The sequence below is a fragment of the Coturnix japonica genome, chromosome 22 (assembly GCF_001577835.2).
Source record: "Coturnix japonica isolate 7356 chromosome 22, Coturnix japonica 2.1, whole genome shotgun sequence".
NCBI lineage: Eukaryota > Metazoa > Chordata > Aves > Galliformes > Phasianidae > Coturnix > Coturnix japonica.
In genome coordinates, this window is record NC_029537.1 from 217,210 (window position 1) to 361,388 (window position 144,179).

Here is a 144,179-nt window from a genome sequence, read left to right on the forward strand (position 1 = left end):
CCTGGCACTGCTCCCAGCAGAAGGTTCTTTAGAGGCAATGTCACAGCGTGCTTTGCAGTGCTTATTTCTGGGGATCATGCAAGGAAGTGGGAAGCAGAGTGTAAAACAGAGCAATGTGGAGGGTTAGGTTGTAGCCTGGATCAGCTCTTGGAGCAGGATGAGAGGAAGCAAGAAATGATCACAAACCTTGCACATAAGTCTTGTATTTCTTTTCATCCTCCTTTTCCACACAGGGAGGCTTTAACTCTCTGTCCTTTTCTTTCCTTTCCATGCTACATCTGAAATAAACAGCTTCTATTCCCTTTTGAGGGAGGAAAAAACCTGAAGCTTGTAGGGCTTCTGAAAGGCTGTTTTGAGGCTGCATATCTAATCTGTCCTTTAAAACTTCTGAGCATCTCCAAATCTTGAAGGCTGGTCTTTAAGGTTGAGTTTTTCTTATTGATCCCAAACCTTTGCATCCACATCTGACCCAGAGTTTGTTTTGGGTTGGGTTTCATCTGAGAGTGGTTGAGATATTAGTGTTAAAGCACAGAGGACTTTGGTTCTGCCATCAGTCTGGCAGATCCCACACCATATGACCACCACTAAAGCAGCATCTCTTTGTGGAGATTGTTCCTTTGTGGAGTTCCGGTGGTAGGCCTCAATATTTTCCATCTTGACTGAAGGCCTCAGAATTGGTGAGTTTTTCCCATAGATACCTTCTGTCTATCTATTTACAACTATTCTTGTATTATTCTAACTATACATGACTATTTTTGCATTATTCCAACTGTACACACACAAAGACTTGGGAAAGAACAGGCTGCGTGAGGCCTATACCTGTGGAAATCCCACCAGTTTGTTGTCTCTACCAATGAGAACCTCAACCCAAGAATAGTTGAGGACAAGGTGTTTGATTATCTGCTTTCATGGTGTCCCAATAAGGGTGGATGTTCTGTAATTTACCTGTTCTAGAAGTTCTCAGGGGCCAGGAATGTCACACAAAGTGGAGAACCAAATACTGCCAATGAGGGACTCCCAATATATGCAGCTTTTTTACCCTGAAGAAAATGATTCCTAGGTAATTTAATGAAAGCTACTGGGGTGCCATCAAGATTGATGAATTTTAGGTGCTGGATTGTGTCATAGGCATGGAAATAATACCTGGCTGTCAAAGTGCAGTATATATTTGTGTATTTTTAGTGAGAGATTAGTTTTAAACGGCAATCTTTCTGAAAGGAGTGAATCTTGGATTCTAATAGTCTTGCTGAGTAACTAACTCAGGTAACATGCTGCATTCTTGAGCTTGTCTAATATAAAATTAGTCATGGGCGCAATGAAATAATTTTTCCATAGATATATATATTTTTTTTTTCTGGAAATTTGATAGATCTGTTTTGTACTACATTATTAAACATTGCAGAGGTATTTGTAGGGAAAGCACCTAATGAAGGGGATATAACAAATCTGGGTGATTACCACTGGAATTGCTTAGCCCAAGTGTAGGATGGTCAGCTTGGCTGATTAAAAAAGTCTGAAAGAAACACAATTTTAATTAAGCTCTACATTGCTCTGCCTGCAATGGTTTAGGTTATTAAGCTATATTTTCCCATCAATAAAACAAAAGTTAATGCATTATTTGATACTAATAATGAAATCCTTGTAAACAGCACAACTGCTTCCATTAACATCACCTCATTCATTACTTTCTGTCAAGACTGGCAATACGTTCAGTAGATTATTTTCCAGGGGCAAACAAACAGGGCATCAGCAGCTTCATTCAGAAAGAAACCAAGCCGAAAGAAGGGTGACGAGCATCCCACAGCTGGCCTTGTCATCCAGTGTGGAAATAAAATGTATTTTCAAGGACTATAAAGTAAGCTCAGTAGGCGATTCAGAAGGATAAATACCCTTAAACAAGCAGGTTAGTCAAATCCTGCTGTGATATAAGGAGAATTTCTTCTCTAGCAGCATGGGTTTATCAGGTTTAAATGTTACAATTTACAGTCCTGGCTCAAAATAAATAGTCATTAAATGTGATGCTTCTGAAGTCTGTATAGACCTTAATTTGTCTTATCAAAGAATAATCTGTTATGTCATGACTTGGAAGAAGGCTTCGCTAAAAAAAGCAATTGAAGACTAAATGCTATATCTGAGTATCCTGGCAGTATTTATTTAGAGTATGAGTGAATTTGGTAGCTCGGGCTGCACTTAAAGTTGTCAGTGAGTCTTTGAGATGATTTTTCTGTTTTATGGCAGTTCCAGACAAGTGTGGTTTGTGTGGCTACGTGATTCAGTGAGCAGTATTGTGGGAGGTTGGACTGGATGTTCTTAGAGGTCTTTTCCAGCCTTAAGGATTCTATTATTCTACGTATTAGGCAAAAAATAGCAGTTTCAATTTTGCCATTTTCATTGAATCTCTTATCTTGAATCTTTGCTTAAGCAAAAATGCAGCTTTCTCTAACTCAAGTGGAAATGAATTATTTTGTTTGGGTTTGTGCAAAGTTTTCCGTTGGGCTGCAAATGATGATCCTTGGTGGCAGAGGAAAGAAAACTCCTCCACACCTTTTATACCTTCAGGACATGGTTCTGCCCTTGTGGACTGTGTGCAGACCTAATGGTTACCCACTCATACCTGCAAATCTTCTTTATGATCACCCACAGCTGCCACTCATGTAGTGTGATGGTAAAACACTGCTGTAGTTTGGAATGCTATTGTAGCAGGGAACTCATAACCTATTTTCTCATGGTAACCATAGAGTGTGTGTGTTGGGCCACTTTAATGTTATACAGTGTAAAGGGAAGTAAATGCAGCGGGTTGGAATCTCTGCCCTATAATTGCGTACAGCATGGTATTGTGGTTGGAAATAAATGCAGTTTTGACTAACACAAGAGTATTTCAGCTGAGAGGAGCTGTAGTACTTAGGCTTATAATTTCCCCCTTGAGCAGAATCTCAGGCAGTGTTTAGGTTTTATTTGTCCTTCGTTTGCTTATATTCTCCAAACTATTCAGTGTCCCCTGCTCAATGCATGTAATTTGGATGAAATTCAATGGGATATTCTTGATTTCTCTATTAATAGATGTGCATTGGCTCTTATAAAATTGTCCTAAAATACTATGGTTTTTATTTTTTGGCAATTCATCTTTTTTCCATAAAGTATCCAACTATCAGAGCACCGGGCTGATAAATGTAGTTTACTGTTCAGCTCTGCCTTTCTCAGGTACAGAGCACAACATTTGGTGATGTGTACGAGTGTCTTTCACATTGAACATGACTTGGAAACAAATCAAATGTTGACAAACTTTTGTGATTTTAGGAATGCTCTCCAGGAGAGTGCTGTGACTTCCTGCAGGGCACACAGATGATGCTGGCATTATCTGTGTTACATGGCTGATGGGCAAGGTAGTGGGAAGATTTGCCAAAGGTTGCACAAAGACCTTGAGCAGCACTTGCTAAATTCAAGATCCATGCTGGATCTGATCTCCAAGAGCAGGTGGTGGAAGTGATGATGGATTTCTCACCCACACTGACATCTTGAGCTATAGACAAGTCTTGGATTTTCTCTTGCTGTGCCAAGCTCTAGACGTGAATGAGCACTGAAAATTTCATAGTAGAAAGAAAAGAAGAGCTCTTTTGCTGCGGTATGTGGTGTGAATGCTAAACTAATCGTGCTCATCTTGTAAGGAGGCCAGGGAAATGGGATGTGCAAGCCATGCATGTATGGTGGTGGGTTGCTGGGAGCTTCAATTCCTTTCATGAAGCTTGGCTGTCAAATGGTTTGTCTAGGATGACAAGTGATGGCCTTAAGTTTTGCCAGGGGAGGTGGAGGTTGGGGATAAGAAACCACTTCCTCCATACCATCCAGGAAGAAAAAAAATTTGATTTTTGTGGTGTTTTCACATACTGCATTTTCTCTTCTTCTCTATAGGAAACAAATTTGTGATGGTTTTCACCCAAACCAATGGGTGCTCTCTCCCAGATCACTCTATCTACCATTGCAGAAACTTCCAGATTCTAACTAAAAATTAACGGTGGAAATGCAGTGATTCATCAGTTGATAGTTATTTGCAGCTCAGCTGTTTCCATGTGGTTCCCTTCTGTTTATTCTTTAATAGCTTACAGAGCAGGAAGATACAGCATCTCTTGTCTCCTTTAAATCTGTATTCTACTGCTGTCTCATCTGTTTAATACATTTCCTTTACAAATCTAGACTTATGTTTCAGCTTAATGCCGGCAAGAGCTCTGGAAGGATTTATTCTTCTGGACCCTAATGTAAAATGAGTAATGCTAGAACTGGCTCCCTTGGTAGCAACAACACATTTTACTACTGATTGTCAGAAACAATAAAAAAGGGAATCTGTTGGTAGTTTCTGTGCTATTCGCTTCCTGGGATTTTGTCCTGAATTAACCTCCTTAAATATATTGCATGAGTAACTTTGGAGAAGTTCTCAGCATGTGTGTAAGATAAAGGGGAAAAACATTCAAGTTGTTGCTGCAGCTCTGGTAATGAACTTAAAGCAAATGAGATGTCCATGGCAAGGATGTGGCCAGCAAGTGCTGGACATCCCACTACATTCCTTAAGGGATTTGTGTCATGGACACTGTGTGTGCACAGCAGTAAAAGGTTGCACTTCTGCATTTCAGTGATTGCTACCAGAGCCAATTCTTTAACATTCAGATGCTACCAAAGCCAGTTTTTAACAGCCATCCAAGATCAGACATTTGTTGGTAGGGCAGAGTATGCTGAGTGGAAGAAACTTACTTTGCAAAGGAAAGTAAAGGCTCAAGATTCTTCCAAGTTTCCAATTCTGCTGTGGGTAAAGAGTTCCCACACACTGCTTACATTGTGCCTGGTGCTTAGTGCTCCAATAAATGCAGCTGGAAGGGATGTCTGAGGGGGATTGATTCCAAGGACCACCACCTTTGGCCTGTGGGGTTATTTGGATAAGTCACCCCCAGGGCCCTGTGTAATTCAGGAGAGAAATGGGCGCTGGGAGCCAGGATGCTTGTCAAAGCCCAGGGCGTGACCTGGAGCTCACTGAAATCAGTGGGAACCTTTCCATTAGGCTGCAAATCCTGAGAGGGGCAATGGGTTTTATTGGCCTTAGCTCCAGAGCTTTCGGGTTTTATCGATCGTAGCTCTCCTTCCAAGTGCAGCGAGCATCTGCTCCTTCAGTTTGTGTCTTCTTGTGTTCATGCTGTGGTTTAGGGTAACAGAAAGCTAACAGTACACATTTCAGCTGTGTGTTGTAATTTGTGTCAATGAGCCCCTCCTGCACCAGTAAACTTCCTCTAAACTTGAACCATCCAGAGCCATCATTGGTCCTCATAGTAATAGAGCTTCAGTTATATTAAACTGCCTTCAATGACAGGCAGTGTAATAGAAGGCTTCATGCATCCTTCCCATATATCTAAATACAATTTTCCACACTGCAAGTCTCAGCAGACAAATCTCCTGGAGTTTTTTCTGTGAGCTCGTCTATTACCATCTTCCTGAAGAGCTGATGGATACACTGACAGCATTTGTGGAACCACTGAACTGAAGTTGGAAACTGATTCTTTCTGAGTGAATACTGGAAAGGTATGTGTGCAAATCTTGCTGCATTGCAGCTGTGCTGCAACACAGCTGGATGGGGAATTATAAGTGCAGATGCCCACGGCAATTGACACATGCAAAGGATTTACAAAATGCTGCTGACAAATCTGGACTCAGTCTTGGGTTTTGTGAGGCTTAAGGAACACAACACTTCAGAATAGAAAGTGCCTTTTTTGCTAGGAAGCATTTAAGCTGTTCCCAGAAGTTTGAATACATATGGAAATCTTGATGGTAAATACATTACAGATAGTGAGAAAATGGACAGCTTGTTATGAAAACTTAGTTTCGATACCTTCAAGAATCTTCCCTGTTCTCTTTTTCTTTTCTAATTATAAACATCAAAATTATAACATTTTCCTTATCTGTAGAGGCTGAAAATAAAAATGATGAAGGAAAATGTCCTGAATCTGTTGAGGAGGATCCTTGGAGGGTGTAGCATTGCTCTCACTTTGTTGTCATTCAAAGTCGTGTAACTACCTCTGACTGTTGGGGCCCTTCTGGAGAGGAAATGAGACAGCTGACATTGATGTGAGAAGAAGCTTTAGGGAAAGTGCTATCCTCAATGGAACAAGGACAATGGAGGCATTGCTCCCCTCCTTGGTCAAAAAGGATTTTCCACAGTTAAAAGATAGGGATGTGTCTTCCAGTTGCTGTAGGGTGTTTAGATGAATGTTGATCTATGTCGTCCTTAATGATCGAATGAGATGTCTAATGCGGTTTCACCTTTGTTGCCCATCCTGCTCTTTGATCAATGTGGGATGAGAACAGTGCTCATTCACAGCAGTATCTATTTCTTATCCTTCACCATACCTTGGTTTACTCTACAGCATTTCACCACAGATGTGTTGAACAACTCACATTGAGTAGAATGTATTTTATTTTCCTCCAACACTGCAAATGGTCAAGGATGTGCAAGTAGAACACAGCTGTCTGTGTTGTAATTTCAACGGGGATTTGGACAAAACTCTCCCATTAGAAGTTTTCTTCTTGGCCCTGTGGTTGTGTAGCTGCTCGTTGACAGCCTCTCTTGCTGCAGAGGAGGCGACAAAGGTTTTACATTTGTTTTATGTTTGTTGGACTAAACTTCCAGGGACTTAAATCTAATATTCCACCTGTCCTTTATATGGCTCACTTGAGAAGGACGAAAGGCAATTAAAATCACCGGCGGTGTCAGTAACATGACAAGAGCTGACATTTTTAGGTTGTTGAGTGTTCCTTGCGATAGATGGTTCTGCAGTAATTGTCACATCTCATCTTTGTCTCCTGTAGTGAAGCTTACTTTCTGAAGATGCTGTTGGGCTTTCCAAATTGCAGTCCTTCAGCAACAACAACTAGTTTTCTTCTTCTCCTCTGGATGAAGATGCACTGCAATGCTCACTGTGGTGTCACACAAATGGCCAGCCACCAATGTGAGGCAGAAAGGTAAATGCGTGTCCTGCAGCTCCCAGTGCCTGTCAACGGAAATTGTGTGTTGCATGGTTACAGCACAAAAGGAAAATAACACATTTTCAGTTGGCTGTGATGGGAAAGCAAACTCTGCTCTGCTATTCATTGGGAAGCATTGGGAAGCTGGCTGTAAGGAGATGTGCAGAAATGAACTCTTCATTTCTTTTAATTTGACCATTTTATTCTGTTAGAATACCAAAACCTTTCCCTTCTGGCCTGGCTGAAAACACAGCTATAATTTCTTTTTGCCTCAGTTTATTATCTGAATAAACTGTTGACTTCACAAGGAGCTTTCAGCTGAGGCATACATCTTCAGACTACTGTGAAAACCATAAAGTAGAGATGTCTGGGCAAGTTGGAAACCCAGATCAACCCATTCATTCACAGCTCTGCTGTGGCTGGTTGTCCCACTGCAGTGAGCAATGGGAAATATCCCACTTGTCGGATGGATTCTTATGTCAAACTGAAAACAGCAAGGTAGACTTCAGCCTGGGTAACTTGCTGTATGCTGAGATGCCTATTGCAAAATAATTGATGGGAGGTGTTGCATAAAGCCATTAATTTTGATTTTGTTAGCTCATTAATGGTCTTTCATGGTCTTTTGTCTTTGCTGTACAAAGCTGCATTGTATTTAATTAGTGTTGGCTGACCTTCCTTTTTATTTAGCTGGTAAAAAGGTTATTTAAGTTCTTAAGAAGAATTACTACATCTTCACTTGACCTGATAATTGGTGTATTTTGCAGTGGATAATTGTGCTGGCTGACATTCAGGCTCATGAAATCTATGCCCATGTGAACCTACTGATACCTGTCAATACACTCAGGGCCTCACTATCAATAAATTAGGGACTCCCAGCAATTAATTCAAATGCCTCAGCAGAACTGCTCTCTTGGGGAAGTTTGTGTTATGACAAGAGGGACATCTGGAGCCTAAAAGGCTGAGATTCAACACTAAGTCTTTGAGTAGGAGGTACCTGTACCCTGCTAGGGTTAATGATAGGCACCATAACAAAGTCGAAGCTTTGTTAGCCAGTACCCAGATCTTCCACTGTCTGCAAAGGCATGTATGTATCTGACATTGCTGATTTCTGAAGGTTTAATCTTAAGGAAGAAATTTGGTCCAATCGATTATTAAAATCTTTACGAGGCAAAAAAGTATCATGACAGGAAATACATTTTCCTGTCCATAGTGTTTGGTTCAGCATAATTAACATGAATAATGAAAGACCATTTTCTGATAGTTATTATATTAGAGAGCTTAGCTGACTCATAACTGCCCCCATGACACAGCCAGAATGCAAATTACTTGTATAGAAATAGCAGCAAGCCGCTTTGATTAAAATGTGATACATATTTTGAATTAAAAATATTCAAGGTCTTGCAAAATGACCTTAATGTCATTCCCCCCCTCAAACCAACATGAGAATTTGCATAATGATTTCTAGATGGCTTTCATCTTTCCCATCTCTGACTTGGCAGAACTTGGCCATTCACAGAAAGGCAGCACCTTGCTTTACTCCTTTACAAGCTGAGCTCATACACTGAGGTTGAACGAAGATGTAAGAAGAGTTTCCACTGGGTAACTTGCCTGTGGTTGGCACCTGAGGGTCCTGGCTGCTCCCATGGCACAAGTCACAGTTTGTGTGGACACAAAGCTGTCAACACCTCAATTCCAATCCTGTTTTCAACCAAGCTTGATCCAGCATCACTCAAACTAAGAAAAAAAGCAGCTTGAAGTACTTGAGACCCAAGCATATGGACCTCCTAGCAAATCTCTCTGGGGTCTATTGGTCAATTTATTAGACCAGATAACTTGCTCCTTAAATCTGGTTTGTGCAGCCAAATCCCATGACAGATTTCCAGCCCAGCTGAGCTGTTCCCATGTTCTCCTCTCTCTGAGGCTGCTTTCCTGTAGAGTGGGGAACAGATACGATAAAAGATTTTTTTACCAAAACCTTTTCCATTTTTCAGCCCTGAGACTTATCTCTCGTCTTCCAATTCCCCACCACTAATTAATTACACTTTTCTTTTGACCCTTTTCTTTGTTTTTTCTTTTTTCTTGGTACCTGGAGGAATGCCTGATAAGGACTTATTGCAGTTATCACTAATCCGTATTATCTGCAGGGATGCTGCCTCACTCATCTATTAATCTTTGCACCAAAGGCTGTTGGTGTTTGTCTATTATTCTTCCACCTACCACTTAGTACAGCTATTATATTGCTTTTTGGAGAAAACAAGCTGAGAATTAGCAGCGATATTTCTTAGAACGTTTTTCAGGCTGAGGTTTAAAGCAGGGAAGGTATAAACCTGAAATGGGAGCTGGAGGTGGAGGTCTCATCCTTGTGGCTGTTCCTCCCACCACATTGCAGTGAGCTCTTCGTTCAGCGTTCTCATGGTTATGATATGTAACTCCATCTGAATTTCATTACCCACTGGAATTAATTTCTTCGTTTACGTGCCACAGTTGTTCGCTGTGCCTCTGGCACACAGATTTGTTTCCAGTAGCAGCAAATGCAGTAATTGAGCTGTTCCCTGACGTAATGGCCTTGATTCTCTCTTCTGCAGAATGAACAGCTTCTAAAGATCCATCTCTTCCCCGCCGTTACCAAATAAAGCTCAGCCACGATAATAATTAGCATTTCAAATTACAACAGGTATTGCTGGGTGGGATCAGACCACCAATTTACCTGCAGGTGGCACAATTCAGTCTACCCTGCCTTGCTCGTCATTGCGTAGCGTGGTCCTCGCTCATGTCAGATTCCTGAGTGATTCGTTAATCTTTTTACCACTTTATTAATTAAAGTGGTTTAAGAGCACTGAGGAAGTGATGAGGGCAGTTTGTTTCTGGTTTCAATTGGAGTTATGTTAATCAAGAGTTCATGTCCTGTGTGGAGCCGGGAGTTGGACTCAATGATCCTCATGGGTCCCTTCCAACATGGGATATTCTATGATATTGCAGCTCCCCCATTCTATATGGCTAAAATAACTTGATTTACCTGAAGTTTATTTATTTAAGTTGCAGATTTAGAGACAATGCTTTACAATGAAAAGTTTTGCAAAGCATGTCCTGATTCTGCTCTCCTCACCACCCCACTGAGTCCTGGTGTGAGTTATAAGTTTCTAATTCACCTTCTTAATGCAAGCACGGTCACTCTTATCATAAATAATTTCTCAGCCACTGCTGAAGCTAATTAGAAGGACTCAGAACAAGCTGATTTTCAGAGATCACAAATAAAAGTCCAGTTATTCATAGCAGTTGGAAGAAGGTTTGCATGGGAGGTCTCACCCTCTTAAGGCTGGCAATGCAGACATCTCCATCAGTGGTGATGTGTCCTGTGGGGGAGATGCCTCAGGAATTATTGAAAGGAAACCTATACTCTTAAATTAGCTGAGATTATAGAGCATGCTGTGTTTTTGGCATAGATGTGTTTCAGTGACTCTTGGGCTTACAGGCGACTCAAAACATCGAAATAAATCCTTTCCCTACGGTTCACTTCTGCCACGAGTGATGCCAGTTAAGCTTACTATGACATTTGCAAATGGCCAAGCTCTGATGATGTTTTGGCTGGTGTAATGAAACCAAAATCTTAGCGAGACTGCTGACCTTCCCACTTACAGTTGATTGTGTGGAGGTTAAACATTGGCATTTTATGTGTGTAAGAGCTGCGTCGGGCTAAATCTACAAAGTAAATTTTACTAGATAAGGAAAGGCAGAATTTCATGTGCCATAAATCTATTTTTTCCCCCATGGTTTTGCCTGAGGAGATGTTTTCTTCCTATAATGAATGTTCATTAAAAAATTTCAGCTGCAGGATTCATAGTGGGTGATTTACTGTAATTGTAAAGATTTTTCATGTAACATTAACAAATACAAGAGTATAATTGGGTACGTGAGGAAGCATTAGCAGAGCAGCATGCTGAGCTAGGACTCTTATGTGTTATATCAGCCCATCAGTCCTAAAAGAGAGAATACTCATTATGTAGCTTGACCTATTCTGGAGCAGTTCTGCTGAGGTTTAGTTTGGATTGAGTTTTTAGTGCTGCTGAAAGGTGGATGATTGATGGCTGCTGAGAGTAGTAATAGTACACTTAGCGCTTCTCACTCACACAACTCAGGGCACTTCGGAATCATGGGGGTTTACTGCCTCAATGATGGGAGAATTATGTCCGATTTTCTGCAACATCATGAAACTGCAGTTCAGTGACAAAGGAACTGGGGTGATCTGAGTCATCTCTGCTGAGACGAGCCTGGTTCTGCTCCAGGATGCTGACCCACATGGGAATATGCACAGTCTGCCCCACATAGAATCATTCAGGTTAGAAATGACCTCTAAGGTCATCAAATCCAACCAGCAACTTATCTGCTGAGTCCCATCACTAAATCACATCCATATGTCTCTTAATTAGTACCAGAGATGGTTCTCCAGCACTTCTCTGGGATGCCAGTTCCAATGTTGGACCATTCCCTCAGTGAAAAATTCTTTCCTGATGCCACCAAATTGAAGATGGGTTTGGAAAAACGAGCTGCCTTCAAAAGTGATGGAGTCAAACACTTCCAGATGCAGGCACAATAGATTATGGAAATTAGTCAGAATAAACAGGTCTGGATGGCCTTTACAACACTGTCGTGTCAACCAGTCTCATTGGATATGCTCAGAGCATGGAACTATTTGTTTCTGTGCCACATACGTTTTTTTGTCACAAGATGAGAAATGAGTTTGAAAACTATACCTGAATTAGTCTGCAGTTTCACATAGGCTCTCAATGCTTCATTGGTAAAACAGAGCACATCGTGTTGATGTTCTGCTTTAACTGGTCCTCAGTGGTGAATCTGTTCTGTTTGCTTTGGTGTGTAGCAATAGTGCTTTGTGTGGATCCTCAGCTTCATCTGTGCTTTACTGATGATTACCAGTATTTGCCACTGGGCAGTGGTGAAAAGAGTTGGTTTAGCAAAAGGGCAGGAATCTGTCATTTGCTATCAAGGACTGGATGCCTTTATGATTTGATTAAGGAAATGAGACCCTGTTTTGACCTTAAAATTTGCCATCAGTTCACCATGTTTCTCTTCACTCTGTAATTGTATTTATCTTCTGTGGTTATTAATTTCTTGGCTAGAAATGTTTGGTACTATTTCCAGTTTCTTTATTTGGCATTGATGTTAGAGATGAGAGAGAAGAAGGCCCTTTAAACAGACAGCAAACATGTTAAGCATAAAAATGCTCATCTGGTTCCTATTTATGCACAGTAATTTAGTTATGTTTCAGCTGCATTCTTCTCCAATGGGGAGTGCTCTGGCTAAGCACTGCATTTACCTAATGAGATTTCGTCAGCTTAGATCTAACATACTCCGATGTCATTCTGGTTTCTAAGACTGATTTTAACATCAACAAATAGTGATTTTAATTGAAAAAAATCCTTTATATGGATATCTGTATTCAGATCTGAAAGAGCTTCTTAGACAGTTCTTCCTCTTGCCTGGAGATGGCAGTGCAGCTGTACAGTTGTTACGACGTGGCCTACTCCCAGGAATACATACAAATTCCATTAAATTAATAATAAAAAATAAAGCTCAGTTTGAGCCAGCTCTGCAAAAATACAGGGAAGGAATACATTAGAAACACACAGATAACGAAGCTGGAACAGAGCTGATTTAACTAAATGAGAAGCTTTGTGAATGGCAAATTAATTCTTATTGCACCCAGACACCCAACATACTTTTAATGTTGGGTAACATCCATTTTAATGAATGATTTACGATAAACAGGAGTAGGAGCCCCATGCTGCCACTTGTTGGCTGCATGGTGTGTGCATGGCACTGACAACTTCTGCAGCCATAAAGGCTGAGTTACCTGAGCTGTCAAGGCAGTCGTTGCCTTTATGCCCTTGGTGCCTGCAGCGGAGGTTTCTTGTTTATCAACTTAAAGCTTAAGTATTTTCAGGATGTTTTGCTTGCTTGCTGCTGGGAGAATTCTTCAGCAGGAGAAATGACGTGGTCTGGAGCTCGACTGCAGCACTAACCCTAAAAATGATGCCTGTCCTAGTAGCATGTGCTTTACTTTGACTCATTTCCAAGAGTTTGGCAGTGAGTATCAGTGTTATCCTCACTTTAAAACCAGACCGACCTCCCCAGCTCCAGGTCAGCCTGCAGGCTGGAAGTGGAGCTGGGATGATCCAATTCTGCCAACCTATGGGGATATGTTCTCATCAGCAAGGACACAGATAAGAACATTGGAATCATAGAATGGCCTGGGTTGAAAGGAACCTCAAAGATCATCTGGTTTCAGCCCATCCTGGAAGACCAACATCTCTGTCTGAGCAGACTCAAGTGCAGCAGATCCCACTGAGTTCTTTGGATCACTAAGAATAAAAGGGAAGTGCTGTATGATATCATTTGGGAACCCACTTTTGTACAACTCTCTAAGGATACTGGAAACAACTGCAAGTTGTTTTTGTTGTTTAAATGGTTTTATCAACAAAATTGTTCCAGCTCAAAATATTTCCTTGAATTCCCCTTTGTTATGAAGACATTCAGTTCTGATAAGTGGTTTTCTTTGCTGCTCCAGGTTGGATGTCTCTTCTGCTGTATTGCTTCTGTAGCTCAAGCACCCGTCGTTCTGTTCTAATACCTTTGACTGGAGGTAAGTACGGTACAAATTGTCACTCTGACATGTTACACTCTGCAGTGTGTTGAATAATGAATTTAACACGCTGTCATCGTGCACCTGCACCTTGCCAAATGTTTGAAAGCCGGATCTGCTTGTTTTGTACTTGAAGATGTGGCTATTTGTTTACAAAGCACTTCCAACTCCAAGGAACGTCATGCATTGCACTGCTGCCATCACTGCAGATATTCAGGGGAAAGATGGAGGGGAGAATTCTGGCAAAGACGTGTTGCAAATCTGCCACGAGGATGAGTGACGTATCATTGTGTGCTTGTCTCTGATTACTTTGTTCTTTAAGCACACACTACCAGATAAACTGGGCTTGGCAGGCTATTGGATTGACCTTCAGCTGGGCTTGCATTTTTGCAGGGAGGAGTGATTGATAACTCTGTTTCTGTCTTCTCACAGCTGATGGCTTTATTGGTGTGGAGTGGAGGTGGGATATTTTATTTGTGCTTCTGTTCGTTTTAAACGATCTATAAAGTTTGGAAAGCTTTGAATCCTGTCACAGCATTTAATAGAAGAAAGCTTTGAAAGTTCAGGTCGTTATTGTTTTGAGTTCTAGGTTGTGGATGTGGAAGGATTTCCTCTTCGGAAAGTTCTCTTTGTACTGTAGTGATGGTACAGGTCAATTTCTACATCATTTCTATGCATTTAACTGTGTTGGTGATAGTTGACATAGAGGATTATCTTTATATCATCAGTGACTTAATGAAGAGAATCAGAGCTTTAGGATTTGCAGAAGAAAGCAAGTGTGTGACAGGCACTGCTGAGATGGTTTGGCCAGTTTTTCATTTTAACACAGTAAGGAAATAAAATAGTCCAAGTGCAAAAATAGACATTTTCAAGGCAGAACATGGTGCTCATCAGCCTAGAGGAAGGCCAAGACAGAATTCAGCATCAAACCCCAAACCTGATCCTTCTCATCCCAGATGTTGCTGCGAACACGTGGTTGAGCTCAGCAGGTGAGGCTGCACAGATGTGATGCTGAGCAGTGTTCAAATTCTGCTGCCTCTGCAGAATATCTTTCAGGAGCTGAGCTCTGTCATTTCTGAATTGCAGACTTCGCATGAGATAACTATGTAGCCGGGTACTTGAAGGGCTGTTTGGTTACACCACTGGAGGAAATTGTGTTTCACAGCTCACCTACTTAGGTGCATAATTACACAATAGATCCCATTGGATGCTGGGATGTCTCCTCTCTGCATTTCCTCCATCTGTGGTTAATGTGCAAAAATTTGGTTTTAATATTCTTTTTTAAGACAAACGCTTCTCATTTCTCAGAGAAGCTTTGAGGGTTGCTGGATGCTATTTGGGGATACTTGCATATGGGCTCCCCCATGTCCCTGGTCAGGCACTTTTTAGACATCTCCACTTACACAGTTTGTGTACAAGTGTTCCTTGCCATGAAAAGCAGCTTCCAAAAGCTTCCTTCCAAAAGCTTCAGCGACTTTTAAGTTGCTGAAGGTCAGTGTATAGTGGCATGACATCGAATGTGACACCACTGCTAATCTAATAAGAAGAAAACAGATGTGGGAAGCTCCTACGATTTTCTGCTTATTAAGATCAGATTTGTCCTGTGATTATGACTTTTTTGCCTTCTGGAGATACGGACATTTAGACAATGCTCCTAGAGATGCATCTGAGAATTAAGAGCTGGTTTGGCATGACATCTTCCTTATCTGCTGTTGGCACTAATTTAGTAATGAGATAAATGTCGTCCCCTTCAGAAGTAATTAGAAGAAGTGATCTGTGCGCATCTCAGACTAATACAAAAATACTCCAGATTTCATAATCTTTTACACTTTTCTCTTGAAGACAATTATCTGGGTAGGGCAAGCTCTCCCCACCCCAGTGGCCACACTTGAACAACACATACCTTGTCTCACTTATTTACTACTTAATACCATTTATCTCTTTCTATTTCCAGCATCCCATATTTCACACTCGATTGGATTTTTGAATGTTTCCCAGTGCCAGACGTTTACTTATCCCTATTCTGTTAGGAGAGTGGGTATTTCTTGTGGTACGGGCCTGCAGAGGCCAGCTTTAATTGGGACCCACGGGGTGGTTACAAACCCTAAAACTCAAAAGATGAGTACAGGAATGGATTTGTAATATCTTATTTTACCTGTGAATTTGTTACACAATCACAAATCCCCTCCCCAGGGCTCTGCTGGGCGGTGTTTATTCTTTCTTGCTGTCTGATCACAGTAGCAATTATCAAGAGCCTGTAAACTGGAAATGTCAAAGGGTTGTTAGTTTTAAAACCAAAGTGAAAAAGTGGTGTGAGGTATAATGCCCTAAGGGATGCCATAAAGGAGGCCAGGTGGGCATGGAAGAACATCAGGATTATTAGCTGAATCCCCATTGCTCCTGTCTGCCTGGATGAGTACATAGAGCGTGCAGGTGTTTTATTGCCTCTGCTCAGCATGGTGCAGCTGTCATGCGATACTGGGAAATACCAGCCTTGGGTTAATGAAGAAATCTGAGCTTGAGTGTGATGATGTCTGGAAAGAAACAGGAAATAGCAGGCACCAGTGTCCATCAGAAAACAAAGAAATTGCTCTTAACTTTCAAACTTAAAGAAGGTAGATTTAGGTTGGATATAAAGAAAAAGTCTTTTGCAGTGAGGGCAGTGAGGCACCAGAACACATAGATGTGGTGGATGCCCAGGGACTTTCAAGTTGAGTCTGGGTCAGAACCTGGGCAACCTGATGTAGCTGTGCAAGTCCCCATGCAGTGCAGGGCAGTTGGACTAGGTGACCTTTAAAGATCCCTTCCAACTCTAGGGATTCTATGACTCTATAACTGAGTTAAGACTGGAACCTGAAATAGTGAAGCTCTCTGGAAGAGTAACGTTTCTCTGGATGATCATGGTGGCAATGCAGGAACTGATTGATGCTGTTGAACTCCCAGAGCTTGCCTTTGGCTGCAGCTTCTCTGCCCTCCTTCAAATGGCAGAACACAAAGCGCTGCTTCAAGCTTTGACTCTTTTCTTTGGAGACCAATCGGGCACAGATGGCAAGTTCTGCAGTCCTTGCTTGTTTGAGTGTCTGCAGGGAAGCAGTTCTTATGAAAAAGGGCTGCAGGGTCAGACCCGTGCACTTTTGTAAGATTGAATCCTCAGCTGGAATTGCATCTGCTGCACTCCATTGGTTTTACTTTCGCTTAACAGACCATAAACAATTTGTTTACATAGACAGCTTTTCATCTTCCACAGTGAATCATAAAGGAGTTCTCCAGGGATCAGTCCCTGGTCTGGTTGTTGCCTTTCATTTATACACCAGGGTTGGATGATTTAGATCATCAGTGTTTCCATCTGAATTCAAAGGCAGGTGGTTTATGTCCTTTTCCTTGCACAAAGGATCTTACTAAAAGTCTACATTACAGATCTGGCAGATTACGCTTTGTTTTGAAATACTTTATACTAAACTTGAAAAGAGATGTTAGGACCCATTTTCTACAGAGAAGAGAATCCTGCTCCATCAGTGCTAAAAAGATAGCATGCTCTTTGTCATTATCATCTTTTAATGGTTCTTTGCAAGCAATCTCTGTGCTCTTTACTAAAAGGGAAGGAGAAGGTGTGGCAGATGGACAGCATTTGATAGACAGAGAGAGAAAAACATTTGTTTGAGAATGGCCAAAAGGACTGAGGTGTTGTCCTAAAGGTGACCAGCTGGGCCTAAAAGGGTATCCAAAAGTTCTTGGCTAATAACTTCCAGCCTTTTTTTCTCAGTGTACTATAGCCCTACAGGATGAGCTACAACAGTAAGCCTGCTACAAGGGCAAACAGGAACAAGAGAGCTGTAGAGAGACCCTCTTCTACCTGCCAAGTTCCATGACTGAGCTATGATCCATTGTGGGTATAACCCAGATCGTGGCCATGGCAGATGACTCTTGGGAGTAAAATGTCAAAACTGCTGGTTGTGTTTTGAGAACTTTGAATTCAGTTTAAATTTTAGATTTAGTGGTTTATAATCTTATGCATCTGATTGTGTTCGTGTTCACACAGTTATGCCTCCAACAGCTGAATGTTTCCAAAACGACTACCAGCTGTCAGCACTTCACATATCATTAGTTATGTAGAAACTAACCTCTCCTTCTTCTGGAGTCCCAATAACATATGAATCTTGATTAAAAACATTTCCCCTGAAATGTCAGCATTGGGGTGATTGTGGAGTGTTGCTCAGTTGTGGAGAGATAACAAAGATTAATAGCCCATGGTGTTAGTATTAACCTTAGGGAAAAGCAGATGCTGCAGCTACTTGGATGTGAAAAATACTGGATGAAGTACCACGATCCTTCTGCAACTCACCAAACGTACTTAATTCAAATTAAGTCTTAGAAGAGATTGTTCTTTCCTGTCAGGTTGTTTGTTTAAAAAATTACTCTGGAACCAATAACTCATTACCTCCTCACCTGGCAGTTGGTGACTGTCTGTAGTAAGAGACCACTTCGAGAAGCTGTTGGCTTTTTTTCTTCATTGCATCTACAAAGACCCAAACGATTTTTTGTACTCCACTGAACATAATTTGTGTTCCATGATACGTTATGAGTTTCTTGTTGCATGAATGTCCTGAAATGAATTTATAAATAATTTTTATGGTTCACCGAGAAAAGCCATTAAGGTGTTTAAAATATTTGGAAATGCGGGAGTTGAAAGAGCAGCTTGATATATATGTTGCACTGGGAGTTGGGGGTATAAATGGAAACTATTGTAGTTCAGCAAAGAAATCTTAAGGGCTTCAACTACAGGTTGGTAAAACTTCTATTTGTAGAAATAGAAGAGAACTTAAAGAGAGAATGTGGACAACTCTTGAGTAAAAATAGGGCCCTGTTTGTTTGCTTATTGTAATCTGTTTAGGTCAAGGTAAGTGTTCAATGCCTTTTAAAGCGTTGTAATAAATAGTCTCAAAACTGCAAGTACTCCAGCTGATAATACACCAGCAGCTTCTTTTTAGCTGGTCAGTCTGAAAAATGCTGTTGTGATGTAGCAAGAAGTTTGTGTTGGTCCTTCTGGCAACTCTTTGTTGCTGTGGACCAGAGGGGATCTAGGAAAGGGGAGTTTTGTTCACATATTTCCTAAAAAATCCTAAAACCAGGATGCTCCTCTACTAGAAAATAATTCCCAATGTACATCAGCTGTGTGAGAGTTTTGTTGTAAAAGAATTAAAAAATGGCTAATATTGGTGGCTTGTTCTTTTGACCTCCCTCTCTTTGGATCTCTGGTTCTGAAATGTCTTGAGTGTGCAGACATCGAGATCTATAGGTTGGCTTATGGAGGCTATTGAAGCTGTCAGTGCATGTCTGGGTAAGCTTTTTCTTTGAGACACTTCACTAACAATACATCTTACATAGTGTGTAGGGATTGCTATGGCAACAGTTCATTTTGAATCACAAAACAATTACACATTAAAACCCCACATAATCCATTGGCATGCAAATTACTGCCAAGAGGCAGGTAGTGACTTGAACATCTTCATTTCTTAGGGTAAAAAAAATATAATAAATAATGTTTTAATCTTGAACTGCTTCTCCAGTTTTCTTTGGGAATTATATCACTTAAGAAGTAGAGAATGGAGTAATGGCTTCAGGGAGAGTTTTTGCCAAGAGAGGAGTTGTGTGGTTGGAGTAGAAGAACTGAAATGGACTTTTTGCCATTAAAACTGGATGGATTCAAACCAAGAGGCTGCATCTGGATGAGATTAAGTTCTTTGGTACCCTGATGAAATCAATACCTTTCCTTTGAAAAGACTTCAATTTGGAGGCTTCTAAAATATTTTATTTTGCTTAATTAAAACACGCTGGTATTTCCATGTAGCAGGTCAGTTGGTTTTGCAAGTTCCTTGCAAGGGTTTGAAACTTCTACCTCATTTTCTAGCCCACTTGTCTGTGAGAAGAGCTTAAAAATGAGAGGTTTTCTCTCTTGCTGGAATTCCACATTAAATGTCAGTATGAATAGAATTAGGATCTTTATATATCACCACCCCTCTCTTCTGCTGTAGGTAGGCAGCAAAATGCATGTGCTGGCTAATGGTAAAATGTCACTGTTCTATTGTGAGCACTTGTGGGTGTCATCCAGATGTGGGGGTGATATTTTGTCTGCTAGAGGTCAGCTTAGAAAAGGGCACAGAGGAGGAAGAGTAAAGGAATGGATGTTTTGAGCTAGAAATAGTGGCAAAGTTGTGTCTGTTCTGACAAACCAATGTCTGACGCTGGTGCAGTGGAACAGCACATTCCATCTTCAGTGTGAGTCCTTCCTTCAGGAACCCCATGTATAAGTCTAATTATTTTGCCAACAAAGAGAAGAACACACAGGCAGAGCTTAAAAATGGATTATACAAAGTTTTCACTGGGTTGTTGTTATCACGATGCTACAATTAGTGCTTTTGGAAGCAATCTATTTGGGAAATGGAAATATCCCAGTCAAGCAGCAAAGTGCACGTGTTAGAGACCAGATAGAGAAGTTTTATGGCTTGCTGAAAAGAAGGGGGGAACCTGAAGCCTCCAGGAATACTACATTTGCATCATGTACAAAGAGTGTGCAATTAAATAAGCAATTAGTTATGAATTATTCACTCTGCTTGACTGCTGGATTTTTGAGTAGCACGTTAACCTTGAGACGACTGCTTTTATAACCCTTATTGTTCACCGATAAATTAGATCTGCAATAAAAAAAACACCACAAAAGCACCACTCTCGCTGGGCTTGATCTTGGAAAGAAATTTCACTCTGCTTGTTGTATTGCACCTGGGAGATGGGCATCATGACAGCAAGAGCTGGGTTCGTGCTTGGAAGTTCATCTTCCCTGCTTAATATACTAAATGGCAGTGGAGGGAGTGGGGGAAAGGAAGAAAAAAGGTCCTTTTTCCTTTACAAAGGGGGCAAAGCTTTGCAAGGAAATTAACCATCAATCCTATGCCCAGCTTCAGATAAGTTGGCATCTTGTTTTGCTACTGATGAGGTAATGCCTATTTTTATTTCTTGATCTTGAATTTCTTTTATTGATTGATACATACTGGTTTGGTCTCCACTGTCATTTCCATAGAAGCAAAGGAAAGGATGTAGCTCAGAGATACTGGTCACTGTCATACACACATGTATCTGTGCCCTGTTGCCTAAATCCATTATTGCTTTACCCTAGCAGAGTAATATGTTTCTGTTTGACTGCACAAGCAAAGCGATCTGATGCGATTGCTATTAAATGCCTCCTTACATTTCTCAATGCAATCCATCACCAAATGAATTCCAGCTGCAGTCAAACAATCTGAAGTGAGCACATCTGAAAGCAGTGAACTGTGCCGAACCACTGATACAATACAAACCTGGAAACCCCCGAACCTTCCTTGTGAGATGGGCTCATGAAATTGATGTAACAGTCATGTTCAACATGGTTTGTCTTAGAGCCTGCATCCTCATCAGTGGAAATAATTTTTAGTTTCATTTCTTCTGCTCTTTTTGCTATGTGGGATCCCAAAAACCTTTTTGTTTTCTTCCTCTTTTTCCTTTTGTACTATTCATTGATGGTAATTGATGGGTGAGCTCCTTGGCTGCTGTGTGTTGGCAGAACTGTTCTTCATAGGAATGAATCTCCAGTTGAAATACAGAGCGTGCTGTAGGATGAGGAATATTTAGGGCTGTAGGATGCATTAGGAATTTTCCTGTTATCTGCTCTATTGGTAATCGAGGCTATTGGACATGGAAGGAAGAGTTGGTCACTGAATTTAGTGATTTCTACACTTTAATACATAGTCACAGGGCTGGGAAGGCAGACACCCCTGCACACCACCAGCTGCTTGCATTAGAAATGCAGAGTGGAGTTTTCATTACTTAAAGGGGAAGAGCTGGTGTTTGAATTCAAAATAAATCAGAAATATTAATGCGTTCAAGGAATGAGTTTAATGATGTATTTTAAAACTATTAATGTTTCTCATTAGTGGCACAGCCTAATCACTCTTTGCAAGCAGGAGGAAGAAAGTAAAGCAATATCGTAAGAGATCAAATAGTGATTCAAAATTAATTAATTCAGCGTTATATAAATCAGGTAGCTTCAATAAAAACACCAGCCGAGTATTCAGTTCTTATGGGCAAAATTAAAAGTAAGAAATGCCTCAATTAAGTGATTTTTCATTCAATCCAGCTGACCTATTTATTTTCAATTGAGCTGCAGGGTGTTAAGCGTTTGGCGAAAGAGATAATTGTGGTGGTGAACTTCCTGATGTTTCCCTTTGGATGCAGCAGTTTGTTTTCTGCAGAATACCTCAGAACAGTGCAGAAAACTGGTACCTTGCTGTGCTGAGAGTTGCTGTTTTGTTTCTTCTCTTAAACAAGTTGTCCTGAAAGGGTTTCATTCCTAATAGCTAAATGGGAGAGAAGAACCCACTCAGATAGAATGAAGAAGGAACCCAGGTCATTTCATGAACCTCATCCCTTCATGAACCCATCCTTGTGATGGGTTGATGGTTGAATTAGATGATCTTAGTGGTCTTTTCCAATCTTAATGATTCTATGACATGCACTGAACTGTGTCATTATGGCCAATGATGTGAACTGGAGCTGAATTAACTGGTGCTGCTGTTAAACTGGTACTTCCAGTTGTCACATTCTGTTTCTGGACATTCTTATTTCACTGAATTTTCCATATACAGACCTCAGAAATCACTCCAGCCTTGCATTCTGTAAGGTATCTCTCCCAGAGTTGGCCCTTCTCAAGCTTTCGTGCGAAGAATTAAAGCTAATCCAAGGCCTTGAGCATTAGCATCATTCTTGCAGCTCTTTGGTGCAGTTGCGAAAGCAGCTTTGTTAAAGCCCAGATAAGGTTTATACAGCCCCAGTGGTGGCTTTCAATGAAGATAAGTGAGGTTTCTAAGCCTCCCGTCAATTCTGACTGAAGGGAAGGAAGGGCAGAGCATCCTGAGCCTGCCCAACTTCTGCAGTGCTAAGTATGTGCTTAGCTGTGAGTGTGCAAGGAGTCAGCTTGTATTATTGCCTTGATTTAAAGGCTCAGCATTGTATGAAATGGAACCAATAGATCTAGTTCATTGTGCAAAAGGTATTTACTGCTGGACCCTGAACATTGTTCTGTGTGGCTGACAAGCATAGGTTCATACACATACAAACAGCTTCTGCTGGGCTTCCTCTGCCCAAGATCCTTCTAGAGTAAAGTCCTTACAATTTGCTTTACAAGGCCAATATCAATTACTTAAGATACGGATTCAGTTTTCAAATGCTCCCATGCTTTGAGTATCCACTTCAGTAATCCACTGTAGGATTTTTGTTGGGCTTCTCGAGGTCTGATTGAAAAGCTCTCTTGAACTTAATTTAATACTTTTTTTCTACCATTTTAAATTGAAAAGAGCAGATAATTGTATCCTACCCGACCAAGTCTACAGGATGAGTTAAATCTGCACATTTGGCAAGGATTTAGTTTTGCGAAGCCCTTAAACTCCCACTTTAAGTCCTTCTCATGATACAGGTGTCTCCTACCAAAACACCCAGATATATTTTCAGGGTTGATATATTTCCATTTCCAAGGCCAATATCCCAGGCTTGTGAGGCTGCTTCTGTTACAAGACTGCATCAGAAAACACAGCAATGGCTAATTTAAATAAAAGGAATAAATTACCTAAGAATGAAATGCTGCCAGTTCCTTGTGAAAGCTTGAGAGAATATTTCCTCTGTTATTTCTCCTGTGTAATTTCTGTATTTCTGGAATTTCGGTCAATTTCTTTCATTCTCCTGTGCTGAGGGATTTCTTACAGAGATTCAGCCTTAGCAGCGCGTTATTTATGATGCTCTGAGGGCATCTTGTTGTGGGTAACTCTTTCTAAAACCATCATGCAAATAAATTGAAACCTCTGGTTGCGAAGTCTCTGTGCTGGAGGGTTGTTATAACGGATCATAAAAACCTCATTTCCAAAGCACTCCTCCTGATCGTGCAAAGAAACAAGGGGGCAGTTCAGCTAATGCTGCTTTTGAGGAGTTTGCTCTCTATCCAGTGCTGCAATTACCAACAAAAGGAAGATGACGTGGCTGTGGGACTTGGAGTGGAGCTTCAGTCTGACACCCGGTCAGCTCAGCTTGGCTCTCCCATGCAGAACAGCACTTCCTCACTCTGAGCTTAATTACGGTCTGTGACCAGCCTTGTTATCCTGGGAATTCTAAGAAATGGCTTTTGAAGGGTTGGGATATGGTTTCAGTGTGTTAATAAAGAGCTAATCACCTGTTTAGGATTAGTGATTAAAGAAAGTGAATTAAACTAAATAGGACCCTTTTATTCCAGAATAGCTGTCTCCGTGTGCTTATTGAAGAATATTTCTTTCTCTTTAAACCCGTGCTCTACTATAACCTTCAATTAACTTTCAAGTGTAGATAAACCTGTAGGTTATGCTGGTTTCTATCTGGGGTGAGGGGAGGAAAGTGAATGAGATCTATTCCATAGGGATGAGGAATTGCCACTAATGTGGTTATGGTTCCCATAACAGAGGGAGTCTGGAGCCTGGTCACGGGGCTGGGGATGGATGGAGGGAATCCCAATGGCTGCATTGTAGGTAACAACAGCCCCACAACATCTGAAAACCAAATCTGCTTCTTATGCTGAAGTTCCTCGTGGTGCAGATTTGCCAGATACAGTGGGATATGTCATTAGATCAGATAAAGATCCATCAGATAAAGGACTGCACCAATATATGGTCTGCTCAATCCGGGCACACCCACGGGTTCATTCTGATGCACATCAAAACTGCACACGACGCACCCCAAAGGCTGGCAGAACACGGCTGGTGTCTCACAACCTATTATCAGCCTCCCTTCCAAACTAAGGAATGAATTGCATTTCATTTCCAGCAACCGCGTATCGTTTGACATCAAACAACGTGCCAGATCTTTAATAACATAATTAGGGGGTATGCGAAATATCAATCACTGTCTAACTCGATTTGATTACACACCTACTGCTTTCAGTGCTAGACCCCAGCCATGGGGGCCCACCTGGAGGCAGTTAAGTAAAAGTCAAGCTTAATTTGATTGCTGTTCAAAAGGAAAGTAAATCACAGCAGATATCTGGATTTAGCATTTCCAGCACTAGAATTTAACATAAAGCAGAATGCAGACTCGAATCCGGCAGCCTTTTGTCTGTGAGTTGGAACAGGCAGGATGCATTTTGTGCATAGGGATGCACAGGTCTATTTGATCCATGTGCAAAGGAGGCATTTTGGGTTCTGGGAGGGGAGGGGCGGCATCCCCTGCGGACTTGGCACGAGGAGGAACCGGGCCGGGATTCGGACCGGACTCCGGACCGGACTCCAGCCGCTCTCTGCTTCTGGCCGTCTCAGCTGCGGAGCAAAGCACGTGCTGCCCTCGTGGCTCGTCTCGTGCTTCGGTTCGGTTCCTTTGGGTCCATTCCAGTTCCTCCTCATGTCTCTGTCGTTGCATTTGCTCTTTGTTCTAACGATCCGCTCGCGCTCTGCCCTTCCCCCTGTCCCGGAGCGCCTGGCCGGGTCTCGAGCCGAACCGTTGGTACCGCCTCAGTTTCTTCCCTCATTCCATCGCTCCTTTGTCTCCTTTCCTTTTCCACCGCCAGGAAAGCGGTGGTGAGAGCTGGAGAAGTCTTTTATCTAAAGACTTGGTGTCTGGGGGCAACAAGAGCGCTCCTTTGTGTGGGCTTATCTCGGGGTGCTGCACATGACTCTTATCAGGCACCCAGAATGTCACAGAGGCAGGAAAAAGGAGGATAAAAGAGGGATCAGCAACCACGAAGTGAGTTTTTCTGACGTCAGATTCCTCCCGACCTGACACCTTCATGTTGGAGAAGATGCGTGTGTGCTGAAGAACAAGGCAGGTATCTGCCTTCAGATCCATCGCTGCTGCCAATGGACTCTGCTGGGTCTGCTGCATGAGACCCTGCTCCTATAAATTGCAGTGAGACAGATGGACCCCTGAGCAACAGAAAGTATTTCTGAGCATCAGCAGCTTCTGTGCAGCAAAGAGATGCCATGAGATGGGAGAGAGCACGAGCAGGGAGATGGAGATGACCTTTGTGTATAGAGGTTGATTGATTTAGCCTGGGCCCCAAACTAATCGTGCAAATGCAGGAAAATGATATTAAATTCATCAGTGCGATTTGCTAGTCCTGGACTGAAGGCAGCTTTCCTGCGTTACCTTCAAGTCTTGTAAATCCCCGTGCAACCATCGGTGCAAAAAAATACAGCTTCAAATGGGCCGTAATCATCCTGCAGGAACCTCTGTGCTAAAAGCTCGTGTCAGGGTGAGTCCAACCTATTATTCTTCCCCTTCTTTGCCTCAATATTTGCAGGTCAGCAGGTGCCGTTGCAGACACAGCTCTATTGCTCCTGTTTGCTTTCTTCCCAGTTAACTGCACAACCCAGCCAGCCACAAACCGCTGGGTAAATACACACAGCCACCGGTGGGATTTTTAATGGAGCAGTTGACTTGATTTCCATCTGTGCGTGGATCTGCTGAAGGTTCAGATCACCTCAGATAATAATAACACAGCTTCTGGAATGGCTCTTTTGTTCATCCTGCTGCTTTGGGGCTGTTTTGGGGCCCTGTGCTGACCCCAAGTCAGGTGCTCCGTGGCAATATTTGCAAGTCCATGTCTTTAATTTTCTCTGGAGTTTGAATTTCATGAGGCTGATGTCTGTTGGCTAAAGGTCCTTTTGCAGTGGCTGATAAGATCAGGTGAATTCTAAGACATCAGGCAGTTATAACCTCATCGTTGCTTTAATTAATCCAAATTTTAATGCCTGAATGACTTTTTTGTTAATACATTAAAGATGTTTAGTGCTATTAATTGATGTGTAACTGGGTAGCACTGAATTCATTATGTGGTTTAAAATACCAACTGGTGTGCTAACGCTATTTCTGCTTTCCAGTTCTATTAAATGCCAGCTATAATTTGCTATACAGACTGCTGGAAACTGACTGTTGATTAAGTTACCCACCAGTGTGGGCTCAATATCTGTCAGTGGGCATTTATTATAAAATGGGTATGAAATACCTTGTTTGGGATTCTCAGCAATGTGAGGGATCTGAGCTGAGGGAATTGGGAAGCGGTTTGGTGTGAAACACCCAACGAGCATCATAGACCCAACATAAAGTTTGCATGGACCCAAAAAAAGGCATTCCACTCAGGAAGACTTCATTTCTTATTTGATAACAGGCCTAGAATATCCAATCTTTTGGCATTTATTGTGTCAGAAGTTGTACCAAAAAGCACATGCATGGCTAAAATGTTGACTCTCAGTCCTCTCTTTTTGTAGGCATGGGGATGCTGGCAGCAGTAGATGTCTTCTGCTTTCCACTCTGGCGTGGCCTGCTGATCCAGTTCAAGCACTCGTCTGTCTGGCTGATGTGTGAATAACAAGGTAATGAATTACATCAATTGTTTTCTTCTTGGGCATTTGCTATGTGGAATTTGGTCAGGGTATAAACAGCTGGTTTATAGTGGCAGAAATCCATGTAGAGTGTGGAAAGAAGTGTGAACATTTTCAAGTGTGCCTGTATAACTTTAGTTAATTCCATTAATGGATGCTGCACCAGTGACAAGTGCTCAGTGTGTTGATTTGTGTCCGGAGATATATGAAGAGGATACTGATCTTGATGCTTTGGATCTTTGCTTTGGATCAGAGTCGTCATCAGTGTAGTTCTATTGGAGGCAGAGTGACTTTGAGTCTTTGGTTGAGCTTTTGGTACGGATTTTGAGGAGATTCATTGCCCTGCACATCAGGAATGTCCCATTCTTTGTACTTTCTTGGGCCTTACACACTTTATGGACAACATCGTTGCTCTTATTCCAAGGTGCCACAGCCTTCAAAAAGGAATGTGAGGAGCTGTTAGAGGTGCACTAAGCCAGCAAACCATTAGTGCAGCATGGGACACACCTGCTGATGTAATGGTATTCATGAAACAACCAAAGCACAAAGAAAGGGACTCTAATAAATACCTGAACTTCAGAAGGCATAATATCACAGCAGGTCATTGTTGTAAATTATTTAAGCACAGTGTTTGCTATGCACTCCTACCGTTTCTCAGGTGAGGATTTATTACCTTTTAATTCATTTAAATATCTAAAATTTATTTGATTTGGGAGGAGAAGGCAGACAGGAAGGCAAGAGAAATGGCTTTTCTCCCTTTATGGGAAATCTAAGTAATGGGATTGGTATTCACTTCCAGCCAGGGGACTCGAGTGAGATGTCTGCAGATCATTTATTGTGAGGGTCTTTGGCATAACAAAGACTCTGGTGTGAAAATATTCCATCCTGGAACAGGCACTGGAATAATCTGCATTTCACCCTATGGCTGCCACGGTACAGGCAGGTTTTTAAACTCTTCTAAGAACTTTTTTGGTGAAGTCACAGAAATTCTGAGCCTTTAATTAAACCCCAGTGTTAATTCTCACCCAGATTCAGAGTAGCCTCGGGTCATTTTATCATACCGCATACATGAAAAATACTGAAAGGAACATGTAGTCACTGTAATGTGGTTTAATAAATCCAGTTTGGGACTTTGTGCAGATTAATTTTATTGGGCTCTTTTGTGGGGATGAATTTTTAAGGATGGGGAGCGAAAATTCCAAAAGGCAAATTTCAAGTTAAAAAAAAACAAACCTATTTTTTCCTTAATGTCGTGTGTTGAGGGGGTGGTTTACAGCCCTAGGAAACATAACCTCGTGCAAAATTTAGCCACCTAATCTGCCCATTCTTTGTCGGGCAGGATGGTAAGGCTAAAATACATTCTGCAGAGGATAACTTATTCAACAGAGCTTAATCCTCCCCATATATCATCAAATGACTTGATACTTGCATACATTTTTCCATTATTTGACCAGCTTTTACAGTGCTGGAAATGCAATGCTTGGGCTGCTAAGCCTCTTTTCCTCTGTGCTGCTACAAACTGGCTTTACTGCTTGCAATGTTTTGTGCCAAGTGAGGGGTTTTTTTGCTTTTAGTCACTGTTTGCTTCAAAGCAACATCAGCAGATTCTGGTGGGGATGCAACAGCATTTGCTCACCTGGAGGGTAACTTTTCAGAGCTAGAAAGCTGAGCTAGGAAAAGGAGTTAGGGAAGATCCCTAATCACAGAGGTGACAGGCAGAGCAGCCACCAGTGCATATAGTGGACGAGGGGGCCATTGGGTTTGACTTGATGAATGCCATCACTACAAGGACATGATAAAGCACCTAAAAGGCAGGATGTGTAAGACTGCCTAATCTCTAGTTTTATATAATTGTACCATGACAAATGGAGGCATTAGGCTTGATAAGGTTTTAATAAAAATGCAAATACAGGAATCCTGCTCTGGAAATGCACAGGCAGTGAGTATGAGCCAGAAGTAAGCTGTTAGAAGTAAAATAAACTGTTTCATCTGTGATGATGATGAATATGAGCATAGCGGAGACACGAGCTGCTCTCGATGATCCTTCCAGCTTGGAATATTTTATGGTTCAATGGTAATACACACATATATGTGTGTCTGCGTGTCTATGGACGCACATACAAATATTTTCTCCCAATGATTTTTGCTGGCCCTGATGCTGAACTGTGACAGCAACAGCTCATTAGTGTGATCTGCATTACTACTGCAAACCACGTTTTGATTCCTCCTTTTGGTTCGTGTTGTGTTGTTTCTGCACCAAATAATCTCTGTGTTCCTAGTTGCCAGATCAGCAATGATGTTCCTTATGCTGTTTGCTCTGAGTATCCCAAGTTCTTCAGTTGCAGGTGATGAGTGAATCTGTGCATAGAGGAATACAATGAGAGGGGTAGAAGTTGTGCTGCAGAGCTGTCAATGGATTAGTACTTGTAAGAACCAGATGAGAATTGGGCATTTATCCTCATGGGAGGAGGAGAGTATTTCTGCAGTAGTATGAATTTCTGCAGTGGTAATTAGTAGATGATATCCGTTCTAAAGGACTCCGTCCTGTTAATGATGAGGGTGCATCATCCCATTGCCAGAGGTCACAATACAAGAATCTATTTTAATAGGAAAAATACATGCCTACTGCTGTTGTTTATATTTATTTGCTGAATGTTATGAAACAGAGCTTGATGAGAGCCTGCTAAGATGATGTCAAGTTGTAAATGATTAAGGCGAGTGGTGTAATCAAGGGTCTGGAAGGCAGTATGCATAATAAAGAGAATTAAAAAGCTTATAAAGCCAAAGCAACTCTATCAATAAATCATTAAACACTTAAGACTATTCTGTAGGTGAAAAAAAAACCCCACCACATTGTGGAATTCCCCATGGAGATGATTTTATTACTGTTTTGTGTGATTAAAACGAATCCTTTTGCTTCACAATACAGACTAAGATAATGCAACGCATAAGGCTGATAATTAGCACAGACCATCTGGAGGAAGGTAAGGCTTCTTTTAATAAGAGGCTGGAACCAATTGTAAAATAGCAGGAATTTCACTTCAAGTGGTGAAATGCTGAAGTGAGCAACTGGAGGAATTGAATTAATGTAATGATGCAAGGCTTTCCTTAGCAGGGAGTGATGTATGTGACGTCCTGTTGCTCGGGATGAATTTTTAATGGAGTGCTGAGTACTCTCAGATCTCTTCACAACACATGAGGGTTTTTTCTTATTCGTGTTTATATTAAGATTCAGCATAGGCTGAGGTAACAAATGAAGCTTGTGTTGTAATGGCCCCAGGTTTATGTATTTACATGTTCTACTTAGTTATTGGAGAAAACTCGGTTTGTTAGGCTTTATTTGCTTCAGATATTAGTCTTGCATCTCTTCTCTCACCTTCCCCTACCTAAGGCTGTCCTAATGATACCACTTGCAAGGATTACAGCATAAAAGCAACAAAATAAAGTCATGTGAGTGTTTAATGGAGTGCCATTTTATTAAGTTCTTTTGCCTTGTGAGGTTGAAGGTTTACAATTCCACAGTGGCTAATTTTAGAGAGGAACAAACATCTTAAATGGGGTTGTTGATTTTGGATGCCTGGCTGTGATAGTTCATGGGCTGCCTTTTCTGAAGGGGGGGCTTAGAATGGAAGCTACTGTGAATATTCAGTGTCCTTTTGAGAGCACTGATGAGCAGATAAGGCCTCTTTTACAAGTGGAGCTATCAGACTTCTGGTATATGCAATCTTGCTTTGAGACCATTCTAATCTTCCTAGGAAAGGCTCTTGGCATTGACCTGATGTTATTCTTGCTTAAAAAATCTACTCTGTGCCTTAAAGTGACTGTAGAAATCAACAGTAGAGGTACAGATAAGAAGTAGCATGACTGACCGTAATGGCTGGATCAGTCCAATTAATTTGCAAGCTCTAATTAAAGCACAAGGGACAGGATGGAGCCTCCATGACAGCGTTATTTATGTTTCTGCCACTGTAGCTTTCTGTCAGCAAGAGAAATTGGCTTTCTGGCTCTCTGTCTTCAATGAACTTTGGTAATTTGCATACAGAGCCTTTGAATTTTCTTAATTAATATGTATTCATTAACCATCACTTCTAGGATCAGGCTTTGAAGTCTGGGTGGCAGAAGCCTCAGGCTTCAGACTGGACACTTCTGTAGCATGTTCACATCCCAATCACAGCAGGAAATGCTTAAGTTTAGTTTAATTTTCCCAGTTGTTTTCATTTACATGTGCTAAGCTGATGGATACTTTTGTATTTTTCCTGTTTTGACCTGAAAATATTGATGGTTAACCATGGAGTTTGTTTCCGCTTTCCATATACTAACAGCCAAGTTTTTGCTCCTGATGTTGACAGAAGAGATTGAGTTATTTTCCTTTGGAATGGATTTTGTTGACAGGATGGATTTAGGCTGTTGACAAAACACATTCTGTTAGCATGGTGGCCTAAAGCTTTGATGAAATATGCTTTATTGGCAGGATGGATTGAGATTGCAGTGACAAAATGCAAACAGCCTAATCCATTCCGTTGATAAAACACATTCATCTAACTATCAGATCCATCCAGTTGACAAACCTATTTCTGTTCGAAAGTGAAAAGCATTTTTTTGAGGAGAAGAAATGAATTCCCATGGATCTGGCTGAGAAGCTGTAGTAGAGATGTGGACCTCTACAAGAAAAGCATTAAAAATGACAGGGAAGATAACTGCAGAAGGAAATATCTCCCATCCCCACAGTGTGATGCAGCCCTATGTTGAATCTGTGCACTACATGAGTGCTCTGTAAGTCCTCTGTAAGACGCCCTACAGCATCCCACAGGACATTGAAGGGAAGCCTATAAGCTGCATTCAGAGCTGAATGCGGCCCTGCTCATTGAATTAATTTCTTTTCTGGGTACTGAAAATCAGTGTATGAATAGTTAGATTGGGCAGTGGAACCTGAACAACTTGTTGGTTGAAGAAGATGGGTTTTGCTGTGGGGTATCTCTGTGCCATTGGTCTTCATTGCTCTGTCTGAATGCTTTCCCCTCATCCTTGCTGACATTTCTGCCTATCTGTGAGGAGTACCTCTTTCTTCTAGGTCGTCCCATTAGTTCCTGCAGTTTATTTACACCAGGAGTTTGTCCATTTTCTGCTTCAGTCTCAGTTTATTTCCCTAAAGGTCTACTCAGATCCTTTTGTTAAGGGGTGAGAGAGATTGAACAAATGACTGCAAAATTCGGGGCTGTTTCTTCAGGCATTCATGTTGCAGAGGCTTGCACTCAACTGTATGGTATCAGAAATCAGTGGTGCCCTCCCCTGCATGCATAGCATCCATTTCTGATGCATAGGAGGGGCACAGTCTGGCCACACGTCCTTCCTTGCTGTGATACTGGATGTAGCAATTTGACCATTCTGACATTTAAAGTAATCAGAAATGGAGTACTTCCCCACGCAGTCAATGAGATCGTGTTCTTTGTGTGTCAGAGGACATAGGAATCAATATATTAATACCACTCTGCAGCGTTTTGACATTTGGAGTTGCTCAGTTTACAGTTTCTATTTAAAAGTATTAGATTCGATCAGTCAGATGAGAGATGCAGAAATTAACATTCCTCCCCCAAACATCATCTCATACCAAGGGAGAAGGGGAAAAATGAGTGTTGCTTATAGCCCCCCACCTGAAACAGTTTACTGCCTTAAGGCTGGTCGAATCAAAGCATTTTATGTTGGTAGGGCTCAAGTGTGAGCAACTTCCCAAGCTGGGATGAACCAGGGAGAGGTTTCCTCATTAGCTGTCTTGCTCTTGGTCCCAGTGGTTTCCTGTGTGACACTCACGTCAAGCAAGGCACGATGTCCCAGAGATCTGCTCTAATTAAAGTTCATCCATGCCAACCATACATTAAGGATGAGCTAAAGGCATTGGCAGGATTTTTCCGCCAGAGTATTACTTTGAAACCTCCTACCTGGGCACTCTCTGACTGCAAGGAGGAATGCTGACATATGGGATGTTTCCTTTGATTTCTGAGCCCAAAATACGGATGTGGCAGCTCTCATAGGCACCTGTGTTAAATGAGAAGGAATCGTGATGTCTCAGCATGACTAACATCTTGTGAGCAGCAACAGTATTTTGCTTCTGTTCCTTGGGGGTAGCGTGTACGTGAGGTTGTGTATGAGAAGAACAATCTGTTCACTGAAGATGCAGAAATACTCCCCATGGCTTTAAAGGCTGCGTTATTTCTGTAATGACCTTTTGCAACACAAGTGTGTGTATGTGAAAGGATAAATAGAATGAAATGAATGCCTCTGTTCTAGTTAACCAAGTCCCTGGAAAAGGTCTGTGGGCAATGGGAAGGGATCGGAGTGTTCAGAGCTGTAGGAAACACTTTGGTGCCAATCTTGCTGCCAGTCAGCAAGACAGAAGGAAAAGGGAAAATGAGCCATAAATGCTTTCCTGAATTGTTCTGTGCTCACGTTGTGCCTGAAGGCAGGGTCTGACTCTGTGTGTGGAGAGCCTCAAAGCTCTGTCTGGTTTCCAGCATCCTTCCCAGGTGACTCTCTGCTATAATAAGTCTCCATTGATGGGCAGGCTGCATTTCTTTCCATTTCATCCCATGATTTCTAGCTGAAATTTCTTTTCTTCTATTGTTTCCTGAGTCCTGGCAGCGTGGTGAGGTACTGTGCATCATCCTCCTGTGTCTGCTCTTCCTCTGGTGTCAGGATGGGTTTACCTGACCTGTGTGAAATGGTGTTTGTTCTACCATCCTAATTAATTATGCTGACACGGCTGGTGAAGAGGATGCCAAGCACTGTACCATTAGCATTCAGAAGCATTTTCTCAGGATGAAAAAGGGCAGAGCAGAGAAACAAAAGAAAGCAGAAAGATAATGAGGGAGCCTGTGACCTTTCTGAGGTCTCATTCCCAGAGACTCATGCATTATTTCAGTGGCTGTGCAATTATCTTGTGTCATTACTGTACATGTAGGCAAACCCTTCCAGGGAGGCCTTGCAGAACTGAATGGAAAATGACAACATTTCAGGGGCTGGGAAGAGCCGTATCTTTCTAAAAGATAATTCAGAGCCCCCGTAATTGCTGGGGCAACACCTTGGTCTCAAAGGGCCGATAGGAGCAGATTTTCTCTGGATTGCCAGGCAACCTGTTTTGTAAATGAGAAAGTAACAGACAGACCTGTGGACTTGTCTGAAATGAAGCTGTCAAGAGAATGGAGAAGAGATTTCAAACAACTTGAAGTTATCTTCCCAGCGTTCCATCTCTCCAGAAATGGCATTTGGAGTCTCTTTGCCAGAAAATCCTATTTCTGAAGAGTTGTCCATGGTTACTGGCTCTTCTAACTCCACGTGTAACCCCGTGCTTGTTTCCACTGAGGCTGTTTTGCAGATGATGCTACTTGCCCTGAGGGCTTTGCTGTGCAGATATTGGTGTATGGCTGCGTGCAACAGCTCAGTGCAAGGAAGTGGAAGCAATCCAGTAGCTCTGTATGCAGCATTTATTGTTGTATGCTCTAAGACAGAATCATTTGCGTATGAGATGCAACAAGGGCCATGGAATAGCACACACTGACTGTAACCATCGTTGCTGAAGAAGTTAAAACACCAATTGATTTATGACTGTTATTTTCCTTGATTAAAGGAGATGACGTCGGTTCCGGAGGATGCTGCTGTTCAACAGCTTTCCTTCCTCAAACGTAATGAAACAGCATCAATTTTGCAAAGCGAGAACAGGCGTCCTTATGAAACTGCCAGACTTGCAGGATTCTGACCTGAGAATTGTGAAAATTACTGTTGTAGAGCAAAAAAAACCCACAGTTTTTAAACATATTATCCACCTGTAATAGGCGATGTGCTAGACTGCTGTTGTATTCTGGGAGAGAATGGAACAAAACTTTTGCTCTTGCATAGAGTCCAAATTCATGCTGGATTTAGGGTGAATTCACGTGAGTGCTGTGCTTCCTTGATATTCCATTTGATTTGACACATCTGGAAGGGGAGCATTGGCTGCTCTGAAGGTGATCAAATGAACCTCTGCTCTGAGGATGCCAGGATTATATGTGCAGCACCATGTGCTGCCTTGAGAGTAAAGTAGCACCAAACCCATCCAGCTCAGACACGTCGTTACTCTGATGTTTGTGACTGCAGAATTCTTGGGTTGAAAGGAATTTGGGGTTTCTGAGTGTTGGGAGGGAGGTGGTGATGGCAGGAGCACCAGCAGCATCTGGTCACATCATCCCAGTGCCAACCAAGGGGAAGACATCAGGTTGGGAAGGATACAGAGTTAAAGGGTTGACCTCAAATTTCAGATCCCCAACTGCAGTTTGCTATTGAATTTTAATACGTATCTATTTCTAGCTCCTCTCCCTCCTTTCCCAGATAATGAAGAAAACTTGGCTATGAGTTTTACATAGCGATTGCATTTGTTCTGCTGTTACCTTTTGTAACTGGTGCTGTAGTTACCACAGCAACAGTAAAATGGCTTAGTTGTAATAGGAAAACTTTCTTTACAGAAGCAAATCTGATAAGATGTCATGAACTGTCTTGAAGAAATATGTATGTTCCAATAAAAATCACTGAATGTTTCTGGGGTTACTGTAGCAATACATTAATGATTCTATAGTTAAGATCTTGTCGGTAACTCCCTTATAAATCTGCCATGAAACCAGCCTGAAATGTTGCATTGCCAGCTCTCAAGTTGAGAATGATTAAAAACTGTCTTTCCAAAACAAATTGATCGAATTGAGTGCAAAAATAAGCAGCCCCTGTTACCTCCCCCTGTATCTGCATATACAGAGACACCTGGGAGAGGTGAGAGACTGATGACAAAATGAAGATTTGAGGATGGTGTCTTTGCAGTTCATGTCTCAGAAGTAAAGTTTAGGAAGGAATGAAGAAGGATGTTTGTCCTCCTGAGGTTTCCAGCGTGTTCGTCCTTTCAGCAGTAAGCCGAGCAGAGCAGTGCTGCTGTTATTTCTATTATACAGATGATATGTGGGCGCATCACCTGCAGATTTTTCTTTTTATCTCCCAATAATTGGTTCATGCTGAGAATATGGGGAGTTTATATCCCCTTCAGTCTCCTCGGCCCATCACCTTCGCAGAGGAAGCAATACACAATTGCATTTTTATGCCGTTATGGAGGGGGAGGAAGGCTGAGGTTATTCTGCCATGGAGATGGCTCCGTTCAGAGCATTTTACCAGGCTTAGAGTTTTTCTGCCATCTCAGTATGTGCTCCCATGTGGTTATCACAGCTCTGTCATGAACACAGGAAATTAATCTATGTATTTCCATCCGAAGATGAGCACTACGGAAAGAAATTAAATTAAACCCCTGTTGTGAGAGACACATGTTGGTGTTTCTCAGGAGAGGAGATGAGATGCTCTGCCTATGAGAAACCTTCATGGGTCCATCCTGTTCGCTGCTTGATCTTCTCTTCTGGAAAAGAAATTGTTCCAAATATCCAGCCTGAACCTCCTTTGGTGAAACTTAAGTTCATCACTTCTCAGCCCTTTGGAGCAGAGGCCGACCCAAACTCACCAGCACCACTTTACAGGGCGTTGTAGGAATCCTGGTGCAAGAGCAGGAAGAGCCACTGGGGTATGATCTACTGACAGCTGATATATGACAACATGCCCAAAGAGCTGTACTGAAGGAGAGACTTTGGCTGGTGACAGATGGCAGAATACTGACCACAGCAACTGGGAAAGCCCTGAGGATGCGTGGTGACCCACATGATTTGTTTCTGTGGTCTGAACTGTGAGCAGAGGATAATTCGTCAGAATACTTCTACTCCTTGACAGCTACTATGAGGACTCTGTCAAGGAGGATTTCAGCTTATGGGCACAGAGATGGCATTCATTCATTCAAGGGCACATCGGTTAGGATTTTCTTGTTGTGCTATAGGAGCTGTAAAATGTGTATCTGGATGAGTCGTATCAGTTTTGCTGTCAATGTAATCAACTATATTTTTCTGGCTAGACTATAACTGATGAGTATTTATGTAACCTAACTGAATTATCTATAGCCCAGGCTTTTTAACTAGTTATTATAATCCAATTTTGTCTGATTACCGGTTAGTGGCCATAATTTAATCTGTTTTTAAAAAAACCTTTTTTTTCCTGTTTTAAAGTGCACAACACAAGATGAAAATTTAGGCTCTTTTTTCACTGTACTTTTCCTTCAGGCGGAGACTTTTCAAGCAACCTCAGAATAGCTTTTAGTGCAGGGACTCGTTTGAATGCTGAAAATGAAATATAATTTATTTCATTGGGTTGGTGCGAATGGAGTGTAGTCCTTCAATGGCAGCTGGCTGAATTGCACCGCTGTGGAAGAGATGGTGTAGAGCAGCACCTAGATTAAAGATGAAGACTTCTTTGATTTCTGTGACAAGGACGTGATTCTGGCATTCAGTTTCATCAAAGAAAATTAGATCAGCTGAATTTACGAGATTTTTAGAGTCACTTTTATAAATCCCCAGTTTTACAGCTGGGAGGTTCATTTTTGTTCCCATGAAATCTGCCTTAGTGGCTGGAACTTGGTACCAAGAGCAAACACTCTCACATACTCACACTTCTATATATAACACCTTAATAACTCTTCTCCCTTGATTTGGGGTCACTTTGCTCTGTGTTCCAGTGTTGATAGCCAGGCATGGTACATTAAAGATATTGCATGGACACTTTGTGTGTCCTTTGCTATCTTTCATCTTCTTGCTGATTAATTAAGGCTTCTCTCAGCAGTGTACATACTAAAACCAACAACTTGCTATACTTTGCCCGATCCTGTTAGCATCTCCTAATTAGAAAGTGTGATCACAAATTGCTACCAACCTCAAACCCAAGTGTTTGATATAATATTGATTTCCCTTATAATTCACTGGAGGGGTGTAATCCATCACTGCTTTGGCTTCAATAGCCTCATTCCCCATCTTCTTACCTGGGATAATGCACCTCCAGGAAGGTGTGTCAGGGTCTCACCATCAGTGGGTAGAACAAGGTTTGCTCACCGTTTCTTAAGCATAAGGATGACAGATATTTGTGGCCTTCCCATCACACAGCAGGATTTCTTTTATTAAGAGCACTCACATCTTAGAGAAACTCCATTTTTTTCTCTGGGAGCTTGGAGGACATTTGCAAGAAGAAAAGTAGATGGCAACCCAATGCGTTGTAATGTAAATATTTTGAGGTAAATAGCCTGTTTTCTTAAATGCCATCAAAGTGTTTGTTGCATCAACAAATCCTCAGGAGTTTTCATTTTTCATATACATTTTAATACATGTAAAACAAGCATAAATTTGCAGTTAGAGAGGCACTCCCACAGCACCAGGGCTCCTATGCTCTGTAATTGTCTCCCCTTCTAAATGACAAGTGTGAAATCTGTAGCTCTCTCCTAAATTATAGCTTGCAGATTATTCTGTACATTTGCTCACGTATCTGTAATTCTTCTTCTTTCCATAGAGAAAAAAAAATAGTCTTTTTCCTTCATCTTCACAATTTCTCTGTGCGCTGAAAACGATGTGTTCCTTTTACAGCAATATCATACCCAGCAAAATACCTTTAGAGCAAAAGGTAGAAAGGAGGGAAAGAGAATGAGCAATTATAAGTTGATTTAGATTGTGATGTCAGAGGTGTAACTGTCCTGGTTGTTCTTTAGGCAGATGATTTTTATTTCTACAGATAACCCCATCCCTTTCCCATCAAACAGCTCTTAGCATTCGTCTTGATGCAAACGGTGCCACTGTTGGATTCCTTGATACTCAGGATGTGACACACAGGTGATAGAGATGTTACCGTGTCCATCCGTCACTCTCCCTTACAGGGATGAGGAGATGACAAATGGAATCTACCCACAGTTGTTTATTGTTCATCTCCCTGTTTTCTGCCACTCTTGATTCATGCTCGTTTTGATTTCTGTTTTGTGCACCTGTGAGTAATTGCTCCTCCAGGCAGTTTTCTTTCTAAGCCATGTGAGACCAACATCTTAGTTCTCACATTTGCAGCTTTCCTGGATCCCTTTTACTTTCTGCCCTTTAGGAGTATTTGCATGTTCATTGAGATAAAAACTTTGGTAGGAATGACTGGAGAATGCTCTGATTCTTTGGAAAGGACACGTAGACAGAATCTGGAGTGCTCTGATTGTGCTTCTCATGCCATCAAGAAGGACGCAAGTACCCACACAGCTGTGTTTTTAAATGATGCTTTTAATTGCTTTTCTCTTAGCATCTCTTTCCCTTCCTTACAAAAGCTTTGTGCTTGACCTTGACTGGTCACAAGGATGAGATGTGGACAGATCTGATCACTACGCAGCTCAGGGGCTCCCAGCAAACCCCACAGCTCCTGCAGGCATCACACCATGACACGATGCAAACATGTTCTGCCCTGGTGAACTGGGAAGCATGAGTGCCCATAGACAAAGATAGAGCTTGGATGTGGCACAGGAGAGCGCTTACTGACCGCTTCCCATGGAGTGCAGAGATTGCTTGGACAGTAATGGTGTTTGCTATTAAAATGAGCAGTCTGGAATGGAGTTATTACTGTCCAGACATAGATGAGGAGAAAATTGCAGGCTCTCTTCTGCCTAGGAATGGGGCATAGTTAAAATGGCTTTAGGAAACTGAGAAGAGATTGGGAATAACGTCCTGAACATGAGTAAGGTCCGGCAGAAAAGATGACTGTGCTACATAGTTTAGTGTATGAGCCACCCACAGCTGACTTTGTCCAGGTGATCCTCATAACTTCTTTTTTTTCTCATTGGGGTCTAATTCCAGCCAGGCAGCACCTCACAGCTCCACCATAGATCAAGATGCTCTGCTGTTCCTGTATTTCATGGTGTCAGGACAATGACAGCCGCAGTCTGCAGAGCTGTCACTGGAGCCGCTGCCGTCAGCCTGCATTCTGCAAGGTTGTGCTCTGCCTTAAATTAGCATCACGTTCTGGTGGTGCCCAGCGCTCAGAATTTTCCTATTATCTAAGTGATCTCTGCGTGGCTTTTTTTACCTCATCCATCATACTGTCACTGCTCCGCTTTCGCTTCTGCCATAAAACCGTATTTGCTTTACTCTGTGTTTTGTTTGTTTGCTTTAAATGTGGGATTTCTTTTGTCACTTTTTTTCCCCCTGTAGTAATTCAGTCTCTTCTTCAGATCTTAAGGGTTTATTGAGATCCACAGCTTCAAATAGAATTTAATGCCTGTAAGTTAGAATAGAACTGTAGAACAGAATAATCTAATCCTTAGAGTTGGAAGGAACCTCTGCAGGCCATCTAGTCCAACTCCCCTGCAGTGAACATGGGCATCCACAGCTCAGTCAGGTTGCTCAGAGCCTGGTCCAGCCTGGCCTTGAAAATCTCCAGGGATGGAGCTTTCATCACATCTCTGAGCCTGTTCCAGTGCCTCACCACTCTCACTGCAAAAGGCTTTTTCCTTATGTCCAACCTAAATCTCCCCTTGTTAAGACAGTAATCATTTGTGCTTGTTGTGTCAACACAGTCCTTGCAAAGAGCCTGTCCCCTTCTTTTCTGTAGTTTCCCTTTAGATACTGAAAAGCTCCCCAAAGCTTCTGAAACATGACAGATTTTATAATAGAGATATCAGTGTGGATGCATCTTTGTGTTTTCTCCCTGTGGCAGAACTTGCTCAGGCCTCCAATCTTGTGGATCAGCTTTATCTAAGGGTTGGCTGAATTAATCAATGCTAAAGGTGCATGCAGGATGGGCATCTGCAGGTTGGCAGCAGTGTTTCACTGCTTCCAGTTCCTCAAACCATCAGTTTATATTTGATCACTAAGGAAATGATGGAGTAATGCCCCAGGATGTGTGTATTTCTCCTCCAGCCTCCACCTTGTATTAAGCTTATTTAACAAATACATTATTGCTGGTGTCTGCAATACTTCATTTGGAACTTCACAGTGCCTGAGGTACAGCAATAACTGTGTTGGTTAACTTAATTAGTCATACAGGTTCAGATTCAATTATGCTGTTTGTTTCAGAGTTGGAAAGGATTTTGCTGGCTAATTGTTGACTTTTTCACATAACTGCCTGTCTGCTTAGACTTCCTCTAGCAGAAGGAAGCATAGAATTACATAATTGTAGAGATTGGAAGGGACCTGTGGTGATCATCAAATCCATCCCCCCTCTAAAGCAGGCTCCCTGCAGTAGGTTTGTCCAGTTCTGTGTGCTGTAATGACAATGGCTTTGCTTACCTGCTTATTCACCATGCAAGAATGCTCATAGATAAAGTTGTTCTTTTTTCGGGGAGTTTTTGGTCTGCCTGCTTGGTCTGATGGTGTGAAGAGTCTTGGTTTGTACAGGACTCTGGGAGGTGACACTTTCAAGCTGTATGTATTGTAATGTAGAGCCATGCACAGGGCAAACATTGCTGAGCATGAGCCAGCAGTGCACCCAGATGGCCAAGAGGACCAATGGCATCATGGCTTGTATCAGCAACAGTGCAGCCAGCAGGAGCAGGGGGGGCAGCATGTTTTCACTGTATGAATTTCCTTCAGGAACTGTTGAAAATGTAAGAAAAAAACCAAAGTAGAGCTACCACCAACAGCGAGGCTGGGCTTATGGGGAAAAGAAGAATCTGTCTTACAACGTTATTATTGCTATTGATCACGTTTATGAAGATGACATAAAGTTGCAAACAGTTATAATGTAAAAAAAGGCAGTTGGAGCCACGCAGAAATCTGTCTTGCATGTGACAACTTCATTACTGCAAAGGACTCACATTGCAGTGGGGAAATACAGTGCCTGTAAGTTACTTTGAAACAAGACATAGTAGCCAGCGTGTTACTATATGCAATTTATTTCTTATGAGACTCAATAGTTATTATTAGTCGTTGGTAAAATGTACAGACAGAAGGGAATGAAGGGATACGTCTGAGGGTTTCAGCCCTTAAAATCACTTTGTACATCTGGTAGTGCTTGAGTTAGTAGGGATGGCACCAGCGGTTGATGACAAAATGTTATCCAGTATCTTTAGGGCCTTCTGGATTAACATAAAATTTACATAAATTTGCATAACTTTTCAGCCTGGGCTCAGTTGACAAGCTGGAAGATGAAAATGTTTTTTTTTCATGGGTGCTTTCTAAAACAAACCTTCATCCAGGGCATTTAAAGAACAAGTGTGTAGAATAGGAGCTCCAGTCCCTGGCTAAGACATAAAATCCAGCCTGCATCCCCCTCTGCTCAGTGTATCAGTGCTTCCTTCTGTAGGAGGAGGATGTGAGTATAAAACCATTGATGGTTTTGAGGTCCTTTGCTGTTTAATGTGCTATGGAGCTATGTCAGGCATTCCCTAACGTTTTCAAAACCTGCCTTGCAGAATAAGACGTAGAGGGCCATGAAATCCTTATTATTCACTTGAATGCTGAATTGCGTTGCAGCCGAACATTGTTTCCTACTGCTCGCTATCAGAGGGAACATTGTGTTGCAACTACTCCATAATCGTTCTACTAATGTACAGTTTATTAAACTCCTGCTGCTTTCTCGACTGGTTTATCTTCTAAAAATATTCTGATTAATAAAACGGGTGTCAGATGTAGCTATTTTCGCATATTTTTCTCCATAGAATTAGACCACACTGAACAGTAATTTGATTTTGTTTTCCTTCTGATGTTAAGCAGTATCAATCAACTGATGGGGTATTAGAAGCACAAATTCAATGCAGGTTGGCAGTGATTAGAGCTCAGGTGTTAAGAGCCCTGTTGTGCAATGGATTGGTAACAAACTGCAAGCAATCAAAGAGACAAAGGCCCTTTTCTCAGGTTTTCATCTTATAAAATCAGAAAGCAAACATGACTGGGACAGTGACATCCCATCTGAGTGAATGCTTACTATGTGTTTGACACTCCCTCTGTAGCTCCAAGTGGATACAGTGCAGGTTGGTGTGTCTGTCCTTTGTTCATCTCCAAGTCTTATAATGGCACCAGTCTGGAACGCTATAAATCAAAGGAGGATCAAGCGTTATACTCAAAGAAATAAGGTGCTAAATTAATGTATTAAAAAAAGTCAATTGACTGAGCTGAAATTATTCTCCAGGTTTAATTTGTTATTTTTTTCCTGTGGTATTCAGTGGTCATTCGCCGTTCTGAACAGTCCTGCAGGTGTTACATCATCCCTCTGCCATTTCTTTCCATGCATATGACATCTTTCTACTGAAAATAATAAGTGTGAAGATGAAATATCTCCCTTGTAGACATGGGTAGTTTTCTGGACAGGTGAGCAATAACTGGGACACATCTTCCACTCCTTTCTTTCAGGACGGGCAGTGTTTCCTTCTGATGGGACAGCACTGACCTCACGCCATTCTTTTCATTTCGGTGTAAGTAATCCATAGCAATATGTGATACTTTCTCTCCCAAACAACAAAAATCTTTAGAGTTGAGGCTGGCCTGTCACGCAGAACAGAAACACCGTGTAACTAAATGATCACAGAACAAAAGAATTTGAGAAAGAGCACAATATGTACAGGGCTCAGACGTGAATTCCATGTAACATGCAGAGAAATGAGGCTGGTCCATCTTGTGTGCAATTTCTGACAAGCGCAGTCAAACAGAAGGCTCAGCAAATACTGTAGTCCCTTTGCTTGGAGCTGCTTTCCACTTAATAGTTGTAATCTTTTCTCCAAATGGAGGGTTGCTGCCTGCTCTTCACTTGCTGATAGGCCTAATTCACTCTGAGTGCCCACAGGGATATTATATTTCATCCCGGCTTTTGACATTTTATATTTTAATTAAGCTTACCCGGTAGGAAAGAGGATGCTAACAACTAGGTTTGCCTCAACTCACACAACGTGATGCCTGGAATGAATTCTGCTGCCTGTGTCCCTTCCCACACCGTATGCTTTCACTGTGTTGTATCTTTGGAGAGGCTATGTTGCCATCCTTAAAGCGAGGCTTAATTCCCAGTTTATGATTATTGCAGCTTTGCTGTGACATTTGTGTAGTCCTACCATCACGTTTTCCCTGGAGATAGAACGGTCTGTTTACTTTAGAGGAGGGAGAACACGTAATCCAAGTTAGGGGAATACAAAGAACTTTCTTGCTTTACAGGAAGAATGCCTTTAGAAGCAGCAGGTTGCTGAGTGATGTGATGGATACACCATCCTAACAAGCATTCAAGGTGAGGCTCAATCAGGATCTGAACAACCTGATCGAGCTCTGGACATCCCTGTTCATTGCAGGGGAATTCAACTGGATGACCCCTTCCAACTCTAATGATATGATTTGTGATAGTGGGCATGGTTATGCTCGTTACTACAACGTGGCTGTTATGATGATGGTTAATGGGTATTCCAATGGGCTCACTTGTTAGCTGGACATTCTGTACTTTATGCAGGATATCTAAAAGGGTGAAGGGCATTGCCATTCACAAAGGCTGCTTCTGCCTGCTTAAGTGGTATCCTCAAAAGACACAATCAGGGCAGCGTGAGGCTGGAGTTGCTGAGCACTGTGTCTTTTCCCTGACCTCTTGATCTTGTTTTTCTGGTGTTGAGCTACTTTGTCTTTCATTTCTTTGACCTGAAACATTCAGGTCACAGATGTTTGGAGAGTGATGAACAGAAGTTGCCCAAATGCACAGTCCTATTTCCAATACCACACAGTGTGACAGGCTGATTTAGATGTCCAGGTCAGGCAATTCTTTTCAGTTGGCTGCCTCAACCATCCTGGGTGCAGTTATCTTCTATATTAAGGCTTCATCCTGCGAGGTGCTAGGCACTGTTTCTCATTTTAACTGGACTGGAGAAGGCTGTGAGGGCATTGATACATTAGTCACCGATCAGTGAAGCACACATTTGTTGTTATTGGGACACCAAGGTGCCAGCATCCCTCTGCCTCATCCAGGACAGTGTGTTTAATACAGTCAAATATATTACGATGTGCCCAGGAAAAAAACCTGCAGGACAGATCACCTTGTGTGGACTGAAAAAGGAGACTCTGAAAATGCCTTGAAAGTTTAAGATGAAAAACAGAACAAGAAGGGAAACAAACAACCAAACCATAAACCAAACAAAAAAAGCCAAAGAAGTAGAAGAGCACATTCTCAGCTACAAAACACTCTTTTTCAACACAGTCACCATTGTTAGACAGAACGAAAAAGACAAATGGAATAATAGCTTATAATGAAAGTTTAAAAAGGAGAGGGGGAGAGGGAGCAGAGAAAAATTAGGTTATAATATTGAATGCGCTTTGTATAAAAATGGATTTAAAAATCATTAGAGTAGAAGAAATCTCTTTAGCATTGTGCCTTTATTAAAGCTTGTAAAGTGATTTGAGATTACTTGGAGGAAGGAACTCTGGAAGTGAAACTTGTCACTGCACAGTGAAATTAAATCCCTTTCTCCTCTTTAAAGTCTGAAACCTACATGCAATGCAGAGGATTTCATCTCCGCTTCTCAAATGTCAAGAATTAGCTTTTATCTGAGCAACCTGTTTATCAGAAGAATCCAGAAGTTCAAATGAAGATAACTGAAGGCAATTGAAGGGTTGAAAGAGGCTCACAAATATATTTCTGTCATGGCTTTATTCTCTGGAAATAAGCAGCCCCGCTATCCTTAGCAGTGTATAAATATAAAGTCAGGCATGCCCTGAAGCGAGCAGGAAGCGATCAGTTTAACACCATCATTATTACTCTGACCAGCAGCAGGATGGCAGGATCCAAATCTGTATTACAAGTCTGTGCAGTCCTCCTAACCCAATCCTCCAGGCATGTGTGAGACTCAGCTTTAAACTGCACCTTCCCAGAGCTTAGCAAGAGAATCTGGGTCCAGATTCCCAGCCACGTTCCTACTTAGTGTGTGAGATTATCTTCCTCAGAACCTGAAGTCATAGAATCACAGGATGGTTTGGGTTGGACGGGGCATCAAAGATCACCTGGTTCCAGCCCCACTGCAGTGGGGCACAATGATGATTATGAAATGAGGATGAATCCTCCTCTACACATAGTAGGGGTTTTTTATGAGGAGGAGGAGGAACTATAACCAGAAGTCGGAAAGTCTTTCCTTGCTCTAACCATCAGTTTGCTAACTATCCTGGCTTGAGCATTCTATTGTCTCCTTATGTTAATCACAGGCTTCTTGAGACAATCCAGATATGATAGGTGCCCTGTTACTCCTCTGCAGTACTTTATGCAAAAAAAAAACATATCTTGGTGAACTCTGATCTTAAAAGTTGACAGCAGAATCCAGAAAATTACATGTTTAGGGGAAGATTAGAGAGTTTTATATTAGGGGCTGCCATAAAGAAAAGCATGGAAGAAAGCCAGGGGGTGGGCAGGAGTAGAATCAGTAATGCAACAGCATTGAAATGCATTTTGGTGTTGCCATTGGCATTGCATTGCTCGCCTCCTTGAATTTTTGGGGTGGAATGGCAGGTTTTGCTGTGCTCAGTGTGCAAAGCCAACTGACGAGGAGATGGGGATTGCTCACGGAGGTGGAAGCTGTCCAACATTATTTATAGCACGTAGCAAAGCCTGCTTGTGGCAGGAAGAAATGCCTGTTGTTCGAGGGACTAGGAAGGAGCTGAAGAGTAGAGTCTTGGGGTTCGTGGTGTGCGAGTCTGGAGAACCCACTGATTTATATTACTATTTCTATATGCCTTGACTGGTTCATATTCATTGTGTTGGGATCTGAGGTTCCGAAGTGAAAATGTGAGAATACTGTGCTGACAATGACATGGCAGCAGTTGGCTGTAGGTGGGAGATAGGTTGAAAGAAATCAGTGAGCATTCAGCATTTCAGTGTTAGAAGTGCTATAAGTGACAGGACTAATTATGATCTTAATTACAGTGGTGTAATTCTGGAAAAATGGATTAAGGCATTAAAGTTAGACAAATGTAACAGCTATTAAATGACTGAGATAAGAATCGGGCTATCATTTTATCTCTATGTATGCAAGAAATCTGAAGACTTCTGTAGCTTTAAACCAACAGTTGAGATATTAGTTTCTCCTAGATATTTTTCTTAAAACAGGCTAAGAAATGTAAGCCAATAACCTTCAAGTGGCTGTCACTAGGGAATGAACAATATTCTCTTCTAGCACCCAAGCATGGAGCAATGGTAATATATTTTCCAAGCAAACACAGACACTGTAATCTCATTACTGCGTTAAGTATAGTAATTGTTTGGTGTAGTATAACTACGTTCCTTTTCCCTCACGAGCTTGTTCCCCCATCATGACATTAATCCTTGTTTTGTGCAAAGTATAACTCTCATGGCTTGCCTGCAGTGATCCTGCCAACGTGGCTCTAATAGCAGTGTGGCACTTTGTCATCAAGCTACCATCATTTGGATAATCCATTGCTGCAATGCATCATTTATGTGCTATTGTTTTGATGATGTATGAAAGTAATGCATCATCTCAGGACTTCCAGCTGAAATATCCCAGAGGCTGTCATGCTTTGTTTAAAAAAAAATAATGAAAGAGTTCTTTAGAAACGCAGAAAAGAGATTAGTTATTTATGGGAGCTGCAAAGAAGGGGGTGTTAGGAGGGAAGTGGATGGAGGAGAGAGAGTGTGATAGAGTTGCTTTGATTTCCAGGGGTACCTAAATCAATAGGAGCTGCAGGTGTTTATTGAATCCTAGCATTAGGAAAGGGGATTTCTGTATTTCTAACTGTGTGCTTTCAGCCTAGTGCCCCTTCTCCCTTCTTTGTAACTGCAGTAAGAGTGGTGAAAGCACTATTTGGACAAGGTTTCCACTGAGCTCAGCTCTGCTTCAGGATTAGGTGGAAAGAGCTGAGTTCCATGGATAATAAGCTGTGAAAAATCTCACTTGGACTTTAAATCAGCACTTCATGATTTGGGCCTGCATTTCATTTGGTTAAGGTATTCATATTAATTTATGTATTTTGATTCACTAAATCTATTTTCCTTTGAGTTGTTAATTCTGATATCATGGAGATTCTGAGTATGAGGTTGGGTAGGAAGGACTTGTTGGTTTTCCACTTCATTACAACAAACTGGGGAGCTTTCCATTGCAACATGAGGAGGTGGTACACATGAGATGAAGGTACTTGCTCTCTCGGTTGCCCTATAGGGCACCACATACACAGGATGCATGTTCTCATCACCACCCAGGCTGGCTTTGTGTAAGAGCTTTCCTGCAGAACTCACTGCAGCTTCTGAGTGTGTTCTGCTGATGACTGGGGCAGAGTTAACATAGCATGTCTGAAGGGTCTTCCTCCTCCCCTTCGAGGTTCAAAGGTGCTGCTGTAATGATGGAATGTTGTCTCCTATTGTTTCCTTTCCATCCTTCATCTGCTTGCTGATCTCCTCACCTGCAGCTTTCCTTTATATTCCTTGTTTTCTCTTGTCTTTTCAAACAGTGTAAACCTGAAAGCAGTGCAAGTTAATCCTCACCTTGCACGTACACCCTCTAAACAAATCCCATTTGGAACAAGCAAAGCAGTCCCTTCCTGAATGTTATCTCAGGGCTTCAGTCACTCAGTTTGGCTCCTGAATGTGATGCTGGTTCTGGTTTTGGCAGCTCAGTGGGTGTAGATTTCCGCTTACGATGATCCCTGCAAGGAGCAGTGGTTGGCACGTAGACATGCAGAGCAAGAGTAATTTTTCTGGCACCCATCTCTTCCTGATCCTTCAGGTGACACCAACACTCCCCATAGGTTCTGGAGAGTGCTGCTACAAGAAGACGCAAGGCTTATAAGAGTGAGCACAGATTTTGGACACTGTTCAAGGGTTGTGGCTTAACTGTCCTCTGAATGTGCAATATGAACATGCAGAGTAAAGCTGAGGAGCACAGAGTCTGACAAAAGGTGATGACTCAGTTAAATTTTCATTTCTCTAAACACAGGAATGGGCACCAAGAAGGGAGTGACTGAGCAGAAAATCGCTCTTTCTGTGGTGATTAAAGTATCTGCATTGCCTATAAAAAGGGAGACAAGTCTTTTGTTGTTTAATTTAAGAAAAAGTGAGGAAACACTTAAGGAATGGCTTAAAAAAAACAATAAGCTGAGCTGCAATCAGGCTCCTTTAATTGGATTCTTTCAGAGTAATATTTACCATTGCTAAGACGTTACAGTGTAATTATGAAACCCAAGATATAAAGTGCAATTTTGGAACTGGACAGGCAATGTGTAGTTTGGGAGGAGTTAAGGGTCAGGATTGCTGTACGTGTGCATCAGCTCCATCACGTTTCTGGGTGGCCCTGGAACTGATGCCCATAAGTCCAATTTGAGCCATGTTTGAGATAACCTTGGAAAGTTGCTTGGGATTATCAGTAATAAACACAAAATAAGCCCCTCAGCCATTACAGGTTGGTCTGGGGAACTTGATGGACTTGCACTGGGCTGTCATATTTGTCTCATCTTGCTGAGTTGCACTGAGATGCAGTGAATATTAAACACTCAAACCACAGATGTGTTTCAGGTTCCAAAGGCCTAAGAGCGAAGAAAAAGGGGAAGGCAGAGGAGGGAAAAAACAGTTCTGCTCTTTGTTTTCTTCCTGTACCTGTTCAGCACTTTATCATTTCCAATCTCATTTCTTTCTCAGGACTGAAATCAAATTGCTTGCTCTGTATTGATAGGTGTCTTTAACATCTGCTTTCCTCTTGATTCAATTTACTAGACGTGAAGGATTGGTGTTTAACACACACATCTAGGGTTTTCTTTATCTTAATTGTTTGAGTCTCATCTAATAATGAAAGTAATGAGTAAAGAGTAAATAGGACTAAGTTTTCCTCATAAAGCACAGAATATTTCCAAAACAATTTTAAACCAAGTGGCTGGGATTGTTTCCCTTCACATCCATTCAGCAGAATACTGCTAAGGATTCTAAATGACATCTAATTTTTATTAATCCCCAGTTGGACAGCAGGGAATGAACACAAGGCTAATTAACACTGTATGAATCCATTTACCCAGAAGAATGACATCACAGAAATGAGGATAAAACACGGGGGGTCGCTTCTTTTTTAACAAATCTTTTCATGGATCTTCCCATAAAACTTTCCATATGGATCAGATGTGGGGATTTGCCTTGAACTGGGACAGAAGTTTCTCTGAGATGTGAATTTTAATCTGCCATGAATGAGAAGAGTCAAAGCTGGAGGATTTAAATGAAAAAGAAGTGGTTACCCAATGATCTTTTCTTCCACCAAGAAAACACTGCTTTAAATAGGTGGGTTCTTTAATGACTATTTTGAATTGCTTGAAAGAGCTTCTGTGTAATGAAAGGTTTTTAATATACAGCATGAATGGCTCTGTTATCGTATGTATTTCCAATTTGGTAATTAAGCACCTGTTAAGAAAATCAAAACCTGCTCACAGTGGAAGTGTTGGTGCTTTCCTGAATACTCTTAATTTCAACAGCTTTTGGTGCTCTATTTGTGAGGAACATTGAAAGGCACTTTGTCATCTAGGAATATGTATGCAAGGAGTCCAAAGGAGAGATGAGGAATAGCAGGTAGAGGTGCCAGTTCACGAAAGCAGTGATTTAAGTTTCCAAGACTTGCTTCAAAGAGAGCAAAATATGTATATGCTAATATAATTTCAGATTAATTACCTTCCATTAGCTAATTTGGGGCTCAGTAATTAGGAGTCTTAAGAGCTCGAAAACACAGTGTATTTTATCTGGAACAACCTAATCTGGGAATGATGTTCCTTTGCTTTCGGTTTTTTTTGCTTTTCGGTTTTCCTTTCGGTTGGCAGTTAGGATGTTCAGTGGCTCATCCAGCAGCTCTTCACCTCCTTCCTCCTTCCCTAGAGTTCAAGGTTTAATTTCCCCTTGGATAAGATGGAAATGACTGAAATGGAGGGGACAAAAGTGAGGAAAAGAAGAGAAAAATGTTTCTCTCAATGTTGCTTTCCTCTGTCCCAGCTTTATTTCTCTCCCTCTGGTTTTCATGGGTCTGATTTTCATTGCTTTGCCATAATGTCTTTACTCCATACATACCCTCCTGCCTGGTCTTTCTCACATCAGTTTCTTGTGCTTATCAGACACTTCTCCTGGGATCTGCTAATAGCTTAAGCATGAGTTATCAAGGTCAGTGTAAAAATAATGCTGCACTCTGATGTGTGTTGCTTATTTTTCCTAGTGGCACTAATGAAGGCTCACTTACAATAACACCGCCTTATCTGCCTTTTGCTGACACTGTATATTTCACAGTCTGGGGTAATGTTTTTGACTTGTTCTTTATTCCCTTTACTTGAGGCTCTTTGGGTAAATCTCTCTTGCTCCATACCCGACAGGTTTCCCTTGGAGGTCCATTAGCCCTGATGACTGTTCCTCCTCTGCCCTGCTGTCCTTCAGCACAATTTCACTGCACTCTTCTGTTTACTTCCATGCTCTGAGCCTTAAAACACAAGCAAAGTACCACAGTGAAACAAAAACCCACCACCTTGGAGGTATTTCAGATGAGGATTGCTATGAAACAGAACTGGAAAGACATTCAGGGTATCTCTGGGTGTGAAGAACGCATTTAGCAAACTCTGTTTTACTCTATTTATCCCAATCAGGTTTTACATCTCACCACTAATTAGATATATTTTTTCCTCCCTGAAATTAATCCAAACTTACTCAAGGAGTGGGTTTTGTGCTAGTCTCCTCTTTGTATTTCTCCCACATTGCCCATCCCTGCTATGGGGTACACAAAGTCTCGAGCAATCTTATTTCAGGTTCACTGATTGCCCTAAAGTCCTTCAGTCAGAAATCCTCAGCTCTCCTATCCACCCTTCTGCCACTGACCTGCTCCATAACCTTCCCTTGCCTTGGTCTGTTTAATTTACTGCTGTGACAGATTCAGGGCAGAGATAGTCACACAGGGTGTGTGCATCAGACCAAGGATCCAGGGCTGTGGTTGAAATTTTTAGTGATGTCCATAATTCACATCCAAGTAATGACTGGCTGAGGAATGGAGATTGGAAACAACAAAATAATCGCACACACTTTTTCCTTTTATTCCTTCTTCTCTCCTAGATCAGGGTTGCAGAAGAAATACACATTCATACGTAGGTAAGGACCTGTTTGTGTCTGTGGGTAGTAATTTCAATGCTCATTTTCATACCCTTGCTCAATGATGCAGGTAACTAATTTAGCAAAAGGCACGATACCCAGAAATGGTTATTTGGTAGCCTTATAGATGTGAAAAATGCCCAGTATTTGCTTCTCTAATTTTGTCTGTAGCCTTCAGCTACAGGAGGATTATTAATAAGCTCTGTGTTGTGTATCTGCAGATGTTCCAAGATCTCTTCATGACGAGTTATATAGCATACTAAATTTTCATGCAGGCTTTCTCTCCTCCAGAAAGGTATAAAAGAAGAAAACTTGGATAAATCCACCAAGGCAACTGGAGGAATATGGCTATTTTAGGCAGTAACTTTAATAGAATGGGCATGTATGGGGTAATAAACGTCCCCTCAACTTTACAAAGAGCCTGGCAGGGGTCACAGCACAAGGTGTTTATTACTGTAAGAGTCATTAGTGCTGAAAAGACAGATTTCCAGGCATTTGGATTGTCGCTATCAAATGTCATCTTTGATATAAAAATGTAAATTTCGCATGTATCTGTCGACTCTTTGTTCTAATTTAATTATCAGAATGAGTGCTTTTTCATCTAGAGGATGCTGCTCTCAGCAAATTGGAAAGGGAGGTAATTAGCAACTGCCAGTTTTCCAACGATCAGAGGTTGTTGCAGCTTGTTGTCTTAACAGACACCTGGAGTGACCCGTTCAGTGACCTTGAAGGGACCGGTGGCATTAGCCAAAAATCCTACATAGCTTTGGAATTCTTCCCACTTCAAGCTTAGCCAATGAGTTACTGATTAGCCCAGCCTTGTAAAATATGAGCAGTGCTGGAGAATAAGTGGCAAAAATGTTCAACTCTTCCAATTGATTCCATGTAAAATCTAGAGGTCTGTTCCATATGAAAACTATGAAGGAAGGTTGGAATCCCACCTGTGGACAGAGCACCAACCTGACATCTCATCTTTTAGTTGCCTACAGGGAAACTTTGCTTGCTTGCTTTTAGTCGTGCTGTTATTTTCCCTCTCTTCTGGGTCAAATATTCACACAGCAATAATAATTTTTTTCTTTAGATTAGCAGTGAGAAGAAGTAGGAGGGTAATCTGAAATATGGGCTGGTGGCACTGCTGGGGTGATGCTGTAGATGGTGGAATTATATAGGAGCTGGAGCTGGCTCAATGCTATTTCATTCGGCCTCATAAAAGCTGGTTGGTTATTCTGGGCATGCATGTAGCCCTGCACAATTAGATATATGTTTGCCCTTGTTCTGTTTGCAAAATAACCAAGCGAGGTTTAAATTCTTTCTGCCACAGAAGCTTATTGCTAATGTAACTAAGCTGGATTCAAGGCATAGTTTTTAATGAAGTCCACAGGCCTGATTATTTTTAGTTGACCATTATGAGTTCTGTCCCGGTTTGGTTCCCAGCAGATGGTTGTCCAACTTGCAAAATCCACCATTACAATTGGTACTAATTGGGCCCCTTGTTGCAGTCATAATGCAGTTTCCAATTCTTCAGTGGCCCAGGCATTTGAACCCCTCTCTAGGCAAATGCTCATTAGCCTCAGCTGGTATTTGCTCTGAGCTTTGGGACTCATTCAGCATAGAAACTCAGATGAACAGCTGAGTAGTGCAGTGGAAAGGAAGAAATGTTGATGTAACCTCCCTATTTGGAAAGCAAAATGAAAGTGTCATTGCCTTTAATGACATTTCTACAAGTACTGAGCTTGTCTGTCAACACAAAGGGATGTTTTCCTGGCATAATCCCATCTGTTTTGCTGCTTTGCACTATGAAGCAGCTGGGAATCTGCATGGGAAGGGAGGCTGAAGGTGTAACATGATCACTTCCATTCTCCTGCCTTATTTCTTAGAATCATAGAATCATGGGATCACCAAGGTTGGAAAAGACCTTGAAGATCATCCAGTCCAACTGTCCACCTACCACCAATATTTCCCCACTCCCCATGGACAGTGACTCAAACGTCTCCCCGGGCAGCGTGTTCCAGTGCCTGACCACTCTTCCATTTCTTCCTTAATACTTGAGAAAGGTCTACTCTCTTCTAATATAAGGACTGCAGAGTAAATGTTTCCCTCTGATGTTGAATCTACTTTTATCTTACTCAATCTGTTAATTCCTTTGATTCCCCTGCTCCTTATTCTTGCACTTTTAGCATGTCTAAGGGAAAAAAAAAGCACCCAGTTTTCTGCAGTTTCAGTTTTAAGTCAATGGCAGATCTATTGGTGTTTTCCAGCACTATGTCACATATACTTTTATTTATATTTGTGATCAAATGCTGGCCAAGCACCTGGTAACTGAATGGGTATTTGAGCAGATAAATGTCTCTCTTGCCTAGAAAGAGAAATAGTGCTGGAAAGAGATTAGATTTATCTAAATTTGTACATGATTTATATGAGATGTTCATGTTTTTTTTTTTCTTCTGTGCAATCTAGAGATTTAGAATTGACAAAAGATGTGCAAGATACTCTTTGTAAGAAATAATTAGTCCATATTTCTAGGTCTTGATGATTAATAGGTCATGAATCATGTCACAGGTGATTTTACATTGCATATTAAGTAGTTATCAGCCATTTATTCTAAAAAAGTGTCAGCAATTTATACACAGGAATGGGTGATGGGTAGGGAAATATCTGCTAATCTATTTCCAAGCCAATGAACAATTTGGAAAATTCCATCTCAAAAGTGATTTAATCTTTAAAGCCTATGTAATTTTCATTAAGGGAAACAGCAGAAGTACAGACAGATCTGCAAGCTGTCAGCAGAGCTGAGTTTGTGCTTCTGAAAAGGTTCCCCAGGGATGGGATGTAGAAGAAAGAGGAAAGGACATTGGGAACGGTTCCTTTCCATCCAGACAGTTGATGTGGGAGGGCAATGAAATCATCGGTATGAATTTAGAAAAGAAACCGAGATGAAACATTAGATGGAGAAACAAACGTGGGCTGGTTCTTTTTGTTTGTTTCATTTTTTATTTATTGGTAGAACTAATGCATCTGTTATAAGGAGGCAGAGGAGGGTGTGCACTGGGACGTGGGGAAGAATGAGTTAGAAGAGAAGAGACATTGCTGGGAGATGGTGAAATCACTGGGGATGTGAGGGCAGGAGGATTGAAGTTGTCTCCTGGAGAAGAAAAAATAAAAACCCAGCCCCTGGTATGAAACACATTGAGATGGAGACTGGTAGAGGGGGAGGTCTGCAAAGTAAGTGATGGGGAGGAGGATTGCTCAGAAACTCACTGAAGGGTTATTTATTCTAAGAGCCCACAGGGTAACGCTGAGAAGGTTAATTAAGAGCTGAGCTGCTGGGCACTGTTCAAGCTGGAACTGCCAACAGGCTCAAGTAATACAAGCTTGGTTTAGAACAAGTCTCTTAAGTCCAACAGCTGGTTTTCTGTTTCCCCTTGGCTCTTTTCCTTACTCTCTTTTCCAGCTACTTGCTTTTTGACTGCGTTTTCTTCCCAACTTTGCCTTTGAAAGCAAACCCAATTAATACTCTGACGTGTTTATAAACATAAAACTTCATCGCCTGCTTCCCAGCCGTCCCACAGGGTCCTCTCTTCGTGCTCCGCGTCCACGCTGACACCATGATGTCTTGCTGTATGCTGCATTGCCATGGAGATTTGGATTTCCATGGCAACTTGCACCTTTTTGGATGCTGCAGTGAAGACTGAATAAAAGGACTTCTGCAAAAGTGAAATAGCAAAATTTAGAGATCCTAATATTTAAACATCATATAGAAGCTTTATAAACAATTTCTCGTGTGGCATTTTCCTTTGCTTTGAATACAGCACGAGACATCAGGGAGCTGCTAGGAATGAGTTCATCTGGGAAAAAAAGGACAAAGAAAGGAGGAACCTCCCCCTACTAAGTCCAGAAATTACTGTACACTAAAACACATATTTCATTCCACTTTGAAAGATGTATTTCAAACCAATTCAGAAAGATTAAAGTTGGCAACTTTGCAATAAGATGATTTTCCTGTCTCTTAAGTTAATAGCATGATAGATTTAACTTGAGTCTCCGTAAAGTCAAACTCTTTTCTCTTTCACTTTCAAGTGGTATTTTTTGAAAGGTACAATCAGTTGCTTTTGTTGCAGCCATCTCAACAAGTACTTTCTTGTGTGAGTTAAAATCAATGTCTGATATAATCTCTGTTGGAAGTCAGAAGTGGAGCTGTTGGTTGCATCCACAGAGCGCAGATTCGCTCTGGCAGAATTCCTCTCCAGATGTCTGAACTTCAGAGGTTTTGCTCTCAAAATGGCTGCAGAAAAGAGCTCCAAGGAGCTGGAACAGCCGCTGGAAAGCTTGCAGTTGAGCATCTTATTCTGATGTCCTATCCAACTTTGGTATTTGTGTTTTATATATATACTGCAGTGGTCAACACTGCAAGACTTCTGTTGACCAGAAGTTGGGGGTTTCCAAATGGGAAGAAGGTTGGTTGCATTTGTACTGATAGGAGACAACTCACTGAGCTGGGTAGTCAATTCTGGAGGTGATGACTGTGTGTATTTGAAATAAAACCTGGGGGAAGACTATTTCAATTGGTTCTGCTATAGAATTGGATTTATTTAAGATACTTCCAGAGCAGATCTTCCAGCTGAGAACTCCCAAGTTACTTACTGAAGGAGAAAGAATTCTGTTCTGTCTGCTCATGGGATATCCGTGGATACACCATTATTTTACTAGTCATATTCTTCAGCTATTGTGGCTCCTCAGAGGTTTGATTTTTGCCAAAAGCCTGGACATAAAAACTGCAGTGGTGAAATTAGCCGGGCCAACAAGAGCAAACAAAATAAATAGATACATTATAATATGTAAACAATTACACGGTGACATTTGGCTTTAGGTTAATTTCTCTGCCTGCTCTGGAAAATTGCCATCTGTAAGCAAACATATTGACTAAATTGTTTTCAATGGTATAGAAAAAAAGAGCTAAAGAACTAATGTTTTAGATAATGACATCAGCTTTATTATGGACTTATGTTAATTTAAATGGCAGGTGGAGAAGTAAAATTCATCCCTTATGCTAAGCTCTACTGCATAAATAATTCATATTTTTTTTGATATATTGATTTTCTGTGGATTGCTTGCCAAGAAGATGCTAACATCAGCTTATCTGAAATAATACATGGTATTACAGGAGGAAACCAACATCAATATTCCAGCACTTTGCAGACCACAACCAGCATTAAGTCATAACTCAGATTTGTTGTTACATGCTTGCCATTCAGGAAAGCCATTTTACTCCTCAGGCAATGGACATTAAATCCCAAATATTTATGTCTAAGCCAGTAGGATGTTGAGAGTCATTCTGTTTCTGTTTATTCGGGGTCTGTAGGTGTGAAGTGGAAGCAGTCCAGCCACCAGCAGGAAGGATGCTGGTGCCATGTTGAGTAGGATATGTTGACTGTGTTTTGTTATAGAGGTCTGAGGTGAAGAGGGCTGTATTTACCTTCCACTCTGCAAGAACCAATGCAACTGCAGTGTTGTTACCAATGGCAGCATATAGGAGGGATGTTTGTATGGCTGAGAAGCAGAAGTTGGGCTTGAAAAACTCATTGGCATCAGTTTTGACCTCCAAAACAACACAGAAGAAACAATTATTTGCTCAGTCATTTACCTTTTGCATCTGCTTTGCATTTGTACATCTCCTGGCACAGTGTAGCCACAAACTAAAAAGACATATGTTGAAGTAACAGCCCAGAAAGATAATAGTTTTTGAATTCAACATAACTCCAATATTCCAATCCTACCAAGTTCTTAATTTAAAGAGGGAGAATGGCTCCATCGTACTGCAGGAATTCGGTTCCAAAGCCTAAAGTAAAGGGCAGAAATTCTATTTTCCACAAATGAGACTGTACAGAATTAACTCATAGGGATAAATGTATGAGATTTCAGCCCAGTGCTGATCAGGATGGTTAAGCATTAGCTGCGATAAACAGTGCTTTGTATGTAAGTAAAAACCCATCAGGAAGAATAGCTTTGTGGGATGTTTCCTCTCATTCTGCTGCACCAGATATTCAGCTATTGTCTGTGACTTTTTGCCCCATTCCATTCCCAGTATTTAAAGAAAAAGAAGAGCAAATTGCCATTTTTGGATCATCAGCAACAAAAAGCTGAATTTTATAACAGGAAAAAAAAAGAAATCATCTGCTGGAGTGCAGTAACTGAGCCGTAACCTGCTCACTGATGCTTGGTAAATTGTATAATGGTTTTCAGTTCCTCTTTCATTGCTACAGCTGTTGGCATCAATCTATTTTTGTGGTTTGATTAAAAGAACTTTGGGGTTTTTTGTATCTTGTCAATTGCCCTGTGTTGGGTAACATCAGGGCATGCATTCAAGTCAAGGTATCTGCTTAAGAACAAATGACCAAAATGGCTGGATAACTGATAAGGAAAGGGAGCAGAATGAAATTCTAGGGCTTGGAAAAGGATGTATGCAGGAAATCAGTGGTGAATGAAATTTGTGGAGGCTTTACACTGTTTCTAACCCATTTAGCTAAGCTGACCTCATCTGCATGTGCAACTCTCATACCATTGAATGGGAGGATGGTTTGCTGTGGCTTATTACAGTCTTCTTGTTCATCCAAAGTTTGGAGGAGCACAGGAAAATGGGTGCAGTCAGGTGTGGGCTTAGAAAAGTCATTGTTTTGTCTATTGAAATTGAAGATACAGAAAGCAACACCAAAAAGCTGCAAACGTAGCAAAATGGAGAGAGAAGGGCATCAGATTGAGGCAGACTGTCCCATGTTTGTTGCCATAAGAAACTAATAAGCGTTTTGTAGGAAATCAGAGTAAAGAAGCAAAACTGTGCCCTGAAGACTGGAATGTTTTTATTCTGTCTGGGTGGAAAGAAGTTGCAATCTATGTGTGTGGGGGGTGCCAGAGTTAAATAAGCCAAAGAAATGCAAGTTTGGCAACAGAAGAAATACTGCTTCCATTTTACATCTGGGGAGTTTTAGAGCAGTCAGTGTGCGGAACTTACAGAGTCTCACACAGGAACAGCCAGAACCCACGTTCAGATTTAGTTCCAATAAGCAGCTTTTATCACAAGATTATTTTTCTCCCCTTTATAACTTGTCGTTACGACGTGTTCATAAATAACCAATAGGCCTTTAAAAGTGGAATCCCTCTATTTCTTCTTTTCCATTCTAATTCTAATCCTTGTTACATGGGCCAGTTTATTATCTCAAATATTTACTTTCCACTATAAATGGAAATCATTTTGTTCCCTTCTTCATGTTTCACAGTCATAATATCCTCTAACATTCCATTACCTCTTGGTACCTATGATAGATCCAAATCTTACGACGTCTCTCTTTTTGCAATAAATTAAATTGGTTGTGATAGGAAACCTAAGTAACGTGGTGGTTTATTTTAATAAAAAATGAGTAAACTGGACCTTCTGAAATTGATTTCTAAATCATTTATCATGGCATGTAAATCAGTGAAAGAAAGCTCAATGTAAGAATAGGAAAATAACAATTCAGCGTTGTGCTGAATAGGTTGGGTATTTATAAGGACCTCGTTCATTAATTTTTGAGGGGAGAAGCTGAACTACTATGAAAATGAATGCGAAGCTCCTGTTGGAGTTCTGGTGTTTCAATCAGTTTTCACATCAGTTTTTGTTGCTATCATATTTCACCAAAGCAGACGTATTGATCACAGCACAGAAAGTATGGGTGATTCATCTTGAGTCACAGTTTTGTACATCTGTTCTGTGTTTAAGTTTTATAATAAACATTTTGACACCGAGCTGTTGAGTAGACTGATAAATATCTAGCAGCTTCTCTGTATGCTAAATGTCATAAACATAATGCACATCATAATTCATTGCTTACATATTACTTTGCTGCAAAAAATAGCAGCGTGGAACAGGTCAAAGTTCTTTGGTTGCTGTTGAGAACTTGCTGGAAAGTGACTTCTGGTGTGTATCAGAATGACAGGGGGGTGGAGAGCAGCTTTTTGGTGGGAGACAGAAGCTGCTTTGCAGGCAGGATGCTTTCCATGTATTGATTACTGCAGATTCTGATTCAGGCTTGGAATTAAGGTAGAATATTGTTCTGGAATTTTCTGTCTTACCTCTGGATCTGTGTGCTGTGGCTTTCAACCTCAGTTCTCAGTTGCATTTATCAGTGCACATTGCTCACATTTAAGCCATGGCATTGCAAGTCAACCCCCAGAGAGCACCCATAAGAGACAAAGAGTTACTAGATTTGTTTTGTGCTGGGCCCTGCACTTTGATCACAATAATACTAAGTATTGCTGCAGGCTTGATATGATTCTATGCTGATGTAAGCAGTGTGAGCTTACAGTTTTCATTTACATGTATTTCAGGATGTGGTTTGTCTCAGCCTGCAGTTTGCAGTCTCAGTTTGCATTAGTTCTCCAGATCTATCAAAGCCTCTGACCCATTCTCTGGGTGCCTCAGGAATACTTGGGCTATGGATGATCTTTTAAGTGGCCACATGGTCAGTGCTGGCCCAGGCAAACGGCAGCTTTGATGTCTGTAAGATGCAGCATTCAGCACAGATCGCCGGTTGCACAGTGTGTCAACACCTTGCAGTGGTGGGAAATCCTTAAATCCACAGCATTATAGTGGTGGGTTTACACTTATCCTACCTGGATGAGAATTTTTATTGTAGGTGCAGAAAAAAAAATGGGAGAGAATAAATACCCAAAGAAAAAACACCCAGAGAGTGGGCAAGGCAATAAACCTGTGCTTCTCCTTGGTAGGTTTCTGAAGTTATGGAGCTTGTCTTTTGATGGGCTGAAGCAGACACCTTTCACTAACGACAGTAATGAGTGCTGATCATTCATTCACTGAAAGAAATACCTCAAATTGTAATGCATACACTAAGCAAGACAGAATGTGTCAGATAGGGAACGAGAAGTAAGTTTTAACATGATGTTTTTTTAAAGCGTTTGATTAACTTGATGCTCTATCATTGTTTTATGCTGGGTTCATTAAGTTACATACACAAATTAGTTGTTTTGCTTCATGCAGACCGTGTGTTTAATGAATATTCCAAAATGGTGTTTTATTAATGTGCTGCCTTCATTAGTGGGTAAAACAGCCTCCAAACACCTTTAAATCGTGTCAGTTCAAAGGCAGCATAAGAGGAGCAGAAGGTAACAGTGAATTTCTAATTCCCTTCAGAAAATAAAAATCCAAAGTAATGGCTGCAGCTATTTGCGTCAGACATAAAAATTGATATAACATGTGGTAAACCTCCTATTGGGTATTATTACGAATGATTGATTTCTCTCTCCCCCTACAGTTTAGATGGTGCAGTGCTTACTGTACAAACAACTCAGGAAAAGTCAACATGTTTTACAAGTAAATAATTTACAGGCGCTCTGTGGAATGCAGAATAATATTTTACAGTAAGTGACATTAATTAGGGGAGAAATATTCAAATGGTGAAGAACTGGGTGATGGCTGTTGCAAAGGAAATTTCTTTCCTTGCAGTCTAAATGCAAATCAGGAGCTCGGAGAGTCACGAGCACATTGCTCTTGAGGGAGAAATGATTCCCATTAAGTACCCAGCTCCAAAATTATTGCAAGATTTTGGGAATGTGAGCCAAACTCAGGTTGGTGGCAGTGTCAACCACAGCATTTTTACACGTATTTTCTATCTGTTTTAATCAGAGGTGAGATTTAACTCATGGCCTCTGGTCTTAATCCTGTAACACTGAAGGATGTGGCGATCCTCACTCATACAAGCAAACCAAGCGGCTTAGCAGGATTACTTCCATAGGCCTGGATTTTTTTAAGGCCAATGCAGACTACTCTGGTTTAATCCTGCTCATAAAATGCAGGCTGGGATCGCACTTGGTAATGCCTGAGTTGATCCTTATAATAACTTCTGGCTGAGGTGAAGTGTGGGGTATTTCACAGACTTGAAATGATGGATTATCTTCCGCTTCCATCCACCCTAGGAAAGCTGAAATATTAGCAAAGAAATCTGTGTCCTTTATGGGTTTGTCTAACTTCATCCTCTCATTGGTGTGCTAATTACTGCAATTTAAAGAGTATTTTGATATTAAACACTAATCTTACTGTAGGTGGATACATGATCATGTACTTTGATAATATGTAAATTTTCAGTGGTTGGGTTTTTCTGTTTTAAGCCTTATTCTTCTGCACAACGTCCGAGCACATGCACTAAACACTAAACACAAATGTGTAGGTCAAGTCTTGCACTTACATATACCAGAGTAACTCTACCAGCTTGACAAGAGCTGGGTAGGGCTGTTTAGCAGAGGTTTCGACCACCTCCCATGCCTGACCTACATGGAGCAAGAAATGAGGGTACTGTTAGTCTGCCAGACTGTGTTAAACATCAGATATTTAAAAAATGTTCTTTGCCTTTGATTTGAAACCAGCTTGACATCATTGCGTTGTTATTACCAGCGTGAAGCTGCCAAGAGCTGTTACCTGCAATTGGCTGCATGCAAGGAATGCAGAACAATAAAAATGTGGAATAAAAGGTGAAGAAGGAAAACACAAAACCTGTGGACCAGAACTTCTTGCACCTCGAATTCTTGCACCTCTGTGCAAAGCTCAACTCAGATTTTGAGGAAGTTGTGTGGTTGTTTGGTCTGAATGGTGGCAATGGGTTGATGGTTGGACTTGGTGATCTTGGAGGCCTTTAAAATGATTCCGTGATGCAGCATCAACTCAAAGCTGGATAAAAATGCTCTCCAAAAGATGTCATCATCTCATGTTTATATGCAGTGGTAGTTTTGTGGACTGCTGTGCTTATTCCCTGGAGGGCATTATTTCTCATTATGTAAATCTTGCATGATAAAACTCCAAGAAATTCCTTCTGCTCAATTCAGTTTTACACTGTTCTTTAAAGAGCAGCATTTTGAGCAATGAGGCAGTCCCAGCCATTTGCATCTGCATTATTTCTGTCCCTACTGGTGTCCATAGAAATTATGTAAAATGGGGAGAGGACAAACCCAGCTGGTGTCCAAGTTGATGTCAGAATGGCCTGGACATGTTTCACACACTAAGATATTATTTGGAGGCACCCCTGATAAATTTGTTTGAGAAGTCAGCAGCACATGGGTGTGAGATGTACTAAAAATGTGCCAAATTCAGTTTGTATAACTTCAATTTTCAGTATTCACAGCAGGAAAAAATAGATACATAGCTTCTTTTTTATATGGAGATTTGTTTTATTTTGGAGTTAACCATAACATTAATCAAGCACTATTATACTCCAAATCGTCACTTAGAAAAATGGGGAATAAAGAGATTTTTCAAGGCTTTTCCCCCCTATACACTTTAATCAGCATGTCAGTGCTTGGAACAAAAAACCACAATTATCTGTAATAAAACTAATGTGCCATTGATGTAGAAAAGAAGGCTTTTTTCTCTTGGAATTGGGAGGCATATGGATGACATATTTGATTTTATTACGAACATCGTGACTGATTTGGATGGTTTGGGATTTCCTAGCTCGCTAAACTGCAGTCAAGAGCAGATTTTATGTATTAGGAATGAATTAAGCTCTAATATGTTAAAATACAAGCTAAGGAAAAACTTCAAGCTGCTGTTGTTAATTGTCGTTAAGTAGGCACCTACATTTGTACTTCATAAATGGGAATGGCTGGTGTTTGTACTTTGTGATATTTTAAAGGAATGTTCATGCTCCCCATGGAAGTAATTTATGTTATAAACAATTGTATCAAATATCTGGCAGGATAATTAAATAACTGTTCTGTTGCTTATCACTCTGCATTGGGCTGATGGAGATGTAAAATGCTATGAAAGACTTCATGCTGATTAATTAAGTGGAGAAAGCTCGTGTGGGAGGAGAAGAAACATTTTGGGGTGATGGAAATAGTGGAAATTCAGTGCAGATTTTTGGTCATGCCTTCATCCATTAAGGCTCCTTTCAAACAAAAGAGAAGGGTTTAAATTTAAATCTTGAGATTTTGAAAGTACCCTTTGAAAATGTGTTTACTCTGGGGAGCACAAGGCAGTAAGATTGAAACACTTTAATGTTGGTACATGGTTTGTAACAAACAGGTTCACTGTAAATTCTTACAAATACATATGTTGCATGTATTTGTTTGTATATGTATACACTTATATAAACTTGTGTTGGATAAGGAATACTATGTATGCATCCACATCTTTTTGCACTACTAGCATAGGCTTAACCCATACTTACTGATGTAGTTCCATCCCTGATAAGAATTTGCCATTGTATAAAAGGAGTCATTTGATGTTAATTAGTGGCCAATGGAAAATAATGGAAATTGCTGTTTAAATAATTGATGGAAGGAAAAGTTGAGGGGTCCTAAGCTTTGTACAGTTACACAGCTTGGTGTAAATCCACTTCAGTATAGTATCAGATCAGAATAAAAATGATGTATACCCTTTTCATGGCTATAAATAATTTCACACAGTTTGAGGCAGTGAAGAATGGTTTGGGAAAAAAACCCTTCTGTAATCTCCTGACGTGTGAAAATTAATCACTCACAAACATTTGACAGCATTGCCTCCATCCTTTCAGCTAGAAACTTGTCAGTGAGCACTTCATTAATTTTCAATTTGTGTTTTTGATGCTGCACGTTGCCTTTGTTTGAATTTTTTTGTTGGAAAAACCAACATCAGGCTGGCGGTGGTTGAACCTTCTGGAGGCTGTTCAGAGGCTCTTATGGTTTTTGGTCCATCCTAAATGTGATTTTATTCCTTCCTGTATCTGCAGACCCTTTGCTGTTTAGCAAAGCACAGCCGCTGATTGAAGTGCCTTAGAAGACAAGCACTTCAGACAGCACCTGGCATTGTTCAGAGAAAAATAAGTCTTGCCAATTAACTGTAAAAGCACTCTTGCTAATTATCTCCTAACTATCCATTCCAGTTTATTATCCACTAACAACAACAACAAAAAAAAGAAGATGAACTGTACAGAATCTTGTTTATAAAACAGTATCATTTAACAGGAAATTAAACTACATGGTTCTCAGCGTGCCTGTATATCTTAGTGCTGCTTATCTGTGTTGTTTAAACATTTTCATACCGTCTGCACTCCAGTTCCATGCTCATCCCCCCAGCATCTTTAATACATTTACCTATTGTAGAAACCTGATGTAGTTTTATCCCTGCAAGCCTTTGAGGGCAGCCTGTTTTTCTTCAGACTTCACCTTGAATTTTCATCAACCTTTTCAAGCCACAGAGGAGGGATGTTGGCATTAGCAATATGGTAGACTTCACCACTCCTTTCTCAGGGGATGTGCAATCCAAATACCGGCTCATTAAGGGTACTGAGCTACCCTTTTTTTTTGAATTATTTTTAAGAGTTTAATAGAAAGTGATCGGATAAATTGGATTAGGTACAATTTATTCTTGCTGCAGCCAACAGGCTTATCATAAGAGAAGGTTTAGACATCAAAATGTTAATTCTCTGCATTGACCTGATCCCTTCCATTTGATAGTTCTTATCTGTATCCATTTGTGTTATTTGATCTGTCCATCAACTTTCTGATCCTTAGATTTCAAGAACTGCAGAGGAGAACATTGTCTCTGCATCTTCCATCTCTTAGAGCTCTCATTAAATACAGATTTAAGCACCAAGTCTGGCTATGCACAGCCCTTAAGGAGGTATTCTTTAATGTGGACAGTAAACTAGCACTTGGTTTCTGACACCAGATCCAGAGCTCTGCTACACAGTTCATTTGTTACCACCAACATATGGGCTGGGAGTCAAGTGCATGAACTATATTGTGTTCACTCAGAGTAATCAGAATTGAGGGCCTTAAAGAGAAATGTTCTCCAAATTGCAAAGGCCAGATGTTTCCTCCATTCATTTAGCATCTGAAGTTAGTGTTTGGAGCGATATTTGTGTGAGGCTTTGCATGTTGGGAGATGAATCCTGTCACTGTTTGCACCTTTTCTCTTCAGGCTCTACTTGTCAGTAGCTTCACAGTTCTGGTAAGGAAAAACGCAGTAAAATACCTGATTCATTGCTTTTGGGAAGAAGCCAACTGCTAAACTGTGTTGGTCTAAGTATAGTATTATCCAAACATCAAACCTCACATGAGAGTTGTGTCAGTATTTTTGGTATTTACATATGTTCTTCTTTCTCTCCCTACCTCGGTGGAGAAGGGAGAAGAGATGGATGTGCTTCTACAAAATATTGTCATGGAACAGAAGTTTGGTCCCTGCCATACGATGCTTCATTCTGTGCTTTTTAATTGATGTCCCATAAAAGCAGATGGTGCAGAAGTATCAGAATTTCTTTTTACATTTCATATTATACAATCCATGTGCTCGATGTGAGGTCTCGTGTGTTTTCCCAGAGGTATGAAAGAAATGCAATAATGCATTGAAATACCAGAGGACTTCAGCCCTGATATGGATTGCAGCAATAGATTCTGTTGTCTGTTTTCCTTATCTCTTTGGTTTATCATCTTCTCTTTCAGTCCTGCACCTGCTATAAAAAGGATCTTCAGGTTTATCGTTCCTCTTCAACACCTCAGAGGTGACACAGGGGCTGTCTTTCTGCTTGTTCTTTTTGAGCCTGAAGTCCACTGGGAACACAGCTTCTTGCTGAGATATGGTGCATAATATATTAGTGAACAAGTGTGCGTGAAGCACACACTGGGACTTGGCTGTTACCGTACCCAAGGGAGCAACCTTTCCACACAGCTGCTCTGCAATTGATGGGTTGGATCTATGTGCATTATAATAAGCAGATTATTCCAATTAAATTAGCTTGAACATCTCTAGGAAAATTCATAACGCTCAAATGTCCAGCCTGCCTTTTAAAGTGCAAGAAGAAAAGGGAATGGCAAAGGCAATTTATTTATCTGTACTATGTTTCTGAAAGATGTGTCTTGGGTTCTTTATATCCACGGTATCCCGCTGCACAAAGTAATATAACGATGCTGTTGCTGCATGCTGTCAGGGAGCAAGACTTTAGTTATAGTGCACCATGGAGAGCACGAGCCAGCAGTTGTTGTCTTTGCTCTTTGTAGAGCTGTTTGGGGGCTCAGCCTCATGTAAGGTGAAACTTTCCATTCAGTGCTCAGTGTCAGAGTTCACTATTGGCAGAAAATGTTCATTTATTCCAAAAGGGTAAAGAGAAGTGGTGGTAAATCAGTCTGTGAGCAGCCTGGCTTCTGTTTTCAGGGAATAAAACATGGGCTTTTCAATCAGGTTTCAGATCTTGAATATTTGGTGAAGTGTTGGTGAAACATGGGCTGTGATGGAATGCTTCTGCCTCCTGCCAGTGTCCTTCTCCCTTTGTTTATATGACTTCTCTCTCTCTTTTTTCTCTATCTTTAATAAAATACTGACCTTGGGGCAAAATTTAGATGCTCCTTATATCTGTAGATCTTCCCCTTTTTGTTCTATCTAAGCCTTAGTACTGGTATAACTTCTGGAAGCACTCAAAGATGTATTTTCACAGCATAGAGGAGAACAGGAGAGAGAATGTCTGACTCTTCCCCTTGCCCTCACTAATGACCTTCCTCTCACTAAGAGTTCCAAAATCTTGACAGCTCGTTAGAATCAGGAGAGACTTTGCATGATCAGAGTGATAATTCTCAAATCATTGCGTGGCTGGAGGTAAGTGTAGGAACATTATTTATTCAAATTACGAGCATAAAGGGCCACATGGGAAATATGGAGGAGTGCCTTCCGTAAATGACAGCTTAGGGAGAATTTTCAATTGCATGAGACAGCTGTATCCCAAACCTTAATCTAATTACTATAGTGTAGTGAAAAATGTCACCCTGAATAAAACCGATACCATCATGCATGTTCATGGTAAATTCTGACTTACATATGGCTGTGTTCAGGATAACCTTTAAATTCTAAATCCAACTTGAGGCTGATGTAATGTTCTTGTAACGAGACGACTTTGAGCGTGTGGAATTTCTTGCTCTGAACAGATGAGCTTTGCTCGCAGCTGCACTGAGTTCAGTACAACCCTTTCCTGGAGCTCAGGCTTCTTTGTTAGCACGTGTGACGAGAGGTGGATAAAACTTTGTTTTAGGTTCTTTTTCAAAACGTTTCCCAATTGCATTTCAGAAATATGGAGAGGGAAATGACTCCCCGAGCTCTGCCGTACCTCCCCCATATGCTTCTTCTGTTTTGCTGCACGCAAACAATTGCATGATGAGTTGAAAAGTTGAGTTTCTGGAAGGCCTTCCTTTTCAGTTGCTGGCGGATGCCAACGAATCTGAATATTAAATCAGATGGAAACCAGCAGCTTGAAAATGTGCAATCTGCTCAGTGCTGAAATGCACATCTGTCTGAGCGCTGCAGATCTTGGCTCCCTCTAAGGTTGTTTGAGATAACAAAAGTGTCTGTTTTCAGAGCTCTGAGCATTTTATTTGCTATTTTTCTGATATATCTAAAGCACTGAATTGACTGTTCTGAAACCAAAAGTGTTGAGTTTTTCTATGAAAAAACGATGTAACTGGGTTCACTTCACTAGATACAGACACTGTACGTGTGTGCTTGAGAGGGTACATCAAAACGGATCATTTTCAGCCCAATCCATAACATCTAAGGAGGTTTGCAAAGGGCTGTGTGTGTTGCTGTTGGACTTGATCCTCCCAAGTACTGAGCAAAGCAGAAGAGGAGTTGTAGGAGCTCAACATTTCCAAAAATGAGAACCTTCAGGCTTGTTTCTCTTCCCACTTATGTCATTGAGCAACTTGCCTCCTGTCAGAGGCCAGCCTTAGCTGAAGCCAACAGCAAATGGTTGCACATCTGTGACAACATCACGCTCTACAGATCGCATCAATATCCAGAGCAGTGCTGCTGCTGAAGATTGCTGCTGGGGGAAGATGAGAACAAAGCTGCTGGCTCCAAGACCTGAGCTAAAAGTCCCTGTAGCTATGGACAGTTTAGCTGCTAAAGTGCCACACAGCCCCAGTGGCAGCAGTTGTGCATCATTGCTGAGATGGCATTACTCCCAGTGCAAGGACTGCCTTCCCAATCCCTCAAGTGACAGACTCAGGCTCATTTGTGGCTAGCAAATGATTAGCATCAAGGTTCAGTGTGCTGTGGTTTGCCCAAACCTTGAAAAAATACATTTATGTCTTTTTTTTTCTTCTTTTTCTATGTAGAATGTCACTTTTTGGTCAAGAGGTGCCATAGTTTATTGTGCACAGTGCTTTGACTACCTTCCAGTGTGGCAATGCTGTTGTTCCTAAGTGACCATTTTGAAAGAGCAGCTTTATTTGCCATTGCTAATGGCCAGCCCGGATGTTTACCAGGCATAGGCATTGCAGTTTCTGCTCTATTACTCAACAGCTTCCCGGCGTGCTGAAAGTTCCTTTATTTATGTTGCAGAAACTGTGTTTGAAGACTTCTCCCATGGCTCTTCTAATAGAGGTCAACCCTCAGACTGCACTGATGAGTATCTGAGTTATGTATTAAGCACTACTCCATGTGTTATTGTTGCCTGTGGAAGACTTGGAGGCCTTTCTCTAAGAGAGAAGCTCCTATGCCATTGATACTCCAGTTTATTGAAAAATGGAACTAGTTTTTATTTCAACTGATTGCTGTCATTCCATGCTATAGTTATGTGAGCAGATAACTTGCCCTGAAACACTCCAGTATGTGGCTAAAAGCATGTTTTATTTTTGTAGGGGTCCCTGAATATGGTTTGGGAAGAAAATTCCTTGGTTTAATGAGGAGCAGGACTGCAGACTGCTGCTCTTTAAGCGTCTGAAACACAAAAGATTAGGCCTTAATTATTAGTCTCCAAGCACCATTGACTTCTGAGTTATCTGCTCCAAGCATCACTTGCTTTGTACATCTCTGACCTTGGTGAGTTTAAGTGATAACAAACTCAAGGAATAATGATTTAAAAAAGCATAATTAATATAATTAGTATCTGCTTATTAACAGAACTGTTCATGGGAGAGCTGCCTGAAGTTCATTTAATGACTGATATAGCTTTTGCAGGGGAGAAAACCTTGCCTGACTGGTGAGGTGCAGCTACCCCAGTCTGTTTTATTTTGGGGCCAGATGCTCAACTGATACCACTGGGCTCCAGCCAAGGATCTGGGCTGTTTTATATCAACCAACAGCCTGTCTTGAAAACTCCAAACCTGAATTAGAATGGAGGACAGGAGCATTGATAGCATTGCTCGATGCAGGGTGGTGCAGCTCCCCTTGCAGTGTTAATTATGCACTTCTCCCAGAGCATGAAACTGTGTTGACTTTGAAGATAAATTAGTTACCCTTCCAGTTGCCATCGGCAGTACTGTGTCTGTTAAGGATCAGCTTGTCGTCCTTCTTCTCTTCATGGATAGGAAAGTCAATTAACCAGTTCCCTGTTAGACTTGAAATCCATAGGGAAAAAAATCAAGCTTTTCTGAAGTATGGACTTGAGTTAAACCGAGTTTCTTTCTCTTAACTTTGCAGCTCAGGGCAGGTCATTATTTTTCCTGTGATACTGAGAATCCTTTGTTCTGTCCTGGATGAATTTCCAGGGTTAGTGCAGGTTCCCAGCTCAGGGAACCACATCTGCCCACCTCCTGCCCAATGGCCACCCACCTCTTGGAGCTGGGCAGCTGGGTGCCACGAGGTTTGAGTTGTAGGGTTGTAAATTGGAGCACACAGTCCCTCTCACAGCTGTGAGGCTCTCTGCTAGGACTGTTACATCTGCTGCAGAGGTCTCTGATGGGCATGAATCATTGCCTTCAGCTCAGCTGCACAGCCAGAAAACCCCCCTGGGGTTTTCCATTCAGGTTGATTGGGAATATTTTTGTGGAACACAAGAATCACAAATCCTTATAAGCAGGTTGTGTTTGGGAAGGAATTATGTTGCATTATGATGAATTACTAAGATCTGTGCATCTTTGCTGGACCACTTGCTGGCACAGGATATATTGGTTTAGAAAACTCTTCTTGAAAACAGCAGGTTCTCCCAGAGACAGCAGGGAAATTAGTATTCCTTGTGCAAACATCGAACCAGCTCACTTCCTTACCATTTCATTGTAAAAAAGTCTGCTTATGGCTTTCTAATGAACACCGCTCCGTTCCCACAAAGTGACATTTACTGAACAATGTGTTACAGCTCCCAGTGCCTCTTTCCAAGAGACTTATCACAAAATCTGCAGAGATAATTACAGCAGTAGGAATCGAATACAAACAAATGCAGTTCTCCCCTTGTTTTAGCAACTTTGAGATTGCACTCAATTCCCTCTCCTTTGCCAAGTACATTTTTCCTATTTTTTGTAGTGTCGTTAGAACGATTAGATTTTGATTCATAAGATCCATCCACCTATTTAAAGATGATTGCAACAGTCCCACTGAGTTAAACTGGAGCTGCATCTTCAGCCATGAAACAATTGCAGCATGGGCTGAATTATAACCTGTTTCTTGAGTCTAAAATAGGTTACACCAGAAGAGCGCTAAGATTAAATTCATCCCATCTAATATTGGCATTAATGCAGTCAGCCTTGCTTAATACACTCCTACATCAGATCTGACTTGCCTGGCAATTGCCTGCCTCATCATCTGCTGTTGAGTGAATTTATCACATGCAGTTTCCTAATTTAGATGAGTTGAGCCCAGGCCCAAGTGTGGATGTGTCTCTTCAGTCTTTTAGTTATGTTTTAGGAACCCAGTTCCTACACACTGAACCTCATCCCAGGGTTGTAGCCCACAGAACATCCATTTTCCTTCTTCCAGGTGAAGTCTCTTTTGGTGTAAAGAACCATGGCAGCAACATATCCCTTAATAGATTAGACCAGAGCAGAAAAACAAAAGGATAAAGAGTATCGTTATTTCTGTCTTCTCAGTGGATTGAAGTAAATTTTGGATCCATGCTTTCTACTCTAAATTTCAGTTGCCTGAGCTTTATGGGCCAGTTGGGTCTCTGCTCCAGCTAAGCTGTGGATAAGCTGCTTAGCCTTCAGCTGTAATTGAATCAAAGCCAAATTCCCAAGCCCAGAAGGTTCATCCCTATTTAAACAAAGAGAGACAGCCATGCATGTGTATCTGCTACAGAGAAGAAGGAAATTCCTCCTTTGAAACCAAATCCAACAGGGAGATTCTATGCCTTTACCCTTCTTGAATTTTCTAATAAATGTGTTTTCCTCATGTTAGTTATCACAGTGTTTTACACAACTCGGACCAAAAGATGTGAAGCACATAGTAGAGATTCTCATTTCTTCTCTTATATTTTTCAGTTCTAAATGGAGTTTTATAGGTTAGCACTGGAGGAAGGTGGAGCACTTTTCCATTGCGCTCAGTGCATGCACAGAATCTGTACCTTGCTGCTTCCCAGGCTCTCTGGTCTTGGTCACCTGTAATTATTATTATGTTATGCTTTCTGATTGTGTGTCTGTTTAGGAAGGCTGAGATGAAAGTCAAATATGGTAACGCTTTTCTTTCAGTTTATTCATAAGGCCTCGGGATACTAATGAGATTTATTCTGTGAATTAGTTTATAATTGTACTTTAACTGCACTGTGACATTTAATAATGTCAGAAGGATTTTGCTTTAGGCAGAGTGATTTCAGCCTCTGTAGAAAATTAATTACCATTTTCTGAATAAACTTTTTTTCCCTCTGAGCTAAGCGGTGTGTTCAAGGTTAAGCTGCTTTCTGATATTTTGAGGAAGTCTTTGAGAAAAGAAATGTATTAAGATTGTAGATGTAGCTTCCTGGCTTGCATACGAGAAGCTGACAATGGAAAGTAATAACAGATAAAAACTATTGTTAATCAAAGATTTTTCAAGTGTGGCCTTACTTACGGTATTCTCCAATTTTTGGTCTTTCTGTGCTGGATTTGGGGAGCTGCAGAGTACCCAGATCCCCTTCCTATACAAACGCTGCCATATGCTGATGCACTTAGGATGGCACTCCCTCTTTTTCTCTCATTCACTGTCTCTACAAACATTTTCTATAGCAAAGTGAGCATAAATTATATTTTCTATATTGGGACAAAGATAAGGCAGTGAATTTGCAAGTTTTATTTCCCAGAATGAGAGTTTGATCAAATACTTCACTGTTAGAAAAGCATGAATTGAGCTAAAGATTGATAATGCCATCTCAAAAGTGGTTATATAAGGAAAAGATAGTAAAAAAATCTTAGGAAAAACTAAACTCTGGATACGGGATAATTTGTTTATATCAGCACAGTAGATTATGAAGCTTTATAGATGGAGTTGCTTGAAAAATTAATGTTCTAAGGCTCACTCATTGATGTTATAATCTCTATAGTGTGTTGATAGATGCGTCTCTTAATAACTGCTAAAATTATTGTAATTACTGCTTTGCTGTGATGTCAGGAATAGATACTTTTACTGGAGTGTGGGAGCTGTGCAAGGGTACAGCAACAGGGCATATTAATATCAGCTGTTCAAATGGCAAATCAGTTAAATCCATGGTTTTCAAAATGACAGCTGCATTTACGTGCCTTTTAGCCAGATCACTTTACATCAGATCCAGTGTTTACTGAAGTCAACGGAAAGAAAGTTATCTTTGCTTTAAAGGGGATGGAAATAATATTTACGGACAAATATTTGTTCAGTGCTGTGTGTACTACAGGTCTTGTTTGTATTCCTCAAAATGAATTTGAAGTTTCAGAAACCTTCAATATTAGCAGCCAAGGAGACATCATCAGAGCAGACTGGATTTCCCAGCATTGGGAAGCTGTCAGGGCAGGAGCTGTGAGGAATCAGCTTTCTGGTTTCATGGTATGGGTTGGATGCAATTACTTCCCTTTGGTATTAGAACTCATAAAGAGCTGCAGTGTTGTCTAAATTTCCTCCGTTCCTCATTAAAAAGAACAAAAAATGCAAGCAAACAAAAAACCTCATATACTTTAAAACAGATGATTTCACCCAAATATTTAATTATTAGAAGTTTCATTATGGTAGCAACTTCAGAGTGCTTCCAATTAACTTAACAATAGCAGTATCTTGGGCTAATAAATGTTTAGCCTTGGGCCTTGAATTTATTAGGCCAGGAAAATGGTTATTGCCTCATAAACAGGGAGCACCTTCAAGTGATTTAATGACTCACGTTTCCCTTAGCCTTCTTAAATTTAATTTAATAAACAGCTGAGATAAGAAAGCAATAAAAAGTTTTTTAAAAGCTTAAAAAATTCCACTGGCAATTATTTAATGACAGAATTGTGTTAATAGAATTATAGAATTATTAATGTTGGAAAATACCAGTAAGATGTTGTAGTCCAACCATCAGCTCTTCACCATTCCCACTAACCACGGCCCTCATTGCAACCGATGTCAGTCCAACACACTGCAGAATGAAGTTGTCACTCGTGTAATCATGCAACTTTACAGTATTAGGTGATTTCAATTTTATTTTGTGATATGGAGCATCATATAAGTGGTTGTTACGGTACTGTGCTGCTTTTGCAATTAACATGGTGTTGTACATCAGTGTTCAAGAGCTGCACCTGAAGAAGTGAAAATGAATTGCTTACTCTTAATGAGGACGGCAGCCTGCTCATTTCATCAGCCAAAACTTGATATCAAGGTTGGGGGGCTGCTGATGTTGTGTTTAATTCTTAAAATTCTTAGTTTTTAAGGTGGAGTTTAAGCTCCTGAATCTCTTGGACACAGCTCTGGATTTTTTCCTAATCACTTTTGTGCCTCCTGAAAATCCTGCCTTATCCAACTTATTTCCAATTAATGTCTATTCTGCCCGTGAAGAATAAATGATATGTTTCAGGAAGTTGCATTAATATTGATGAGCTTTACACATGGCTGGTTAGTATTCAAAGTATTTCGATTTGTTAAACAGAAAGAGTTTCAACCATTAATTATGTTCTGGTCATTCAATTTTCATCAAATTGAATAAAGTAATGTGTTGGAACAGAGTGATGGTTTTGGACCAAAAATATCTCTGTTGTTTCTACCTAGAACAAAAATGTCTTGCTCAAAGTTTTTCTTCCACATATATTTGTGTTATAGTTCATGTATTTATTTTGTTTTGCTAAGGCTGTGTTTAAAAATATGGGTACCAGGAATACATATAATCCTTTGAGTTGGGAATACAAGTTGTTCTTACTTGCTTAAAGATGTGAAACTGAGGCAGAGAGATGGTCAGGGTTTTGTATTGACTTGGAAGTAATACTTTAACTAAAATCAACCAGTTTTGATAGTTTTTCCATTGTTAATAACCTGTTGATTGAAGTTCATGTTATCCTGTGGGATAAAGGGGTAGATATTAAAGAAATGTCTCAAGATATGTGGATCTCAAGAATGATATATATTTATTGCAGTGGGAGGGGGAGTGGAATGGATCTTAGAGCTTCAGAAAGATATTTTTCCTTCTTTTTGTGTTTCCCTCAATGGCTGAAATACTGGCGTGCACCACAGGAATCATTAGTGCTGCCTCCTCAAAGTCACTTTGACGTTAAAAAGGAGGGTGTAACATTGACTGCTCATTGCTGGAGAGCTCTACCAGCACAAATGGCAGAACATAATGGGTTCTCTCTGTTAAGTTGCCTCTATAACTCGCATTACTTGCTACTGACTATCCCTTTTTCCTTCCAATTCATGTGCTCTGTGTGCAGCTTTTACACTAATACTGTAGTTGACTGTGGCTCAATACAAGTAAAGGGGCTAGAAAAAGACAGTTATTACCAGTTAGAAACCAAAGAACTGGAGATAACTGGGTGTCCTTGCTTTGAGCAGGGGCTTGGGTCAGTTGGCCACCTGAAGTCACTGCCAGACTTAAACAAGCTGTGATTGCTGAAATGGGAAGGATGCAATGTGAGATTCTCACAGAACTGCTTAAAATGAAAGCAGTATTGTTAAAATTGGTTTACAGCTACAGAAATGTAGGTCTACTGAGTAAGAAAAGCTTGGGAACATTTGTTGTTGGTAACAGAACCCCCCCCCCAGGTTAATGTAGGCCAATGGTAGAATCTGAACCAACAAACTTGTCACTCTATCAATGGACTGTAAAACAAACTTAAATGCCTCCGTTCTGCCAAAGCTCCAGTAAGTGTGTGGGAATCAATACCTTATTTTTATATTTTATATGATTTTATATAGAGAGCTCTTTAAATCTTCAAGAACATCAGCAGGAGATTGAGGGAAGGATTGGAAAATGACATGGGCAGTAAGAGGGAAGGATTGGAAAATGACATGGGCAGTAAGAAAATTTAGAGGTGAAGTAGTGGTAGTGATTAGGTGTCCCGAAATAACACAGGGCTGAGTGTAATTCTTCTGGAGCACTCGGTGCCATCTCTGGTGCTTTTCCCTGGGCTGTTTCCGACAGCAATACAGGCAGGTGGGATCAGGAACTTGACCCAGACCAGCAATTCCCATTTTATTAGAATCTTCCCTAAAGCAGATGTTAGAATTTTAAATATTTCTATTCAGCTCTGTTATCAAGTAGCCAAGGCAAGGAATATTCAAGGGCACAAAAAAAAAATGATGTCTGCTTTATTTCTCTTTAACCCACACCTGAGAAGTTATTTCTTTTTTCCTGTTGGAGCCAAGTAGTTGCACCTTCTTCCAAAGAGAATTAAAATGGGAAATATCTTTGAGCAAGAATTACAGAGGTGTGTAATAATTGCCTGGCATTTCCATACGCTCTGAAAGCAGTTTGAAGCTTTAAAGCAAGCATATTGTACAATTCATCATCTTCCATGCAGCGTTTTTACTTTTAGCAAGGGACATACATCATAAGGCTCAGCAAGTTTTTAGGAATGGATTCTTATCATGGCCAGATGGTGTTTAAGATGCCTGATGAGAGACCTGACTTTCTCAGAGTGTGGCAATGTCAGAAGAGGAGTCACTTTTTGGGTTGTTGTCTCGTGTTCCATGAATGACCAAAGTTGGATGTGCAGAATGCTGCAAAAACTCTGCAGTGGGATGGGGGTCGCTTGGATATGAAGCTAAAGATGCCCATCCATGTAAGTGATGGTCTTCTGGGAAGAGCAGTTGAGTTTCTGAACTTCACGTTATGACTTTGCCAAGCTCTGGGGCTCCTGGGCACCCTACGATAGATTTGTGGAGCATTTTTCCTCCCTGCTGTGTCTAGGAAAGCTATCCTAAAGGGCTATCCTAAATGTCCTGAAACAGAGAAGAATTAACAACATGATTTGCACTGTGATCAGCAAGATTTTTGTGCTCTGGAACTTGCCAAGTGTGTGCAAAGAGCCTTCCAGTCCCAACTTCTGTTTTCTTTTATTAAAGCAGAAAATCATTTCCAATCAGCAAGCTGACATGCTGAGCGTGCCAAGTTTGTGCAGTTCCAGTACCTTCACAAACAGCAACCCACCCCAGGCAGCTGTTAGGTGCACTGTGCACAAAATAAGACAGCCCACAGCCTCGCACTTCTATTTTAACGCTGGAGCTGGGAGAAACTCAGCTTTTATTCTGGTACAATAGCAAGCAGAAAGGAAAATTACTTAATCTCTCAATTTCATACTGCAGAAGTCTGTGATCTATTCAAGAGTATATTCAAGAGCATCCACAACTCCACAGCATTGATTAGCATCCTCCTATACCAAACGTTAAGCACACAGGGAATGAACAGCAAGACCATAAGAAATCCTCCCATAGAATTTTAATTTCTCTGGGCTGCTTCAATATCCCAGTATCATTTTGTCCAGAATGGTCTGAATATTGCATGTGCTTGAATACTGAATAGGGTCCAGTGATGAGAAAACTGAAGGCAAAAATGCCCTTCACCCTTTATATTTCATGGAAATTTTATGCTTTTTTTAGTATGTTGGCTGAGAAGAACCCTCAACACTGAAGATATTTCTTTCACCTGAGATGAAAGATCTTTACACGGGTTAAACTTTGATTAAAATTCATTTTTTAGCAGCCTGTATACGAGTAGCACATGTGAATCTGACTGCTTTCAACCAAAGAAGCCTTTTAAAATTGCTTTTTCAAGGAGACCGGCAACATCTTCTTCCTTTAATTGAAACTGCTTGTTTTGCAAGCTTTGTTGAATGTGTTTATTTTAATGAGTTGATACATAGAGGGAATGAAGTGATTTTGGAATACATCTGCCTACAACTCTTATTATTGGGTGCTTCTTCTTTTATTCCCTTCCTTCACAGCTACAATTAATTGGTTTATGAATGGTTACCTAAGTCAGGGTTAACATCATACCATGTCCCTGTAGCCAATGGAGAAACACTCACTTTCTGTCCCTGAAAGGAAAATAAGCTATTACTGTAAATTTGTTAAGGTCTTTCATGCGAGCATGAGAAATTAACATTAATTGTTCAATATTACTCCTGTTCAAGATGATTCTGTTACTATTTTTCACTAATGAAAGGAGAGAATCAATTCATTCTTTGAATGAATGGGGTTTCCAAGGAGCTCCCTCTTCATGGGGTTGTGTCTTCAGGCTGAGGTATGAAGAGAAGCTTTTTGTAATGCACATCACAATTTAGCTCTGAATTTTCCACCCCAGGTGCTTCTTGCTGTATTAGTCATTAATAAAAGAAATTAATTTTAAATGTAGAAGTTTATGCTGCATAGAGAAACACAGGCGTTCATGCTCCCAATGGTAAAAGACCATCTTCTGTCTCTGGGAGCTGAAGTTGAGAAATAGAACTATCCACCCAGATCATGAAGGTGTCCTTGTGTTTGACCTCTCCCAGTTTTGTCTAGCACAGGTATGAAAGTAGTTCTTGGGTATAAAGATCCTCAACTTTTAGGTCAAAAAAGGTTTCATTTTCAAAGTCAGCCTTTCCAAACAACCCTCCCCAAGTTAAACAAACATCCTTTTCATTAAGTTGCCTTTCATGCAATGTCAGCCAGTGACAGCAGAGGCGAGCAAAGGCTAAATATCTGCATGTCCACCGAGTAATTAAAGTAATGGGACAATATCTTCTGTCTCTGCTGGATCTCTTTTCCCACCAGCTGCCTGTGAGGCTGTTTGCATGGGTCAGCCAGTCCCCAGACAGGGAGAAAGGTCAAAAACTGCACAAATCCCATTAATAAGCATATGTAGAAAGGAAAGCTTGCTGCTCTGAGCTCGGCCCCAAGGACATGCTGGGAATCTCTGCTGGTCTGGATCAGACTTGGTTCATCTGGTTGGTGTGCTTAGTGCCAGGGATTAAGGAATGAACGTGTGTGTGGAGCAGAGAGAAGAGAGCTGGGTGGATTAGGGGCAATTGGATCAGTGTGGCCAGGCCATGGAGATGGCACAGTGGTCCAGATGGCAGAATCTTATAGCAAAAATAAGGGATGAAAATGTTTCTAGTAACATCAGCTGGGTGTTTTATCTTGCAAGAGAATCTCAGAGGGGTTGAAAATAGGGCCCTCTGATGAAACCCCTTGTGTTGAGTTCACAATTGGTTTGGATGGCATCTGATCTTTTAATAGAATAAAGAGGGATTCAAGAAGCAGGAGAAGACTGCAGGAGCAGAAGTGACGAGGCCCTGGGTTTGTCATTTTGCTGGAGACCATTACAAATGTCAGGGGAAGGGACCAGGGAGAGCAGTGCAGTGCTGCACTGTTACAAGAGCAAGCAAAAACTGAGATGGTGGCATCCCATTATGTGTCTGTAATGTGTTTATGGTCCAGGTTTGCTCAGGGAAATGCAGAGATCGATTCCACTTTTCCTCTGTGCTCCATTATTCTTTGATTTTCTTCCATCAACACAGAAATGTCGCTCTTTGGTTCTGAAGAACAGAAGTTATTTTCTTCCTTCCAGAGTGCTTATGAACCCAGAGATGGGAATTACACCCTGTAGGATCCATTCCAGTCTTTTGCAAATGTAATTAAAAATAGAATCAATATTGACCTTGATTGTTCACATTAAGGTTTTAGAAACCACAGGCTGAATGCATTCCTGTTGAGAGATGGTGTGTGTGTGAAGGTTGGTAGATCTGATAAAAATGCTGCAGTAAAATTAATGTATGGTGGTGATGCAGGCTCACATAGAGTCATCGAGGATGAATTTTTGTGGCACTCAGGTTTTGAGCAATGTGAAGGAGTATTTTGTGTTGCTTTTCTCCAGTCAGTCCCTTGGGTGAGTGGCTTTGATGGAAGTTGGCAGATAAATTTAACTTGCAGAGATCCTGTCCTTGATTTTCTTTGTCATGGAGCCTTGTCAAAGTGCTGGAAAATAAGAGGCAACAAATATGAAAAAAAAGGGGTTTTTCTGTTTGTTTTTAAATATAAAGCCACAAAAAATGACAAGAGGTGCACTTGGTGGTAGAACAACATGCAGAAGGCTGTCAGTTTTATTTTCCTTTATTTTATCCTGTCCTAAAACATTCCTTATTCTTCATGTGGGTACTTCCATCTTGACAAGGAAATGAGAAGCAATGCATTTCCAGGGCTCTGGTAGTCTCCAATGCACTGTGCAGCTGACATATTACAGTGTGCATTGGATCTGAATGAGAAGGGGATCCTCCCAATAAAGTGCAGTAGAACTTCCCATTGAACGCATCACACTCCTTAAAGGTTTTCTTTTTGTGCGGCCATTTGCCTCTGATCTTCCTGTGGGTTTTCACACAACTGAAGGGTAACTTCTTACTTCTGTCTCATTTTTGCCCTTGTGATGTTTGAGTTTCCTTTTTGTTTTGCTTGAGGATGTAGGAGAGACAGGCTTTGGATTTATCCCTGATGTTTCGCTTCTCATTTCACCTTCTCATAGACAAGGACAGAATTCACCCAGCAAAACTGTGCTAAAACCATATGAGCAAATCCCTGTTCCTTTCAGCTGCAAAGCACTGTGGTGGGTGTGCATGAGTCTGGATGTCAAAATAATTATCTGAAGTTTAATTTGATGTAATTGAAGTGATGTATGATTTCATATGACTTGACTGGAATGTACTAACAGATGTCCCTGTCTACTTCTGACTTCCTTTCCCTTTCAAGGGTGCTGTTGCTATTCTTCATACAGAATAACAACTTTAATAGGAATATTATTCATCCAGGCTTAATCATACATTCCTCATAGGGCTGCTATAAACACACAACTGTAGTAATAGTAGATGTGGGAGCAACCCTTCTAAACAGTCCATCTGACCAAAGAGAAATAACTTCTTGCTATGCAGATTTAGGAAGTATTCAAACACAGTTAAGGAACTGATTTGCTTCCCTGCTTGGTCTCATCATTCTTCCTGCCTCCTGCTGATAAGGTATGTATGCAGTGGCCACTTGCAGCACCTGAGTCTCATCTGTGTAATTTGCTGTGCAGATATCACTGCGGCAGTCACACCAAGAGCTCTGCTGGGAGCTGGGAGCAATGTGATGTATTTGCTAATAGAGCCACGCTGACAATATTCTCTCTGATATAATTGATTGGGAAGGTGGCAGTGAGGTCTAGCAGGTAAACATGCAATAAATTAAAAAAAATGAAAAGCAGGAAATAGTTGCCTAAAGGATAATAAACTAAGGTGAAGCACGAAGCACTGGGAACCAAGGGCTTACACAGCTGTAACCATTCAAAAGGCACTTATCAAATTACAGTAACTAAACAGGATTTGGCTGAATTAGCAGAGAGGTAGGAGACCTCTAGGGAAAAACCAGGTGCTGCAGATGCTTTGCTTGAGCAGGTGCTGCTCATCCTCTCAACAGGTATTTAATCAGTGTCTGAGGGGAAACTGGAAGGGCAGTGGAGGTCTTTGTTTTTTATTGGTGTCTGGTTTGGAGTGTTAAATCTCTATTCTTGGTGGTTCTGTTGATGTTCTGGAGGTGAAAGCAGCTCCTGAGCACCTGTGTTAGCAAAGGCTGTGCAGGTTAGAAGATCATAGAATGGCTTAGGTTGGAAGGGACCTCAAGGATCATGAAGTTCTAATTCTTCTGCCATAGGCTTGGCCACCAACCTCCAGATCTGCTACTAGACCAGGCTGCCCAGGGCTCCATCCAACCTGGTTTTGAACATCTCCAGTGATGGAGCATCCACAGCCCCTCTGGGCAGCTGTTCCAGCACCTCAGTGTTCACTGTGTTAAGAACTTCCCCCTGACATCCAGTCCCCCAAACCAATGAGTAATTGTGTCAGTCTTGGAAATCCACAGCTCTGTTAGAACTCTTGCAATACTGAGTCTGAGCCAAAGGACTCCAGATCCTCTTTTTAAAGAGGAAAAGTGCTCATTGCAGCATCAGTTCTGTCCTTCTCAGGGAGCCTTACAGTCTCACTTTTTTTTCTGATGTTGTATCTAGTGCAGAGGAGAATACTAGCACTCCCAAACGCATTGACTGTACAAGCCCTCCCTTTCTATCCCGTGTGCTTTAAGTGAATTTGATCTTCTGTCATATTTGGTCTTTCTTTTTCTGAATTTATTAATTCCTATAGAGCTCAGTAGTTACAAAATCTAATTGTAAAACCCCACTGCATTGTGAAAGGTATTTGCAGCGGAGAACAGCAGCACCAGGATCTCATCTGAATCGATTGCAGTGGATGGCAGGAATACAAATGATGCAGAAAGCAGGGAGTCCTGCAGAACACTGGCAGCTCAGAGTAGAGGAATACAGGCTGCTGGATTTCTGTCTGTGTCTGAGGAGGTTTTGTGCATCATAGTGAAATCATTACTGTTTTTATTACTGCACAACTTTTTCCCCTACTTGTTTTGTTATGAACCTTTCCTGTGCATTGCAGTAATATCACAAAGCCACGTTTAAAAGACTGTTCCAGAGGTCCCCTTTGGGCTGTCCAGATTTATGCAGACAGGACACTGAGGAGCACTGAACTGCCTATTACTCTGAAGCAGAAACGGTGTTGCAATGAGATTGATAGCAGCCACGAGGTACAATGCTGGATGCACAAATTTCAGCCTCTTAATGACAAGGCGCAGCCAACTTTCAAGTAAGCCGTAGTTGTGCTTCTATTAATTCATTTCTCTCTGATACATGGATGTGTAAATAAATACGCTGCAAAATGAAGCCCATATCTGTGAGTGGGGAGGGAGAGTAGTTTGAATATAAATAAAAGAAAATTGCAATCAAATCTATGGAATTTCACTGAGTTGGAACCACGCTGGATCCTCGGCAGCTTGGTGTTTGTAACGTGGCAGAATGGTTTATTACAGTGCATTCCCACAAGGTGAATTAAAACAAGGATTAAAAAGTCCCTATAAATCAAATTTTATAGCTGCCTAAACCACCTGCAAACTGTTGGTACTTGTTTTCAAAATCCACCATCATTCTGCTGTCAAATTGATTTCGGTTTCATTAGCAGAGCTGGCATTGCCTGTGCTGGCATAATCTAGTGGCTGCATAAATTACTAGGAGCGTAATTGTAAGCAATGTCTTAATTTTGTCAACAGCATTTCGGAGTGTCAACGATACCTTTTATGCACTATTTTTAATCGTCTCATCTGGGTGTTTTTTCAGCAGGTTTTATCTCGATGGGAACTAACAGGAAGGATGTGTGCCTGTATTAGGTAGTATAGGCAGGGAGGTGATGTACATGAGACACAAGAAGACATTTATGCATTGACTCTCCAGTATTTGTAAGTAGCTTCTTATCTGAAAGGGAACCTGTTATTATTAAGGTATGTGTTTGGTAGCATTTGTAGTTCACAGAACCCTCAGGGTTGGAAAAGACCACTAGGATCATGTAGTCCATCTGTCAGCCCAACACTGTTACTTAAGCCGTGTCTCTCAGTGCCACAAACACACAGAGCCATTGGGTAGGACTGCAAATCAAAGCCGATAATGTGAGTTTGGCTCCAGGCAGGGTTAGAGTGGGAGCACCACTAAGTGTTCTTTGTGCTACTGCCCAGACTTGCGGCCAAAGTTAAGCTTCAGTTCATAGCTAAAATGGTGTGAGAACTACAGAGAATGGGAACTCTGCATCTTGGAGGAGTTAGAGGCCATTGCACCTCTGGGAACTGTTTGCTCTGAGCAGTATTTTGCAACCTGGCACAAAGTCTGTGATAGCTCTGAAAGCCTCCAGCACATTGTCCGTGACCAAAATAAACATCTAGGGTTGTTATGCTTCACTGTCCCTCAAGGTTTCACCAGTGTTAGGTGCCTTAAGCGTATGGAGAAAGATAATGGGCTTCATGATGTGTGTCTTCAGTTCAGTACATTGCTTCAGAATCACTCTGTATGAACAAGGTGTCTGTAAGTAATTAATGAACACGGGAGAAGATAACAGCCAGCAATCAGGTCTATGTACTATAATTGCTGGGTGGTCTGTGCTCAGTAAGTTGCTCCGTACCACAGTTGGAGGGAGGGAGTTGGTGGTTATTTTATTTTAACAGCTAAAGACTTCATGTAGGAGATACCTTTTCCTATTTGTCTGAGAGTACCTGCAGGCAGTGCACTAAGATTGATATCATGACGGGAGGGAATGCATTTGTCCTGTGTATGTGGAGAGTGAATGTTGCACTGTATCTCTGCACAAAATAAGTCTCAGTAAGAGAGCTGATAGATTCCTCATCCAAAAGCAGTCAGTATTAGCACTGTGCTATGTATTAATTGCAACAGTTCTGAATTTGTTAAATGTGAGAGTGCTTCTGTTTCAAATTAAGACTCATAGCAGATTTTGATAACGTGTGTTTTACAAGAAACCATTCGTTCCCCTTATAAACCAAAGGTAGAGCTGGAGAATTCTTAAAGCTCTCCAAGGCTGTCAGCTGTGCTGGGCTCTTTTCCCTTAAAACTCTTTGGCGACTACGATGGCTGCTGCAGGAAGAACTCTTAGCATCAATCAGGTCTGGGTTCTGGTTGCCAATAGGCACAGAGCCAGTTCAGCTGTCTGCTCGAGTTTGTGATCTAACTCATGGCTGAGGCTGCAGCCTTATCCACGTGCTGCTAAAGCCAATGCTAAGACCTCATCTACCTCGTGGTTTTCTTTCTGTATCTTGGCATTTTTTGATCAGTGAATGCCTTCTGACAAGCTTTCGTTTAATTGGGGCAGTGTCATTTATTCCCCTTAACTTCTTCAGTGGCTTAATGGATAATGAACAAGTTTACAAGGTGATAGCATAAGATTCCATCTGTTCAGACAGATTAAAAGAAGCAGAGGACAACTTTTAAAGGATGAATGCTAAAGGTATTGTTATTGCTCTTGCTGAGTTTAATTGCAGAGAATAGGGACCGATAAATATGTCTACAGGATGTATTGATTACTAAATGAATGTACACATCCATTTAAAGTCAAAGTCAAAAACACTTCAACTGGATATGACCTGCCAAGAAGAGCATAATGCTTCAAGGCACATATTTGAGAAGGTGAATGGTTGGTTTTATGCTTTAGGTACTATCCATAGATACCTGGGAGATCACTCAGTGCATCAGCATGCTCTTAAATGCGTCCTTTACCTCAAAGAGATTGAGGTTGAAAGGCAACTCCACCCAGACCTCCCTGCCTAAAGGTGAACCAGAACAGGCTGCTCAGAACCCCCATCCACTTGAATATCTCTAAGGGTGGAGAGTCCACAACATCTACAGACAACCTGTTCCAGTTCAAAGTATCCTCAGCACGTGTTCCCATGTTTTGTCTTTGAGGATGCTCATAAATTCATCTCCAGGAGAAATTACATTATTTAATGATTTAATAAAACTTAATCATGAAATACTTCCAAAATTACAGCTGAGTTTCCTCATTGAGATGAACAATTAGAATTATTAGGAACAATTGCGTATTATGGTGACTTTGAATAGAACAAGTACATACATTTTAGTTGCATTCATTTCATCCTTTTCATTAAAGGCATTTAAGGTTGCAAAGGTGTTTTTTATGTTTTCCTGAAAGGTTACCTATTTATTTTTACCTTTAGGAACCAAATGCCTTAAAGACTTACTGGATTGCTTATCCAATTATAGCTGCTTTCCTAATAGTTTTAAGATGTTCATTTTTAATGATTTTTATGCCTCTTGAAAATGCCAGCAATATTGCTCATAAATCATTGTCCTTTCCTTTAGCTCCCCTGGATTAATATCAATTCTCTTTAATTACTTTTCTAGTTGGAGCAACAGCATTTAATCCTACCTGGTTTTTGAAGTGGGCATTTAGTTCACTACAGCTCATTAAATAGCGGTAGTCCAAGTTAATGTCATGATTAGATGTAGAATGAGATACTGGGGGAAGGGGCATTTATACCCTGCTATAGGTACTGCAGTTTGCCCCCAGCCCTTGCAGAAAGGGAGCTCCTGGCACACTGGAGGATAAATACCATCATTTCATATCCATGCTGCACTAAAATAAATGCAGGAAAGAAAGAAAGAGCTGCAGCTGAACTGCATTCAATATGGTAAAACTTTGGGTTCTCATTCATGAGCCTGAAGGTGAAAGTGTAGGTGTGAAAACTTAGGCTGCCCGCTGTATCTTTAAGAAAGCATCTCTTTATTTTGCTAAACATCAATCCAGGGAAAGAGACCCGTGTCTGTTTCGTTTTTCTTATCTGACGTTTTGATGTGATTAAATTCATGGTACTGCAAAGAAATAGTGCTGAGCAAACCTCACAGCCTGGGATCTAGCACAGAGCTTCCAATGCCAGCAGATGCACAGCAGCTTTCTATTTAGTGAAATTAGTAAAAGCAGAATTTCACCTTAACCTCCAAATTACGGATTCTGTGCTTGGGGCACTTCTGTTACACGCTGAGCGTCTTCTTTCTATCAAGTGGCTGAAGTAAATGGGCTAAAATAGTAAATCAATGCCTTCAAAACTGAGCAAGTTGTTTGGGGCGTCTGATGCAGATGTGCAGTCGGCAGCCAATCTCTGCTTTTATTGACTAAGTTCCTTTCTCTAGACGTTCATTTCTGGTCTACTGATGAAGTTGGAACTTGTACAACTGATGTGATGTTTATAGGGATTTTCTTCTGATGCTTGAAATCACTACAGGCTTCTGCAAGGAGATGAGCCCCCTTCAACAAATCTTGTCATTGAGGAAACCACCTTCCAAACAGCCTTGCCAAGTTAACATTGACTGCAGCTCTGACCCCCGCTTCTTTCTAACCATCCCCCTTTATTTTTCTTTTATTTTGCAGAGGTGTTCCAAATGCTTCACTCTTGGTCCTGCTGCTTCTGTCTGCCTTAGATTAATGTTAGCTGCAAGATTTTCCTCTATAAGCACTCATGGACTTCCCATAAACTCTCAGAATACCAACATGATTGATTGTGTAAATACAGCTTCTTCTTCCACAGCACAAGATAGTCGTCCTACTGGGACAATATTTGGTTGCTTAGACGATACCCAGAGTGTTTTTGACACAGTTGGTAGCCAACCTTAATGACACCGATGTATAGTGCATAGAATTGGTTATGCTCAGCTTTGTACTGAAAGGCCAAGTGGTTATTTTCAGGGTCATGAAGTAAGAAAATGAATGAGCTGCAAATAGAACCAGGAGCCCTGGTTCCCCATCTTGTGCCTGTAAGCACCTTGCTTTCCATTTTCTCTTATAAAAGCACCCTTTGGTGATCTTAGAGGTCTTCTCCAACCTTTATGATTCTAAGTCAGCCCCTTAACTCTATTCTTTATTACATGTAGATAGTTATGAGGTTGGGCAGCAGCTTTGTTGATTAAAGCAAAAACAGCTTTTTTTTGTTGTTTTGTTCCAACCTTTGAAACAGGCAGGATAGAAATTTTAATTACTTGTTTGCCCATAAATAATCAGAAGCTATAGGTTGTGCTTATACACATGCACACGCAAGCAAGATGCATATCTAGTGCTAGAAAATTGCTCGAGCCTCTTGTAGGCAATAAATTCTCCATGAGTTTACAGCCAATAGTAGAAGTGGCCGCGCACACTGACAGACAAATCATATGTCAAGGTGACCAGCAAACAGCAGCAGGGAGCTGTTCTGTAAAGGTGCCAGGCTTTCTCTAGGCCGTTTTTCCTGTGAACAGATTGATGTTGATAATGGATAAATGAAAAATTCTTGACTCAACAGGTTAAAGAGCTGATCGTGTCAGATCCTTCTGTTATCCGAGATCTTGCATTCATTCATTGCTGTCTGCTCCCTGTCCCACTGGGTAATGTGGGATATAATATCCTGAACAGTTTCACCTGAGTGGTTTGGAGATTGTTCTTTAGGGGCTGAGATGTTTAGGGGCTCGTTAGCATTTTCTGGGTTGCTGATGGCTAATTGCTGATTACAATTACACTTACGTAGCTAACTTGTTAAGTTCCTCACATCTGAATAAGCACCTGCACCTCTAGGAACCAAAGTAACTCTGAAATTGGCACTCACTGCAAGGGTATTTCTTTTTGGTTTGTAAGGATGGCAAAAGCATAAGATACTCTATAATTCATCAGCTTCTGTGATTGCTAAAGCACAGGCTGCTGTCTGAGGAAAATCAACAGATCTTCTGGTCTGGGGACTAACAGCTTATCCCAAAGGTCACGCTGGTCCTTAGAGGCTTATCCATTGCTCCTTCTTGCTCAATGCTTTAACACTATTACCTCTACACTTTCAATAACATCTTGTGCTCCTCATTTGTATTTATGGACCAGTAGACACTGTCTGTCTTTGGCATCTGATGTGACAGCAAGGTCTTGGCACACACATTTCTGGTATATTTGTGACAGCGTGCTTTGCAGTCAATGCTGTGGGTGGCCATTTCCTTATATATGCACATTCCTGTCTGCTCTTTCCCCTCTACCCCAAATTCCTGACAAATTACTTGTGGGTTGAAGCATGGAGGAATTTGTGTCCCAGAATCACTTGATTTCATCCACATGAAGGCTGATAATAGAACATTTGAGGGAGGAGGGCTTGTGAATGAAGACAGGTAATTGTTGATAGGAGCTAGCTACCTATCAGCATAGAATGTGTGCACAGTGCTGCTTTACTTTAGGAAGAAACGAGATTGAGTCATATATCAATTAACCCTAAGCCTGATAAGTGGTTGAGGATTAATTTACTAGATAATACTGGAGTCTGGGAGGATGTGGAGGATTTGTTGGAAACTATTTAAAGTATAATTAATGTTCCTTTTAAATACATGGAGAGATAACAGAATTAGTTGTGTGTGTGTGTGGAGGGGGGACACACTATTAGAAAATGTTCCATTTTCAAAGGAAAATTAATGCTTAAGCATCTGTTCGTGGCTGCTGGGAGGTGATGGGGTTTCATTTGGGACAAAGGAGCTTTCTGGAGTGACACGGCAGAGGATCAGGTCCTGGAATTAAATGGTGAGTGGCTGAGCAAGCTGCTCGTTAAGATCCTGATGATGCTAATGGGAGCTTCCTTGCATGGCACGGGGCTTCTACACATGCATTTAGAGCAGGATTTGCCTCACGCTCATGTCTGGGATGCATTGAACTGCTTTTGCTGAGGTCCTGAGCTCCTTCAGCTTCTGCTGCCGTTTCTTCTTCCATAGGAGAGAGACATTTCCAGCAGTTCTCTCTGTTTATCCTTTGGGCCAAAGTGCATTTCTAAAAAAAAATAAATGTAAATATTTCGATTACTAATTTATACCCTTGGCATTCAGGGTGACTTCTTCAAGTGACTGACGTGCTGCATGATTAGTTGCTCATAGCCTCATTAATTAGCTGAAATGTCATTTACGTCGCATTGCCTTCTTGCATGTTTTGCTCTGTGTGCAATCACTGGGAAGGGAAGCACTTGCACAAATACTGAGGCACAGCCAGCATGGCTCTCAGCTGAGGGGCAGACTCTTGGTTTTTTTGTTTCCTTCAGATTATCATCTCTTATCACTTAAAAAAGAAATAGTGTGAGTTCATGCGACACTTTCACCTCCATTATAACCACATAAGGGCTGCAGCACATGCTGTGATTCCAAAGTTTGCATTAATGGAGTCCCCATGTGGAAGGGAGTGACATGGAGAGGGTCACAGGGATGACACTGTGTCACCGTGACACTGCACGAGGGGCTGAAAGGGATATCCACAGCTCTGGGCTGTTTCCTTGTGTAGTAGCTGTGGCTGTAGCTGTTCTCACTGTCCTGGGGGCTGAGTGAAAGCAGGGGAGATGGAAATAGTCGCATGCAGTGATTCCTGTCTGCCTGCCATAAGCAGCTGCATCCCTTGTGCCGGGAGGGAGAAATCTGCACGCTGCTTGTTTGCACTTATTGCAGAACAGCCCCATCAGAAAACACAAAGGGATGGATGGCTCAGCCCCACACGCGCCTCTCGTTTAAACATCTCCAAACCCTTTGAAATAATCTCCCAAGATGTAACTCCGCGGTGTTTAAAGGTGTTTTCTATTTCTGCCTTGCTTAATGTGTTTCAGAAAGTTTCCAAAAGATAATGCTTTATTCTTCGGATCTATGATGGCAGAAACACACACCCCTCCACTGAGCTTTTGATTTAGTGCCTTATTGTCTGGCACATCTGGCACCCACCTTCTGTAGAGTCCCTCTGACTTATTTAAATGGAACAGAAAGTACATTTATGGCCGAGAGTCAGATTTCTAAAAGGAATTAAGCACCTCAGCTCCTTTCAAATCTCGCCTGTGTGTTACAGGAGACAACACATTGGGATCTATTGTCCTCTCCATTATGCCTGGGATATTTTTTGCTTTATTAGTGATGCTGTGCCTCAGCTCTTATTGTATCAGCACCGAATTGAATGCATTTCTGGACATGAGGTGCTGGGAGGGAAATAAAGCCTGAGTGAGACTCTGCTAACAGGTCTGTAGGAGAACCCATCAAACCCTTTGCCATCCCCTTAGCTCTGCAGGCAAATGGTTCCGTTCAGCTGGAGAAGCCAAATTATGAGAGATGTTCTTTTGTGTCGGAAGGAGCGAGGTTGTATTTTTACCCAGTGGTGGGATGTAAAAGCGCCTCTTCTTTCCGATTCCCTTATAAATAGGTTTCCTATTACTTGATACAGCACACTTCAGTGACTGGAAATGTCACAGTGATGAGGGCAAGGCAGCTTGGAAGTGCTGGAGTGCCCACGAAACCCAGACTGGGAAGAAGTTTCAAATTATCTTAAGCTGCTAAAACACAGACTTTTCCATCCCAGAAATGTGATGATAATTTCTCTTTGTGGTGCAGATTATGGAGGGGCAATAACCCTGCCGTGCTTCCCCTGGTTCTGTTATGTATTCGCCACAGCTTCTGAGAGAAGCAAATCCACGTGATTTATTTTGGGGTATGAACAATCTGTCTTGCAGTGGCTGTAGCTCGGTGTTCACTTGCCTTTAGCCGATATTCTGAGATCATAATATTGATGATGATTTCATTTTGCCATGAAAGATGATGTTTTCTGATGCAGTCCACAGCCCTGGCGGTCCAAACAAATGTTACTCGGAGCTCCACAAGATTTTTCTTCCATTAGGAACAGGTTAGGCATCGCCTGCCTCATTTGCAAAGAGGAGCAACAGGCCAAACACGGAGCAACTCGGGGCCAAGTTGCATAATTAAATACTCCAGCATGTGAATACAGATTGCCGGGCCCTGTCGGGTGCTTTAGGAAGTGTGTTAAACATCAGCGAGCAAAATAAAAGCACGACCCCTTTACATACAGAACCATAGAATGGCTTGGGTTGGAAGCAGCCTCAAAGATCATCTCATTCCTACCCCAATATATTTAGGTCCATGCTGCTGTACAAGCTCTACAGAAACAAGAGGAAACCAAATTCTTATCCAACCTGAGACAGGTGTTCTGAGATAGCAGCTCCTTGGCCCCGATGCTTCTGATGCTTCCCCCCCCCCCGGCTTGCTGTGTGTCCTTTTTTCAAATACGATGCTCTCCGCCTAATGAATGTTTTCTCTCCTGATTTATGATGACTTGCCCTTTATCAGAGCTCTTGTTTTGGGTGAAGCCTTTGTAAGCAGGCTGATGGAGTTTTGAGTTTTTGTTTGGCATGAAGTAATTTTAATCAAGTGGATTTAAAGGAATCCTTTCGATACAGGGGTGGCAGAGCTTTGTTAGAGAAAAGATGTTCATTATTTTCCTAAAATCGGTCAGCTGCCCGCTGCTCCTCGCGGCACTCTTGTCTTGTTGCCAGTGCTGGCTGGTGTTATTTTTCGGATATATATAGTTTTTCTTATTCTGCATTTAGTGCCTATTTGACTTGTTAACTATTAATATTGGTATTGATATGATATGAAAAATAGACAAGGGGTCCCTGGAAGGTATAGGAGGAAAGATAAATTTAATATTAAGACTGTTGGACATTCATTTAGTTTAGGAAGTCACTTAGCTACAGGTAAAATATCTCCCATTCGACTCCAGCTCTGCCTTTGAGTTATTCCTACCCCAGCAGTGAGTGAAAGGCTGCCCGAGGGTAGAGCCAGGGCAGCGAGAGATCACGGAATGGATCATTACTGCTTAAGCAAGCATAAAACAGCCGTGTATTTTCCCCCAGTTCTGCTATGGGAAAATAAAAACTGTCTGTTTCTCCTTATTTACTGTAGTGGGTTAGTGATAATCGCCGTTTATGAAGTCACTCATAAGAAAGTAATAGTCTGAATAGTGCTTTGGGATTAAAGCATGTTTTTAAGTGATGCCATAAGGAATCATTTATGTAATGCAACACTGAGCCATAGCCCTGAGATGGGCTTACATCCCATGATTGACCAAACATTGCTTGTTTTATAGCCCAGGATGATATGTAGAGTTCTTGTGTTTTTCTTTCTGTGTAAAAGTAGCTTTTGTGGCTGGTGTTGTTTAGCACTGGTGAAAAGAATGGGAGAGAGTGTGGCTGGTGCCACACATGTGACAATGAAGGTGTCAGCATCTGGAATGGGCTTTTCTTGTAGAGCTTTCTCAAAGTCAGAGTTTTCTGCACTGAGTCTTGTTGAACATCTTGAAACCTTTTTGTGGGAAGAAGATTTGGACCAGATTTTGAAATATTTCACAAACGTGTCAGTTGTAGCAGCAGGCAGACACAAACACTCCTCCTTTTCCCCTTAAACACTCTTCCATGCTGTTTCTCCATCAGACACGACCATGCTTCTGTTTTCATGTGAAGCAACACCTTCGAATTGCAGCAGCTGAGGCTGGAGAGCTGCAACTCTGGCACTGCAAAGTGGTGTCCTAAATGCTTGATGTCTCTTCTCAGTGTCTTGTTATCAAAGCCACAACATCTAGGAGCATGCAAGTGTCCCCTGTTCTTCAGACATTGCTTCTAGGCAGGTTGTGCTAACATCCAAGCCAAGATTTTTCCTTTTTAAACGTTGTTTACCCTTGCAGATCTGAAACAGTTTCCCTGATGGCCTTCTGAATACTTGGCAAAAGCCATTAATTTGGAGCAAGGATGGCAGTTGTTCTCATAAGAGAGCCAAAAAGACTGTTCTGCTGCTTTGGTTTATTGGATGACTGAGCTAATTCATTACTTGTATAGGAATCTTATTTTTTTACTGCTGGATGGTCACTCATTCAGGATTGTAAATCTAATTAATTTGAAAATGAGATTTTTTGAGAGGGTGTTTCTGTTTTGGTTTAAATACAGGAGATAATTAGCTAGGAAAAACTTTTTTGCTTTGGGCTGTACTTTTTGGCAGTTCTGTTGTTAAGCTACAGGCAGTATATTAGGTCCAAGAATACGGTGATTAAAAATGAATTCCTTACTGCTTGGAGGGTATCAGCAGCTTCGCTTGTGTTTGTTAGGAGAGGGCATCTGTCTCTCTGCCTTATTAGATGAGGAGAAAGCAAATATAAACACAAGAAAGAGCCGATCCAGCCCCCCACATTGCTTTCCCTTTGCCAAAAGCCACTGTACTGGCTGTTCCTGTGGGCTGCTGCAGCTGTGAATACATCTGCTGTGACTGTGCCTCTCACCACGGGGGTTGTCCCCATAGGTTTCCTCTAAAATGGCACTGTCTCAACACAAATATTGACGAGTGCCATCTAACTGTGCTGTGTTTCATCCACGTGAGGCACCCCCAAAGGAATGGCATGTGCAGAGGTGCTGATCAGTACATTTACCCTTTGAGTGTGTGGATAATGACCAGCAGAGATCAGCTGATGTAGTGGAAAAAGGAGAGTCCTACCAACCTTAACTATGAGCTGCAGATAAATGGACATCATCTACTCTTCTTCTGGAATTAGCACCAGATTTACACTGTTAAGATAAATGATTTTATTATTATTATTATTTGCTTTCCATCACTTTAATGTGGGTTCCTTAGTCTGAAATATGCTGGAAGCCATAACACATCACTAAAAGTGCTCATGTGCAGAGAAACTTCCACAGTGCCAGCATGCAAAAGGCGCTGCCAAGGTGCAGGGCTGGGGTAAGGAGAAGTTGATTTGCAGTACGGTTCCAAGAAAAGCAAGAAAACATATGGGAAGGAGAAGCATTCAGAAGGTACTTCTGAGGCTGAAGACCTGGATGAAGACAAGAAAATCTGTGTTCAGTTCCTGATGTTGGCATGAGCTGGCTGTGTGAACGTGGGCAGCTTGTTAATTTTATGCCTTGAATGAACGCTGGGATTCTTTGTACCTGGTGTCTGTCACTAGATCCTAGGGCAATGATAATAGACTTCAGTGAGTGAAGCAGCCACCACAAGTACTACTCTGCTACAAACATCCTAATGTACACCGATAGCAAACAGACAGGTTGATATTTTAAGTAATATTGGCTAAAATTTCTTAAAAGGTGTTTGGGTGTCTGGATTACATTCCGTGGATGTTAACTGGGAAATGGAGACAGAGGAAGAAGAGGGGCTGAAATTTATTCATGTGATTCTTAGCACTTCTGCAGCTAATGGTGCCTGGCAGCATGGAGGTGGAATTGGGTCTTCTAGAATCTCTTATACATGAAAGTTAACATTTTTCCAAGAGAACAACTGTGGGATGGTTATAGTTTCCTCTGCTCAGTATTGATTAAAGCCTCTTCATGTTTATTTTTGAAAGAATCACACGGCGTTTACTCGGCGCTAAATATAATCACAATGACTCAAAGAGAATGCTGGGGTCCAGATTCTGGAAGATGAATCAGTGAGACACTCCAAGCTCTATTAAATCCCACTTGAGATTCTCAAAGTTGCCAACAAATGTAAACAACAGAAATTGAGAGAACGTGTTGTTTTGGTTGTATTTTTAGTGTTGTATTTTTATGCTGCTGATTCTTGCAGAGAACCTCATGGTTGGTTGTGTGGTGTGCCGTGCTTCACATAATGTGAAGGAGCAGCAGTGCAAGCACCCAACTTCAGATCCAAATAACTCATCCTCCTTTTGGAATGAGAAAAGATCTCATAATGAAGGTCATGTTTTGCAGATGGAAGACTGCAAGGCATCATTGAAGCAACAAAAGTCATGGCTATGTGGGCCTGAATTTTGTGTTTATTGCCTACCTGCAGATATTTACAGATTCTGATCCTTGTTTCTTACTAAGGTGTTTTCCTACAGCCCCGATATTCATGAAATGCCCTTATGTTCCATTAGTTCCAGTGGATTCCTTCAGTTTGATTGAATCAGGTTCCTGCTCTTCCAAGACTGAGAACAAGAAATTTTGTGTCAAATCTCAAGTGAGAACAGTGGAAATTCCCACTCTTTCCCTTGCGTATGAGAACTTGTATTGACTCGAGGTTTGAAGTCAGAAATTTTAATCAACTAGAGTGCATTTTCAAGTCTGATAAATCTCAGCAGACCATTTAATCTGTATAGCTTAGAGCATGTGCCAGAGAGCGCAGCCAGCTGCGAAATATACGACTTTCCGTAAAGTTTCAGGATTCCTGCACGTTTGTTTGGGATGAGCCTCTTTCTAAGAGGTCAAATTGCTGCTTCATGGGAGAGGCTGAAACTGACCACGACCTTAAATTACCACTTAATTTGTCATCCCAATTTAGATGACACGAGGGTGCTGCTATAAATGAGAAATGGGCTTTTTGACTGGTGCTGCTATTTTTGTTAGGTGTGCAGATGTACTTGTGCTCCATTACACCCCATTTCTAACTTCTTCAAGTTGCCCTTCTAGTCATTTTCACGACCTTCTGAAGCGCTGAACTGAATATCACTTATGGGCAGAAGCCAAAGGCCGGGGATGTGACTCCGTAATTCGCTTCAGTAATCTTTGGGCTGAGTTTAATAACAGAGTTTATTTGTATCTGCAGACCTGACTTTTTTTTGGCAATCCACTTGTTCCCGCTGCTGCTTACATGCAAGAACAGATTGACCACCCCCAGGTACCTTGGAAGTGATGCTGGTGGAGCTGGCTGGGTTATTCTATATTTACAGAGCTTGGAGCTGTGGATGAGAGCACAAATTGGCACCCAGTGCCTGTGACAATAGCCCTGCCATGGAAGACACGTAGCAGGAGCCGACCAGCTTGGGCTGCTCACCATGTTGCAGTCCCAGTGGCAGTCAGATTTCTTGCTAGCACTTGTGTGGGGATGATAGTTCTAGAAGCAAAGGTTTGTCTGGCTGAAGTGCTTTTGCTACAGAGTATGCATTTCTGTGTTTCTATTTGAGACACTGAGTTACTGTGTATCCTGAGTTGCATTGGAATAGCCCTTGCTCAACATCCTCATGAAGAGCAGCACTCAGAGCCAGGCTCTCAACTTGCAAATAAGGTTGGGACGTGTTGTCTTCATTTCTATTGACTTGGAAGTCTGAGATTGCAAAAGCCTCAAGTTCTGTCCCCGTAGCTCCCAAGATTTCTATTAACAACAATAAAAGATAACCTTGGCAAGCCACTGCAGTTGTCACTCGCTTTTTCCTTTGGCTCTGCGAGGACAAGTATTGCTTGTACCCTGGAGGCAACCAGCAGTGCTAAATTCTATCCAACTGTGACTGTTGCTTTATTACCATGAGGATGCAGGACTGAGCAGACAGTGCAGACGGAGATATTTCAAACTCCTCTCCTACCTTCAGTTTGGGAAATTGCATTTTGCCATGTAGTTTTTAATCTGTCGGTATAGACCATACAAAATGACAAGGGAGCATGATTTAATTTTATGATAGCACTGCATTAGATGTCCATTTTATGTTCCTGTAAAAGAGGGATTTGAAGTAGTGTCGTGCTTTGCTCTTCCTTCTACATTTTGAGATTCTTGTTTCTTGAGGTCTGGCAGTAAAATCCTAAGAATATTTTCATATCTTTACTGTTGTCTCTTGGTGCTTGGTTATCCATCTAGAGTCCTATTTGGAAACCATTTACTGTGCAGCAGCCTCATGTGATGGGGAACAGGATGGAGTGGGGGCCACTCTGGGTGGTTCATGGAGTTGCATCTCTTGCACAAGTGGGTCCTGGTTGGCTGCTGACCTGTGTTACGTGATTTATACAGCTACAACATCAGTGCAAGAAAGCAGAGTTTTATTGCGGAAGGACAGGGAAACACAGAGCTTTGGTAGTGGGTCCTCAGAGATAGAATTTAAAGCAGTGACAAATATGTGGCAGTTTTGTGTGATCAGCATGCTGTCTGCTGTATTGAATCATGGAAATGAAATAAAACCCAAGGTGAGCATCCATTTAGGAGTTCCTAAAGGGTTTCTTGAGAAGAGGCCAAATTCAATATGTCTTCAGGTGCCTTAAAGTTCATGCAGAGAAAACACACTCTACTGCCAAAATTTATTAGAAAGGGTTATTATGGGAACTCTGAGGACATTTGCATAGAAGGCACTTGCTTTCATCATTTTGGTTCTTAATTACCGAAGTGATGGAAGTCAACAAGATTCTCACGTGGATAAGCAGAGAGAAACCCAGAAACAAGATGAGCAGGTTTGGTTCTAAAAATGTATAAGGTTTTGAAGGATGAAAAAATAAATACGTGGTGGAGATGGATCACCAAGATGATAATCTGTTTTTAACAGAGCTATAAGATAGCCATGGTATCACTTTTAGAGTCAGTGTGGATAACACACCTGAATTTCTTATTCTGTTAGGTTTCCATTTCTAAGGTGTGTGATGATCTGAAGTCAGCAAATGCTTTGTGGTTAATGTGAAATACTTTCTCCTTTTACTTTATTTTTCTCTGCAGGATAAAGCCATGGCTTTATTCCAGCACAGATGTGTACTATTTTAGGGTTAGCCTATTCCTGCCCTTTCCATCCCACACACAGAAAACACATTGAATTCTTCCGCAACTTTGCATCTTCAGTATTGCACCCAATACTTTTCAGATAACACTGTGTTCTCACAAGCAGATGAAGCTGAAGATTTGAACAAATGGGAAGCAAGAGGGCACAATTATTTCAAAGAACTTTCTTATTAGCATTATAAATTACAGATTGGATATCTGCAGCCTGCCTGATGTTTTCAATGCTTGCCAAAATCAGAAGGGCTTCGGATTATTTAATTGTGAATTGAGCCTGATTTCTAGTTTAGTAGCAGCTCCAAATAGAGAATTTAAGACTCTTATTCTCCTGTATCTCTGTTACAGTGCTGAGGGTTGGTTGGTAAAAGTCAGTTGTCATAGAATCATAGAATATCCTGAGTTGGAAGGGACCCATAGGGATCATGAAGTCCAACTCAGCTGCTCAACACTGAGCAATGCTGAACAAGCTGCTCATGGGGTGTGTTCACTGACCTTCCCAGCACAAACCTGAGCATCCCTATTTAAGCTTATTAAAAGCAGGATGAGTGGTGGCAGATGGCTCAGAAGTGGCATCCTGAAAGACAGACAGGTTGCTAGAAGGTGCACATAGAGACTCAGAGATCCAATGTTAGGATCTGGGTCTCTTCTGCACGAAGGTGCAGTAAAATTCTTTGGGCAAGGCTCACCTTGCTTGGGTCATACGTGAGCAGAAGGATATCCAGAAGGAAATCTGAAAGGCACTTTGATTTGCCCAGGTATTAATGTGTATAACTGAAAAATATTTGTCTCCCTGGATTTAAAAAAATGTGTTGTAATACCTCTGTGCCACAGGATGGAGTTACAGACTTAACTTTAGATTTTCTTGCCTTCCAGCCAAACTATTAATGTTGTTTTTATGTGCTTTCTTCATACTTTGTACTTGCAACAGATGTGTTCATCTAAATTGGAGAAGATTCTTCCCAATTGCAAAGGGCAGAACGAGGTTATTCCTGGCACAAATGCTTCTAGCTTTGCATGTTGCGGGTACAAGTTGTACATGGTGCTTATGTCACTGTTGTACATGCTTTAATCTGTTATGATTAGGGATGTATGGACAACAGAGCAAATAGAAACAGGAAGAACAGCACAAAACCTTGGGGAAGCTGGAATAAAGACTCTTCTACCACCTTGCCCATATCTCCATTAGAAACATACTATCTTCCTCCCCACACCCCAGCCTTTAATATCTTCATCTACCTTAAAGTGAGCTGTCTACTTCCTCCTCTGTGCCTTCATTTGGTTTGTACATAATTATAACCCTAATCCACTTTGGGCTTTTCCTTCCTCCATGTGGCATCCAAAGGAAATTCCACTTGGAAACCTTCAGACTGTGGATCTGGCAGCATTAATAATTATTATCAATGCCATCCTGGCAGTTTTCTGCCTATCAGTCAAGACAGAAGAGTACTTTCTCTTGGAAACTTTGGAAGTGTCCTAGAAGTTTCCATTGTCACACACAGAACTGCTACAGAAGAGGTGGTAGGTGCTTTGGGAAAGCCTGCAGAGCTGCCTTCACATTGAATGATGTAAGCTGTCTTGTTTCTCATTTCTCAACCACTTCTCAAACGTAATTGAAATCTGACGTTTGCCAAAAAGCTCATTTTCAGCTTGAAACACTTTAAGTCTAGAAGCATGGTTCAGGTTCTAGTAAATGCACTCAATTAAAAGCTAATAAAAACCTTGTTCAGTGTTTTTATAATTTTTGAAAGACTTCTTTTCATCAGCAAAGGATTAATTTGAAAATTAACTGCGTATTCATGAGACGTGTAAATTTGGAAGGGAAAAGGTAATTACGGCTTTCAAGCTTTGCTTTCTCCTCTTGAGATCCTTTTTCTTTTCCCTTCATGTTATCCATAAAACATTAAGCTAAATCCTGGATGCTGTGCCCTTTGCTGGAGAGTTAACATGGAAATCTTGACTATGAAAGTCTTCAGATTTCTGTGGTGGTTTACCTGCAGACAGCTGAGCAAAGCAGCAAACTTCAATCAGCTTCTGCTCTAGAACAGCTGGGGGCTCCGCATATGGGTTTGGAAACTGCCACTGATTTGAAAAACCAATTCAACTGTAGAGATGTGAGTGAAACAATGATTTGTGTTCAGTGTCCTGGCAGAACCAGGTTCTCGATCCATTGTACCATCATCTGGACTTGTTTCCTATGAAGCTACTTTCTGATTTCTCCTGGTTCATGAGCTGCTCCCAGAATGAATTTTTTATATCTTCTTGTTTGCAAAGGCTCAACCAGCTTTAGGGATGCTTTCCAAGCCATGTGTTCTTCTCTCAAGCTGTGCTGTCAGCTTGTCTGTTCCCACCTGCCATGCTGTCCCACCTTGCATCTGCAAATACTATGAGAATAGTACAGACATCTCAGCTCATTTTCAGAACTACTTTTGGCTGTGTACCATCTCCACAGCATTATTGTTATCCAGAAACCTTCAGTTGCTAGTATTCCTATGCTGTGTAAAAAATGATGAAATTATTGCATTGTGAAGACATTAGGAATGAGAGCATAACCCCTCCATAAATAACGTGATTACATAGATATTACTGCTTGGATATGGTATTGTTTCTAAGCAACACATACCCAGAGATATTTAAAACTTTAAATGATGTTGAAAGATACTCTTGAGAAAATCAATGACTACTGTGATGGGTATTTGAAGAACCAAGGAGATTTACTGGGTTTTAGGGGAGGACAATGCAGGTATGGTCACCTGCTAAAGAGCTTCTAATATACACTGCCAAGAGAAACTCATCCAGCATTCTGTGTACTAAGCCTGTAACTTCTGCTTGTTATGGGTAGGCTGGGTGTATTTTTAACAGGTGCTTTCTTCAGAGTGTGAAAACAGCGACAAATTCATGGCATCCCTCAGGATTTGTTCACTAGGTCAGCGCTGCAAAAACAAAATTGTTTGGCTTTCTTTGGGTTTTGCCTAACTTTGTCTCAACGTGCTTCCCTCCCATTTAGCAAGATGGGTAAAGAACTCCCTTCCTTCTGTAGGCACTTCTGGATTATCATATGCTAATAATGGACTATATCCTCTTCCTCCAGGAGATGACTATAAAGCTGTCAACAATCATTTGGGTTTATAGCAATAGCAATTATACTAGATTTTTTTGATTAAATGCTAAATGTTACATGAGTAATATAGAGTCATAAATTACCCTTAGATTCAGAATTAAGCTCGCTATATATTTAACTCATATTTGGGATCATGAGGCGTTTAAAACTGAATTGCCTTTGCTCTAGGTATGCAAAGAGGTTGCTATTAGTATGACAGAATGGCTTCCCTGTCCTATTATAGATTGCTCACATTGATGCGGAGTAACTGCTGAAGTGAATGGCTTTAAAGCAATTAAAAATGTGCTGAGTCTGAGATAATGTGGAAAAGAAGACTTTTACACATATGGGTAGAGTACCATGAGAGATCTATAAGTAGTGTGCAGCCAAAGTTTGTGCTGTATAAATGGTCCTGATTCCGCCAGAGGTCTTTGCCTGTGGATATTTTTGCCTCAATTTACTGCTATCAGCTGTCAGAAGCCCTCCAAGCAGGGAGTTGCAAAGATAGCAGTTTTATGCTGGTTTTCAATTGTGGTACTAATAACTAACACCAGGGGCTAATTCTTTACATGAAACCTTTCAAGGACACTCAGATTTTGGACAGGAATTGGAACGTGCTTCATGAATAGGAGTTTTGCAGCATGGTGTGGTGATGTCAGCATGAGACAGACTCCAAAGGCAAAGTTTAGTTATTGCTGATCAGTGCTCAGTCATATTCAAGATAATCAAAGGGTATAACCAGAAATAACATGTTTAAGTTTAAGCAGGTTTCAAAGAAACATAAGCAGATGCTTGGTTTTAAATGGAATGCTTAAAAGCTGCTCTAAAAGGGTTTTTTTCTTTGTTAGGCTGGGACGTGGAAATGGAGATCTCTTCAAATTAAAGGCTCTTAATAACAGAGGAAAAACCAATTCCAGTAAAATCCATGCAGGAATGAATGAATGAATGTAGCAGTGTTTTTGAGAACCCCTCTGTCACGTGTGCTCATTCTATGGAATATACATATGTTCATTCTATAGAACATACATCTGTAGAATATACATATATGCGGAACAAACACAAAGGGAATGTGTAGTGGTGATATGACACATTAATGTGGTCATACGCTGCTTAGACTGCAGCAGACTAGCAAGGATAGTGGACTAGCAAGATAGACATAAGAGGATTTAGTGTTAAAAGCAGCTTGGTGGTTTTTTCTTTCCTCTGTTGAGGCTGTACTGAAATGCTTAGTGCATATTAACCGTTTGTCTGAATAACCTGAAGAGAGCGATAAAATTCCTGTCACTGGATTTACTTAAAATTAGTCTGGACAAAAAGTTCTGCTTAATCTCCTGAGCAATAATTTTGTCACGGGGCATGTCGGGTAAAGCTGAGGATGTGTCTAAATTCTGTCAGAATGATGGAGGTGGGAGGAAATTTCCATGTGTTGACAAAGCTCCTTGGGATGGATGAAATCTTAAAGCACATCGAGAGATGCTCATGTGAAGATGCAAAGGAGATCAGCTATTTAGGACAGAGCAACAAGTCCCAAAAGCACCAAGTTCCTCAGGCTTCCCAATGAGGATTTCCTGTAGTAGAAGTGCTCACAGTGCAATGGGGAAGAACTGCCTCCCCAGAGAACCAGCTGAACAGGTGGTGAACTTGTGCTTGGTTGGGCTTGACAGCAGTTGTATGAGATCCCCCAGTGAAAAATAAATACAATCCATGCCTTGAGTCAAACTGTCAACCGGTGCAATTTGGTGTAGCCACGTTCCAAGTCGGTTGAAACTGTTGAGCTAAGAATCTGGCTCTTTATCTTATTAGCAGATGGAGAGTTAGGAACGCATCCATTTCTACCAGGCACTTGTCTTTGTCGATCCAGCTTCATCCTGGAAAGCCCGGGACAGCAGAAAGGTGCAATACCAAAACCAACACGGCTTTATTAACAGCTAGCAGTTTCTCTGTATCATTTCAATTATGCTCCCAGGTAATGAGTTCAATATACTTTTGTTATGTGACTATAAAGCTGCCTATGGGATGACAAGAATATATGATACGATGTTACAGTCTTCTCATAACATTCTGGGGTAATTAGGACATAAAATTGAACTGAAACTTTAAAACACATTTCAACTCTGTTCCATATATATTACTCTTCAGCGGGCAAGGATAGTAATTTAATATTGACTTTTGGCGGTGAGATTACCATATAATCTAAATGCTAATAACAATTAAAGCGCGGTGTGATGATTAAAGTGTCTCCTGGAATATTGAAAATCCAGGTAATAAATGGTTGAAGGGATGTATAAGCCAGAATTTAGGGATCTGTTCTGAAGGTCTGTGCTGAGAAGTAGGCTGGGCTGAAGGAGAGTTTCCACCACAGGCTGTGTGCTCCTTTCAGGCTGAGCCATGAAACAAACAGGTTTTAATGCATTTTTGTTCCAGGCTTTGTCATATGGAAACTAGACCTTTGAAGCTCCATTTTGCACCTTTTTTCTTTCTCCTCCCTTTTCTATAAGCAATATTTTGCCTTAGGGGAGGTTCAAGTCATGCTTCCTTCACAAACGAGGAGGAATATTTCCTTTTGAACATTAGCTCTTCTTAATGAAATACGCACTTTGGGGTTCTCTAGGAGGCAGCAGCTACAGCCTGGTGAAGGAGCCATCTCTGAAGATAAATGATGTCTCCTATCTCTTAAATGGCTACAGAACAGTGGAGGGGAGGAGAAAAGGCATCTCACCATCCTGCTTTCTTTCTTCTCCATCTTTGTAAGGCCGTACAATAAACTGAGTGCCTGCATCTAGACCAAGCATCAGAAAGGCATCTCTGAAGGCAAAGAATAATAGAATGAAAGAGATGGGTCATTTCCATTACTTAGCTTTGCTGTAGCTGGTTGAATAGGGACAGAAATGCCATGTTGGTGTGTCCTGGGGATTAAAGGCATTGAGTTGTCTGTGAAATACACTTTAAGGAAAAGGGAGAAATAAACCCAGCATTTGGCTATTTGAACAAAATGCAAATATAATGGAAAAGACTTTTGTGTCTTGTGGTGTATTTGTGAGCTGGGATTTACAGTGCACATAGATTATTCTTGATGAAAACATTTTGACTGCTTTTTGTCAAAGCTCTTCTGTGCTATAAGTGCTTCTCTTCATCGTAATGGATTTTCCTGATAGATATCCCTGCTCGAACCATCTTAACCAAAATGATTCCAAGCTTTATTTCCTTAGAATTTAAGAATGTGTATTTTATGGTAATACTTTTACTGTGGATGTTGAGTAGTACCCAGAGGGCTGAAGCATTTGTTATTGTTAATAATACATGTTTAATAGAACTGCTTTCTTCTGGAGGTTGCAAAGAACTTGATTAATTCTGCAAATGGGGATTATTCTGTCTGATAATGAAATGTCCTTATCTCGTGGGTGAGGAGGGGAATAGGATGGGACATAACAGTTCAGGAGAAAATACGGAATAGTTCATTTGTTTGTAAGTTTGCAAACACAGGAGGAGCTTAAAAACCCCCATTGTGATTTGTTGCACTTTGGTAAAACCTGATTTTTAGCATAGCCAAACCAATGAACTGAATAAAAGATTACGACCTAAATCCATAAATACGTTTACGTGCTCAGTGCATGTCGGTGGTTTATTTTGAGAGTCAGGGCCATAACCTTTTGGTCAGGAAATTGTTAAGGTTGATGTCTTATTACCGAAACTTTAAAGAGGAATTCTGCTAATAGGGAAATAATATTTTTATCACTCTGCTGTCAGAAAGGTGTACTGCATGACATTGCCCAGCCTGAGGGTAGGGCACAGAGCTCATGTTTAGCCTCAGAACACTGATGTTTGATAGGGCGCTGACTTTGTCTTTGTGCTTATCTGTGAATACATCTTGGGTAAGATTGACATAAAGAATCATAATCTTTGAGTCTCCTGGCAAGGAGGTTTTGTAAGACAGATCGGAGAACTTTGCTGCTTTGTATTTCTGTGAGCTGCAGACATTTTAGCAGTAGCAACATGAACTACTAGTAGGAAACAGCCCCCAGAAACCCCTCACCATAATAGCAAAGAACTGACTGAGTCTGTAACGTGAAAGTTTGTCCCTGTTCCTACAGTGAGCAATGGAATGGACATGGAGCACGTGGGTGAGGTTCTAATTGTTGGCCTCGTGGCTGTTTGTCTCAATGAGTGCATATGGTAGAAATTTGACTCGGGATCACCTACATCAGGTCCTAATGGGCCAAGTTTACCTGATTACCGCAGCGTGTATCAGACTAACATAGTTTTAAGGCCAAGAAATGTTTATCTTGTTTGTCAAACGCTGTTGCTGTTCATTACTGTAATTTTTTTGTCTGCTTCACGTCACAGCAGCTAATTGAAAAATAAACTTTGCTTAATTTAAGGTTAACAAATCTGAATTTCTCTAAGTGAAATTCAACTAGGAACTAATTCAGGCTCACTAAATTGAATCTGACAATTGCATCCGTTTACCTTATTATGCGTATTAATTTGCTTTGCATTATATTCCCTTTCATAGGCTGAACTTGACTCGCTTGCCATTATTTTCCTTTCTAAGGCTGTTTCTAATATTTTACTTTCTAATTAGCTCTTCATTTTTCCTTTAGCTTAAGCCTGTGGCACAACGAGAGTCTTAATAAGGGGTAACGGAATAGATTTTTCAGCTGCTTAAGTTTGGAAAAGTCCAAAGTTTAAAGCACCAGCAATTCTACCTGTTCTTAAGTTCTTAGTTTTAATTGACTTTAAGAGCCTCCTCCTGACACTCAGGACTCTGATCGTAGGGACACGTGCATGTGAGCAGATTTATTTATGCATAACCTCACAGCTGGACGCAAAATCAAGCTGGTGAGTGACAGAAGCAAGAAAGACAGTCCTGAATCCCGGCTGAGTGCACTTTATTACAGGCTCGAACAATTCAATATACAGAACAAAGCAATATTTTAAAACATTCTGAAGAGCAGTGGAGACTTTGTACTAAAAATAACAAAGGCTTTCCCACTTAGCTGCTCCAGCTGAGGACTATTGTTTGTTCTCTGAGATAATTAGCAGCCGTCCTCAGAGCTTTCTGAGTGGCTTTGTACACATAACTGACAGTTTAAAAACACAGAAGAAACACAGCGAGGCTGCTTAGAATACAGCACAAAATATAGGATTAATGAGTCATCTCCCAGGCTGATGGACAAGTAAGAAAAAGCCTTGAAGAAAAAGAAAAGCCTCTCATTCAGTAATACATCTCATCCTTCGTTTGCAGTTTGTTTACCCTCAGACCATCATTCTCCTCTGTAAGATTCCCTGTCATTATAATTCAAACGCTGAATCTTTCTAGCAGGAGCCCAGCACTTCAAAGCTGAGACCTCTCTTTTTTGGGAGCAGGAGAGTAATTTACCCCTTCCAAGGAGAAAAGTGAGATATCTAAAACCGAGGCACACGCTGACAGATCGAATGCTCTGATTAACGCTGATTAGAAATAGAAACGCAGCACAGAGAAATGAGTTCCGAGCTTTTATTTTTAGTTTTGAATTACGTCGTTTCTGTGCTTTATTAAAAATAGCAGCTCGCCATCTGTTATTACTGTTATTACTGATACGCTGTTAATCTGAGTGTGATTTGTACGAGCAAAGCAGATCCACCAATATTCACACCTTGGAATGGTCACGTCCTTAAGCTCCTTTAGTTTGCTGCTTTACTTCTTGACATCTACCAGCTGCATTCCTCTTTTTCTCTGAGAAGAAAGCAAAAGCCCCAAACATGCAGTGCCTCATTTGCACAATGAAATCAGTGTTTAAAGTTTGGATTATGGACAGGGAGGTCATAGAATAACCAAGGTTGGAAAAAGCCTTAAGGTTGTGCTGTCAAATCGTCCGCCTATCAGCAATATTTCCCACTGAAGACGCGGTGTTAGGATAAATCTCAGCATCGTACAGGAACTCAACGCGTGGGTCTGGGATGGAAAGGAACACACAAGTTATGTCCCTGTGGTTTCAATTTGTATCATAAATTCACTGCTTTATAAAGAAGTCGTTGAAGGCCATCATTTCAAAGGTGCATCTCTCGGTGTGGAGCAAACATGATAAATCAGATTGTTTCCTATTACAGATTTTGTCCATCACACCTCTTGTAAAGATTTTCTTTATCTACTGGATGTGCTTTTATGACAGTCTCTCAGTATTTAATATGACTTCAGTCTCTGTTATTGGCATCTGCATATGAAATACAGACGAATGTCTCTGCGGCAGAGGAGTATATGACCTCAGGATGTGCTGTATGATTACAAATGATATGGAATTTGTCTTCTGAATAAACTTTTATGACCACATGTAAGGAGGATTTAAAAGTGGTGGTGCTGTACTCAGGGCTGTTCAGAGCTGAAGAACTCATTCCCTGCTAAACACCAGCAAGAAAAATCCAGAATTTCCCACAAGGAACATAGGAAGTATTATCTTTTCCTGTTTAATTTGTAACAATACTTACAGCAATAGTCACTCTAACCTTACTTTGACTGTATATTTATGTTTTAATATTGCATGCCTCTTGCATCAACTGAAGGCTCATCATTCCCCATGTACTCTCACTTGAACCTGTGTTGAAATTGTCACTTCCACACAAGAAAAACTCAGTTTATTCAAACTTTTAGAGACTTTAAGAAATGTGAGAGGATTTCATTTTAGTAATACTGAATGAAAGTGAAACATGGCTGGTTATTTTCTATTCTGGTAGGGAACACTGCAGAAATTTTTACCAAGTTGACCATTGCGGAGCTTTTTAATTTGCCCAAAGCACGTTTTCAGACGTAGATCACTTCCATTTGCAGTGCTATACCATCCTTTAAATAATACAAGAATGCCAAGGAAATAATTCAGCAATACTGCCTGACACCCCAGCTCTAATTGCTAAAGAATGCAGTCTTTGTAAGAAACTGGTGATGAATGTGGAGTTCTATAGTTACTCCATATTCCTTGTGACATTTATGGATGTCACTTTCCTTCCCATTCACCATTTTAATTCCCTTCCGTAGTTACTCCTGCAAAAATAGAAACTGCAGTGACTGAATTGCAACCTCAGTGTGACAGAGCACAACAACAATTCTGAGTTTGCAAACATTGTGCCATAGATGTGGAACACCTTATGTAGATTTTGTCCCCCCCCCTGTTGACCAATTCCAGGCGTTTCCAAGAAAACTGGGGATTTACATGTAAAGTCTACAAGCCAAGGTAGAGTTCCTGGGGCAGTGACTGGGGAGCTGAGGGAAAAGGTTATTGTCTGTGCACAGAGATGGACTTAGAGATGAAAAGAGGAAAGTCTCCCAGACCAGGCTTATAGCCTAAGTGAAAGCTAAGTGTACATAGGAGGGGGGTTCTTTGGATTAATTCCTAATGGAGTCCAAGCTGAATATCCCCTATTGTTTGTTTGCTTATTACTGTATTGCCTGCTGATTCCAACCCAGATCTCCAAGATAGATGCTGTACAAACATACTCTGAATGACAGCTCCTGTTGTGCTGCACTTGTCTAACTAGAACTATAAAGCATAGAAGGAGAAAAGGTCCTCAAAGAGAACAGCTTCCCTCACTAGCACACTGGTCAGTAACAAAGCCCAGCGGATGGTGCTCACTGCAGCGACTCACCTACAGCCAATACTCCTCAGTCTTTTTCTCCCTTTGCTCCTGTTCCATCCAGAGCATTGAGAAACAGGAGGTATTAAATGGCAGTGGCAAAACACAGCATAAACAAAGCATCTACTTGGCAGCATATGGAAATTACCATGGCTCCTGTCTATATTATAGACCCAAAACCAAAAGAATGTAGCTCGATCTTTTAATAGAAGCTTCCTTCTCTTCTGATCAACAAATATGGGGATTTGGGAATGTCTGAGCTCTGTAATCTGGGCATTCCCCTTGCACATGTTATTACTTTGGTCTGAGATGAGGCCCAACTCAACCTCTCTCTTCTATGCCTCTGAGTCTCTATTTTCTGTTTTCTTTGCTAGCAATGAATGCTGTTTAGTGGCTGGCAAAGAGCTTCTCAGGCAATATGCAATTCAAATTGGTAGGGGCCGGTGTCAAACTGTATTAAATTTCAGCATGAATTTACTACACTGAAGCTCGCTGCCCTTTGTGTTGTTGCTTAAATAAAGTGAATAATCTTAACTCACGTAAGACCTCATCGGTTTGGAAACAGACAGAAGAGTCGCGATGTTCTGAATTAAAAACAAGATCAAACTAGTTGTTCAAGTTCAGAAAAGCTACATCATCTTTTTTTTTTCTTCCAAGAGCCGTGAATGTCTGAAGAGGGTAGATTTCATTTAAAAATGAGGCTGGGGAGAAGAATTTCTCACCAGAGTTTGAATTTCTTGCAAACATGTCATTCCTCTGCTTATTTATCATCTACCGTTCATAAATGTCAAGTGTAATAACAAAAGGTTTTAATAAACCTGTCAGAATTGTTTCATGTCTGACTGAGTGAAAAGGTTACGTGTAATAATAAAAACAAGACCTAAAACAATACAAAATTCAGCTACAGAAGGAGCCCCGGTCTTTCCATCTCTCCTGAGAGCTCAGTGCTTCACTGTTGTGTTGTTCAGGAAAACAAATTCTCTTGTAACATGCATTAAAAGCTACATAGATGTGCATGTAGCACCTAGTGGGGGGGAAAAAAAGAAGCAGTTTAGAGTAGTCATTTCAGTACTGATGACTCAATTTGGGGAGCTGATGACAAGCTCCCTTTCTGAGATGTGTCAGATAACAAGAAATATCCCGGCCCCTTTGTGCTCTCAGAAATGGTTACGCTTTTATTTCTTTATTTATGTATTTACTTATTTAAGGTAACAAGGGTGAGAATGCCTTTTTGGGCCCGGTTCAGCAAAGTCAAGTGTTTGCTTTGCCGCTTGACTTTAACTGGTTACGTGCAATTTGTTGCTATTTATTAAAAGCACAGAGTACATCTTATCACTGAGCGAGCTGCTGTCCTCCCACGCTTTCACCAAAGCATTTAATTCTCCTTTCCATCTGCCTGCAAAATCATTCCATTACAATTGCTTGGGAAAGAAGTAATTGGTTTCAAATGTTCCTGGTTGACCAATTTATATTTGAATACTCAGTTGGGGACCCTGTGTTCTCAATGGAGTGCTTGAATGTTGCCTGTGTTACTGATGGTTCCCTGAACACTCATCTTAAAGATTTCCTTCTTGCCACGCTACTATTTTTGCTTGACCTTGCACAGGCATATTCATAAGAGGATGTTGTTGTGAAGATGTTCTTAACTGAATGACTGTGATAATATATACAGGCTGCCCAGCTCAGCTCAGACATCAGGTGGTATAATTACTGCTCTTGTCCACTTCACTGCTATTTAATGTTTTATTCCCAGAAGCATAAAACGGGAATGGGACACAGTGCACTACGTTCTGCACTGTGTTCCACTCCTTAGAGAAATAAATTTGTGCTTATCTGGGGCAGTTGGTCTGTTTCATGTGGAAGTGCGGTATCTACAATACAGAGTTCAAATCTGAAGTCATCAACACGTCAAAGACGACTGCTCTCACCTCTGCTGTTTCATATGCATGTGTTCAAATACTATTTGCTACAGAATGAGGGAAAAAAGTGGGGTTTTGTTTAACTGAACAAGAGAAAATGGCTGTTCTAAAGTGAAACTACTGATTTCTATTGCATTATTCTCTAATTATTAAGCAGTTCCAAATAAGCTTCTTTTTTTTCCAATGCCCTTGTGAAAAATGAAGCCTGATTTTCCAAGTAGTGGCAATTGATGTATTGTTATCTATTTTTTCTCCTTCCTGTTTAACATTGGTTATTCCTTTCCTCCTGTTTAACATTGGTTTTTCATGTTTGATCAAATATTCACGAGGAACTCAGGTTATTCTACTTAGCAATCGAGTGATCAGCAATGGCCTTCTGGGACACCTGGAGTCAAACATGTCACGCATAGCAGCAGTGAGCTGATAACTTCCCAATGATGGGATTCATGAAATATGTAAAGAGTGAAATGCTTTAGGTCAGGTGTGCGCTGACATGAACGAGTTCCTGGTCTCTGAAATCAGAAGAATGATCATAGCACTAATCAAAGACAACAAACACCTTCATGTAGGCTGCTGAGTCTCTACAATAGATGCCTCTGCTTCTCATGTCGATGTTTTGATTCTTTAGTACAACCATTGGTGCGATGCCAGTTGGTTAAATGAAGTTCATAGCTGCTCATTCAGTATCTCTGGAAGACTTTCATCCGCTGATACTTCCCGGATACTGTTGTTACTCCTGCTGTGTGCTACATTAGAACACGATGGACAAGATACGTTCAGGCTGGAAAAGAACACTTGATGGTGGAGGGGCTGGACAGTAATGCTATTGCTGAATTATTATTGCTGAAATTTGTTTCCATGGATTTGTGACTGGAAAAGAATTTTCTAGACAAGAAGATGCCATAGTTACTGCCCTCATAGTCTGACATCAAACATGCAAGGCCCTATTGTATATTGAACTAATCTTGATTGAGAAAGTACTCAAAGAAAAACACTTATATAATGTAATTACTTCTGTTTGACCCTAGAGTTATGAAGCTCACTGGCTTCATCCTTGTTTAATTTAGTTGTGGCAAAGTGAAATTGCAAAGGTCGGATTCCCATTTTTTATCAAGGCTATTATTCTGGTAGAGATGCTTACTGACTCTTTGCAACGTTGGAATGGAATAAAGGAGTTTCAGCAGAATTGTACTTTAAAGCTCGAGTGATGCATGTTTCTATTACACATTGCAATCAAGGTATACTTATTTTTATTTTATTAGCAATAAAGGATATACACAAGCAGTTGGTGAGTGGAAAACTGGAAGCAGAGATTTTAGAGACAGAACTGTCCACCATTTTATACTCGTACCTGATGTGCAAAAATCTTTTTGGCTTATTTTAATCCCTTGAAATTAATTGTTTGTCATCATAAGTATTGTCAGACGTGTGCACAGTAACAGCTAATGTTTCCCAAAATTTAGAATTGAGGTTATAAATATGAATCATTCTTGCTATGGTTTAATTCCAATTCGTGCCCCTAGTTGTAACTGACCCAGAGGTTAATAATGCTGTTAGTTATGTAAATGCCAGAACTTGGGACATTCAGTCTCAGTTATTTTTAAAATGTGGGTGTTCAATCACGTCATTAAATAGAAATTACAGTGACTCGAGTGAAAATTGGTTTTATCATCAATAGAAACAGTGCAGTTAAAATATACTTTCAAAATTTCCATGAATCTTTAATCTTTTACCTTCTTTTGACCTCCTAGGAAAACTGATGAGGGAATGCTGTAGCAATGCTGTAGCAGCTGATAATTTAAGAGAATGCCTTTATTTTCTATGGAGCCTACGAGTGACGGTAGTCAGAATAGATGGCTCTGTGGTTAAGATCAATAGATATTTTCTTCTAGTGCTGATTTAGCTTTATGACTGCAATGGAAAGCAATTAAGTCAGGCCTGGGGAACACGTAAGTATGAACACACATGCTTACAGAGGTGGCAGTTAAATGACCTGTTTCTTTATAACACATTTCTTTATAAAGGATGTAGAGATGCTGAGAACTGGGGAAGGTAACAAGTTCTTTTATCTCTTCGAGTTGCACAAGTGTGATAAGTGGAAACTTGCTGTTGTCTTGTTATCTTACTATACTGCTTTAGAACCTGTGGATATTGTTAGTAGCTATTACTAATGATAAATATTTATTTCTGCTTTTAAAAGGAACTCTGCCACTGCTTTCTCCAAAATGTCCTTGAGTAGATTTTTAGTATGACTTTAATCAAATGTCATTTTAACTCTAGTCCTATTCTGCAAATCTCTGGTGAAATTCTATTAATTTTCAATTAAACTTCAAGTAAACCAATTAGCATTTTCATTTCTACACAGCAACAAAGGAAGAATTGGTAATGAGTCTATCCTGTTGTCCACAGAGAAATAAATGGTCTGGATAGATTTTTCCAGCGTATCCTTCTGTGAAACTTTGTCAAGTATATTACCTTTATCATTTTATCTCCTCTTTAGGCACCAAATTGGATTTATTGTGGCATACAAAACTATATTCAGCCACTTCTTCCCCTAAGTTGTATTTCAGTATTCTTTCCATCGTTGTTGTAAATACGTGTGTGTATATATATATATATATACTTATATTTTTATATATATATATGTTTTCTTCTTTAATATTATACAAGTGTGATTTTAGAAATCAAAACCGTGTCTAGCTGAGGCAGGCACTGTGAAACCCTTCTTGTCCTGAACAGATTCAGGACCTCAATTTGACAGAGGGCAGAAGAAGGAATTTTATCTTTTCATTCTAAATACATGAATAGAAGTGTTTGAATTACCTCAGCTGGAAACAGGCTCAGACCCAGAACTTTCCTGTCTCCCTCCTCTATTTCATCTCTCTTCTGCTTTCTCTTATTGCTGCCTCCTCCTCACACAGACGTGATCCCTGCCCTCAAAAGCTTCATTATAAAGAATAGTGGTCCCTGAGAGGGAATCCTGGAGTTCTTCCAGGGTGGGCATGGTGTCATAAACTTTCATTATTATTTCAAGCTTGCAGCTGTCTGTAGTGGTCTGCCTCTCCTTTAATGTTCTGCTAATCTAATCACTGGGTGCTGCAGTCTCGTACCCTCACTTGTACCAGCTCTGGTGCTCCTCTGACCCTGCACAGAGCTGTTGCAGGTCAGTAAGCTGGCAGAAAGCTAATTGCTTTTTTTAGGTTGGGTTAGGTTTTTTTTGTGCAAGGTTAGCTGGATGAAATAGATCCACTTAAGCTGCTGTGGAACTGCATCTCAAGCCACTGTCATAGCCAAGCATCCCTATCTCCAGATAAATCCCTGTTTAGGATCTCCTGACTGTTTTCCAAAGCATTCATGAGATTGAAAGGGGAGAAAGAATAACATTTAGTACATTTTGCAAGAACACCTCTGCTGCACTTCCATTTCTTTGATTTGGGAATGAAAATGTACTGGTTGCACTTGTTAGATTTTGCATCAACTGCCTGTCGGTGTACCTAACCTGTGACCAAGCCAAAGAATGGATAAAGGGTTAAATGGCCAGGTTTGGACCTTTGGAAAGTCTGTATATGGAGCTTGTGGTAGTGTGGGGTCTCCTTGGCCGTGGTGATGGCTGGATGCTGCTTGCACTTGGTTGAGCTGGCTGGTATTTGGTGAAGAAATAGCTTGATATTAGAGCTTCTACTTGTGCAGCCTTCATCTGGTTTTGCTCCCACCTCTGAGAAACAGTTGGTGGCAGCACCTGAACAGGAGAGAGCAAAAGCAAACCTGCAGGCAGCGTTTCCTGGCCTCCTCTCTAAAACCTGAAACAACAGCATTCTTGCTGAAAATCTTACAAACACTGACTTACACCAGGAGATGCTGGTGTAAATGGGGCCCAAGACTGTACAGTCACTAAAGCTGAAATAGGGAGTTTTAGAACTATCATTTAGGGATTCCTTTTGCTAAAGTAATATATTAGTTGTATATATACGTAATACATATAGTTATGTATATTATAGTTGCATATATGTATAAAAATAGTACATACACATATATAATATATATTAGTTCTTAAAGTACTTTACTAATCCCCATTGCTAAACAAACTAACTTATATCACTCCATACCAGAATCAGTAATTAAAATTTATGCTGGTTGGTAATAAATGAAGAGAAACCATCTGACTTGAGCCAGTTTTGGCCTCTCACTGTAGTCTAGGATTCAAACATGGAAAGGAAACAGTGCCAAAGACCCAGGGGAGATTTCATTGTTTGCAGGTGTGAAGATAAAGTTCTCAAAAGCTCCTAAGCAAATCTCAGCGGGATGCTCAGGTTCTTAAAGACACTCAACTCTTTAAAATTTTATTTGTTGAAGCTATCAAGAAAGAAAATAGTCATAAACAGCAAAATGTTTCTGCTTCAGAAGCCCTGAATGTGTTTTGTTGAGCCAATCCTGCTGGTGGGACTAGAAGGAATGAGTGGTGTTTTACAGACACATTTGTCCTTCTCATTACAGCTGCTGCAGACCAGCATGCTGATTAAAAATGGCTGTAACTTCCATGTAGAAACAGAAGGAATTCTTGGACAATAAATAAAGCAAAGTATGTGTGTTTGGGCAAGAAGGGATTTTTACAATACTGTTAAGGCAATAAGGGAAAGGAGAAAATTCAGGGTTCCTGTTAATATTCATTAGAACGTAGTGAGAGGGAAAATGAGCAAAGATTTATTGCAGCCAAAGGATTAGGCAGGTTACCAGAGAAAGTAAAGCTGCTGGTTGGCCAGCCCTGAAGGTTGAAAAGCAAAACTTAAGGGCAATGAAAACACTTGGTTGCATCTTTCTGATGTCCAAGTCAGCAGGACTCACCAAAATGGAAGGCAGTACGTGGCAACAACACGTGCAGTCTTGTGTTGCAGAGATGTGACTGTCTGCTAATCAAGAGTTGCTGTGTATTCCACCTACTGTAAGTGAAAATACTTCTGCTCAGCACCTCTGCCCTCGGGCAGGCATCCAAATGACATGCAAGTGGGCAACATGACAATTAGTGAGCTATTCTAGGCAGGTAATACATGCTGAGCATGAGAAAATCGAATCCACCTCTCTGAGTCTACGTGGGTCTTTGTGATGACTTTTTCCTTGTGGTATTATTTGAGTTTTAAGATACCTCCCAGATGACTTAAAAATGTCTTTATACTATTAACAAAACTATTAAGAAATGTGTTGAGGCAAAAGGTAGAACACGTTCAATCAAAGGTTGGGGTTTAGAGGTTCTTCTTCATTTTGTTTTACTTTTTCCCATAAAACTGGGTTCACTCTCAGCATGTGATTCATGAGTTACACTGCTGCAACTGGGATCAGCATCCTCTGTAAAGAAATAACTTCTATGCAAATCATTGTTGCAACAAAAAGGGCAGGTTTTTAATGCTACCAGTAACAGAATTGACCTTACATTTGACAGAAAGCCATTCCAAATTAGTATTAAATTGCATTTCTTTGTATGATACAGGCTAAACCTGAAAGAAGTTAGTTTAGTTTTTGTTTCATTTTGTTTCTTAATTCTGGAATCCTAAGAACAGAAGGTGCTCTTTCATAAAAGCCAAAGGAATTTCTTGCAAGTCTTCATCTGTATATTCTTCTGTTATTTTAACAATGACATAACGTATAGTGTTGTGTTGGATAATACAGAGAGAGGCCGTTATGTGGGGAAATCCCAAGGCTTTATTCTGACTTTCAGATGTAATATTCCAGGGGTTTGAAAGTAAGAGAAATATTTAACTATTAAGTAAATAATTATGTCTTGGTGTATTTCAGTGGTATCCCAGAGATTTTGACTATCTTGTTCTTATCTTATTTATTAGAGTGAATTTGGTGCAGGATGCTGCTGTTTGGATACAATACCTTATGCTTTAGACTACCTCTGTAGTGAATTACTTAAAATTGATGGCCCTTTGCAGACTTAACAGCAGTGCTGTGACCTCTGGTATTTGGAGCTATCGGTAATAATAATAATTTGGGAGACACTCTGTGGTCCTCAATGGAAGTGAATGTGTAATTAGATATTTGAATTAATTACGTTGTGCTTGAGCTAACAGAGGTGCCAAAGGGCTAAAATTCCCCAGGGACTCGTGACAAGTTGGTAGCAGAGCTTAAAATAAAACACAAATGTATTTCCTTCTCTGCCTTTCCTTTGCCACCAGGCAAAACTCATAATTGCTCTTATTTTATTTTATTTCTCAAGGAGGGGCCATATGTTCCAAAATACAGGCTAGGCAAAATGCCAAGCATGGAAAGAAAAGCAGCTTTGTGTTACTTGTGTTTGCTTTACATCGTCCTCAGTGTTTTTCTGTCTGCTTCCCACAGGGATGCTCTGCCGTGGAAGATGCACCGTGTGGTCAAAGAGCTGAAGAGTCTCCATAGAGCCCCATTTGTGAATTCTGCGCCGAAGGTAAGTCATGTTAACACACTGCTGTAAATCAATTTAATTTATGTAATCGAGGCGACAAATTAGAGAAAACAACCTAGTGACAAACTATTGTAATTATAGAAAATCATCCAATGAACTAATTGAAGTCACAATCTATCAACAGAATTTATACATTTAAACACCCCGCTACATGCAGTAATTATACGTGGTAAGGCTGGTGAAATGCTGTCTTCTCCTTTACAAGGGGAAAAATGAGGGGAAGACTGAACTCTCAGTGCTCATGTTTGGGATGTTACGCAAAGGGAGGTTTGCATCATGCTGCTGCTGCTGCTGTAGGCAGAAGCCCTTTGCTTTGAGCATTGGGTGAGGTCTTAGATCCCCTAGTGATCTCCTTGTATTTGATGTGTGTGCTCCAGGAACAATTAGTGACATGAGTTTTAGGAGCTGATAAGTGTGTCTTTTGTTGATGTCTGTGTTTGCCGCAGGACATGCTTGCAATATTAATTCCTGAGCAGTGATAATTATGGCTAACTGACCAATTTTAATAATGAGTTGTTATCAGTGATCACAATTATTGATCATTTTCAGGAAATATTAACTTGCATTTATGCCAACTTAATGCTCAACCCTTGCACAAGGAAAAATGAGTGGGAACAGACGAAGCATGACTTCTCTTCTATGAATATCCCAACCTTCTGACACAGCCCTGATAACTGGGATGCCATAGATTAAGCTTTCACCTTTATGCTTGTGCCCTACTCTATAACTAGACCCTCCAAACTCATTGAGCCCATTTGCACAATAAACAGTGTTAATAATTTAAATAAGGGTGAAAAAATGGATGGAAGAACACCACTACTTCCTCCATAGGAACGCTAGGGAAGAAACGCCCCTTGCTGCAAAGCTAATAGAAGCTGTAACTCTAGTAATTCTCCATGTTAAAGCTTTGCAGGAAGCTGACAGTATAAACAGAAGAGAGGTGGAAAATGCTTGTGGGAACTTGTTCAGGTTCCCGGCAGCTAGATATTTTATTATCTTTACAGCACACACTGAGACAGTATCAAAGATAATGCCAAGACACAGTCGCCATGATAAAGCATTTAGACCCGTGTTCTTTGCTTGAAAAAGAGTACGGAAGAGAGAAGAGATTATGAACTTCAAAGAGCTGCCTTTAAGCTAGGAATATTTATACTTGAGCTGTCAGAAAACCGTTCTTCCGTTGTTAACACAAGAGCAATCTTCTCTTGAGCCAAGTGTCTAAATGAAAGCTCTGGTGATAGCCAGTCTTGATGCTCTTCTTTGAGTCTTGGCAATCAGACTGCTGGGATGGTACTGATGTCAAACATCATTAGTGCAGTAATTGTATGTATGCTTGCAACAGTTGTTTCAGCTGTGGCTTTGCTCTCCAGGTATGTGTGCTGCAGATACAAACGCTAACAGGTTGTTTTTAAAGACTTCAGAGAAGCTAAAGTGAGCTGAGATGGTTTGTTCCTCAGATGTTTTACATTCTCCTTCAGGAAACTGCCATTAAATGAAGGAAAAGCTGACAAATTGATGAATAGAAGATACCACACTTCTTTTTTTAACCAGGGAGCAGTTAGGAGGAACCTAACTATTAGAGAGTATTTAAAGGAGGGCTGAGAAGCCCTCAATTACTTTTCAGTGTAATTGGGACACTGACCAACAACACTTCCACAAAGGGTTTTATTTAAGACTACTGAGCTAAATTAACTGACCTTATTCAGTGTGTTGTTACATACCTAATTCTATTTAAATCAGTAAAGTGTATGGATGTTTAAAACTTCTTCATCTTGAACCTTTCACATCATAATTCTCTTTGCCCTTGTATTTAGTACTTGTACAGTTGTCATGAAAATATATTGGACCATTTGAATGATTCTCTGCTATACGGTTCTTGTATTCTCTAGCACAATTTGGCTCACTTTCCTCTGTGATAAGATTCATGGTTGGGAACTTTTTGTGGTCTATGTGTTTTTTACCTTTGCTGTTTTGATATGTATCTGCAGAGAGGAATAGGCAACATTTAGCCATTCAGTGAAAGCTAAATCTTATTTTTGTAAGAGTTATGCAAACACATTTCACTTGTTTACTGAACAAACACCTATTCACAAAGCTCTAACTTATACCATTGACTTCTGCTGCAGCGTAAAGTGGAAATGAACACAGGGGTAGAAATGGGAGAATAAAACAGGAAGCTTGATAAAAGTGCCATTCCCCCCCCTTAAATGCAAAGCTGTATTACACTTGGCCACAAACCCCTTCTTTCTTGGTAACATATTTAGAATGATTTAAGAATACTTAAGCATTTTAGAAGTATATTGCAGCGTTTCTGAAGCTGAGCCTTTTTTGTATGGCTTAGAATAAATAAAATACTATCTTATGTATTGTCCTCCATTGCTGTACTATCTGAGCAACTCTTATTGAATCTCTGTTTATACAGTTGCTCTCTAGAAGCAGGACATGCATGGTTTGGATCCTTGTCCTCCATATGCACTCACAAAGCTGCCAGAATACCACCATCCCTTTCTTCTCCCCCAGCAGAGCTGGCTGCTCTTCAAAATGCCTAGACAAATTATTAATTTCTGCTACCTTTGTCATATAAGTTGACTGTACATTCTCAATGGAGCCCCGATTTCAACTGTGATTTCTTATTGCTAATAAACTGCACAAGCAGCTTGTGATTTTCATTATATACGGTTTGAACTCCGTGATATTTTTGACCCAGAAACAAGAAAGCTTGAAGCAATGCCTGAAGTCTCAGTACAATGTATTACCTCAGAGTTCCAGGAAGATAATTTTTTTTCCCAGGTCAGCAGATGCTTGTAGGTTTTGATGGATATTATCAATTATGTCTCCAAAAATGAATTATGAGTTGTGAAAGGAACAGTATACATATATTCTTAAGTCTTTGGGGACTTGGCCGCGTAGCCCCAGAGCAGTTTTTGTAAGGAGGAGGTTATAAGAATCAGAAGAGTCTTATTGCTTGCACTAACAGCACTGATTGTGTGTGATGCAGGTATTTGTTGGTGTACTAATATTAACTGCAAATGTTTTATCAGTGTGTTTTGTCTTGAAAAAGAATTCGTCAAAATATGAATTCTCAAGGGAAATCACTCTTATTTGAGAGGAAAAAAAAACCCTCTGCTTCTTATTGCAAATAAGAACAACTTAGGTTGTTTGAACGGGGTCATTTACAACGTGTGTTCGAGTAGTACAAGGCACAGTATGAATCTATTTTTCAACTAATGGAAATGGGGAAAACTTAAGTTTTAACAGCAAAAGGTGATTTTTATGAGGATTTATTTTGTATTTCTAACGCTTTCCATGCTGTTCAGTAGGGCAGATTATTTTGGCACTTCGCAGTTACATTAAAGGTACATACAGTGTTTGTATGTGTGGGATAGTACAGTGTAATTAAAGCCTTGGAGATTGGAGGGTAAATGTGAAGAGCTGCTTCTGGATGTTGAAGGAAAGAATGCATTAAGTCTAAACCTGTTCAGAGGTTTATTGTGCTTTTTGCTATATACACCAATTAGATCAATCAGAGCTGCATAACATCATGACTAAGCAAGCAGCATATTTGGTGCTTCAAACAGCTTTTACATAAAGGTTTTTGTAGGCTATTCATGGTCTATAGTACAATTACCTCCCAAGGAGAAAACAGAAGAGGGAGAGAGAAAAAATTGTACAAGACAGACTGCATACCTAATCGGAGTGCAGCAAATCCAATGCATACATATTTGATAAGAGTAATTAAGCATCCTTTGAGATCTGTTTAGGCCCATTTTATCTGCAATACAAAGCAGTCTACTGTAAAACCTGATCTAAGAGTCGTCTCACTTGTGAGCATCATCATCTTTTCTTTGGCTCATGCAACGTACAACAAGCCACATGTTCTGAATATGAGCAAAGCAAAGAAAGTAAAGTTTGACATCAGATTTTCAAAGTTGAGCCAGTGATTTTTGTGGGTGTGAGGATATTTTCAATGGAAAACCACGTTTTTGAATTGGGTAATCAAGTCTTTGAATTTGAAGTTTGAAGATTGAGCTTGGAAAGTAGTTTGAAATGCATAGCAGCAACCGTATCAAACCCCAGTAATGTGAGCATGGCTGTTAATACTCTTGGAAACATTTTCAATTCAATGAAATGTCTGAAAATATACATATATATCATGCAGTGAATAATGAGCAACACTGATAAACTACTTCGCCAAAGCTTCTGTATGCAGCACTTGAGTTGAAGTTGCATGGTAAGCTTGGAGGCACATTTTGAGAAGCTATACTGGGTATGGAAGTATTATGAAGCTTTTAAGCTCTAGGAGTTGATAAGTTTTCCCCTTGTCTCTTTATTTTGGCAGTAGCCATTTACAACTGCCTTTTTTAGCCACAGGAAAGCCCGTGTCTTGAACTGAAGAGGCAGGTGAAATGTATTCCCTCTAAAAGCAACATCTGTGCTTCCCTGTGGGTCATCAGCCAGAAAGGGTGTATGATAATCAACCTATGTGCGTTAATGGTGAGGAATGATTATTATTTTCAGGTGGGAGTTGGTGTTGTGTGACACCTGTGGAAATCAAACAGAAGCCATCAATTATTGTAGGCATCTCCAAAGAATTTTCTTTGTTTCTGTTTAGCTGCTCGCCTGAATGCATTTTGATTTACAATAAAAGCAAGTAAAACAACAGACACCAGGAAAGTCTTCTGTTAGTCGGGATTAGATAATATTAAGAGCTTGGAAATCAGTGTACGGTGTTGCTAATGATTGGAAGGAAGATACTGTGTTGAAGTAACTGCAGTAAACAGCCAAAATGGGGAAAAAACCAAAGATTTTCAGCCACAAAGCTCCACGCTTTCAGCTTGTTTCTATCTCAGTCTGTTAATTGCTTTATTAATTTATTTATTCACACTCTGTTAAAGCCTGATGTTTACCACCCAGGTAAGCACTTCTTTGTGCTGGGCACAGGGAAAATAATCCTCTTTCCTGATAGACATCCTCAACCTCTGTGCCTCATTTGTGTAACTAATAGAACCTTCTGTGTATCATCGCAATTTCAGGTACAGCTTTTTCCAGCCCGTCTCAGTTTCCATTGAATTCAGCCCAGGCCACACACTGGGTTAATGGCAGACCCAAATTATCCCTGATGTTTTCTGTCTCTAGAGCTTCTTAAAAAAAACAAAACAACCCCAAATATTCCTTTCCGCAGTGTTTGGCCACAGACATTTTTGCCTGAATTTAAGGAGAGGCACGTGCCTTCGGTACAGGAATCTTGGGCATAAGGTACAATAACATTCACGTTAACATTCTTCAGTAAGTAACAAAGTTTTCTCATGGATTATAGATTTCTGCCCCGTTTTACTAGTTCCATATTGCTGAAGCCTTTGATGTTGGAGTGAAACCATAACGTTCATGCTGAATATTATACATCCCTCCAGAACTATGAGATAAAGGTGACCTACCAGGTGCCAGAAACTGATAAAGTTGATTTATTTTATAACTTTGTGTGGACACACCTGACACAGTAAATGGAAGATTGCTGGATTGAAAGAAACAAACTGTTTCACGCCATCAGTGGGATACGGGTGTGCACACGGTGCAGCATGAAGGGTCTGAGCAAGACCGAGTCCTGGTAATGCGATGCTCTGTGAATGTTTTTCCACGTTTCAATTTGAGCTTTAAGAATTGGTTTCAGTAGTTTGTCAGCCACTGCCAGAGTTTTGTGCTGCAAATACCAAAGGTGGTAAAACAGACACTTAATCCCACGTGATGCTGAGTTTTGCTCAAGCAAATGCTGTGCTGGGTGTTGTATGGGGATGCATTCTGGCAGTGGGGGGGGTATAGATATTTTAGATTGGATACTACATATAACACAATTGTGCTTTTTTACCAACTCCTGGATGTATCCTGGTAATGTAGTTTTCAATGTCTGGTGCTTGAACAACATCGGTTATGTTTGTATGGCTTTGTGGCATGTGGATGGACACTAAGTCAATAGTGAGACTTGGGCAGGAGAAATATTATGCTTTTTCACCATTGTGATTCAGAATCCTCTGCTTGCCCAGTAATAGATGGGAATATAAAATATTGAATCTGCTCATCTTTTATGGCCTTGGCAATAATAAAAGATCCCCTCTGTGTAACGTTAGAGTGTTGAAATATATATTCAATATCTCCCATAAATTAGTTAGTGGGTTTTTGTAGATGTTGAATTCCAGTTTGAGAAAAGTAGGGAGGAAAAAAAGGGAATTACTTTTTGAACTTAAAAATTTATTCACCTGCGTAAATGTTACGTCCATGTCTGCTTATGTAACTCGGATCAATAATGTAACTTGTCTATTTCTGAGATCAAAATGATAGAGCGAACACTTCTGAAGAATTGAAATGCTATTGATTTATGCAGTCAGTACAATTAAAATGAATTCAAACTCCTTAGGGTCTGTTGGAGCTTCTCAAATGTGCCTCCTCTTGGGTGACAAGGAATGAAAGAATAACTGATTATGGATGTGATAGCCTGTGTACTCATGTGTGCTGTTAAAAATCATGTAAAACCTTTTGGTTTTGAAACTGAATTGTTGAAAATGATAAATGGTTGTAAGAGATGCATTAGATTCCAGCAGAGATGGAGTAGCAAAGCAAATTATTGTTTGCTTTTAGAGATGGGAAAATTTAGCATGGTTTATGGTAAATACTGGTAGTGGTCAAGACTTGAATGCAAGATTGTGCAGCCTTTCAGCTGGTGTTGGGAACTGAAGCCTTGGATTCTTCATTTTCTTTTCCTGAAACAAAATATTTGAGTCATTGGCTAATTATTTGAAATTAAATAAGAGCTGATAGTGCATGGAATGGTGCTTTTTACATGGTGAAATGTAAAGTTTTACAACTATGGATCTGTGGCTGTAGTGAGAAAAACAAAGGTTTTGGGGGAGAGCTGTTTATATCCTCTTAGCACTTTACTAATCCATCCAATTCCCCACATCTGCCTAACCATTCATCTTTCTCTTTATCTCAAGGGCACTTAAGCTTTAGTTGTGATCCATATGGAAAGCTGCAAACTCATAAATTATCATTTGCAGTAGAAGTGCTGGAGAAATATCCATCAGTCTGCCAGGTCCTTACCTTCAGGCCTGAACCTGGGGTTTATTTCTTTCAGTGAACTGGAACTTTATTAATAACGCTGCATTGCTCACCCTGCATGTTAAGGTATCAGTAGGAAAAACAATTGCATTTGTAAGTTGCGGAGTCTTAAAAGTCACCAAATGACGGGCAAGGCTTTTTTTTTTTGCCAAGTGGGCATCACTCTTTACTATGAAAAATGTTCATGGGCTATAAAGAAGTAATTCAGGTTCAGATGTAATCTGTGAAGGGCCTATTAGTTTTGTGATTGCTGGACCTATGGTAGGATTACACAGCGAAGCAGAGAGGTTGTATTTGTCAAAAATGACAGAGTTTTTCTCAGAAATCCATACTGTGGGAGCTATAGGAGAATCAACCTCGTTTTCCATTATTGGAGAAATAGATTTATTAAGCTTTCAAAGAAGCGCTTATGTTACAAGATAGGGTTGAGAAAGGCAGGCCAATAGGGCAAAGTGAATGAGGGCTGAAACAACGTCTTCTTAGAACTGATGACAAAAGATTTCTAAGCAAGTATGCAGATGCTTTGTCAGAGAATAGGAGCACTTCTAATGGGTGAAAGCCATCTGAGTTTTGGTGTTTCAGAATCAGAGAATCCTTTTCTTTAGGAGCTAAGGATTAAAAGTGGATTTATTGGAAACCTGCACTGGTTGGTGGTTTGATTCAGAACAAATCACACCCGGGGCAAAAGCGAGAAGTTCAGAGTACTTAACTCCTGCTTAAATCTTTATAACGCCCAGCAGTGAATTGTGACTGTTTTACAACACTGTCTTCCCAAAGAAAAATGGAATCGGGACGAACTGACTTAGTAAATAAGCCTTTTCACTGGGAAAAAGTGTAAGTTATTCTGAGGTGGGAGCTGCCAACATGCAGTTTGACTTGTGTGGTGGTGTTTGGCTGAAGCTCCATCATCTCTGTATCCTCTTACTACCCAGATAACAGTAAATTTTGTGCATGTGTGAGTATATGAACTTCTTTCCTTTTGTCTTTTGTCTTCAAGTAGAGTGGAAGATGCTATGAAACCCACGTTGCTGCTGCTTTAACCGATTGGTAAAAGAATATTCAGAGCCTTGAGAATTTAAGCTCCTTGCATGCTTTTGATTGATGGTCCTCTTATCAAGTGCTGTGCTGGTACATAGGGCATACAGCGTGCACAGTATTGCACACATTTTCTAATTGAATGACTCTTCTCACTGAAGAAAATCCATATTCTCTGCTCCAAAGAGTGTAGACCAAAAGTCGAATAAACAGTAAAAAATGGAGTAACCAGGGATTAGCAGACACTGCATTATGTTGATTACCCACATTGTCTTCAGCTTAATAAATTCCATTTCGTTTTAAGTCAGTTCAATTGTGTGTGAAAATAGAGAAAGCAGAAAATGAGACTGAACAAGGGGGTTAAATGATAATGTGCTGTTCCAGAAGCAATTAAAAAAACCCAAAATCCCTTGAGGAAAAGGGTGGGAAAAAAAAGTTTTTGAAGTATAAAATAATTTTTTAATGTGGGAAACTAAAATAAAGCCTGTCCAATCCTCATCATTAAACCTATCCTAAAGTAGTTGAATAAGTGCATTTTAATGCATCATGTGGCACTTGCATTATGACAGCGTTGACATTTGTTATTGAGTGGTCCCTAAACATGAGCAAACAGGGAGTAACAGCAATTCTATGTCTGGTTTTTGTATCCCATTCACCAAAGCTGGGTCAAGACTTCAGAGATGTGCTGCAATTCCATCCATGACATCTCAGGTCCTGTTGCAGAATCAGAACCTTCAATTTCTTGTCATGCCTCATTCTCTTGCTTAGTGGAAGCTTTATGTAACTGCCTGATACTCTCTTTAAAATGCAGAGCAGACATTTTCACCTTTGGCTGCCAGGATGGAAAAGCCAACCCCTGTGAGTAGACAACCCACCAAGTTGTTATGGAGAGCCCTGGTCTCTGTTAGAGCACGAGGCAGAGGAGCACAGCAGTGTATTGGGATCTGCCCCCCATGCAATGCAGCTGAAAAGGGGAGCAACCTAAAAGGCAACAGCCTGCAAAGATGTTAGCATTCTGCCTGCACACAGCTAAAGCACAGCGCTAGATCTACTATTATAATTCTCTGTTAATTACATAGTGTTGATTGTATAACTGCTTAGCGGTTCCTCCTCTTTTAATGAGCACAGCTGTTTTCTGTCCAGCTTCAATGGGGAAAATTTCCCATCTCTAATTTAAAAGCAATACTTTCAGAATTCCAGAGGGCTCCTGGGCTCACGCTGCTTAATATGTTTTAATGCTCATGGTGCCTACAGACTTCCTCCAGCCTGGAGAGCACTTAGGGCCATTCCCCTCATCCTATTAAATGAATCTTTTTAACTAATGAACTTTATTAATAGAGTTAAAAACCCGATGAGACCCTCACCGTGTTGTGAAGAAAGCCTTTTTTTTTTGAGGTAGACTGACACAAGCCGTCATGTAGCTGTGCTAATTTGGATCAATGCACTACATTCAGTTATTTTCTGACCTAGCACTTTTTAGAGAGTGGGATAGCAGTTAGTTTTACTTTGAAAAGTGATGTAGGCATGCTTGTTTGCACCGAGGGAGCTGTGAGTTACCACTCTTAAGGAGACACAGGTGTTAACATCAGCTGGAGACAGGGAGGTCGATGTGCTGGAGCATGAAAGGAAATTAATGGGCAAATGGCAGCAATATGTTGGACCATAACCTTCAGGTCATCGCTTGCCCCCTAGGCTCATGGCAAGCGAAACTTCATAGGTGACAATAACAGCTTAAAGCACAAGATGGGGGCATGTTCCAGCTCTACATGATGCATTAGCTGAACTAATGTTCAGGATGTGGACAGCTTTATCTTTGTAAAACATGTTTTTGTCAGAATCGAAACATTTCCCAGGAAGCTGCAGCCTTAGATGAAGTTTCAGGTGGAGGTATTGTCAAAACAAATCACTCCAGCTTTGCAGCTCGATTTTCACCAATTCAAATGTATTTCAGTAATGTTTTTAGCACTTCTAATTTTTCAGATGCATCATAATGTGCTGACATGTTTTGACACAGTGACTGTGGCCTGAACAGAATGCACAGGAGTGTTCAATTGGAAAATAAGTCTTTGAGTCTTTAGGCAAGTGTGAATGTGTGATATGGAACGAGGAAGTGATGGAACCAGATCAGGAAGGGTGTAGCAAGAATGAAGCTCTATGTCCCATCTCTTCCGCCTGAATGGAGGCCCACTATTTATTCTTCATAGTTCCCCATTCTACTCCCTTTCGAGATCTAGGACTTGCTCAGTCTGTTAGTGTGATTGCAGACAGTGTCAATGGTTCAGTGAATGAGAAATACTCGAGCCAAAGATTAAGCATTCTGCAGAGCTTCAAGTCAATTGTAACCCCCCCCAGTAACTGCCGTTGATGCGCCTTTGAAGCACTACTCTCATCTCTAACAGCCATTAATTATTTATTCTCTCTTTATAGTAGTTGACCTTACTATAAATTGAGATTGTCTACTCTGCTATTGAGGGCAAAGACTGCATTCCTGGGAAGGTGATGATTTATGTAGTAGATGCTCTTCTTATGCCTTATTATAAATATTGCGTGGATAAATGTCTCTTTAGCTCGAGTGTCCTTTTGTTTCCCTAGAATGCTTGATTGTAAACATACATCAAGTTGTTTCCCTCAGGGGGCCCTGTTCAGATGCATCTTGAGTTACATTATGGTAATAACGTTCAATCTTTGCATTAATAATTACAACAAATGCTTCCTGTTCAGCAAAGTATTGTATTTCTCTGTTTTCCTTGCTATTATGAAGTGCTGTGCTGTTGCTGTGTATTTTATGCTGATGGTGCAGGTCACCCATTCTCTGTGTATTTTCCTTTTCTATGTTACCTGTGACTTTGGACAGTAACATCATAATAGGTGTAGCAGAGTTAGGGGCAGCCAATCCATTCAGTACATAGATCAAGGCTGAGTTTGGCTCACTGTGACCCATGCAACAAAACTGGATTTGAGGTAGTGTGCAATATTTACACTAACTGATGCTCAGGTTTCAGTTCGTTCATCACCCTGGGATCTGGTCGAGAAAACAAGACAGAGCTGCTCTTTCTCTTAAACAAAATGAGGATGCTGAGCTGCTGAGGACAGACTTAGCCCTGTGAATACTGGAAGGGGATGGGTAAGCATTAGGGTTAGAAGATAACCCCAGGTGATATCTCTTCTTAGCTTAGAAAGCCAGAGGCTTTGTTAAAAGCTGTGACCTCTTAAGCTCTGAAGACTCGCTGTGGAAAGGGACGATCCTTTGGATCTTTTTGTCCTTTCTCCTACCCTTTATCTTTCCGTCTTTCCTTCAGAGCAGCAGTTTTTCTTTGTGCTTCCCCCCCTTCTCAGCCCTGCAGACTCTCCAGGGAGTCCATGCAGAGCTGAACTTGGCACAAACAGCCAGCAAGATGCCTTGAGCTCAGCGTCTATACAAATGTCCAGGATAAACCACTCTATTAATATTTCAAATGATTTCCTAATATACAGTATGTGCTGTGGCAGGAGTCCAGGGAAGGAATTTTTCCTGGTGTAAACTGCCTTCTCTTTTTATTATGTGGGTATAAACAGTTTCTTTTTAAAAGAATATTTAATATTAAGGAAACTGTTCTGGTGTATGACAGCCTCACAGCCAAAAACCCCTTTGTCTTATGTATTTTTTCTTGTCTTTACATAGGATTTCATGTATTTCATTATTTGTTACCCCCTGACCTGTCACTGCGTGGCACAGAGGCATGGCTGCATCTTCCATGATCCTTCCCATCACTTATTCATTCATGTGGGTGAGATTTCCCCTTCCCTATCTTGAGACTAAACAATTACAGTTCTCTCAACCTCTGCTTGTAAGCATTTATATTTTCTTTTATGCAAAAGACTTCTGTTTTAAGAGCAGGTTCTGATTCTACAATGAGAATGATTTGCCCAAACTGAAAGAACTGCCTCCTGTTCTAAAAACTCATGTGGGGAGCTGGGAACGCTGACACTAAGTGTGTTTGAAGGCTGGTGACAGCTACCTTCACGTCTGACTCAATAGCTGTTTAACTTGGCAAAGTCTTTGCTTTGACTCCCTTTGGCTTCTGGAAGCACTGAAAAAAATGTTTATCATTTTGTGTGTGTAAGTAGATGAGTCACTTTGTAAAGATACGTTCTGAGGCAGTTCTGAGACGCAGCCAGAAGATGCTTTTTCCTTTTTTGTTTCAAGTGGTTCTGAACTTTGGCATAGAATTCATTCTTGGGTTTTGAGTTTTATCTTCCCTCTTGATCCTCCTATGACTGTGATGACCTCAGAGTTATCTGTGTTGATTCCAGCTCTCACCTGCTTGTAGTTCCTTGGGGTCCAAATCTTGACTATGGAATGTCCTGAATGTTTATATTGTGCGTGTGCCCCAGCTGGAATTGGGACCCCTGTACAGCAATTGGTACCATGCGTATACTCAGACATTGTCCTGTACAGACCTAAAGGAATGAGATGAGAGTAGAGGTTTAGCTGCCTGCATGTGTTACTGGATAAAGGCAGGAATGGAAACCAGATCTTTTGATGTGTGTTAAGTGATGAGAAGCCACACAGTCTTGCCTAAGAGGGATATAACTTGTAAATTCATGGACTGAGTTGTGGTTTGGAATGGGCTTGAAATGAAGTAATGGTGACAGGCTATTTTTGCTGGAGTGCCTAGGGGGTGAGTGAGAAATATTGTGCTTAAGGGATGCATAGAGATATGATTCCTTTTGAAAGGATGTGTGGTCACATCAGGGAGGTGGCAGGAGGGAGATTTTAGCACTTGGTAAGCAGCCACATCGTAATCCTAGATCACTAACTTAGAATTTTTTATCCCTGCATTTAGTGAACAGGGCATGAAAAAAGCTGAGCAATGAATTGTGCTGGAACGTGAGTCTTCTTTGGTGGAATCAAGAGGCAAAATTGTCCTTTGGGAGAAGAGGTTCTGAGATGGGCAGAACTTAAGGAATGGACCCAGAGTTTGGAGATTGTGGTGTTCTCATCCATTCAATTGAAGGGCGATCACCCTGCCACTCTAATTATCTCTATCAGACTTAAAGTGCACATAAAGCAGACCTCTGTTTTTTAACTGGAACTGAATGCCCTGGTGCCTTTTAGTCTGTTATGATGCACTTTTCATTGGATGAAAGCATTTGGAGGCTGCCTTAAACACAAGTAGATTCCAGATGTACAGCAAAGGGCTATATTTTATTATTTATGCAATTAATGGAACCGGTGAAAATCCTTTAATTAGAATTAATGGTTCATTAGCCTGAGCTGCCATCACCTGCTAAATCTCTGGATCTGGATGGTGAAGCTGATGAATTAGTCTGGTTAGAAGAATAATGGTGGGGATGGGGATTCACAGCGCGATGCTGAGTGTGAGTAGGGCAGCAAAGCCGTGGAAGTGGTTTCTGAGCTGAAGGAAGGCACATACGTGATGCTGTGCTCCCTCTGGGCGTGGATAAATGTGCACTTCACAAGCAGCTGTGCCCGTGGCAGATGTTACTACGTACTGCCATCCTTCTTCTACACCAAGTGCTCATTACTGCTCCGCTGATGGAGCTTAGCACTTCTTGAACCTGCTGGCAGAGCTTCTTATTTATAGAGGCTCTGTTTATTTGTTTCCATCAAAACGGGTGCAAAGTTAACAACAAGTTTCCAAAAACAATTGTTCTTTTTATCCTGAAGTGATGCAGGCAACACTCAGCCAGCATCCTCAAAGAGATGAGCATTGCAAGAGGGTAAAGCTTTTCTTTCTGCGCAGCTTCCTTCTTGAATACAAGTTTCAGGGGGAAAGGCTGCATTTGGACAGTGTTTTCCTCCAGTTTAAACTGAAGTTCTGATCCAGGACCTCAGAGTTAGAAGACTAAATGTGCTCAGTTTGCTTTGTGGCTTTTGACTATTGGAACAGCCATCAACATTGATTCTGAGATGGCCTTATGTGAGGAGGAGGTTAAGACTTGGATGTTATTTCCATCTGGGAAAGCAAAGGAGAAACAGCCCAAGGATTTTCAGAGACACCAGAGGGAAAAACAACTGTCTGATAGACACAGAGCTCAGTTTTTTCTTCTCAAAGTACTGTTTTCTCAGAGATGGCTGTTGGCTTTTGTATCTGAACTGCTGTGAAAGTGGGTAGAGAGTTAATATAACATTCATTGCTCGACCCCACAACAATGCAAATACAATTTCCTCCCTAATACATATTCTCAGTGTTAATAGGAAATGAGCCAACAAACAAAAGTAATCCATCACATTCTGAAAAATTACCTGTAGGGACAGAAAAAAATCCCACCCCGCCCTGGGCTGCTTTTTTTATTTCTATTTTATTGTTTCTGTTTAATGAACTGGCAAATAAATTACAAAAAGCTGTTTTATAAGCCAGTTACTTATTAATTCCATATTTTCCGCAACAGGTTCTTAGATTAATGAATCAAGGAGATGGAAAAGCTTGCTAATTTAATTACACAATTACCATTGCTGTAGCCTTTATTTTAAGGACATGACGTAGCTAATGGACGTTTTATTTATTTATTTAGAACAAGTGATGTTGAGATTTGAAATCTGGTCTAATTTGTAGGTTTTGGTCTTTTTTTCCTTGTTTATTCTTCTTTTTCTGTTGTTAGTGATGATCAAAAAGGATAAATAATAAATAAAGGATGTTAAGATGGTTGACACCTTTGTATTTTTCAAGCATGCAATGTTCTTGTCTTTATACTTCTCTAATTCTATTAATGCATTTGACCAAAAAAAAAGAGGGAGGTGATTTTTAGTGTGATTTTATTTAAAGACTGTGTGTTTGCATACATGTATACTCCTGTGTTACACAGTTCATCCACTTCATGCCTGTTTGAAGCCTCCCTAATTAAACTTAGTCTTAAAATGGAGCTTTGGGCAGTTGTTTCATGTTGAAAAATGTATACACAGAGAAAGGAAACGTGTCCCATTAATCTTGGAGAGTGTAGGATGTATTATTACTATTAATTCCTGTAATTAGGAGGAAAACATAACAAATTACTCTTAATAAGCCTTTCAGACAGGATTTTCTTATAATCTACAGGCTCATTTGTATCTATTTATTTTTTTGGGCAAATGAAATTAACATTTGCTGCACACATACGACCTTTATTTGTTCACTGGCAAATACAGAATAGCCTGAAATCCGGGTATTTATTTATTTTTAATGGCCAGCACAAGATATGCAGAAAAGTACTTGATATTTTTGGTTTTTTTTTTCAGTATGTGGAAACTCTGTTACTTTCTGTTCCTCCTTTGAAAAGTGGAATTTTCCATGCTGAAAGTCTTTTCTTTGGGGAACCTTTCAACCCCAGCAAAAGGCTTCATTGTCCCTTTGATGTCAGTATTTTACCTTGCATGATTTAATCTTTGTTTACCTAAACGATGGGAAAGTGAGAACTGCATTTTCTGTGTCCTGTTGGCTCTGAGTGTTGCACAGAGTTTAATTGTTTCAATGAACTTCTCTCCATTTCTAAGTTTTTTTCTATGTTTAACATAGAAATGTAAAATAGAAATAGAAATTTAAAATAGAAATGTAAAACATTTCTATGTTTTTTTCCTGTGTGTTTGTGCAAGTTATAGTAGGTGATGGAATAGTGCAGCAGGGCTTTTCTACCCATCCTCCCTGTTGAAGTCAGGAGTTATTTTGACAGCATCTGCATCTATATCTGTAGTTTATTTATTTACATAATATGCAGCCTAAACATGCAACTGGGACGTGAAAAAACAACTGTGTTTTTACTTCTGCAATGTCACAAACCTTGAGTTAGGGATGAAGGAGGAGAATCATTCCCTGGAGCCTCTGAAACAAGGGGAATTTCAACAATAGAATAACTTTCTGCAGGTTTACTGCACCGATCAGTCACCTGCAGTGAGATATTTTTCCCCTCTCATCTAGTTATATTAGATGAGCCCTCATTTTCTTCTGTTCAAATTTGACATTTTCCAGTCTTCGTCTTTTAAATTTGATCATCAGATCGCGGTATCATTTTTTTTAACTTAAAAAAGACGTGTGATGTTCATGGTAAGACTAAGATAAAAACAGGTCTTTTGCAAATAAGGTCCTGGTAACGCTTTAAATTAGGGCTCTTTACCAAATCAGTCTACCCAATGATTTTTGAATTATACCGTTTTTAAAGTATTCTGATGTCACAGCCTATCTAGAAAAGCGGTTTTAAATGTGAAGAACCCTGTATATAATTTCTTGTGAAGCAGAAGGTGGGTAGTAAGGCTGCAATCTTCTGCTATTATGGGGATAAATTGGTGTTCAACAAAGTGTTGTGTTGAGTAGCTGATGCAGCTTTCAGTAATTTAAACTTTTTCATGTAGTTACCTCCAAGACAAACATATTTTCTAGTCGTCGTTAGTGTAAAAACAGAAAGTAAGAATTTCTTCAGTGTTATACGGGCTAATAAAAGAATACTCTCTGCTCTCAATAAACTTCGGTGCAAGTTTGAGAATAAATAAAAGGATGGGCATAAACTGAGAATCCTGCTTTTATATATGATAAATGTTATCATTGCTTTGCTGGGAATGTAGGGAGAGAGTCATTAATTGAAGCCAAGTGCATGAACTGGTGGCTCTTGGGGTTGCTAAGTAAGAGCGAGGGCTTTTCTGGGGGGGTTATTTTCAGCATGTAGCATGGTGAGGAGTTAATTCTGAATTGGATGTTGTTGTTGGGAGATATTGAGGTGTTTAGAGTGTTGAGACACTTGGAAAGGGTTAATCTGCTGCCTGCCATCCGTTTGAATTGAAGTTGGTAAGTATCACTGCTTTTAAATTAATAAATACTATGTTAGAAGAGTAATTGGAGGTTGCATAAAATATGGATTTGGGGACTGAGGGTATAAATAATACAACATCCAAATTTGGTCAGAGCTTTAAAGGATTTCTATAAAAAGTTCCACTTGTTGTGATTGCTGCGATATTAAAATATGTAATGTTTGTCATATAATCCCATCTGATGATTAGGATTAGTAGAATAGCATTGTTTTTTAAACTGCTATGTCAAAGTTTCACCATTATTAAGGACTGTGTTTGGGATTTATCCCTTAGATGTAGAGCTGAAATCCCTGGGCAGTGCAGGTTACCTTACATTTGTTTTCCTGTTATTCAGAGCTTTAGGAACCATTGCCCTCATTCCATCAGTGCAATGTGATAGAATATGAACAGTTGATGTAGATAAAAATGTAGAACCAGAGATCTAAACAAAACCTCGGCTAAATACTTTGTGCCTTAGTTTGGTCACAATCGAAGAGGCAGGAATAGGGTGGGTTGCTCTCATAACCTCTAATTTAAAAATTATGATTAAAAAAGAAGTGGTGTCTGTGGTGGCAGAAGGGGAAACTGAAGAAGTACTATCTCAGTACATTAGCTTGCTTGTAATTGTTGGCTCCTCCTGGCTTTGATGTGGCACAACCATCCACCTTTAGCACGCTAAGTCAGTGCTGTATCAGACTAATGTAGTTTGTGTCCATCCTTGATACATATTTAAACCTTGTTTCTGTGCATTTAATCATCGCCGCAGTTAATTTAAGCACATTTGGTTTTCCAATAAAACCTGGTATAAAACAAAAGGGAGGGGGAAGAAGGGGAAAGTTCAGTTTGCAAATTGAATTGATATCACGTCCCACGAGCTGCTCTAACTACCAAGGAACAGTAACTCAGAAATGGAGTTGAAACAGCATTACTATTCCCCTACTAGTCTTCCTTTTTTTCCCCCTGTCAAACCCTATGAGATATTTGTAGGGAAAGCTCACTGGTACATGTGTGGTAGCAGAAAAATCCAATTCCATAGAAATTTATGCTTCCCCTGAAAATGAGAGTTTCTGAAAATTAAATTTTCTGATTAGGGGCCTGTAATAATAATGTTGGTGAGCTCTCAAGCCTCCAGCTGTTAGAGATGGATTGGCACTTCATGAATGATAGCTTGTGGTAACTTCAAATGTGCTTCTCTATTTTTGGCTTTAATTTGGAGGACTTCACACTGTAATCTGCAAGCCCTCGCATGTTTGATATCATGCTTTAAGTTTTGCAGAAGCCTGAGATGCCTCCAGAAGATGGTCTTGAGCTGGTTTGCAAGTATTTGATTTTCTGTTAGAGGTGGCATCACAGCAAAAGCTCAAAGAAAGTAACAGCAAAGGATGGAAAAGAATCCAGTGAAAATATCCACTATAAATTGTAATTATGAAGGTGTTTTCTTCTTCCCAGCTTAAATACTCCCAAGGCTGAATACAATAGATGTAAGGAGTGTTGTCATATTGAAGGTGGACCAGTTGCCTGTCTTTTGTTGTTGCAGTTTCTTCATGAGATGGAGCCACATTGTGAGCAGTTCTAACCATTACTGGGGAGGTAAAGGGGTGATTTTGTCAATGCTGTTCGATGGCAGCTCTTTAGGTGGCAAAGGAAGAGGAGGAGGGCCATGATATGCTTAGAAAGTGGGCAAACTTGTGTTTCAAGTGACAAGCTCTGTCCATTGGATTGATTCTATTCGCTCTGACCTCCGCTGCCACGAACTCCAGCGTAGCTCCAAACACAGCTTTCCCAAAGAATGAGAGCATGCTGTGCTGCGTGCTGTTCGGTTTAGGTTGCATCGCAGTTGGAGGATGAGATGTGCTGTGGAGCTTTAAAGCAGTCAGTTTAATTCTTGCAAGTTGTTCATGGCTTGTGATTGTAGGCTTCTGCTTCTTAGTGCCCTGTTACAGTATTTATGGAAAGGAACAGAGCAAGCAGAACCGTGTTATTAGCTCCCTTTCAGCCCTTTAACTGAGCACACAAAGGAACAACCAGCTTTTGTTAATTGATATTGAAAGTTAATCTAAGTCAATTTGTTTGGAATTTAAGATTAAATTAATTTAAATAACTTTTGACAGAATGCTCTTTTTGAAAGGCTTTCCCTTGTAAGTTCCCCACCAAAGTAAATCATTTTCATTGAATTATTTACTAGACAATTTCATAGGGAGAGCTTCAAAAGCCCTCCAGGCAATAATAAAATGATCTTCACTGCTACAGTCACAATTTGTTCTGGATAATTGGCTGCCTTTTCCCACTGGGGAATAGTAGAGCTTTATGTGCCAGATAGGTGCCTCTTCCTGAGAAGGGGACACGATGGTGCCGTTCCCACCAACCAAGGCCTTATCTTAGTTTTCATTTAACAGCAGCCTTAGATTACCCTGCAGAGCTGCTGTTCAGATTTGCAGTGCATTATAGAAACAAACTTCCCTGTTTTGGTGGTTTTTTTTTAAAATTTAAATTTAATATTTAATTTCATTTTTTACATCATTTATATCACCTTCCTCAACTACCAAGCAAAGGAGCAGCCCTTCCTGCAGTTTGTGGCCTTTGAGAGGGACCAGTGCTGAGACTTGCTGGAAAAGAATAATTTTCCATGATAGAAATTGTGTATTTCCCAGCTAAGCTTGATTCTCACTGTAAGCTTGATGGGATTTCCTTCATTAAGAAGGAAAATGTGGAAGAGCGAACTTTGGATGCTTTCTCTTTGGCTGTGACAATGTAAGAAAAATTAATAAAACACCTGTCTATGCTAACTCCTGGAAACTCCTCCAAAAGATGATTCATTTAGAGTGGGATTTTGAAGTGATCCTGGGAATGGGGCACCCATTTCTCCTAAATTCTTTGGGTAAATCTTGCTTGTTTCAGTAATTTCCCATAAGCATTTGCTCAGAGCTGCTACAGCCATCCGTGCTTTGTATGCTTGTTATTAGAGCTAATACTGAAAACAGTATTTTCTATTAATTTATTAAACACCCTCTGACAGTGCCTACAGCTGGTACAAGAATCCATCTTCTGTTCAGATTTCTTATTGCAGTCAATCATTTTTAATGAAAGCTTGAAACGAGGAGTCCAAACTAATGTCACATCTCATCGAACGCCTTGAATTTTTCATCTTGCTGAATGAGTTACACAGCAATTTGAGGGCACCCTTTCGACAGATAGCAAAGATTTCTGATGATTCTTTTTGCCAAGATTCCCTGCCCCCCTTTTGGCTCTGACCACTGCTGATAAAGGTATGGCAAGGATGATCTGATGGGGGGTCCACCCGCCCACTGCAGAGCAGTTGGATCTCTTTAAGGTCTCTTCCAGCCTAAGTCATTCTATAACTCTATAGTATTTCATTCTATTAAATGCCCAGATGGAGAGCTTAAAACATGTCTGCTTTATGAGCAGCAGTCATTGAGGACCACCTTGGTTATTCAGGCTGATTTCAGCCAAAGCTCCCAACCTTCTGCCTGCAGTAGCAGATGTGGTTCTGCTTTCCTTTCAATGCTCAGATGGTTCTCTTGTTTTGGTGGGTTGGGGTGTGTGTGTGCAGCACCCACCTCATGCTTTCCCCCTAACCTGGGGCTCAGAATCCCTCCTGTTGGTGGATGTGAGTGGTTCTGAAGGCTGTTCCATCTTTATTGAATATTGTCTCATTTAAATGTCGCTTGTGATTTAGAAGGTAACAAAGCCATTCCTCAGAATGTCTGATGCATTGCCAGGCATAGAATTCAGTGACCTTGCATGCCTGCATTCAGATGCACACGCAACTACCAGCTCCTGTGAGTTCTGAGGTAAGGGGAGCAATATTTTTCTTTAGTTTATGCATTGATAGAAGTAAAATGTTGGTAGCTGCAGAAGTAGCTGTATATTTGTTGGTCTGCACATGCGTACTCTTGCACAGGGGTTGTAATTCTTAGTAAATACACATGGGACTGGCCTTTATGGCTGGGATGGTGCTTGCCTGAGACTCCAGGCTCTGTAGGAAACACTTGCAAGATGTTGTAGTGCATCGGCTGTTATTTTATTTGAACATTGGAGTCGTCTCTGATGGATGCTTCTTCTGTTCAGCGTGCGCTCGGTCTCAGAAGGCATCTGCAAATGCACAAATGTGGGTATATTCATTTTCTAACCCAAAGGAATTGTGAGCCAGCACATAGAAATGTGGAAAGGATGTTATGTGTATATTGATGCAGTTAGGAAAATACCCTTTTGTTTTTTTGTTTTTTTAGTGGAGCAGAGAATACTTGAGAGTAATAAACCAAGAAAGTCTGAACAAAGCAGTTCAACTTGTTCTGAATTGTATCATTCTGAGTGAGTGGAGAACGAGGCCGGATGTGTCCTGGGAGAGCACTCAGCTTTGCTTTAAACAAGCTCCTCTGGCTCTTCTAAAGTGCTCAGGAGACGAAGCTCCTCAACAGATGCACTAAAAATATTCCATACTAGACGATGCAGCTTCAAGAGTTGCAGTTCTATTGCGGTTTACAGAGATCTTTCCAGTTAGGTAGACAAGAGAAGGAGAAATAATTCCCGAGAGCTTTGTTGTGTGCCAGCTGGTGGCTTTTGCTGGTGACAGAGTATTCAACCTGTAATATTTTCATGGGCAAATCTACTTAAATACAGAGATGTGATTGAGAAATTATATTTGTTGCTTTCCTCTGAGCTGGAGCAGGAGAAAATGATTTGAATAGGGCTGTGTGATGGAGACAATCCCAAAGTAATGGGGAAATGGGGTATTTGAAGGCAAAACTTCATTGCTAGTTGTGAATTTCTGGCTGGGATGTGCTGGGGATAAAGTGTTAGCAAAAGCTCTGTGTACTTTTTCCCTTTGTGCAACTGGTCTGAAACTGATTAGCAGTTGCTGCTTCTCCTGAAGGAAGACAAGCTGCAAGTGTGCAACCATGAATCATAATTGCTTAAGTTTCGTGAGTCTGAAAAGAACAGCTGAAACTTGGGGGAAGTTTTGCTTGTGCTGTTGTGTTTAAATATAGTTGCAAGGAAGGCATTGAGTTGACTTGAGTCTTACGAGAAGGTGGTTTGGTTCTTGAGTCTGTCAAGTGAAATACCTAGGCAAGTTTAGTTAGTTTTTCCCTATGTTCAGTATTACTGGCTCACATTGACATAAACTGGTCTTCAAAATATTCTGTGTCTACTTGGTTCCAGAGGCACGGCTACACACCATCACTACCATGATAGATTTTAGCCATTCCAAACAGTTGTTCTCTGAAGTATTGGGCACTGCAGTATGTAATTGGCAGGGTAATGCTGATACCCTTAAAGCCGTGCCTAGTTCCACACTTGGAACACATTTTCTTTTTCTATTATAACACAGGCAGCTGTGTTTTCATTTCCTCTTTTATTCCATTTAAGACATAAATTGATAGTTTTTCTTTCCCCTATTGTGACAAGCATGTACTCAAAATACCTTCATCTCACTGTCAACAAACCCAGAGAAGTTCGCTGCTACAACTGGATCAGACACTGAATCTCAATGTATGAGCCCTCACCCCTACAGTTTTAAAGATTCAATTACAGTAGAATAAAGGCATTAACAGATTCACACCCCTGGAGGGGAACATAATGCTATCTGAGGCCAGTGTGCGTTACATCTATTCCACAGACATAATCCTTCAAAAGCCTTCTTCACAGAAATGCTGTGCTTTCTTTGCACTGTATGTAACTGCTCCTGTAAGTTGTACCTCCACGTTTGAGTCTCCATTGCTTTTCCTGCTGTGCATTTCAGATGTGATGGAGTTGCATTAGCTTATGGTGCACTAAAGGGTTCTTTCTTTAAGAAAAGATAAGAAGGATAAGATTATATCTCTTTCAGTTGCTTGCTTTTGCCAAATGTATGGTCTACTAGTTAATAAATATTTGTGTATTGCACTTCTGTTACTAGTTTGCTGCTGTCGTGCTGTAATTAAAGACAAATCACTTTCCTTGGCCTTGTAGTTTGATTCTCCAGTCAAATGTTTGTATGGTTACAGTGCATGACACATCCCTCACTGTCTGAAGGGTGTTCTGGACACTACTCTGTGTATTAGGTTAGGTGAGGTTCACCTGCTTACTGAAACAAAGTACACTGAGACAAGAAACCCACTTCTTATTCCTCTTGGACACAGAGGGCAATGTCACCTTGATTCAGCGTTTCATAACAGCATTGGTCAACATTTTGTAACTTCTTTTAAGTAATTTAATCCAATTAACATGCAGGTAATTTAGCATTACATGAACTGTAGATGTCTGACTCTGGCTTTGTTTGTTAAATTCAACGTTAAGTCGCTGTCTTGACACCTAGAAGATGTATAATCAGTCCCTGATTAATTAGCATCAATGTGTCAGGTACTCATTAGAATAATTGACTGAAGTCTTTACTGTTGAAAATGGCTTTTTGCTTGATTTTCTGCGCTTACTGAAATGGAAAACACGGTCCTAAGACATGGACAGAGCTAATAGGTCATCTGCAGAATTCATTTACCAGATTAACTAATTCTTTCAGGTGGCATCTTCTAGTGAAGATGACAGGGCTGGTGGTTGGCACAGCTTCCCATCTTCCAGACGTGATACAGCCATGAAAGTTAGAATAAAACAAAGGGTTTGTTGCCCTGTTGGAGGCTCCCTTTGATGTGGATGCTTCTTGTGGATTAAACTGGATGAAAGCCCTGAGTGTGGGTTTGCAGTGAGGATTATCACTGGTGTGGCAATAATTCCTCCACCTCAGAGCAAAATATGGACCGTACTGGATCCATGGGACACACAGTGGACCTCGGATAAGGACTTTGCTGGGTGTCTATCAGGTGTTTCCAGGGTGAAGCAGCCAGTAGCATGTCAATAAGTCTGTTATTTTGCAACATGATAAGCACAGATCTTCTATCAGTGAAATTCATTACAAATCTAATGCAGTAAGCATTACATAAACTTATGTCAAGCTGTTATGACTCAGCCTAAGGAATGAAATTCAGAGCTACCACGTTCAGTTGCTTATTTTATGTTTTCAGTGCTCATGGTTGCAGGTCATTTTACAGAGAGGAAAGGAAGATCAGATACAAAACAAATTCCGTGATTAATGTAATATTTGAAAATGCGGGAGAAAACGCTGTGTTAAATAAAATGCTGAGAGCAGTTTCAAATTAAGAATGAGTAGAAAGGGAGGATTCATTCTGCTCTGTGCTTGTGTAGATTGTGTGTGTGTATATATATATATTAAAATGCCTCTTCTCTATTGCTCTTGACCTTCAGTTGTGGCACCAAGCATTATGACTCAGATCAAACGTCTCGCAGTTTGCATCGGCAGCGAGAAGGGGAAACTATGCCAGACTCTGCACCAGTAGATTGCTTCTACTCATCACCCTTCCCTTCCCCTGTTTGCTTGAGTATGGGAAGCAGGGAAACTGGCTGTGTTTGCCTATTTTCTATCCCCTCTGGTCACTAGAGCTCCCAGGGCTGTGTGGTTCGATTTAGAGCACTGATGAAATGCAACAGACACGTCGCAGCAGCGCGCTGAGCAGCACAGGCTGTGCAAATAATCTCTTATCTTAATACTTTGAGGGCCTCTCTGGAACAAACAATGTGTGGGTGTGTGTTGTGTTTCTATTTGGATAGCAGTGTACTGTCAGCTTTTGTTTTGATTGACATTACAGAAATTAAGCATTTGGTTTGTTGCTTTACCTCGTTAATGTAATTACTTCGGTAGCCTTACTCTAGTTTAAGCGAAGACCATCACTGAAGAGAGCTTTCTTTAACTCTATGAGATGAAGGCTGGAAAAAGGATCTGTGAGAATAAGCACTCAAGGGAGAGGTACTGAGATGACTTGGCTTACTCTGAGTTTCTTTGTTAATGAAGGCAGAGTTGCTTTCAAGAGCAGCAAATCTGAGCATCTGTAGGTGGGGTTTGTAAGGCTGGGAATTGGCTGGGAATGTACCTTCTATTGCATGAGTCACTCTTTGAGTTGTAACCTTTAAATATTAAATACACTTCAGGTCAAGCTGGTCCAGTTTATGAGGCGACAGGTACAGCGAACGAAGAGTAAATACTCACATTTTATGAGTGTAATTTCAATCCAAATTCCAGGTTTGTTACTCATGCCAAAGATGTACATAAAATCACTATAGCAATCAAAACTTGAATCAAGGCTCATAAAGCCAACTTGAATCTTTAATGAAGATTCTTTCAAGGGTTTGTTGCTACTAACAAATCAGCATCGTCTGCTTTTTCACAGTCTGGAGGTCGTACTGCTGGAACAGAGGTCTCTTGCCAGCCTTATTTCTACAAGGTGAATTGCTGTCACTCTGAATGTCTTTTCAGGGGTAACTATTCATCATAATCCCTCTCCTGGGCATTTTCTGCATTTAGAAGTATTACACATTACACATTATTTCTAATTTTCACAGAATGGAAGGGTTTGGAGGGAGGGAGGAGGAAAGGAAACGATCTTGTAACAACTTCAGAAACTGTCTTTGTAACTGGAAATAAAAAACTCCAATGAAATCGGAATGGGGCAGTAAATTGTCTCCGCTTATATGTTACGAATTTGCCATTATTTTCATCAAACATTCATGGGCACAATTTCACTTATTTAAATCACCATGATGACCTACTTAAAAAAAAAATAGAGTAAGAATATAACTATATTTGTGCTCAATGATGGCTTTATAAACTTTGCAGGGTGCTGTATGTATGTTAAGGCCCCCAGACCAGCTGAAAGGCCAGCAGAACGGTGGGGGAAGTCTGTCGGTTGTGCATCCTTATTATGCAGTTGGCTTAAAATGCCTCTGCCTCCAAATTGCAGTTTAGGGAGAAAAAGAGAATTCCCTCATTATGGTTTCAACATTGAGAAGTCCATTATGTACCCTGTTTATTATAAACAATACACTTTGGGGAAATCATGTCTCCATCAAAGCCTGGTAATAAAATTCCCCTGTTTCCAGTGGGGCCAAGCTTTCATAGATCGTTATTGCTCTGAGAAAATGGAGGATAAAACTTCAGTTCCTGCTGTATCTGCTCATGTCTGTTGTGATGTTTTGCATCTGTACGTTCAGAAGTTGGCTTAGAACTGGGCAAAGATATTATTTGGCATTATCACGGTGCAAGTGCTCTTTTCTTGGGTCTGCTCAGATCCTTGTAAACCACTTAAATCTTGCCTTCCTAATGCCTGATCATACCCTGCTGCAATAAACATTAAAGCAAATGTGAAAGAAAAATTAAAGTACACTATAGCTGAACTCCAGAGATGTATTGCAACAGCACTTTAACTCGCACTTCAGTTCTGCACAAATAGCTTTCTATTTTGGGTCCTGTGCATTTATGAAAAAATACCAGGAGTTCCATTTGTATGGAAGATGCGAGACTACCAATATGCAGCTAAATTAGTTACTGTCATCTATTTTTTATACTGCGGGCCCGTTCGCAATCCATGTCAGTTACAAATTAAGTTGCATGGAGGTATAGTTCTCAATAGAAATCAATTTTCAGCACAAAATGCCTTATTTGCAGTTTTATGGCTTAAAACTACTTATGTGAAATGATTTATCGTTCGCAGTTAGGGGAGAATGCTGTTGAGAGGGTGATGGTCTGATTTTGAGTTCTTTAGTCTTTATTGGTGGTGTTTGCTTAGAAATAGGAAATCTCCAATAATACACAGTTAAATAGAAAATTAGTCTGAATTGTTAATTTGTCTCCACGTGGGAATTTGCATGAGATGCAAGAATTTGGCCAGTGAATTGTGTGATGATTTTTGAATCATACAAGCTATATTTCAAGCTGTCAAGGAGTGGAAAGGTGAAGACCAGGGGCTGCTGAAGGTAATGCAAACAGAATGTTAATTACTGTATTTATTTATAAATAATGTCGGCAGTGGTGCCATGGAAATACAGCAGCAGGGCAGCCTGTATTGCTGCAATGACCAGATCCTCAGCAGCCATAAATTTGTTCCAGTGAAGCGGTGCCATTTGGCTTCAAGTTGCCGTAATCTGTGCCTGTTCACCCTGCCCGAGGCTGAGTTCTCATGTAAGTGTATTTGTAGTCTGAAATAAGAATTTATCTTAACAGAGATAACGTGACAATGCTGAAATTGACTCATTTTGTCTGCATCTGAGATGAACTTTCCATGGGTGTAATTAATGGGGTTTCAATCCAAATTTCGTTTGCAGAAACAGATATGTTTGGTTTAAACCTATTAAGCCTCTAAGAGGAAACTGAAATCCATCTAAAGGAGCCCTTGCAGAAATGCTGTGAGATGTTCAGATGAATTCCTCCAAAGAAGAGGAATGGTGTGTTTTCTTGTATGCATTAGAATAACCTTGGCAAAAAACATAAGCTGGTACAATAGGCTGGTGGTCATCTGTGAATAAG

General features: G+C 40.7%; 1 long non-coding RNA gene across 1 annotated transcript; it reads left to right on the top strand.

The window, feature by feature from the left end:
• Positions 1 to 25,151: 25,151 nt before the first annotated feature.
• On the top strand, positions 25,152 to 116,884 carry LOC107323607. Its single transcript, XR_001559305.2, has 3 exons — positions 25,152 to 25,952; positions 26,968 to 27,072; positions 116,805 to 116,884. It is a non-coding gene; the product is annotated as an uncharacterized LOC107323607 (long non-coding RNA).
• Positions 116,885 to 144,179: the final 27,295 nt, after the last annotated feature.